The sequence below is a fragment of the Aythya fuligula genome, chromosome 15 (assembly GCF_009819795.1).
Source record: "Aythya fuligula isolate bAytFul2 chromosome 15, bAytFul2.pri, whole genome shotgun sequence".
NCBI classification, from domain to species: domain Eukaryota; kingdom Metazoa; phylum Chordata; class Aves; order Anseriformes; family Anatidae; genus Aythya; species Aythya fuligula.
Window position 1 is genome coordinate 7023641 of NC_045573.1, and position 144179 is coordinate 7167819.

The window sequence follows — 144179 nt, forward strand, 5'->3', positions numbered from 1 at the left end:
ATTTCTACACTGAATAAGCTAAATTTATTGCTGTTTCTTAACATTGCGTTGTACTGTATCTTACAAAGAATATGGAATGTTCATTTATTTTCCAGGGTTTTTTTTCCTCAAAAAAAAAAAAAAAAAAAAACTGTAATTTTTCCATAAATTATTACACAGTTGTCATTTCTGAGAGCTAAGGGTAAAGATGTTCTTTTCATTTACAAATTAATATCTTAATTTCCATTTTAAAAATTGCATTTTGTTTTTCCTGCTATATTATATCCCAAAAACAACAACAACAAAAAATATTTATGTTGTAGTATCTTTACTTCTAATACTGTATGTACTTGTTATTAACAAAAAGTATAGGTGCAAATGCATAAATTAAACCAGCAAAACTAGACATGATCCTATATATTATGTTTGACACTTATGCATAACTAATATTCAGCAAAGCATTCTGTACTAACTGCCAAAGTCTTCACCCCCAGAACAGCAAACTACATCATCCCAACTGAAGGGCAACGATGCTGGTATCAGAGCTCTGATATGACAAAGCAAAGTCTTCCAGCCAAACATACAGCAGTAACTTACTTAGAACTCAGCCTTCAGATGGGTTTGAAGTCATCAACCTAACTAAACAATTTTGGGTTTGTATTACAATCATGGTTGCCAACTCTACATGTGTGCGTGCATGTATTTACACATATGTACATACATAGAACCTTCTGTCCATCACCTTCACTTCTGTGCCATTTTCAAAGCTGCTTCTGGTGTTGCCAGAAATTTTGCATGAGATGAGTGTCAGAGTAACGTACCCCCTGCACAATGCTGACACTCAGTCTGCATCGGTTGACTGCTTCTGCCAACAGCTGCAAAGGTATAAGGAACGGGTTCTTCTGCAACGCGGTAAGAGAGCTATGGTAAGCATGTGTTGCCCTCCCAGGAATAGTGACTTACTCTGCAGTCATACCTACCGCAAGTCTTGGTCTTCAGTAGCCTATGAGTTGGATGATGTCCATCTGCAAGCTGCCATACCCAGGAGAAGTCATCAGATTGGCTTTTAGAAATTCCCCTTGCCTCAGAGACTGTACATGACTGAATGGTGGTGATTAACTTCAATTATACCTCTCGTGTTGTTCAGAAATCTCTAAAGAACCTTTTGACAGCTTATTAAAAAATTAAAAATAAAAATGAAAAGAGACCCATCCCTTGCTATGGCTCAAAACCACGTTTCTGTGGGAATAGCAGAAATCCCCTAATAGAGTTCATCTCCGTCTGTAATCTTGACCTCTAACACTTACTTAAAAGCTGTATTTCTTGCAAACATTAAATACACTGTTTGAAGGAAGCCTTTTGTAAAAACAAACCATTAACACATGAATTGACTGGCTAGCAAGAAAGACTACACTGACAAAATTCTTGCTATATACATATTTGCAGCTCTTCTAAAAACAATTTAACAGCATACAAAAGTACATCATACATGTTTCATGAATACAGTCATGACCCTTTAACATTCAGGTTGTTTTAGCTGATAAAGGATAATACCTGCTTTTGTGTGGTTTCTATTTATGCCATAGCATTATATTAAAAATATTCTAAATAAACTGAATGCCAGAGAGTTTTACAAAATATTTATTTTGAAAAAATCACTCTGTACAAATTTAACATTCTCAACACTGAAGTTTTATAAAAATGCTAACACAGAAAGACTCACATGAAACATTAAACTGATCTTTTCTTAAATTACAAAGGAACAGAATGATTCTAAAGAAGCTATTGTAATTCTAAACATTAAAAAAAGATAGCTTTATAAGATTTTACTTTTTTTAAATCTATTACAATCAAATACATGTATCAGTGGATGACTTTTCCCATCCTTATTATAAACTTCCCCCCCCAACACTGTTCACAACTAAACCAAATACCCTAAATGGTTTACACTTTCACTGTACATAGCTTGTGCTGAAAGAAAAACTAGCACAATTTGATCATCTTTTTCTCAGTGCCTAACAAAAAGTTACTTCTATACATTTGGTACAAAATTCTCTTTACAAACCAACTTTGCTCATGTAAATTTCTGAAGCAAACTAAAAGGAAGATTTATTTGTGCCTTCAATTTAGCATAATGAAGGGACAGCGATTAAGTAAAGTTTCCTAAAGTAAAATTCAATAACTGGGAATACTGTCGTTTTTCCTTTTTTTTTTTTTTTTTAAAGTAATTATTGCATAAAAACTTTATATACTGCAGATTAGGAAAGGCAAACCCTAAATCTAGCAGTACTAGTTTCATAGTTCCCATCATAAAATAAGATTTTTTTCTGTACATTTTTAAGTTTCCTCTCTTCATTTTTAGCTATTTGTGAGAGCTGTTGTTGCATATTAAGTAACCTTTTTTAAACAGGAGGAAACATGTCCTCATGAAATTAAAAACAGTAAAACTGTCATATTCCTGTAAACATCATTAAAATGAAGACTGACAAAATGCAGTGTGACAGGTAAGCCGTGGTCTGAAAAGATTTTTTTTTTTTTTCACATTTTCTTAACACAATATATGGCTCACACCACAAACAGCAGCAAAGAAAAAGCTATTGAAAATTTCAAGTTACAGCCAGGGGTGCCAGGCAGGATCCATACGACAGAGATTATCCAAGCTATTTGCAGCTGCTACCAGAGTGTTGACTTTGCTTTCTCCTCCTTCAAACTGAGCTAGATTATGAAGTCGAGTCATGATAGCAGTAACAGCTTTTTGAACTAGTGAAACGAGCTGCTGGCTGTCCATATTTTCAGGTTGCCCAGCTGCTGAGAGTGGAGAGGAAGTATCCTCTTGTGTTTTTTTGTGCCATGCAATTATTTCATCCCGTAGCACGGTTTTTAGGATACCATCGACCTATACGAAGGAGAAAAGTCAGACTATTATATTTAATCCAGAGAACCATTAGGGCTTACAGACTTCAAACTAAATTCTAGTCAATGACATTTTGACACTTTTGGTTCCATTTTCCAGTCTCAGGTTTTTCAAGATGACTGTGGCTTCCAACTCTTTTTTTTTTTTCCAACTATTTTTTCTGAATGTTTTTCTCCTTATAAAAGACCCTAATTATGAAAATACAATACATTGTTCCCCACATAAATAAATTTAAAAAAAAATCTCAGACATCATATTCAGATCTTCATACACAAATACAGTCAGTTATATTCCATTTTTGAATGACTCCACTAAATGTGACACCCCCTCCCCACCGTCCCCCCAAACACACACAGAAATCTAGTGATCGAGTGCAAAGATTCAGCATCTTTTGCAAAACTGTTTGCCCCCTCTGGCCTCCAATAGTTCAATGATTATATCATCAGCAAGCACTGCTTTCTGACAAAAAGGGAAAAAATGCTGACTGCATTATTCATATATGTGTTTTTTTTTGTTGTTGTTGTTGTTTTTTTCCCCCCTAACACACACACCTATGCACCAACTCTGTCCTTGGTTGAAGAAACAATGCCTGCAAGAAATCATTTCCTGTTTTTTCCTATCACTGATTTACTGATTAATCTGTCAACTTGAGCTTCTAAAGTAAACTTTGAGGTATCCAGTCTGAATTAACTTTTCTGTCTGCAAATAACAAATAAGTATTTTATAACACATCTAGATATTAGGCCAACAATACAACAAACACATATTCAATAGATTTTATAGGCATCTGTAAAAATGGCAAATACAGAAAATGTTAAAAGGTATTCCTCTTAAGTCTAGAAGTCAGATAAGCTAATGCAATAATCACCGCATAGCCGAAATAAGCTGGACACCCATCACTGTAAGAAGAATAAATGCACACCTGTGCTCTGATCCTGTAAATTCAACATGGTAAGTCTAATTGGGCATACATCATTCAGATGTACAAATTACAGACTAAGTCTGCAAACTCATTTACATGTATAGACATGGCTTTTTAAGGTAAAGTGATGAATTATTAAAAAAAATCTAAGCTTTCTGTACTATACATTAAAAAATCACTTCAGGATATTTTCCATCTTTTAAAAAGTAACTAGATCATATGATAGCTACAGTACGTTCTGTGCAATGTCTTTCTGGTGCAAATTACTGCCTAAGTGCAAGATGATTCGTTTTTGGAAAGCATTAGAATTTAAAAGGAAGTTAGACAGTTTCTTTAGAAAACTACACCCTGCTAAGAGCTAGAATCCATCAAAGCAACAATATATCTTTAGCATTCTGCTCTGCTAACAAAGGGCCAAGACACATCTCTATTCACAGAATTGTATTATGAAGATTCTAAATGACGTTACATTTGTCATTTAACTATTTACCACTGCCAGAATGTGTAGAGATTTATGAGGCTACGGCATTGAAACAATCACCCTGTATTAACATGCTTTGACAAAAAGGAAAATAAAAGTACAATTACACCTATCTTCCTCCTATTCTTTCCAAAAAGGCGAATTGCAATGACTTCAGCTGGCCTTTGCACTGTCCTTGGGTTAAGATTTAAAAACATAAATATGGACTGTTCAATTTCTATCTTAAGAAAGAAAATGGTGTTAGGTTTATCAGCTGATAAATTATAAACATACATTAAACAACTTTTAAATGTAAACAACTTCTGAAAACATATACAAACCTTAAAGTTCGGCTGTGCAAAGCAGCGAGCTACTGCAATCATAGATGCAGTCAGTGGACCAGACACGCCAATGGTGGTAAGAAATTCAGAAATGTTTGGTGTGAGCCGGAATGGAACTGGACGGTTGGCATCCAAGTCTCCAGTAGCATCGTTAATGTCAAAGCGAAAGTAAGCTACATTTAACTTGCCGGTATCCTGGATTTAAAAGCAAAATGCACAAGAGTAATAAAGAAGCAAATTGTCATTAATGAAACTAAAAGAAAATACATTTTTTTTTATATTGTTAATAGTCAGAATAAAACCAGTTACAACTAATCATTTAAGAATCAATGTGTGATTTAGTATTTTCATTTAGCCTTTTCTATTTAAAAAAAATAAATTTTGAAGCTACATAAAAAGTGCTGTATTTGAAACCTAGCTTAATGCAACAGCTTTTTTACTTTCAAACAGTGCTTAAGCAAGAAAAGTTAAAGGCATACACAAAACTTTTACTCTAAAAGTGAGCGTCCAAAAAGCCTGAATATGTATAGACTATTGCACTAAACTTAAGGAATAGATTCTTCTGTGGCAATGTTCTTTAAGGAGTTGTGCAAAGAGACAGATCTTCATTCTCTGAGTGTCTCAACTCTGGGTAAGCATTCTCCATGCATTACTCACTCCAGGTAGGAATTTGAACACCATGGCTGCACGGTGGGGATTAAAGAATCTTAATTGCTATACACAGCATAACCCTCCATGCATTAAAGTGGCATTAAAACTTTAAAATATACCACCTTTGCTCTAGTAAGGTGGCAAGCCTCATTTAAATGTTGGTTTAGAACAGAAAAATCACTATTAATAGGAGTTGTACTTTGACGTGATATCAATGTAAAAAGGAAAATATTATTTGAAAAAGGGTATTCCCCTTTTAGAAAATGAAGCTCTAGATTTTTATTTTTTATTTTTTAATCTGTTTGGTACAGATATATCCAAAGCAGTATATTTGAAGAAAGACTCAAGAGAGAATTACTGGTCATTTACATTAACAGTTCCAGTATCTACTAACAATTTTACAGACTCTGTTCTAAATTACAACCAGAGGGGGTAGAGTTGGCAAAGTGGTCTGCAGTTTAAATTACTACCTACGTCACGTGGAATCACATAATCAAATGAAAAACCTACTGAAATACACTGTTAATTACATATGTCAAATTACCATTTTGACTCATTTCAAACGTAGAGTCCAAATTTCCATTTGATCAAAGAAGACAGCATGCATCAAGGACAAAATAGAGCATACCTGGGCAATCTGCAGCATTTCAGGATTGAGTCTATTTAAATGAAAGATGAATTCTGCGAAGCCAATTAGGGCTAACTGAATAGTGAACATCTTTCGAAATGTCCAGTAATCTGTAGCATTGGGGAATGTATGTAAAGCCCACTCCTTAAGCATACTGCGTGGCACCATGTTACTCTGTACTTCTTTAAGTATATCTCTGAGAACCTAAATATGAAAAATATTAGTTGAAAGAGATTATTTTAATATACTTCCTAGCAACAATTATGCCAAAAGCAACTAAATTCTCTTAACTGCAGTATTCCATTCTAGGAAAACATTTTGAACTTGGAGACTTCTAATCCAAGACCATTTCCCAACTTCCTTGTCAAAATTCACATATTAAGTTCATCTTCTGCATGGCTACAAACTAATCTTCATCTTAAAAGACTGTTTTCTTTTATAAACTGAAAAAGCAACAGAACTGCCATCAGTCTTGTGAAAAAAACTGAGACTGAAAAGTTATGTACTGATTGAAGTATCTCCTATTCAAATCTTTCAAGAAAGTGAGAAGGGAACTAAAGAGACATTCAACCCACAATGCTGCACTTCCTTAGGGCAAGCTATTGGAACATAATCTACTTTTTTATTTTTTTTTAGTTTCACTTCAAACTGGTTATGGATCTGTCAGCAATAAAACAAAATTCTCTATTTCAAGTCTTAATATATATGTATTTATCCTAATACTTATTTCCAACTTCAGTCATCAATATGCTGAACACTGTACTGAAGGTTATGAGCAGCCTAAATCACATTTTTCACTTTAAAGCACTTAATATCCCCTCACTGAAAGATCCCATTTCCTTATCTAAGGATGTAAATATTACTCAACTCCCAACTGAAAAAGGTTATTCTGGATCCTACTTTATTTCTACAAATTTCCAAGGGTTTTGGATAAAGTCCTCATGTAAGATAAAGTCAAATTGGTTGCTGCTCAGACTAACACATTACTGAGGAAAGCACAGACCAACAGCAGTGATACAGATTCTTTCCATAGCTGGTCTGCAACCACAACAAAAAAAAGATTAAAACATTACTAATAGCCACAGCTTATTAATCGTTATCAGGTGAAGGTAGTCTGTAGGCAGCACAAAGAGGCAGCTGTTGTAAGTTATGCACACAAATATGACAACAATTTGATAGCTTTTTTTGGAAGGTGTTAATCAAACAAAAAAGCATAATGACAAGATTTGAAATTACACATGGGACCTACAAAGACTACAACCTAAAACCTGTGTGGTTTATTTGTACATAGAGTTGTTTACAGAAAAAGGTAAAAGAATTTTGATTGTACAAAATAGGGAACCACACTGAGTAAAATAATTAGTTTCATGTATTATTACAGCAGAATTACCTCAAAAATACAAAAAGATAAAAGTTGAGATTAGTTATTGTAAGTGAATATTTTGCAATAGTTTTTCCCTTGATGTAAACATATACAATTTACCAATATATTTCATTACTGTAGCACAGCCTATCCTAATTAATTAGAAAAAGAAATAGTTAGGGTATGTTCTATTGCACCAGAAAGAACGATAGTCAAACTGACTTCAATTAAATGGCCATTAAAGAGTTTTGTAACCTGAAGGAAAAATGCTCAAAGTAGAAACAGATGTTACGTAACACTTCATTTTATTTTGTAACTAAGAAAGCCTTAAAAGATGCTCTAAATAATGTCTGTGATATACTGTGTATCTTCTAATAGTTGTGTTTAAATTGGGATTGAAATTTTATAAAATATTTGCATTAACCTTAAGATAACCGTAAAATAAGCTTATTTATCAGAATTTGATGTTTGATGGAGATTACAGAGAGTTGGAATTTTCTATTTTCCAAGTACTGCCATTTATTAGGGTGAGTTTCGTCAGCTCTTTGGCTTGGGTGAAATGAATCCAGGATAAACATTACAAGAACAAGGGGAAGCCTGCATCACATACCATACTGTAACTGCTTATGTAAAATAGCAATGCTGTTTCCCATGTTATCAATTATTTTCAAAGCACTACACATAAGGGTCTAAAAGCAATCAATCCCTCATCTGTTTTCAGCTGCAGTTATCCAAAACAACCTGAAGCGGAACAAATACAGCTTTTTTTTTTTGAAGCTTTCAAAAAAAATCTAAAATACTAATGAGCTATAAGAGCTCCCAAAAATACATGAAGTAAAACACAAACAAACAGATTCAAACCACCACCTCTGAGTGATGTATTTGTCACGTATCTAATGGGGCAGCATTGGACACCATGTAGCAGAGCTCTCAAGAAAAGATCTTGAGTGCAACTCATTAAATACTCCCATACCTGATGGCTAGCCTGAGTCCCCCGTGCTTGGACCGTTGCCAGCCTGTCGTAGTACCGAGAAATGGGGTTGTCGTGCTCAATGCCCTTCTTGGCACAGCGCTGCTTATAGATCTCCACCAGGGACAGAGATGAGGGATTGTCTTCAACCAAACGCATCTGTGGAGAAACCGCCACAACCCGGGGGACTAGGAGCGGTTTGAGAAGGTCGAGGAAGGATGGGGGGGAGGGGGGAGGAAACAAAGCAACACAAAACAAAACAGTTAATTTATAACCCAAGTACTCAGGAGAGAATTAGCATGCAACTATCAGTACTGCTGCAATAATCAACTGAAGTGTATCAAGAGAAAATTTTTTATTACTACATTCATAACTAATTCACAAGCTCAGTTAAAAAGAAAGCAAATATGATTTTTTTAATACTGAATAGAAACATCTCAACTACATTAGGAGAGAAAAAAAAAAAGAGCACTCATTCTTTCTGCTTCTCTCTGGCTGCACAAAAGAGAGCAATACTTTGCTCAAATGCAAACGGGGGTTGTGATTGCATGCACTAGCATCACTGCAATAAAAATTAGTCTTAAGAGCAAAACTATTAACCTTGGTACAGTGTTCAAAGCAATTCATAAAAACTGGAGGGAAAAAATCTAAATACTGCTAAGGAATAGATGCATAAGTGACAATGCTTTAAAATAACTGAGGGAAAACAAAGAAAAATGTTCAATAACAAGAAAATTTAAGCCGCTGAACTTTTACTTCAGGAGCTGTAAGCCTGCAAAAACCCTATTTGCACTTTCATGGTGCTTCACAGACATAGCATTCTTATGAGTCTTATGTGCATGGACGAATTGCACCTATGCCCAGAAAGACAAAGCCTCTTCCATTGCCAGCTTTTCCAGTGACACTACAGTTGTACTGTTTGACAGTGACCTCTGGATACCAACAAACCTGTTCTCATTTCCCTTAGAATTTGTAATAATTAAGCTCTGGAATAGAGGAGAAAATTGTTTAAATATCTTTAAGTTGTTTGATGCAATTTCTTCGATCATAAAGAAAAAAAATGCATTCCAGAGAAAGAAGGGGTGTTAATGAGCTATTTCTTCTGGTCTGCTTCCATTAACCTCTGGCAGCAGAGAAACGAATGTTCTTCAGGTTCTTTTAAGTAGTATCAAACCACGAAGAACAGAAATATTTCCAAAGAGAGCATAGTTTAAAAACAGCTCTGTGAAGAAAAACATGTTACTTCCATAATCATGTTATATAGATAATATATTTCGGTGTCAGTGGCCTTTTTAAAAATCATATCATTCAAGATTGTATCTACTATATTTCTCTTAATTTGGCCTTGAAATGATGTAAAAGCATCTTCACCTATAGAGAGATGCTTTATTTACCTTTTGATATAATAAATCCTTCACCAGTATCTTTTAGTCTTTTTAAGGTTGTATCGCAATTATGCATTTCTAGCTCTGTCAACACAACTTGCATCATCTGGCCACCTAAGTTCTTGACAGCAAGTTCATGTCAATAGATACAATGAGCACAAAAATAAAGACTGGTAAAACTACAGCTTTTAAATATTAGATCTGTTTTTTTGTTTGTTTTGTGTTGTGTTTTTTTTTTTTTTTTTAAAGAGGTCAATGGCAAAGTAGCAGCATGTTTAGTATCTTTGATTAAAGTTTCCACTATCCATAATATATTTTCTGCTCACCAGCCAAAGATTATTAGAACTGAGTAATGCAATGTACAGAATTTGTTTACATAAAGCTAATAAGTGATTCAATGACCTTCTGAAATGAAAGCTGTTTATATATTTATATGAAGTTATTACACAGCTATAAGCTGGAACTTGCCAAAAGCTTTAATATCTGGAAAACATGAAAGTTTAACTGTTTTAAGGCATTCACATTAGTATTTGAATCACAAGTAGATCAAGTATGTTGCTAAGGGAAGACTCTGTTTTTCATTCCATGAATGAATTATTTATAATCAACACATGAAAAAGCCAAGATGTACAAGGAAAAAGAAAGAATTAAGATTGTGTGTTCAGCACTTGTTCACCATTTCTGCTTTGAAATTGTTAAATATGTGACCATGAGTATTTTGGCAATTCATACACTTAGATCATATTGGAGCATCCCTCAACTCTCCCTATTAAAGCCTAACATAAGGTTTATTGATTCTGTTATGTTCAAGCATTGCCAGGTGGTGCTGTTGGCAAAGTGCACCCTCCAAGCTGAGTAGCCTTGTACAGAATCACAGAAGTACACTCAACAGAAGGCCTGCGTCCAGCATCTAGAATATGAATTGATTTTATTTGGCAACAACCAACCAGCCAATATATTTCAGTTTATTTCCCTAAAATAAACATCACCATGTATAGACGAAGTTATTTCAAACATTATAAAAACATGTTCTCAATGGGAGAACTCAGAAACTATGTATCAAATTCAAATCACTAAAAATAAATAAATAAATAAATAAAGATTCTTCTGTATTACATGGAAGAGGTAAAAGAAATTCAATATTCAATTATCACAAAGTGGGGAGAAAAATGTTTGTTCTGTCCAGTCCAAACCATCTGTAAATGCTTGCTCTGAAGTACACATACCCATTTCCTCCACAGTGAGCATGCCTCTGCCTTATATACCTGTGAATTTACCTTGTAAATATCCAAAACCTTCAGTATCAGTGACTAGTAGCTGTCAAAAACCTCTAGCAATTACATTCTTTGAGTACAATATATATTTAAAAAAGATTAAAATCTCTCTTTTCAGTACCTGTAAAAAACAGATGTCTTTTTGTGGTTTCCTTCCTTTTCTCTAAGCAAGGGTTTAAAAGGCGAAGGAGCTGTAATACCCGCTCTTCTCTACGAGACTCTGTCAGGCAAGCATCATTCATTACCAGATATGGGTAAATTTTTCCATTGTGGCCTCGGATATAGAGTCTTCTGGCTGCGGTATTGTGTTTCTGAACTATCTCCACTCTGGGCATAAACCTATGAGAAAGGGAGATTAGAGCTCCCAAACCTCTCTCCTTTAGTAACAAATAACAATGTTTAAAAACAAACAAACAAACAAAAAAAATCACATTAACAACAGCAGAAAAAGCAAACAAACAAAAACCCCACCACAGCACAAAGAAATAAGACAGCAGAACTGTATTACAAGGTACAATTTTGTTATCCAGTTAACCCAAGGTTTCTATTATGTTGTAAAATACATATTTTTTATTATTATTTTTTTTCCCCCTAAGACAACAGTTCTTGAGCAAAATTAATCATTAGATCAGATCTTGATCACCGTTTTAAAGAGCAGTTCCTCTGTGGACTACAACAGAATAAATACTCACAACTTGTATCAACATAAACCCAAATGTAATCGTCACATACAGTACAGCGGCATAGTGAAGCAATGCAAAATTACCAAAGGAGGATAAAGAAAAAATTCAAGTTGTTATACCCAAAACTGTGACTCCATATATGTACTTTAAATACCTGAAATACACATAATATCTACTTTCTCAGGACAGATAGTTGAAGAACATTTACATTTTCTTCTCCACTGCAGAACTACAACTACCCCTTCTCACCAGTTTTAGTTTACCTTGCTATCTTGATGTAGTAATGTGTTGGCTTTGGCATAAGGAATTCTCCAGGTATCTCTACTTCTGCTGTTTGAGCTGAAAAATTACTTAGAAAGCGGCACTTTTCCTCTATGAGGAAGAACTTTGGAAGCTGTTTAGTTTTTGCCTCTAGAATTTTAATCCACTTCTTCAGTTTCGAGATAAGATTATGAAGTTTCATTGATCCTGGCACACTGAAGTCAAAGTCTAAAAGAGAAAAATATACATACATCCTTAGCACTTTATATTCCATATAGCGTATTTAACTATCGACTGCATGACATTCACACTTTAAAGGAGATTCTTTCAGCCACATGGAAAATACTTTGTTTGAGGAGTCCCACATACAGCTCACACACCTATTACAAAGAAAACAGGTTTTAAATCACCACACTGGTCTTAAACGTTATACAAAAACTGGAAGTTAACTAATAAAATCAGCAGTTAGCACATGAAAAGGAAGACATACTACTAAGGAAGTCTGTCACCGAGACATGGCTATCTATGAACCCCAACCACAAATTATAGGTACAGGATCACCCAACAGCAGTAACACTACAACCGGGTGCTGGAGGTGAGCACGTCATACAATTAAACAGTGCAAACCAAACACGCTGAACACAGCTGTGCTACCTTTGAAAGAAAGGCTCTGATGAATATTTCATTACTATAGAATAACCTTTTTCTATAGAGAAGTGCTATAATTATACACAGCTTAAACCAATCAGAATCTAGCACCTCCTCTTTGTGCACAACTTCAAATTATTCTCTATTAAGTAAGGAAGAGTTTATTCCTTCTAGTGTGCTGTTCTGTTACTTAAGCAAAATATTAGGGAACACACAACCCAAAATACTTTATCATGTACCCACAATACTGATATGCTAAAAGCTTTCAGTGGAAGTCTGTAGTCAAACAGCCCAAAACAGAGCACAAAACAGCACAAAAACCTTTCCACTTATATAAGACAAAAGTCTACAATGAAAGATGCACTACCTTCTACCTGGTCTGGGCAGTGCCTCCCTTGCAATATTGCTGTAAAACAAACTTATTATAATCTCAAGCCTACCCTCTAGTGAGCAGTGCAAGTAAATCATTCCATGGAAGTGACAAAACTGCCTCTCTTATCTCCTGGCTCCCTGAAGTACACAAAAGAATCCCCAGATTGCAACTAGTTTTTGTGCTAATGTCAGTCAAAGTAGTAAAAATATGCATTAATATTATACATTTCTTTAAATAAAATAAATAAATAAACAAATATTAAAAAGACATTCAGTTCACCATGGGAGTAGCTCTGTTTTTTGAAGTGCTCATTTTAGGATTTTTGTTATTTTGTTACCCAGTAGCAAATGGAAGAAAAAAAGAAAAGAAGGTTAGTCTTTTTTTCTCCCAGAGACAGTATATCTTAGAGAAAAATAATACTCCACTTCAACTGGAATAAAGGAAAATATGACACCAGACATTATTTGCATACAAAATTCCTCTGCTTTGCAAACATCTTAATCCAGATAAACATGTTGTTTCGAACAAATCCACTTTCTCAGTACCTATTAATGGAGAATACTTTCTCAAGCTAACACGCTGGTTTAAAACACCTTACTGATTGTTTCACCTTTTCACACAGAGAATAGGAGTTCACCTCCACATCTGTAATGGAGATGTTCACAGAAGGCTGTGATACTTTACACACTGCACTTCAACTGAAGAAGCTTGCTCTCTGTCCTCAACGATGCTAAAGATTTTACAGTGTGATCCACGAGCTTCAAGCAAACGTGTTCATTCAGTCTTGAACGCCTCAAAAATTGCCACCTGAATCCATCCAACCAAGCACAACTGGCAAGTTCTTACTACTTCCAATGAGAGGACAAACAGGGGACACACTTCCTGCCTGAGACAGACCTAACAGAAACCTGACAGTTCTTAACACAAAATAAAGCTACATCTTTTTTTTTTTGTAGAATCTTAATGCTATTTAAATGAATTTTGTACCGTAACCGCTCATGAAGCAACAAAAAAGGAATACACTTCAGTTAGTAAATTCAGCGTAACAAACCCTTCTGTACCCCCAGAACTCTTGACCTACAAAACACAGCATCACAACAATTAAAAAAATATATATACAAAAATAAATAAAAATTAATAAAATGATCAAATGTTAATTTTCTATTTATTTATTTTAAAAGCCCTTCTGCTACCCTGGCATGAAATAGTTCTTATCAGTTAAAAGTAACCGGTAATTAATGCTTTTAGGACCAGCAATAGCTCGTTTGCAAGATTTGAAAGATTTTTCTGCTGCAGACATCATCTGATTCTGCTCAAGTTCAAAATGCAAGGATCTTCAACTGAAGAGGCAGGACACCCATCATGTAAAATGCCACTTAGAACTGAAACGTAAGTTTAATTTCAGAGAGGAGTTCAAATCTCTTGTACTGAAGAATATCCAACTATTCTCCAAGAGAAGAGCTGTCTTGCTCTTCAAGCTATTATTCAGATATGAAATTGCCTTGTGCTTTCTAAAAGGTTCTTTTTAAGCTCATAAGAACTTTTGGAGAGCACTGAAATATGTGAAAAATCTTCGTGGCAGTTAAGAAATAGGAAGCAGAACTTCTGATTTATCACTCAGCTCCATCAAACCAAGACTACATAGACAAGACCAAATTAAACATGATGCTAACTCCAATCTCTTGATCTGAATTTTTTGTTGCCTAAAAATGAGAACAGAAGCAAAGAAACAGCTACCTGAGTAATGCTAGGCTTTCTCTTGAGAAGGAGACAAAGGAGAGGGGACAACAACAAAAAACTTTAAAAAGATGAAAAATAATAAACAGTGCCCCTACCCCTTCCCTTTCCCCATGCTTCAGAGAGAAAACAAGACTTCAAGAAGCTTCCTTCTGATTATAGAACTTCCATTCATGGCAGAGAAATTCATTATGCTGGGTGCCAAAACTGTCAAGAAAGTTATCTTGCCCTTTAAGGGTGTATTTTGGAATTTTCCCTTTGTGTTCAGCTTGAATGGTGAGAAAAGTGCAGGAAGAAGCAGAGATCCAAACTCAGAACTATCATCTGCCCTCAGAAGAACAATCTGGGCAGTTTCTCCCCTCCTTTCACTGCTGAGTGTACTCTCAAAGGGAGCATTTTTCAGTATCTGTCTGTTCTTTGATGTCAAAGGTTTAGCTGAAAAGGATGGAAGGAACAAAGAAAAGATGCTCAAAGGACTAAGTATTTCAAGTTCCAGAAAAAAAAAAAAATCTGAAATAAAATTTGGCTTTACAATACATAATGTTTGGATGGAAAAAGATGACCTATGAGAACTCCAGTGGTCCAGCTGGATGCAGACAAAAATCTTCCAAGTCTAGGAAATGGTGAGAGAGTCCCTAACGACTCCCAGCAGGGGTCAAGATGCAACTCGGATGGTAGTGGAAGAGGTCATGCAACCACACATAGTTGGAAGTGTCTATAGAACATAACTGTTAGCTATATTTTCAAAGCTGTTATTTTGAAATAACCAAAGAAAGCAATTTACTCCTAGACAGCTTCTCAGCTTAGATACTTCTAAAACAGAGGGCAACCACCGAAATGATTTGTTCATCATCTAAACACAACTGGTGCTACTAGTCACAAACACAAACATGGAAGAGTCCTAGTGTGAAAAACAGGCATGGCAGGCATGATTTCCTAATGGTTTCTCAATGTTAGAACAGCCTTTAGTTCAGTAGTGTAATTAGTCCTGTTCATTTAGTTATGCACTTTTCACTGTTATTGCAAAACTAATCAAAAACTTATTTTCATTTTCCTCATAATGAATTACATTATAAAAATGCATAATATATCGATCAGTTTAGTTTCATCTCCCACACTTCAGTTGTGATTTAAACAAATTAATTTAATAGATTAAAATAAAATCAAACCCAGCATTAAGCAAAATAAATATTTTAATCCTGTAGAAATCTACGTTTAATTATACTTGAAAAATAAAATGTGAAATCTTAAAAAAACAACAACAACAACAAAAAAAAAACATAAGAAATTACTTATTATTCTACTGAAGCTTTCTAAGAAACACTTTGCATTTGATGATGTTACAGGATTTTTATGTTCAGGCCTACGTTCTTCATTGCTTTCTAGGTTGTTCAATACAATTCTCCAAAAAAGTTGTGTTTAGGTAGCACACCTGGAAACCTTAAGTGCTATTTATATATGATAAAGATAAGCACAACCAACAAATAACCATATACAAAAACTGAAAATCCTACACATTAAATTTTATTTTTTAACTCAAAAATATTACTGAATTACAACTAAACATTTTAAGGGTTTCTCTAGAGGTGTTCTGAAATATTACTTTAGACTTTTGCAGACTTGAGCCTACTGGCATATTCAGTTTTTGTTTTGAACTTCTGAAACCCCAGACCTCTCTAACACTCATATCTTGAAGGAAATAAATTAAGAGAAACTAGAACAGACCAAAAATAACTCTAAACTGAACAAAAGCTGAGAATACCAACAACATGTGTAGCAATGAAAACGTGACTAGACTATTATTACAACGTAGAGACACAGAAACCATTACTAACAATGAAAAACAAGCCCAAACTTACATTTAATGTATTTTGTTGCCCTGTAAGCTTCAGTCAACAACACACAAAATGTCCCTACTTCTATTTCCCTTCCCAGTAGCCTTCATCCATTAAAAATTTAATCATATGGTTCAGGACTTTCATTATCTGCTGTCATGCAACTGTTGTGCCTCAAAAAGGACATCATGTAATGCATCATGCGAACAAGATATGTAGGTCATATCTACAACCGAGTTACTTTCACGAGATTCCCATCAGTTCACTTACTTTCACAACATTATCAGTGAAATGCTTGAAAAAATACTGCAAGTCTACTTGTCGAACTCTGTAAATGCTCAGTAGCTACATGGACCTCACATAATTTTTCGTTTAGGCAGCTTTATGTAACTTAGAATTCTAAAAAGAATAACTTGTCAGTGCAAGATTCACATTTGCAGAGAAAATGATTTAATGCAGAAAGGGCGTGATTTTTAAATAACTATAAAAGCTAAGATCATGGAGTTTTAACTCATGCCAAAATCATCTAAGTCAGATTTAGAATAATATAAGTAAAAGTGGATTCAGAAAAATATGAAAACAGGTCTTTATAGAAACTCTATCCTTTCAGTTATGAATAACTAATGACTTTGAATTCTGTTCAGGAAAAAAAAAATACTCATTTTTATCTAATTCTACCATTATCTTTAAGGATAAACTAATGTATTTTAGACAGGAATTTATGTAAAACCCAAAATCCTGGTAATCCACAACACTGATGCCAATCACTGTCAAGTTCTGTCATATATAGCTGCATGGCCTTAACACTTTTCAATAAATATATCAAAACCACACTCCTCTGTACACATGCTTTTCTCAGAACTTTAAATCAAGATCAAACACGTAACACCACTGAAGAACGGAAACCAAATGAAGCAAAAAAGCTAATTCTCTGAAATGCCTTTTTTATTAGGGCTAATTAAATGTATTGATTTTAGGTTGGATCTTAGGAAGAACTTCTTTACCGAAAGGGTTGTTAGACATTGGAACAGGCTGCCCAGGGAAGTGGTGGAGTCACCATCCCTGGAAGTCTTTAAAAGATGTTTAGATGTAGAGCTTAGGGATATGGTTTAGTGGGGACTGTTAGCATTAGGTCAGAGGTTGGACTCGATGATCTTAAGGTCTCTTCCAACCTAGAAATTCTGAAATTAAATCACAGAATCACAGAATTAACCTACCAATTATGTGAATTTTTGTATTTTTTCAAAACACTGTTTTGAGCAAGTCAGCTGTTTTGAAAGACTTTAAACGATACTGTGAATTTGGAGTTCTGGAGTGATAATTTCATTAAATTCTGACATTCACCATAAAATAGACATCACTGTCCTCATCTAAGGCAGGTACTTTAGTCAGATTACTTCTAACTGTAATATTTTTGCAATCTAATTCACCTTTAAATACATACTTCGCCACAGTTCTAGGTAATAAAAATGTAACAATAACCTCATTCCCTATGTTGTGGTCTGGCTTAGTTTTTATCACGTTTATTGCTCCACAGACTGATGAACCATCCCATGTTATGCTGAATGACAGAAAGGTGCTGTTTTCTATATTTTCTCTCAGAAAAATACTGTAATAGTAATAATATTTTTTTAAAAAAAGCAGAATGCTTTCACAGCTGAACTTTGTGAGGGAAATTTCCCTGGAGATTAAAATATTAGAAAAATAAAAATAAAAACCATTACCTGTTGTAAATTGCCCTTTTAGCTTCTGGAACACAGGATCTTGAGCTGTTGCCTGTGCTCTCCTAGCAAGTGACTCTGAGGCTGCACTGGAAAACATGGTGGACACATTCGACACATTCTCAAGACCTACTCCAAAAGTGCTGACTAACTTCTTGACAAAGTTTAATGTATGAGGAGTGATTTTGGCATCTGAAACAGCTCCACTTTTCTCAAAGGCAACAGAATAGCACTTTGCCAAGCCCTGCTGCAGTTGTCTAAGGACCTAAGGATTAAAAAAAAATAAAGACAAAGTCAGAAAGATCAGGCGTTCTGATTTGACAGCAAGTATTTATTCCCTTACTGTGTTTTATATAATGAAGCTATTCTCTGAGAAGCATTTATTTAAAACTGTATTCTCAAATTGTATCAGAGGGTCAATCTGAATGACAGCACTGATTCTTACTAGCACTGCAAATAAGCAAACCAATCAGTCAGAACACTGTACCACAAAGCATTCCTTGCTCTTTCAAAAGCAGAAATGTTTTGATATGATTCATATTTTGTGATATATTAGAAAGTAATGTGGTATGAGGAAACACTATTAAGTCTCTGCTAGGTAGACAGAACAGAACAGACTACAGCGCTTTGAAAGACAATTAACAGAAGTGGAATAGCACGTCCACCTGCTCTCTAATTCAAATTTGGACAATAATCACAACCTGTCACAGACCACCAGATCAAGAAGAAAACTGGTATCCATGAAACTTAGAATAAGAATATAAATTTTTAGTTAGTACAAGCAACAGCTTAAATAAATACTAAAGTTAGAAGCATTCATTTAATTGATAATTTGGGGAAATTTTTGTATTGCTTCCAAATACAACTAGCTCCTTAAAAGCTCCTTAAAACAGTTCACTAATCAAAGCAAATAGCTATGTTTTACTGTAGAGAAATCATTCTAGAGAAATATTTTGCAGCTAAGTTTTCCTTAGATGATACACACATATGAAACTATATAAAAGCCAAATACCTCTTCATGCCAATTCTCTCTGAACCAGACCATCTGATCTACAATGCCTTCCAGAGAAGACAACAGCGTTGGGTGTAATTCTCGCTGCATATGCATAATTCGACTGCATCGCCACATTGGTGCAGTGGCTCTGATTGGCCCGGGATCTGAGGCAGAGTGGGACTGATTTCCAACTGAACTTGGCTGTTGTTGGCCAGAATCTGTAAAGCAGAAAAGAAAAATCAAAACAGAAATTTAAAACTTGATAAATTTTATACATGCCTGAATTAAATAAAGAAGAATTTACTTTAGATTTACTTTAAGTATTAATCACGTATTACCTACTGACTATCAGAAAATGTGTTTTTTAGGAAGAAAACACTACTCCATGTGCTGTTCACTGGTACAGGCTTCTCAAAGTTACAGCAATATAAATACTCTTCAAAATTGCAGGGCCCTAGGTTTTACACTACCAACACAAGCTCTTGAAGTAACTGACATCATTTCAGATAGAATCAAATTATTTAAACAATGTTCATTTTGGCCCTGTTTCTTTTTTTTGGTGCAATCTCTCACACAACTGCAGGACTAAACATAGCTGATGCCAATAACACGGATGTTGCTGTAGAGTGCTATCTTCTAGTAAAGCTGATCTCTTGCTTTACAACTCCATTGTACAGTGATTAAGCACTGAGTTTTGGTTTATCAGATAACAACTTACTACTCTGAACAACATCAGCTTTCAGCAAACAGAAACCTCACTTAACCCACCAACAGAACAGCAGCTTGTGGCAGAACCAAAAGGAAAATATTTTATCAGCAATCACTAGATGTGTATGTGATAATATCAAGATTTTGGAACAGAAACCTCTATTGCTTGATTTAACATAGTGAAGTATTATAGTATGTGAGTGCCTCCTCCTCCAAAGGAGTACCCAAAGAGTTCTTTGGTATTTGAAATCCAAGAATTTACTATTTGTCCAACTGTTTTTAATGATAAAAATCCATTAAAGAATGTGTGACTATGAATAGCTAATTGAAATAATAACGTAGATTAAACTCTTCTTGGTGAGTACATTATTCAAGAAACTTCAACACAGTCCAAGTCATCTATAGGCTTCACTTTACAGAAACAAATGTAAATGAAGTTGTTTACAAAGAATTTTTTTCCTTGGTCTTTTGAAGTTGCTATGTTTTCTAGAAAATCTGGGAAGACCCAGTAAATTTAGATGAAAATCAAAATAATGATAAAGTTACAAAGAAACCAAACAATTTTATTAGTATCAAGCTCACCGCTTTTGTAGCGCTCTCGTTGTTCTATCTTCAAGGTCAAATAGAGGGTCCTTATAGGGAAGTAGACAGCCTGGGGATAGACTCTTCCCACCTATTTGGAGATGCATATATACACATTTCTCAGTTACGGAAAATTTACTGCACATCAGGTCAGACACAGATTATCTTTGTAAACAAGTGCAATTCAGTAATAATCAGTTCCTTGTTTTAAATAACAGCTTATGGAAAACTAGAAAATTAAAGATCATTTCAGTAACAGAAAACCAAAGGGGAGAAATGGTGACTCCCTCCACACACTCTGTTAGAGCATTACATAATTAGCACTTCCAGATCGTATTGCCTAATAAATCTGAAAATAGCATAATTCTAGAGTACCTGGGCCAGCTCAGAGATCTTACTCATGTACATAATGGAAGAAAAACAGACATAATGACACCGGTTAGTCTTTAAATTAGGCCACAATTCCCAGCGAGCCCCACAGCAAATGATAAGAAGGCCCATTACAGAGTAGCTTTACTGCACCTAATTGCAGCACTTAATGTAAGGGGATACCAATTTCACCAAAAAAAGATTTTAGCTTCCATGGTGAGGGGAGGAAGGCTAAAGAGATACTAACATTCAGCATCCCTTTTAAAATTAATAAATCTCCGTATCTATTAAAGGAAAGAAATTATGTATCTAAGTACTACCCACAATACAGTGCATCTTAAGACATTATTAGAGGCTTCTCCAGCCACAATTTCATTAAATCATGGATTTTTCTTCCACCCAAATGGATACGACAAGTAGTAGAAGTTTTGCAATGGCATTCAACTGTTCAGCAAAGTATTATTTATGACAGATTACTAACCTGACATACATATGCTTCATGCTGTCATTCAGGAATACTTTATTTACAAGAACTGTGAAGTTCAGGATCTAGCAGTTCAGCAAACTTACAGTTTTTAATTAGTAACACGGAAATATTTTTTATTTTATATTCCTTCTATGAACCCAAAGTTTAAAAGCAAGATAAACACAAATATCTGTGATATTTATGAACCTAAGCTCCACCTATAGTAGGACTTCTGAGTAGCCACTCATTTCTGAAATGTACATACAGGATATGCAGAGGGATCTTGACAGACTAGAGGGCTGGACAATCAGCAACTGTGAAGTTCAGTAAGAGCAAGTGACAGATTCTACACCTGAGACAGGGCAACCCCAGCTGTATGCATAGACTGCAGGATAGATGGATGGAGAGCCGCCCCAAGGAAAGGGATCAGGGGGTTCTGGTTGACACCAAGTTAAAAATGAGCCAGCAGTGTGCCCAGGCAGCCAAAAGGGGCAACCATACCCTGGAGTGCTTCAGGCACAGCATCACTAGCTGACTTTTGGATGGTCCCTGTGTAGAGCCAGGAGTTAGACACGATGGTCCTTGTGGGTCTTTTCCAATTCAGGACATTCTATGATTCTATGGTTCAAATGGTTCTAAGATCTTAACAAAAAAAAGAGAGTCTCTACAGCTCCTTGAAATAAGTTTTATCTGCCTGCTGTCAGAACACAGCTAAGCACTAGTGTTACAAGAAAATACCAAGCCATGTGTGTCAGAAATCTTGTCTTAAGAACTTTGCTTTCTTAAGCTATCTGGATGTATGGCTCCTTCAAAGTTTCACCTTAATTTTATGGAGATGGAGGGAGAAACACATGCATACACATGCACACTACAGTTATGTACCCAGACCTCAATGCACAAGGCAACTGCAAGAGCTTCCTAGGTCCAGCTGTATGTCAAAAGGACCTCACAGCTGTTTTACCTTAATCGGAATGAACAAACATCAAAAATATTTCCAGGTTCTATGAACACTAAAACACACTTTAAGCTAGACCACGACCAGTTAATGTCTCTGAGAACAGGATGTTTGAACCCTGTTCAAACTAAGCAATACCAAAACAGCATCTAAAGATGCATCAATGGAAAGATGTCACATATTATCCCTGAGTGTAAGGACATGCTGTAAATCAATTTTATGCTGAGATACAGGTACATGTTCTGTTCTTCTGATTCTGCTTCACAACAGATGGTAGTAGACAGTAAAATCTTAAAATCATGAAGCAAGATCAAAGCTCATTTGTCATTTCAGAGGGACAAATCCAGGAAGTCAGATTCCTCACCTGACTCCCTACACCTTATCCTTATTTTTCTAATCACTTGACATACTAAATTTTCAATTAAAATGTACAGAGCCTCTGTAGAGATTTCTGACTGTGACAGAGCCTTGACTTTTCAATCAAGTCTAATAAAAAAAGCACTAAAATGTCTGCCCTTTAGTCACTAGAGCTAACAATTTTTCAGCCCTACTTCTGTGTTAAGACCATTTAACTATACATTCCTAGATGTGTACTAGTGTTCACAAAAGTGTAATACAGAATGCAGAGGGAAAGCTAAAATGTGTTCCGCACATATGGCATACACTTCCATAAGGTTTAGTCTCATTAAGTAACCCTCTTTGAACTTAAAAACACTCTGCGTATAAAGAGTAATTCACATTTATTAAATAATCAACAGTTGCAAACAACACTATTTTTAAAGCTTTATTGTTTTTAAAAATTCTTATACATCTCATCTTGAAATTAAAGATTACAGACAATAAAGAATTAGTGTTGATCCTCTGTACCTACCTGACTAATGAGGTTCAGAAGAAGTTTGCCCTCTGAGCCAACCAAGCACGTCAACAGCTGTGGAATCCAGGCCAACCACTGAATAGGTGGGACACCAATACAATACTTGTCCACTGCATCCGCTAGTGTGTTCTTATCATCATCAAAACTCAGCAGCCAAAGAACCTAAAACAGAGAGAGTTTCACGAGCCATCTCAGGGCTTAAGTAAGTTCAAGACATGTCAATTGGATTGTGCAGAAAACCAACAGATACTTATTAATATGACACTGGAGTCCTTTTAAGTGTCAAGGCCTACTCAGATGCAAGTACTTCAATCCATTATAACTGGTCAATGTTGTTTTTTCCATCAGGAATGAGATTAAGAGAATGTAAAAAATAAATGCAAGTGTATTTACAGGGAAGGATGGGTTGGGGGACGGGGAACTGAAGCAAGTTTATAGAACCTATAAGTACACTATTCGGATAAGTTAGTTTTGATGCAAGAACTTGAATATTTCTTTGTGTGTTTTTTTTTTTCCCTTAATTTATTTTAACTGACAAACCTCAAAGATACTTTTTCTACAACCATATTTAAATAAAACTATATTAAGCACTGACTGTACATCTTAAGCACTCACAAATAAATGAAGTTATATTTGTGGACTCAACAACAACACTTAGCAGGAGGGCACAAATGTAATAATTGTATTTGGTTAATGAACTAAAAAGAAAAAAGCAGTACAAGAAGTTTCAGAAAATGAAACAGTATTTTTGCAGAAGATTGCTTGGGAGAATAAAGATTAAACTAATTACAGCTGACACTGTAGCAGTAGTAATCCACAGTTCCTATCCCTGAGAAAAAAAAACAAACAATTAATGAAGTAGAAAAAGCCATGATGACTTACATGCAATGACAATACAGAAACTGTGTGCACAGTTTCAGCCTAAATTAAAGCTTTCAATCAGTAAATGAAATTCTTCTAATTAAACAAACTTGGGCATATGAACATAATTCCAGCTTTTTGCCGGTAAGTGGTGCTCCAATTATTTTTGAAATATCTCAGTCTTACCTTCGCTAAGTATTTTCTTGATTTGCTCTCATTCTGATGACGACATGCATGCAGATAGCAAGTAATAGCAGACACACCCAGATGAAGCTGACGTTCTTTCACAAAGATATTCTCAAGGTAGTCACCCCACATCGCCCATGCTTTCACTAAGACATCATGCATCTGCACAGCTGCAGAAAAAGCTTTGTTTGCTTCTTCAGACCTGCATTGTGACAAGAATGGATATGAGCTGTATACTAACAAAGTCACTAAATCATGTAAGACTCACACTCCTGACAAGGTATTCAATTACTCTCTTAACACCCAATGATATTTTTCCATGAAGTTCTCTAGTAAGGTCTTACGATTACTTTCTCTTAGCTTTCCTTAATTTCAAGAGCTATGAAAGTAAACCGTTCATAATGGAACCAATTATGCAAATACTTAAGATTCTCAAATACTCCCTGAAGATCTAAAAGACTTCCAGTACAACCCAATCACTAGAGTAAGATTCCAGGAGAAAACAAAGAAAAAATGATAACACAAGAAGAACAGAAGTAAATATGTAAATACACTAAAAATGCTTCTTTACTGATGGGAAGAAAAATACGAAGAGTAAAAAAGAGTAAAACTGGGAAGATACCATATTAGCTACTTTTTGGTGGAATACATCTTAAGTGTTCTCCCAACCAAGTCATTAAAACTACAACTGATGTTATCTGGAAAAAGTTATCTGGAAATCCTCACCCCCACTGCTAAAAAAAACATTTTTTGAAATGGAAAGTGAAGAAATATGAAGGTTAATCATACAGGTCTTAGATTCAGAAAAAAAATAAAATAAAAAATAAAAAAAAAGAAAAATTATTTTGATAACTCTAGGTCTTTGCTAGGTTTCCTCACATGCTCCCAGTTCAAGATTTGGGATGATTCATCCCAATATATATACAGTCCCTCAAAACTATATAATATTTCAGGCATAAGGCTAAAGGATAAGAAATCTCAAATACACATAACAGAAACAAAGGAATTTTTAAAGTATTCCAATATTCCTTATTAAAGGAAAGCGCTCCACATCTCTCTTGCGGAATAAGCATTACAAGAAACAATACAGAAGCAAAGTAATGCTTGTTTGTCTCGTTTTTAAAAACTGTAAAGCTTTTTAAAAGATAAGTTCTTTATAAAAAATATTAGCTGGTAGGGTTACAGTGATAAAACATGGGATTACAGTGATAAATTAAGATGATTAGCTATTGAGATGAAATGATAAGAAGTAACTGTCAGCCAAAATACTTTTGTTTTTATGTTATACAAATATATTTTTTTCAGATGCTTTCTGCATCTTAGGTTGAAGTTTTGAAGCACAGTGCCATAGAAGCAGCCTGGTAAATGACTTTTTATCACTACTTCCCCTTCGTAAAAACAGGACTTTTCAGTAGATTTTCTTTTCTCCCTCTCTACTATCCATCATTCTTGACATCTGAGATGATTTAGAAAAATGGTTTTTATCACCTTCCTCAGCAAATGGGCAACATGGGAGAGATGCAATACCAGAGGTGACCTTTACCTTCTGGTTTAGTTGACATATACATGATCAGTAGTCACACATTCTCAGGTTCAACACTTGGTCATTCTTCCAAAGTGTAACCTTCCTAACATCTTAACCCTGTGCAGTGCTTGAAAACACCTGTATATTTGTTTATTTGCAAGATTAAGAAACTGTAAGTATATCAGAATCATGTTTTAAACAGACTCTAATCTCCCCTGAAATGTATAGATACATTTGTACATGTCTTTAACTGCATAAATTTACTAACAAAATTTAAAAAATGGGGTCAGGGGAGAGGGAGACTTTCTTCTCTTTACACCTCAACTGAAACTAAGCTCATTTATGGCCATAAGGAAGCCCATTGCACTTTCCATCAAAGTAATTACATTCTGCCTATTTAAAATTATCTCTTGCATCCACAGAAGATATTCATCATTTCCTGACTTAAATCGCTACATGTGGTTGCAGTGTACAACTTAAAAACTGATAGATTTCATTTTGTAAGTGTCCACAATGTAGTGGTAAAGGAATTATTCCACCTAATATTTAACATCTAGCAATACTGCCATGAAATACTATACATACAGAAAGCTGCTACAATCTGAAGGTTGTTTTTTCTGTAACCACTCAATAAAATTTGACTACTGAAACACCTGTTTACTAAATTAGAGAGGCATCTTCCTCGAAGTAGTAAGGTGCCTGTCAGCATAAAGCAAAAATACTAGAAAGCTGCTAGTTTGAAAGCAAGACTTAGACCTGTGTTTAATTGTTGTAAATCAAGCTGTCTCCAACGTATACCACATTCATCTTTTCAATTCAATTATTTGAATTGCAGTTGTTGTTGCATTTCCATATTGCATGACACAGCAGATTTTTCTACAGATTCTGATCTATGCCATCACACATTTTCCTATCCCTTGATCAGTTGCAGCTGTTAATAGGACACATACAATGAGCAATGAAATAGAAATGAAGAGAAACAAAGATGTAAGCTAGCTTTGTTTAGGTAGCCTCTAAGCTTGTAGACTGAATAAGGTTTTTTCCTTGGTTTTACATGCAGCACTTTGAGAACATAATTAAACTAACCTCCTTTTGTCGAATACACTAATTCATTGGTTTGTTAGATTAAGATATCAGTTAGACATCTGTTCATCTAACTAAGTAGTCACAGAAACAGGAAAAAGGTATCTTATACTGCAAAGTTTTGGACAAAAATCTTCTCCCTGTCTCTTCCTGATGTAATGTCTGCTTTTACTTATTTTTTCCTACAATACTCAGAAATATTACCAATCATTGCATCTTCAAAACAAAAAGGAACTCTCACATACTTTTACTTTCTTATATAGCTGTGCCAAATTTTAGGCTGGTATAAACATATGGAACAACTTTCCTGCTCGAACACTGTGTTGAAATACTTCAGCTGCATTTCTCTCAGATGTGTGTTAATGCCTCTTCCAGCCAACATACTTACTTGTTTATCTGTGCCAAGAACATTCCCTTCAGTGCATAGAACTCAGCAGTCATCTCCTTGGTGAAGTACTTCAAATTAGTTGATTCAATAACTTCAAGACCCTGTTAAAGAAGTCTTAGTGAAAAAAAACTTTCTAAAACTCATGTTTTTCTTAAAATTAAAATACCATTGAAAAAAAAAAAAAAAAAACAGCCAAAACATCCTCTTGAAATTTCAGTAGAAGATAAATGAATAATAAATAGTATGATTTTCCAGTATTTTTAGTTAAAAAAAATCTAGACTAACAATTCAATTCTAAGTCCCCGATGTTCTATGCAAAACTATTAGATAGTATGGACAGCATTCAGGCAATGGGTTACCATTGCCACCTTGAAGTTTGCTGAGCTTATAATCATATGTCAGGGTTTTCTGCCTACAATCACATTTTTTCTCCTTCCTTCCAACTCATTTTCACTTAATGTGCCAGCACCCTTCACTCATGAGTAAGTCACTCAAAAGCTTCAATCTAGTACTTCAGTCAGTGGTGCAATTGTGCTGTCCTTTTGCAAATCATGTATTTTCAAAGTCCTTTCCATTTGTCTATTTGGTAAGATTTCAAACTACATACTTCCACTTTAGTTTTTATTTGGTTAATTTTTTTTTAAATACTCAACAGTATTCAGTTCAAAAAGGACAATGTCTGTCTTTGACTAACAGCTTAATACTAGACGTGGTAAAACATGACCAACAAAATTCTGGCCCTGTTCTGTACACAGGCACTTTATTTAAATCAATACATCTGACATCCCTTATAATCCTCAGTAACAACTTCAGAGATAAAGCTACCATACCTGCATACATTCATTTTTGCCCATAACTCCAGCCAACTGAAGGTAACATTTAACTTGCTGGCGAATCTTCTGAAAGCAGTCCACGATGGGTACGGTTGGAATTGTATGAATGCGACTCAGTATATCCAGAGCTACGTTGACCAGCCCTTGTTTTCGAGCTATCTTTCCATACTGGATAATTGCTGATGCAGAAGCATGAACTCCCAACATAGCATTATTGGAACTAGGATCATGTTGAGAACTATTCTCATATGCAGTTACAATGGCTAAAGACAAAACATGAAACTTCTGTCATTATAAATGAAACCATACATACAGCAAAACCTTACACAATGCATAGGAAATTATGACTTAATGGAACACTTAAATGGAAACCGAATAAAAACAACCTTGTTAAAATCCAGAAGATTATTGCATATATAAATCAAAAGAATATAAATAACTTATTTCAAACAATGTGTTGTCTGGAAAATTACATGATGAATGCATGCTGGACCAGGCAGTTTTACCCTGGTAATGATGTTGTCTCCACATGAAAATGCTGCTCCAGTGGGATAAGTCATCTGACACAATAGGTAACCTGTTCCTCCAGGTCTTTACCACAGTCTTCATATCATGTAAGCTGTTGTTCCTTCCTAGATTAGTTGGTTGCAATCCTGCATTTATTTGGGCTGCTTCTTGAAGTTCAATTATTTGCTGTGCTGCCTGGAAAACATTACACAACCAAAGTTATGCTAACAGACAGTACAATAAGTGAGCCAATAGAAAAAGATCCTTCTGAGGAGTCCACTTTTAAATCATAAAGTAAAGATAAAATTATGCCATTTGGGGTCATTAGTTGCACAAATGACCATTAATCATTCTAAGCATGGGGGGGGGGGGGGGGGGGAACAAACACACAAACAAAACATCAGAATGCAAATTTCACTCAACAAATTGGTTATTGAACAGAAATGCTGTTGAACAGTGTCAGCCATTGAGTCACCAATACAGAACGTATACCAATGGGAGTCTATATCTAACAACCAACCAAATTATTTTATGAAGTATATGAATGTGACAAAGTACTTTCCTACACACTTGCAAAAGGTCACTGCATTAACTTCAGGCTCCCCTCCTCTCCAGTTCATTTCAGGAACACCTCATTCTGACAAAAGCTAAATGCCCTGGTTGCAGACACCACCAACCTGTGGTTAATGGGTTCTTTCTATAACGCTATGAGTTTGCTTCCAAGGTTTCACTTGGGGAAGCAGTGACATGTCTTTCCTTAATGCTAGGCTAGTAAGATCAAAATTCCCTCATTCCTTCTTTCATTTAGGAAGCAAATGCTTTCACAAAACGGTAGCAATCAAAAGAAAATCAAAACTTTTAACAGAACCTACTAGCATAAATTCCCTAATCACGATCTCAACTCTTAACAGAAGCTTGAATGTGCAGCAACTGTGTGTACTCCTGAAATGATTAAGACAATCTCCAAAAAAAACTTAACTGTGAGAAATCACTTAGGTCAAGAATGCTTTTTTTTTCCACAAACATCTACTACCCTCAAATTAATGAAAGGAACAAACAGGAGGTGGCAGTAGCCTCAAACCTACTAAAGTCAGCAGACATTTTGTTAAACTTCAACAAGTTGAAGAAGAGGCCTGCAAACTTTAATGGAATTTAATTACCTGTAGTACAATAAAACCAATGTAGTATTCTCTAAGCTACCTCCCTGCCAGATAACAGTTGTATTCACTGTTAATCAACCAAATAAGATAACTACTTTAAGAAAAAAAAGCCATCGAAATTTACACAGTGAAATCTCTTGAAACAAAATAAATTAAACAAAGTAATATTTTCCTACAGTCATCTCAGTATCAGCTCTCACAATAGCTTAACCTTCATCCTACACCCATTCATCACATAAATTTAATTTTCTCACAGGTATTTAATCACATACTATCTGATATTAAAAGAAAGTAATTACCGCAGTGCAAATTCATGGCTGCATTTGTACCTCTGTCAGTCATTGCCTAATTTATCATTTCTTCATGAGGGATATATACATATTAGATTATTTAAAAAGCTTATTTTAATTGATATCTGAAAGCATTTAAATGCTTTATTTAGCAATACTAACCCTTTCATGCTGCAGATATTGCCCATCAAGGGGAGAAGAAATTCAAAACCATCAGTGAAAACTTATCAAAAAGGAATTAATTTAGTCAAGAAGTCTTCCAGTCGTATATCAGCTCAAATAAATGAAACCTTGTACAATTATTTATATCTTACCTATTTCTTGACAGCTGCTTCTCAGTATGGAGAATTTTTCTATATTCATTCACTCTGTCTGATGCATCAACATATATTAAAAAAATTCAAAAGCCTGCTGTGTAAGCTCTACCCGCAAGTACAACTTAGTAGAGGTACCTTAGATCATGTGGATTTACGTACTCATGAATCAAACCAGACCTGACACACAGGGTGAATTGTGTCTACAGAATTACAGAAACCTCTAGATTACAAAGAACTACGGAAGTAGTATCCTCTGCATTTCTGTGGGTAAGGTTCATTCACAGTTCTCTGAGCACTGGTCCATCAAGAAACGCATCCCCCATTATCACATCTCAGATCATACTGCACAGAGATATCCCACAGTTTCCCCCTTGGAGATGAAAGGCTTCCTCCACTGTAATGAGAGCTAATCTTTGACAGATGCTTGTTTATCAGGATGCCTAATGAGGGATGCAATCAGCCCTTCAAACAAATTACTGGCATGTTTATTCCCAATCACATACTGCATGACAAAGTGAACACAACTCTCCCCCAGCCCCACTTCCATGCTCTGGGGACAGCTGCACAATCCAAATTGGAAGACACTAGGTTCCTTTTCAAGAAGCTTCTGAAAGCATCTCAAAGCCAAATCCCATTTCTTAGAGATGCATTTAGGCACCTACTTCCATTTGATTATACTTGGCAATAACATCCACTCTCAGAAGTTCTTCTCTTACAGTTGTGAATTACTTACATAATTAAATCCAAGAGAAAGCAAAAGGGTAAGTGTTGACGTTTCATACATTTAAAAGGGAAGAAGTTATCCATTTTTGTTACAGTGAAATGTGTGAAAGGACACAAGCCATACATTTTTCACCACGTTACATGTTATTTCATCTCTTGTAATTAGTAAACTGCATATTCTGTGTGATATCAAAGTTGTACCAGCTGCTTCACAAAAATATTTCTGGAAGTCTGAAAAAAGAAACAGTCTCAGCAAGTTCTCACAAGCTCTTCCTGACAGGACAAGAAACAAGTCTTCCCCTAATTTTCTAAGTGGATCATTTCCCTGAGAAACATTTATGCCAAAGAGAAAGACTAAAAACAGAATTTAAGCATATCTGACGAAGGTCACCACTGTCTCAAATCTTTTAGCTGACCTACTCATAAGTGCTCTCTACTATACTGGAATTAAAATGAGCCAATCAGTTGGAAGCAGTAACCTCTTCCATCAGCACAAACTTGTAAGGCATGCAAGTAAAGACGTGTAGGCACAGCGTATTACTGGAATATGGCCTCCCACTCAGACCAACGACGTTTTATTTCCTGTAGCAGGTGTCAGACTAGCTGAGGGGAGCCATAGTAACTCTGCCCAATGCACAAGGTCTCCCTGACTGTGAAACAACATGATCTAGCATGGGAATTCTTCATACCTTACTTCAAGATTTTAAGTCAACGTTGATCAGAACTGCCAAATGACCTAGCCAGACAACTAATAATGCTGCAGACCAACACATGAACCTTTGAGGTACGTTAGTTTAACCAATACAATCCACTCTCCTTTACACCAGAAGTTGTATACCAGTCTCTCCCTGTCCAATAAAACATCACATAATTTGGAGATTACATTCCCTCCCGATTCCTTTCCCTAATGCTCTTGATGGCATCTGCTACATTCCCAAGGCCCACTAAAAAAAGAGAAATAACGAATGCACCAAACTGGGCATTTTATGTACAACAGAAGCTTTCTTTCCATCATTATTTTCAACACCAATTTGCTCACAGAACTACACAGCAGGCTCGACCTGCTGTTCTAACTTTCCAACCTGAATGCCCTTGAAGGAGCTCAGAGGGCACACCAACCAAAGTCATCTGAACATCTTCAGATGGCTTCATCCTGCCATAAAAAAGGAACAGACAAAACCATTTCACAGCCTTACCAGTAGAAAATAGCTTCGGGAATGGCAAATCAGAACATTTATCAAAATAATATGAAACTGACAAAAAAAAAAAAAAAAAACAAAAACAGTAAGGTTTGCATTTCCCAGAGCTTCATCTGAAAAGTCCTTCACAAACAACAGACCCTTAAAGCCTTCTGGTTCTTTGACCCTAATGCTTAAGCCACAGGGATGTTCAGAACTTGCTCAGCAATAACAGCGTTTCTAAATACGCTTTTCCTTTATAGGGCATTGACATTTAGCATAGTTTTAAAAATATAAAATAAAAAAAATTACATGAGTGGGTTACAATTGACAAAATTCCATACTACATTTAACACATTTTCAAACTAACTGAAAAGAACACTTTGGAGGTTATTTCAACATTTCCACAAGTAATATAATGTAATAATATACCTACTCAAAATGGATCTTACTTCAAAACCCACTGAATGTTCAAGAACTCCAAGTACCACAGCACATTACACATTAGCCCACAAAGAAGGCTGAGCCATTTGTCAGTTTTTAAATAGCTACCTCTGTACGCCACAAGCAGAGCAGATTCAGGTGAACTATAAAGACTTTCAAAGGAATCCCAGTCAAAACGCACATTCCACATTTTTTAACAAAGAAATATCATTAGTAGAAACTAATCAGTACTATGCAGCAGAGTATTTTATACTCACGGTTATTAGAAGTCCTGAGACCTGGCACCAGAAAATAACTGATTCAAACAATGCTGAATTCTCACCTGGAGAAGGGGAGTGTGGACATGGGAGACTACGTGAGGAAGCCTTCTCCACTCCCGAATTGCCAGACTACTCGCCATCTCCACCAGGCGCTCAATGAAGTTAAGCTGCTGCTCTTCTGGATGGCAAATTGCTAAGTATCCTCTGTACATGTTCACTTTCCAAGCCATCTCTTTTGGACAGCTCAGTTCCACCTGGTAATGCAAAAAAACCCTGTAATGATTATTCGTCCTAAAATGCAACAGTTCTGAGCTTTTTTTTTTTTTTTTTTTTTTTTTTAAAGATTTCTTAAACAGGTTTACTTTTTGTTTTAAAAATACCACACTAAAATATCAATGTTTTTCATTAGAGGAGCTTAGGCACTCTAATAATTATTCGTAAGGGCAGGCTAGCAAATAAATTGCAAATTCAGCACAAGCAGTGCCTTCATATAGCCTGCTGTTAGGGTATTTTTACTCTGACAATGGTAGAGTAGCTCAGAGACAGCTGAGCAAGCTGAAAGCAGTCTTGCAACAGGAGCATGAAGCTCACTGCAAACCAACTCACCCCATAAAGAGAAAAAAGATGCTTCGCAGTAGATAGTCTACCACCACTGAAATGCTTCAGGAGCTCCAGAACAACTAACGTCAACTTCTCACTTAAAAGGATCCCGTCCCTATCTGTCAGCACATTATACCACCATTACACTCCCTAACTGCCTCCTCTAGGATATAACTATGTTGATGAGAATAAAAAAAAAAATTATCAATTGTTTAATAATCTACAAGTAACCTTCCCATTTATGTCAAAATAATTTCTGAGTACAGGTGCAAAGTCAAGTGGCAGTGATGAAACAATTAAAATATAATTTTAAACTATTTTCTTAAAATCCTGGAAAAACAGAAATATGACAACTAGAAACAGCAAAGCACAATTGTTTAGCAACTAGATTATTATTTTACAGTAAACATACACGTAACTAAATGCGTAACTACTCCCTATCTGACACCACAGGCCTTAAATCCAGAACTTATTTGGTTTCTCATTTTTAATCTTCACATCAAATTTTTTTTGCCCTGATATGCAACACAGAAATTCCTTTACATTATCTCCATGTTGATATACTGTATCTTAAGCATTACAATTGGTTTTTCTGCTTATCCTCAACTGACTTTTATGCCTGAGCCAGCAGAGAGAAACTGCCAGGTAGCAACCTTACACTTACACAGTGAAAATAATCTCTTTTTTATTACATTATGTACTGGATCATTAAACACAGTGGCAATGTGAGCAAATGGAAATGAGTCTTGGGTCCTATCAAAGGCCACATGGTATTTTAATAGCTCAACTTTAATAGGTAGATTATTAAAAATGTTTCCCAAAGATTTATGAAAACTGATGCCATCTTTTCTGACTCTTCTGACCCATGGATCAACAATGAAGCTTCATAAAATCAAAAAAACTTGTATGCTAAGTATTTAAAAACAGACGCATTAAAGAATACCAATAAAATTGGAGTAACCATTGTAGCAGCATAGAAGCAATTATTCTTACACATCCGAATATTTATGCAAACACATGTCCTGACACTTCTTTTATAAGAACCTGAGTAGAACCAAAAAAAAAAGCTCCATTTATGGCTTCAGCAGCATCTTCTCTTTACTCAATTAGTGAATGTCTCATTACTGAAAATATCTCGTGTAATATAACTGCTTCTAGAGCATATCAGCAGTTACTCGTGGTTGTCATTTCTACTCAACTCAATTTCCAAAACCAGAACCTATCTGACATGTTCTATTTCATTCTAACTTAAAATACTGTACAATGTAGTTCTTATTTTAGGCTTTAAACGTTTTTCAAATACTATCACTTCTATAATTACCCAGTAAAGTCGCATACCTTAAACACAAAATACCAATGTTTAAAAGAGAAAAAGAAGTTAATTAAAATGTAAATATGACCTATAGGGTCATTGTTGTAGCTGTAGTACAGCTTGCTACTTACAGATTTAGCTTCATGTGGCCTGAAAAATGATAAAATTCATCTTTGGAGACAACTATTTAATTAGAACCATCAGTACTACAAGTATGGGAAAATTCAATTTCAAATGTTGCAGTGGTTGGACACCCTTAATTTAGGTTCTAACAAAAGACAATGCTGCCTTTAATTAATTAAACAACTTTTTCAGTTTTCACAGTTTACCTTTTAAAAACAAAACATACGGACTGCATACACCCGCTTTGCCTTCTGACAACAGGCAGTGTTATAGAAGAATAAATGCTACATTAAAAAAAACGTAATAGTCTGATTTTGAAGAAAGGAAGAAAGACATGCAATTTGACATATTTATCATGCAAGAATAAGTTGTCAGAATGAAGCATGACATTAGGATATTCTGTATACAGAAACTTAATCCTGCAAGGTACTGAAATTAAAGGATGCTCAGCATTTTTCATGTTTTATCTTTTGCAACTATTATGAAAGTAGACAGCCAACTGACAATTTGACATGCAATATTTTTAACTGCTGGATATTGGTTCAAAACTTAAACAGTAATGATGAAACAATAAAGCCCAATGAAGTGAGGGACTAATTCTCCTGGCTAAGTCTCTGCAACATGAAAAAACGCTGCCTAAGGCTCTGCCCAGAGCTTTGTCAGTAAAATTGTGTTTTAAATATGCAATTTGCTCCCTTATTCCAAGCTCTGACATCTCTAGCAGAGTAATACCAGGAATGTCACAGTATATACCAACAGTGCAACAAAGATCAGCAAGTTCCTTTCTACTTGTGATTTAATGCAGTGTTCTCACCTTTCAGCAATTTGTTCTACTGCAATCAGTCCTACGTCTGATTTACGTTTCTACATTAACTAATAAAAGACAAGTAACTCTACTTACTATGAAAAGAAGGTGTATTTTCTTAAAAATAATAGTTTTAAAAAAAAAATAAAAAATTCACTCTTCTATAAAACAGTTATTTGGCATACAAAGTTAAAAAAAATAATAATAATAAACCCAGAAAAATCTACTGGCAATACAAATACAGAAGTCTGTCACGACTCCCAAGAAGCCTGAGATGGCTGCACGGCCCTATACTTTATAGGGACCTCAGGAACAATAACCATGGGCCGATCCTCATGGGATGGTTCTTAAACCAGTGGGAAAAAGATGCCTAAGAGAGGGTAAAATGTGGAAGACTTCCTCAAAATTCGCTCTCAGATAGAAAAATATCTACCTATGTATTTTCTGTCGCATTGTCTCAGAAAATAGGGGCTATTTATGCATGTTTACCTAGCCATTTTAACTTTATTAACAGGAAGGAAAAAAAGAAAAAAGATATTACACTTGGAAAGAAAAGGATCTTGAAGATTTTGATCTTTTGATATATTTTCTATATGCAGTGTGCCCCCTGCCTTCAAGCTCTCTTGTAACAGGCAGAACTTTATGGAGCATTCATTCGTCAGGCACACAGCGCAGAACTCACAGTCTCATGAGTGAAACCCAGGAAAGGACAAAGGAAAGGTGAAATGTTTTACAAATGCAAGTTGTTTAGCAAAATGAATCACAAGCGGAACATAATAATGAACTCCATAATGAATCAGGAAGGTCAACAGCAGGAAAGCACAAACCATGTCTTTTATCCGTTACCAAAGGAGGAAGACAACTACTTCACCTGCTACACACAAGTTCCTTAGTTCCTAACTAAAGCTAACTATGGTGCTAGTTTCTAAATGCTATATAACAGGCAGGGCATATCCCTGCTACTTCAGATGAAAACTGTGCCCGGGGAGAATGTAGCATCTCAATCCTTGGAGATACTGGAACTCCACTAGAGTAGACAGCCTGATCTACTTGAGCCTTCTCTGAACAGACCTCCAAAAGTCCCTTCCAACACAAATAACCCTAGGATTCAGTAAGCCTGACATTAAATTATAAAAATATAGTTATCAATGCATTAAAACTTTGAGGAAGCTTTGAAACATAAGAAACATACAAACTTGTGCTTTGATTCCACATATTATGAAATAAGGAAAATATGGAATGTGGAAAAATCAAACAAGTAGTACTCTGTCATAAACGCCTATTTCACCAAATCTGCATAACATTACGATAATTACTTCTAGCACGAAACCTACCACAAATTGTCATGATTTGAAAGGAGAGTAACACACTTGCTAGTTCTTTTTTTTTTTTTTTTTTTTTTTTTTTTTTTTTTTTGCATCTTTTTTACTTTTGTTTTAAAGACTGTAGAATTAAACAGTGCCACTTCATGGAAGTCTGCTCTTTCTTACAAGTGGTCTATATATATTTTTTATTTTTTTTAAGATTTGCATGTGTTCTGGTTTATATTGTACACCAAAAATAGTTTGGGGAACACATTTGAGAGTTAATTATCTAAAAGCTAAGCGTGACCTTGTGCGTATGATTATGATTCTACTTATTTTATAAACCTATTTACGTGGATTCAAATTACTTTTCCCTCAGAAGTAGCCCATCTCTTCCTGCAACCCTGGCTGTCTTCAAATCCAGTCCCCATCTCTCTCACTGCCCATCAGTTCAAACCCTGTCTCCTGCACTGCCAATCTCACCGATGCATGCTGCAGTATTTAATTCAATGCCTCCTCCTCTCTGACAGTTTTACCAAAGGAAATTGCTTTCTTCGTCTCCTTTCTGCAGTCTATTTACCCAATTTTGTCTTCATTAAAATAACAATTAGCAGCATGATCTGCAGCATACACCAGCCATTCCAACCAATGGACACAAACTCAGATTTCATGTGTTGCTTTTTCAGGGATTTTTTTGCTCTTTTAAACACCTAGCAACATTTTGCCCTAAGTGTCTGCATATTAATGATGCACACAAGCTGCATTGCTTCCATTTAAAGTAATGCATGAATGTAAAGCTTCATTTGAAATTATGATGGTTTTAAGCTTTAAACCAGTTCTAGTTTTCTGTCTGATGCCTGGAAGCCACCGTCAAGTTCTTCACATACAAAGTTATTTAACAGCATAGAGAAGGGGGAGAAAAAAACAACCAACAAACTAAACAAAACCAAACTAAACCACAAAACATCACAACTCTGTGGCATTGCAAAAATGCCCTTGACATAAGTCTACAGACGCAGAACTCTATGACTCCAGAAGACAGAAAAATATAGTTCAGGAAAGAGAGGTAAAAAAGGGAAACAATACTGTAAAGAGCAGCTTTCATAACCCAAGTAGCGCTTAACTGAATGCAGTGCTGATCCTAACACACAGGTTCACACAACCTGCTGCACATACATTCAGCAAACAATGGCCACAGCTGGATCTCTGAAAAATGATTTGAAAGATGTTCAAGAAAAAGGCAAGAGACAGGCAGGAGCCACACGTGTATATTCTGAAATCTCTTAACAAGGATTTTGAAATAGTTTTACAAATATGCCTTAGAGAACACTAAGGTATAACATGTAAACCAAATTTAGTTGACAATTCTCTGATTCCCACATTTTTCACACATCATAATCTCCCCTCAAATGCATTGCAGATGAACAGAGTAAATTGTGTTTAGCTGTGTTATATTTGGACAGTGGAAGTCAAGAACACTTTAGCTTTGCCTCTCAGGTGCTTAAGCAAACAAAAACAGAGGCAATTATTTTTATTTTTTTTTTATTCCCTTTTAGACCTAGAAACAGTTATATTGCCAAGGGACAATGAGCCAATGACTGAAGTATTTCCTTATTTTATCCTTTTCATAAAAGTAACGCTTGTTCCCATAAAGGTAAAAGATGTAAAAATGTCCTTCTCATCCCCCATAAACCTTTGAGTTTAGTTTTATCTAATACTTGCAAGGGTCCCATCCTAAGTTTCTCCATATATCACTGCTGGCACACACTTCTATGGGATGCATTTGTAGTTTTTTAATAACTCAGCACCATGCACCAAATCTTTCACCTGCCCCAGCTACATTTCTTACATTGTACAGCTTTGTAAAGAGAGAAAAAAAAGAATCAAGTTTGTCTGATGAAATGACATGCTTCAATTGCCAAAACACCCAGCTGTGTGCTGGTGTATCGGAGAAAACTTCTGACGATCAGTTGACTGTTTCTGTGAAATGAGCTGTAATACTGCCTTGTTAGAAATGTTATCAGTAAAATGAACAAAGAAACTAAACATTAGCATAAAAAGCCCTCACTCACCTGCACCAGAGCCTCCTTCATGGCTGTCCAGTTTGAAACCCGCCATGCACATTCCAGTACTAGGTAAGGATTGATGTGACCTTTTGACTGGCCGTATTCCGTCAAAGGTTCCCACTGATTCAATTCTTTAGAGCAACTACAAAAATTGAAACCATTGTAAATTTATTTACCATCAACAAAAATTCAATAGAAGTGACTACTAATGCTTTGTATTAGAATATTATAGGTATATTTGTTTGTTCGTTTTTTTGTTTGAAAGCACTGAAAATATTTTATCCAGTTGGAAGGATTTCTGTTTTTATATTAATTTATTACCGGCTATAATACAGAAATCTGTGAACAGGAAGAAGCTGCATTTTCTGTCTCCCAGAAAAAAACATTTTAAATGGGAAAAAAAATTAAAAATTTTTGCTCCAGTCTGTTTCCACCAATAACAAATTACAATTATACAAGTCTTCAGACATATCTTCTGAGGGTCTGTTAAGGGAGTAAAAAAGTAACTTTTTCATTCCCTTAAGTTTTCACTGTATCTTAAAAGTCCTGAACTAAGCTTTTTCTGGGAAGTAATGCTTTAAACCGGCAGGTTATTCTACTTCGATTGCAGGGCAGCAATACTTCTTCTACATCAGCTTTAGAGTCTTACCGAATCCAATGATCTTCCCAGAGCTGATACTCGGGGAAGATAGAAGGAGAAGCATTGTTCCGTTCATGTTCTTTTTTAGCCTTTTCCATTGCTTTTTCATAAGTTTCTTGTGCCTGAATAAAATTCATACTGGTTTACTTTTCCATCTGCTATATACACATTAACTCAACAGTCACTTTAAGAAAAAATAATATATATATTCAAAGTTTTAATTAAAAAACAAACAATGAGGTGTGTTAACTCATTTCTGAAATAGACCTTACTTAGTAGCTTTACAAATGTGATAAAAAGCTGACGAACATACTCAAAGTCTTACCTTATCTAGGTATTACATGTCCTTAAACTATGTTAGCCAGAAGAGAAGCTGTTTTAACATTTTCTAGTTTAGAAGACTAAAGTCTTCTAAATTACTACTCAGAATATTTTCTTGCTGACCAGTATATTAATCTGAGCATTTTACTGTCGGGATGATTTCCCATATCAAGAGCATACCTGTTCAAAAAAGCCATGTTGTTCATAGGCAATAGCTGTTGCTGTCTCTGGGAATTTACAGCGTTTCTGCCATAGCCCAGCCCACATATCCTCTTCTTGTAACAAAGAGTAGAGCTCAGCAAGGGAATCCAGTATTTCCTAGAACATTAAGAGCAGTGTTTCTCTGCAATCCATCACTACAAAGCATAGTAGTTAGCAAAAACACTTTCTATACTGAAGCAAGTTGAGAAAGACACAAAAATAAAGATTTGTTCGTGTCTCTTTTTAAAATTCTAGATGGTAAGCTATTAATAATGACCTAGTACTGAGAACAACACAGCACTACATGACAACAACAACAACAAAAAAACGCACACCTATGAACGTACAAACGTGTATTGATTCTTGTTTGGCTTGCTTAAAATATCAGATCAATTCATAGAACAAACTGTTTAACAAACCAACAACTCACCCTTTAACATAAAAATAATCTATAATATTTATCTCAATAGAACTCAATTTTGCTTAGCAAATAACTCCTTAAGGTCATACAACAAGCATGATCTGTTAGGAAAGCATACTCTTCTTTGAAGGAGACAGAGGCGGTAGACACTTCTACATCAGATTTAAAATAAAGGGCAGAAATGGTTTGATCTATTTCTACAGCGCTGAAGATAATTACTTTGAAAACCAGATAGCAAAGAGGGATCAAGAGAGAAAAACATAAAAATATCCATGCCACGTGAAAGAAAGGCAGGAGAAGTAGGTAAGATGCAAAGTAGTCAACATTGCAAGTGACTATGCACGAACATAAAAGTACAGGAATTTCATCATTGAATTAAAAACGGACACTCCTCCAACAAGCTTCTAAAGCTATTGTACTACACTGTCACCATGTTCTTCTCTCCACATTTTATAACCTTTTTCAATTAATATAACATCTCACCTGTTGAGGAGGAGTTATGCTTTCCTGCTCATAGAATTCTGTTGTCTGTTTAGGCTTAATTTGTAGGCTCAGTCCTTTTTCAAAGGCTTGATGTTCCAGCATCAGCGTAGAACGAAACCAGAGATTGTGAGTTTTCCCTAAGTATTTCAGGACACAAGGTCTGATGGGAATGGGAGGAACACACTGTGACATTGCTTCCACAAAGCAATTCAGTGCGCTTGGCTGGCAGTCTCGCTGTACTTGATGGCTACCACTGCACAAGAAAGGGCTTATTTCACCTGCCAGAGCCTGGAACAAAAACATGAGGATAGACAAATCTGAATGAAGAGCTAACTGTTACAGAATTTGGATTCAAAAGCTGGGAACAAATGTTTGATAAGTGTAGTTTCTTAGTAAACTGAAAGGCCCTATTTCTTTCAAAATATGTACTGATGGAGATGTACAGCATTAACTAGTCACAAAAAATGGTAAACTTCTCAAAGCAAGTGAACAAGTCATTTAGCACAAATACATTTTCCTGGAACACCAGTCATTTACAGAGGAATTCATTAAAAGAGATTCTCACATGTTGCTGTCTGTCCGACAAGATCTTCCAAAGTCGTGAAAAAAGCTGGATCCAAGTCTTCTCTGCTAATGGTGTAGAAATATGACATAACTGAACAAAGGCACTCAGCAATGCTCCAGTCTAGAAAGAAAGAGAAAGATCTACATAACATGGGAAAAATTCAATACTACTAAAAAACAGTTCAGTTATATAGCTGTTTAAGCAGTACTGTAAATCCCTTTTCCAACCAACATATCAAAAATGTTTTCTTTAGCACTGAAAACTACCATAAAATCAATTTAATGCTATTTTCATGTTGATCGAGACTTATTCATTATTGTAACCGTTTCAAAAAAAAAAAAAAAAAAAAAAAGGAAGAAAGTTGATGACTTTGGTAATAGAAATGATCCAGTTAATTGGCTAGACATGTTACTCTGAAAATTATTTCAAAATAGCTTTCAGTTAAAATTACTTTCTCATTAATTATTTTAATACAAGATGTGATATACTTTTTTTTGTGCTCTGTCTCTGCCATCACAATTTTCTTAACAGTTAAAAATGAACTTACACAGTTAAATTTCTTCCTCTCCCACCTGTAAGATCGATACAGTAACAAGCAGCAATTAAGTAAACACTTAAGAATTATTTACACTACACAAATAAGAAATTACATCAGATTCTAAGGGTTGTCTGTACAAAAAACATAAGCTAAAAAAATAGAAGATAATTTATGTCAGGTCAGCTTGAACATTTCAGTATTAAAATCATTTATCAGGAAATGAACAACCAAGTACCAACCTTCACTTCTCGAAGAGAGTCAAGAAATTTGTCGTGCCGGTTGGTCAACATGTGCAGCTGATTGCCAATGTCCTTCTCAGAAAGTTCTTTAGTTTTAGGTGTGCTGGTTTGATCTCCCGGAGCCAATTCAATGTCAATTTCAACATCCTATACAGAAATAACGATACAAAGCATGAAGATATTTTCTAAGTACTTTTTTTTTCCCCTGTACAAATACAAAATATCCTTCTGATCAAACTATTTTAGGTATCACTATTTCTATTAGTTCTTCATGTTCAGAAGTAGAATTGTTAATGCACTGTACTAAAGAAAGGGCTAAATGAATGAATGCAAGTTCTGAGAAAGCCATGCACAGTTAAAATACAACACATTACACACAAGGTATACAGAACGAGCTCTGCACGTCATCTTCAAGGCACTTTCTCCAAATTTATTTAATGAGAAACCAAGAAGAGATGCTTTCATCAAAAACATTATTTTTCTACTGTGCTTTCTGCAAGTTACCTCTTCTTTGGATTCACTGTTTTCCCTTTCCCGAGGCTCTTGTTTGACATGGGTTACCATAGCAAATGCCGCCCTGTCATGGCTGTCAGCAAGGTTGATAACGTTGGTGATGGAGGGCAGCATAGCACCCTGACAACTGGTCCCAATCGTAGTGTTTTTCTCACACACTGCCAATAAGAGCTAAGGCATTAAAAAAAAAAAAAAAAAAAAAAAAGAGAGAGAGAACTTTTAAATAGACATTTTACTGAAGTATTTCTGAGAAACCATCCCTATGGTTTCATATTTTTATAAGAGTGGCAATAATGTGTCTAAGGTGTATTTGTCATCTTTATTCAGTAAATATAATACATTTTCATCTTAATTTGATCACGTTGTCAGTAGTTTGAAGTCTGTGACTATACTTTCGAGACTGCCTTTCAAGTCACTCCTGAAAACGCGGAAGGAATAGGACTCTTCTGTGCTTAAACTCTGTATACTTTATATACCTATTTAGTGCCCTCAATCAGGTAATGTATACAGAAAATCCATGCTGTTTCTTATCTCTCTGGAAGGAGCCCTAATACTTAAGATGCCAAAGTTATCCCCACAGTCACTCTGAATTCTTGTTTTCATATGCGGATTTTAAAAACAAAAAACAACCAACCAACAAAGTTTGGTCCCATTTTGTTTTATATAAGCCAACCAAAAATGCAATTGAATTTCAAGGCAATCCCACCTAAGACTTGTCATACCTTTAGTGCATACACTGTGCATATCCTTGAAAGTTTTCTTGAAATCATCTACGATAACAACTCCTCTATTTTTCCTAATCACCATCACTTGTACAAGATGGGTTTTCTTAAGAAGTATCAACATGACCATTAAGCTTTTCCCAAAGAACATGGATTTTAAAGATTAAGGCTGCTTTCCAAGAACCAGCTTTTTCATGTCTCTGACATATCTGAGGTAACACACTTGATATTTTTATCTTTGACATAGATAATACATATTTCAAAGCATACATAACATAACCCCTTTAAACCCAGACAAGAAAAATGCAGAATATATTTCTAGAATTATAATGGTATTTCTGATAAAAAATAATTTTCCTACCTCGATGCATTGTTTTATCCAAAAGTGATTTCCCATTGCTTCCCAGTTCTGAGAACACGTCACATACAGCAGACGCTCATAAACACGACGTTTCATAGAGTTGTCAAAGACCTCAAAAAATTTAGCTCGTATCAGGGGCTGGGCACAACGCAAACCCGAAAGAAAAGCTGGCTCAAGTTTAGCAGTAAGTTCACTACCAGAAAGATTCTCATCCCTAAAATGAATAAAGATAAAATTACACAGGTATTAGAAAAAGAAGCCTTCTATTTTTTGCAGATAAAATACTAAAATCAAAGGAGCTGATGTCCTGTGGAAGCCTACATGGTGTGGAATGCTTCCAGGTATGCCATTTTGAGTGAAACAGCAAAGAAAATACTACTGCTTGATATTAAAAAAAAAAAAAAAAAAAAAAAAAACACTGCCCAGAGCTATCATAAAAGACTCTTTCAGGACAAAATCCTGATTGTCTTAATTGTGAAACAGTATCAAATTTTTGTTTGAAATACCCCATAACATTCATCGATAAAAAACTTCTGACCACCATGTTATTTTAAAGTAGATTTCCAAGAAAAATAATCTTTGTACTCTATGGAGGTAAAAGGAGAGAAAGATTATATCTTTCACCACAGCATTTAATATACAATCATGTATGAGGATGCCCTAGTACCTTGGGAAAGACGATATTTGGGCAGATCCAAAAAGAAAATCTTTTTAAGCACTTTCCATTATAAAATTGCCTTTAGTAAATATGTATTGTGGTTTAAGTGAAATGAATAAATTCTGCATCTTAGAAAAAAGTCCCTTAACTCAAACCTAAAGAGATTGATGGCATGTTATAAAGGTCATATATGGTACAAATTATGAACCAATAAGCTGCAATAAATGATTAATTGCTATAATTACCTATAGACATAGTTAACAAGGTCTAAGAACTGGGCATTTAATTCAAGGTCTTCTGGAAAACGCTTTTCAATGTAAGTCATCATTTTCACTAGTAAAATGGACTTCTCCCGGAGAGTAGGTGTCTGTGTTAAAAGAAGACGTGATTAATTTTGTCAATTCATCTTAAAACATGCAGAGAAGTAGCATATTCAAAGTACGTCTCAGCTACCATTTTTATCACTCTTTGACTCCTAAAGTATTGAAAAATAGCTTGGTAGAAGGTCACGGTTCTTAAAAAGAAAAGACACAAGCATTTGTCCTAATATAAACTACACAGGTTTAAGTGTTTAAATGGTTACAAAAATCGAATATATATTTTTAAAAGTGTAAGTTTAATATATAAAGCACTAGATTGTCATGCGTTCAACTCTAACTTTGATACAAAATATGGTAAACCGAGGAGGTCACAAAACATTACAAGAATAACATGATTTAAGCCAGCAGTTTCTTCCTCCCGAAGAAACTGTCTATCCAAGTTAACAGAAGACTTACTTTAAACCTTTACTTTAAAAGAAGTTCTAGGCAAAATAGCTTCTGAGATCAAAAATGGGTATGTCTATAAAATGCTAAGCATCTTTAACTCATTACTGTCACATGGGATGCAAAATATTCAAAACCTTATAAAGGACACATAAACTTTTATAACAGATCCTTACAATCCTCACTGTAAATACCTGATGAATTATAGCAGTAGCTTGTATTGATCCAGTATTTGAGCATAGTCATGGTTTTATCTTCCCAATTTACCTGATTAGCTGCCATTGGGGAATTGTTTTTCACCCACTCTTCCACTATTTTTACCACTGCACGAAGAATTTTCGCATCAGTAGACTTTTCAATGAGAGATGTCAGAATAGCTTGTATAAAATTTTTTCTCATTTCCATGCTCATCACAGCCAGGCGTGTTTTCACAAGATCCAGGCTTAGCATTACCAGTTCACTGGTACCTGCTGTGGATACAAAAACAGATGAAAATTGTGTATGTATGTACAAAATGCATAGCAAAGTAGTTTTCAAGATAAGCCACTCGAAGTTTAAAGTAGCAACAACAAAATCTGTTACCCAGAAATAAAGTCCTGTATATTGAAATAACGTTTTCAGAATGACTACTTTCCATCCCTAAACAGAGTCACTCCAAAATAAACAAACAAACAGTCAGAATATTAAAGACAAGCCTGTGAGGTTTTATCTCATTAAAGTAGTTTTGGTAAAAAGGTATTACAGAATTCCAATACTGAAAAATTGTAACTAAGCTTGCGAAAGAAATACATGATGCAACATACCTAATCAGTTCTGTTACTTTCCCGACTCGCCTATCTGTCAAGCTTAATAATTTTCTAATTGTTTCCCATTGTTAGTAAAATTTGAAACGTTCTAGTGTACCTAACAAATATGCTCTGGAAACATAACAGCATCATTTCTTTCAAACCACTTTCTTCAGTAGCTTATTCATTCATAAATTACATGTTCTTTAGTAGGTATGTAAGAACATCTGAATTTTTCAATGACTCATGACCTAATTCATTTGATGATAGACAGAACTGTACAGGCTGGAAAAGAAGCTCTTTTAAGGTAAAAACAAAGGCATCAGTTCCAACAAGTTAATTTCACAAACAGTAGCTCCACTGCTTGTCAGCTCCTCTCCCCGAATACTATAAACTGTTGAAAATTTTCAGTATTTCTATATATATACATACATTCTGTAGCTCCATAAATATTCACTAACCATTCACTAAAATTAATGTATTACATTGGTAATATGAACTTAAAGTACATTTTTATCCTTCAGTACTTCAGCAATATTTCTAATACCGAAGTTATTTTCAATATACACAAGACTCTGCGAAATCATTTCAATCCCTTTAGGATTAAGAGATTTTAATACTTTACACATCTTTTAATCATTAACATCATTAGACTATATAATGAAATACCTGTATTTGCTTCTGCTGTTCCTGCTGTAGCCTGTGGGTTTAAGTGTTCCCTGACCATCTTCTGCAGAGATCGCATAAAAACTGAAATCAACCTGTCGATATAGCTGGGGTTGTTACTGCACGCAGATTTCAGAATCATTAAAGTACCTATTGATAAAAACAACAGTTACAGAAGTAAAGCTTTCATTGAGCATAATATGAATAATATCAAGGTTTTCAATGTGGATGTGCTTTTTCACATAGAAGAACATGGGAAATGTTCTAGCTCTATTTCATACTGTCATGAAAACAGCATGGGGACTACCCAAGTTAAAACAGCTAGGTTGAAAAAGCTTTTACTATAAGAACAGCTCTTTCGGCACACTTTAGGAATGTATGATGCCTACAGAACCACAACCCCTACAAATTACATAGCTTTTAACAATTCCTATCATAATACAAGCTTATTCACGTTCTGGCAAACCAATCAGTTTAAGCAGTATCTACCCTTTAAAACTCTTAATTCTTTGAAAGGGAAAAAAAAAAAAAAAAAGGTAAAATCTACAGCTCCTCCTTTCCTTACCACAATAAATTCAACAAAAACCTACAACATTTACAAAAGTGTGCTTTGTGTAAATGTTGTTTTCAAATTGCTGCTTTGAGAAGTTTAATTTCTTTACTTGCTCAGATATGCATAAGAAATTTGACATACAAAGATAAGCTCCTTAAACAGAATTAAAAAGATCTGCAACATTCGAAGGTTAGATTGTAGTGTTTCTTTTAAATGAGCACTGGATAAATTGTAAAAAGCATCTTTCTGGGTTAGTTTGTTCTAAAGCACATCTTAACACCTCACAAATAGGCAATTCCCAAAGTGAAATTACAACTACCTACACATATCACAGTGAAGGACATTTGCCAATTCAGTCCAGAAAGTTTTCCAGAATTGTGCAATTTCAGGTCTGTATTGCCAACACAAACAGTTCTATGCCAGACCAAATTATTCCAATACATCTCTGTCATTGTCATGTGTGGCTGAGCTTTCTACGAGTTACGTAAGTATGAGTAACAAGAAAAGACAACCATTTTGGCCTTCAGGATGGTAGAGAATAAAAATTCAGACTGCTTACTCAGAAAAAATAGTATTTTTGGAATTCCTTATTTAGTGAAAATTCAAGATCTACAAAAAAAATATATCTTTCTACGCTATTCAAATCAGCTGATAAATAACACTTTAAGAAAAGTAAAAAAAAGTAAAAGGTAGTAACACGTAAGCATGTTTACACATATTCTTCGAAATGCTATGAATACCCCAGCCCTTTTCTCCATAGCTGACAGACATCCCAAGCTCATCTTTTCTGCTAGCCCTAACTGCTTCCCACAGCTTCTTCCTGATCATCAGATTTCCATTTCCTTATGGAAAGTAAAAGCCAATGACAGAAAATCATACTAATTAACAGATCAACCTACATACTTCTGCTAGAGATACGGGTAACTTACCAAAGAGCTGAGAAGGGTTAGCATTAGTGGCTTTCTCATAATTAGTAAGTCCTTCATAAATAACCTTGCCAACCGCAGCATAAAGGCACTCCAGCTCTTCATACTTCGAAGCTACACTTGAGGTACCTGCAAAGTTTACAGAGTTTGTCTATTTTTGATAAACTTAGCCACAAAACAGGCAAGAACAGTTACACTGTGAATGTACAGTCACCTATAACCATCACCAGAACCTTATCTTGCTAATAAACCAAGACAGCACAAACAGCTCCCTCGCTTGTATAACCTCTTCATTATACAACCAATACCTCTTCCACAGTGTGCCACTACTTCTAAGTAATTCATTTGGATGAGAAGTCTTAGATCACTGAGGCTTTTCTAAAAAGAGTCTATAAAAATGAGTTTGTTTTAGGATAAAGCATATTAAAGCATATAAAGCATATCTCCCTTCATTGTTTTAGCAAAACAGCAAAGCTTAACTACCAAAAATTTTACTTCTGAAGCTGAAGAACTGTGATTGCAAAAATGCATTAGATTTATAGCATGCATTTCTTGAACCAAAATTATGACAACCACAGGTTATTACGTTTTTTTTTTTTGTCAATAGATAATGATGTATTCCACAATTACTTTTTTCAGCTTTTTTTTTTTTAAAGAGGTTGAAAGTGCAAACTAAATTGGACCATTAATAGCAGAAATCGAAAAACAATATTAGCACACTGCAGAGTGTCTTTGCCCCACCCTTAATCATTTGAGTTATGTCACAATAAAGGATAAAAGGAGGAAGAAAATACTACATACTCGGTTCTGTAGGGAAAATACCCATTAATCGAGAAAGCAAACTGTGGACTGCTCTCAAAACCTTGGTGTTTCCACAAGTCATACACGCTGCTACACCTCGTTGCATGGGTTTGAAGCTACTCAGGACAGCAGGGGGCTGCAGTACAGTTAACAGGAAACTTAAGACCTCTAAGCCAGTGCAAATGTTGGCAAAGTTGGCTTGATTAGGTTGTTCCTAAAGAGAACACATACAAAGACGCAATGAGCGGGGAAAAACATAGAAGTATTAAACAGATTAGCAATGCTTCCTGTCAGTCTTTTCGGATAAGTCATCCAATATGGAACTCTAAAATACAAGGCATTGTAAAATCTTTAACCATAAACTGTTACTTAGGCATTTACAACTATGTGCCTTATAATGCTTTTTGTGGTCCTCAGCTTTGAAAGCTGCTTGAAACCTTGCTGGTTGGAAACATTTTCAACAAGGGATTATGTTTTACCTCCTTGTCAAATAATTCCTTTACAATTCTGATGCCAAATTTCATGAAACCCATGAAACGCAGTCTAAGAATGTGTGTACACAAAAAAGAAAAAAAAACACAAACAGATTTCTCTGACACACTCATGGCTACAAGCTCATCTCTATCGTATATTCATCCCTCCCTAGCCTTGACTTCTGCCCAGTCTTCCCATTCCAAGTCAAGGCCCTTCCTTCTTTTGGCCTTGATCTTTTTGTTAACTCATCTGTACCTCACACTCTGACCATCTCCACTCTGCTTCCTCATTCCTCTTTGGAAGGGAAGCAGCCTCCTGCTCTTCTGTATTGCTTGGGCTTCAGCAAAGACCACAGTAAGAATTCCAGCTTCTGTTACACAAATTCAGGTTCTTGAAGGTTCAGAAGCCACAAAAAAAAAAAAATTGCTCAGTCACACAACCATAGATAGATAGGCCCTGGACAGATGGCACCTTCAGAGAATTGAGTTATTAAACAAACGCCCTCTTGACAAACACAAACAGGTTTTCAGTACCTGCTTTTTTAATTAACTTTATCAACAGCAACCCAATACACTAGAATTCATTTAACATATTAAATAATAAAATGACTACAGACATTCAACCCCCAAACACCAAATGTTCATATTCAGATGTCTATTCTCAATCACTGACTTTATCCTATTCCATAATACAAAGTCACAAATTACCAGTAGAAAGATATATGGCAATTTAGCTCCAAATCTTCCAAGAAACAATGATGAATGAAATTAGTAATTAAAGAGATAAAGATTTATTTCCATTTCATAATGATGCTACACTACAAAAATAAAATTACAATTTAAAGTTGAAATCATAACAAATGAGCACTCGGAATACATAATCATCAAAAAATATTTCAGTGTGTACCTTAAACATCTGGTTTCAAAAGTATTCAATCAACATACGTGCTAGTCAATCCTAAAGCCCTACAAAACTAGAATGTTACCTACCACTGTCATTAGAAGCTTATCAAACCATTGCAGTTTCAGTTCTGATTTTGGCCACATGTCTGGTCGTAAAGCCGTTTTCAGAAGGTTGACACAGCGACGAGACAGCAATTCCCCAGGAGATCCAGCAGTGTTTGAGTTGTCATTTACCTAGCAATTAATCAGAGTTAACACAATGACAACTTTTTGCAACCAACTCATTAATTTATTATGCGTTCCAAGCAAGCATGTAATTTCTTACTTCTGAAATGGATGAGCTCAAGTAGTTTTATCAGTGGTGTCACAGAGTATTTTACTGCATATAAAGCTCACAACTAAGAGCAAACATCAGAACTCGTGTGCAAACTGGTTCCTTATTACCTGAAATCACCCATCAAAAGTATATATATATAAAAAAGCTTAATCTGATGGATTATTACTACAACTAAGAAAAGATTAACCAATATTGAACATGTTCAATTTGGATGGTATCCATGTATCCACAAGAATCCAAAGCTTTTTACTAAATCAACCTTTATACTTTAAGAGCATGTCTTTTCTGTGCAAAGGATTGTGTTTCATAAAATACCATGCCATACAGTTTTTTTGTTTGTTTGTTTGTTTTTATCTTTGAGCTATACCCAGCTAGTTTTTCCCCTTCTAGAAAAGCTAATTCTTAAAATTTGACAAAAAAGTTTTACATGCTACATGAAAAGTAATTCCATGTAGTTGATCTTGAAAATAGTCACAACTGTTATCCTTAGATATGTAATTGACGTAGTCCTTCCCTATTATACTCTCTAAATATATGCAGATCTTGGGTAAAATAAACTTGCCATTAAATCTATTCAATAGAACAAGAATACTTTGTAGCATCAGGCAAGTACATAAATTAAGAAGAAACACTTCTGCGAACTTTTTGAAGTCTTTGGCTGACTTCAACCAAGTTCTACTAAAGTTTATTTCAAGCATGTCACTTCCAATATAGCACTTGCTTGAAAAGAGAAAGTAAAGAACAAACAAAATGCTAGAATTGATCAGCAGCACCGTTAAATGGAGACTCTTTCAATTGCAAGATCTGGCTTGCAATTGCTCACATTTAAATTTGATTTTCCAACTGTATGCAACCTGCATCAAGCTGTAAATATACAACACCACAAATGAAGTTAAGCATACCTCTCACGTGACTAATATACATAATTTGTGAAATGAAAAATATGCAAATGCTGGTTATCAAATTAAATTTCTTTCCTCAAAATATTTTATTTTGTGCATTTTTGTTTTAAAATTCCTAACCTTTGAGCAACAGAAAGCAAGTATACAAGCATCGGAATAATCCAAGCATACAAGTACCCTTATGAAAAGAAGTTTTCATGGTTTTAGCTACTCATGCTACATCAGTATTCGCACATCAGAATAACCACACTACCTGGCAAGCAATTCTAATCAAGAAATTCACAACTGTATCTGTATGCTGCTTATCAATTGGCTTGGAAAGAAGCGCATCAGCTCCTGGCAAGGACTGGCTACGTCCAAATACCTGTATGGATATAAAACACAAAAAACAAAGACAACATCATAAGAAGGCAAACAGCAAGAAGAATATAGTTAAAAGAATTTCTAGAAGTATAGCCTTTAATTCAGGGACATTCAAGTTAACTGGGAAAACTAAATTGCATAGGTAGTGCAGGTTAAAACTTCTGAGTCTCTGAACAAAACCTGAATTTTTTCTTACAGCACTTATTGCTCCAGTAGCTGTCCTGAATCGTTTCACTTCTTGGCCAGAATCAACAGACAACCCTCTTTTAACAGCAGATGAGGTAGAACTTGCTCCTTCTCCTCCTGCACTTGGATCCATATCTGAATCTGGCTGAAATATCAGCAATATGCATGTTAAAAAAGCATTTAACAGTGTAACAGTTCAATCTTTACTAGTTTATTTAGAATTCCTACCTGCTGGTCTTTAATTCTTTGCAATTCCCATTTAATAACCACTTCAGCAAGATCCACAGCTAATTTTCTTTGCTCTATCGTAACGCTGGGAGTGAAGCCCAGTCTCTGCATGGCACTAACCATATGCTGAACCAAGTGATGTCTCACTGGATAATAAACCTGAAAAGATGGTTTCACACACACATTAGCCAATAACCAAAGACAGTGTTAAAATAAAGTTAAAACAGAATGGTAAAACAGTCTTTAGCCCAGTTTCCCTAAATCCATAGTATGTTCAGATTTCACTATCAGGAAAAGTAACCAGTGCTTTGAAAATAAAATTTTGGCTACAATTTTCAGTATTGACTACTGATTTCAGGTACCCAAATGAAGGTTTTCTTTTGAAGATCTATGATTTCCATGTGTCTGTCTCCCTCTTCCCCCCCAAGGACAAGTGATTCCAGTGTTTTACCAATTCATTTAGGTTGCTAAAATTTCCATTTGAACACGCTCAAATATTTTTTTCCAAAAGTACTAAGCCATCAATTCCTAAAACATAACTTGTAAGTTACATTTTGAGTTCTAACTTCAATCACTATAAACAAATGGAAATTTAACAAAATGGTAGACTCAAAGTCATAATTATAATTAGCAGAGAAAACAAACAACATAAGCTTAGGGAAATGATACTGGAACAATGCAGTATTCTACTTTTAGCAACCAGAATAACAATAAAGCCCATTCTTCCACTACTAAAAGAACAGCCTTGCATCCAAATTTAAACGACTAAAATAGGATCTTTCTAAATTAAACGAAGCACTCCAATTTTCAAGAAACAATACAGACATTACTTGCATCACCAAGAAGCAACCCAGACAAAAAAAAATACGCACATCTATCAGCTGTTCTGTATTGGAACAATTCACTGGTAGGTTCACTACTGACCTAAGGTCAGGTATATCTTTTGCTTAAACTAAATTGACATTTCAAATACTTGTGCTCCATGGGGAGCTTGTTTGGCAGCTCACAACGCTATACCAAGGAAGTTTTTACAAATAGCTGAGATACAAAAGATGTTTTAGCAAAAACGGAAAGCACAAAGAACAGAATCAAAAGTGAAAACACTTCAGAATTTGCTATATAATGTTAATAGTTGTATTCAGTTTTAAATAAATACCTACACAGACAGCTGATGACTTCTGAAATTAAGCCATTGATTTGGATTACTTCATTTTGTAATCAAGTTGTAGTTTATTTCCTTAGTATCTATGATACAGTAACTACCAGAATAATTAGTACAAGTACCTTGAAGTGTTGTACTATCAAGTGCAAAATATGTACTAGTTGGGGAACTGTATGACCCTCTTCCACAATGATTTTTCTTGTCCAGTGAGTCAGCATCTGATGTCCATCCTCCATTCGAGCAGGCACAGCCGGAGTCAGAATGGCCATCGCTTGCCTGACAATAGCTCGCGCTTCCATTGCATGAGCTTTCAGAAGACTATGAAAAACCTAAAAGTCAAGGTTTCTGGTTAACATTAATAGTATATATATTTACAAAAGTATGGAATCTATAAAAAAAAAACCTACATGTATCTTCTAAATAACACTTTTTCTAGAGGCCTGCAGTTCAGTAAATATATGGTGGTACTTCATTAGGCATATACTTCTATATACTCTGCATTCCCTTTTTTTCGCTCCCTCTCCAATGTCCAACTTCATTATCCTCTGATCCTCACATTCAGTCTCAGCTGAAATTTATCTCTTTCAGATGAAGAAACATTACTGATTTTGTTAACTCAACCAAAAGGTTTTTTCCGTTATGCCCTTTAGCCTCTCTTTTTTTCCCCACTTATCTTCAAACTTCTTTCTATACTTCGCAATCTCCAAATAAATTTGTATTAATATTTGGCTTGGTCCATCTGTACTTGCTTATGGAGGATGAATTTAATTTCTATGTGTATACTAAGTATCCAAAACTACTGTGCCAAATGTAGTTGGCAACCTCCTACACCAACTCTGCATTAAAAAAAAAAAAAAAGAAAGCACACTACAGAACTTATCAACATACCTTAGAGGTATGAATACTAGCACTGAATCCATACCTGCAGAACTATCTTCTTATGTATGGCAAATTTTGCAATGATGTGTGCCAAAAGCAAATGTCCACTGTATTTACATGCTGGATCCACACACGCTTTGGACAGGAGGCATGGCCAAGCAAATGTCATCAGGCGTCGTAATTTGCTATTCCGGTTTTTGTTATTGTCATGAATGTGATGTGGAGCATGTTCAACCAGCAGAGTGGCAAACTGCAAGAGATATATCCTGAGAGAATCCAGCATATCAGCCTGCTTTTCTGGATCAAGTACCTAGTTCCAGGAACAATGAAAAAAGAAAGGGCAGTGTGAGAAAATAATGTATTAATTATAGAAATCCTATTTTTGCTTGTTGAATGTTTGCTTTTTAAGAAAATAATTAAGTACTTAATAAATAACTAAACACTTCTTGAATGGAGTTTAAGAAATAGAAAACAGCATCCTAAGATGAAAACTTCTTAACAGTCAGTTTGATTTGTACTGGGGTTCAATGAAACCAAAGTAAATTACAAAGATGCTGATGGTCAACCACTTAAGGCTCATTTCTAAAAAAAAAAAAAAAAAAAAAAAAAAAAAAAAAAAAAAAAAAAGACATTTAAATTCTAACGATATCATTAGAAAATAAAAATTGCAGTCCAATCCTATTGATAGTTGGAAGACCATGCAACAGTTCAAAGTTATGATGTGATTTAACTTACTGCAATATTTACAAATAGCACAACAGTCAAATGGGGATTGAAAAGCCAAATGAGAGAAACAACTTATTTCAATTTTCAAATGCTAATGTAAACACTATTACCTTTGTGATAAAAACACTAGTGATGCTTTCTGGATTATCTCCTTCTGGGTTTGGGGGTCCCAACAGCTGTTCACCTTCTCCCTTTTCAAAGCTGTACAAGAAAGCAGGATTCAGGATGTGTTGCAGCACCTACAGAACATCAGCACAAAACAGTTACACTCAAATACTGAACTCTTCTGGCAGCAGTCACCATCCTAGTATTCATATGCAAACCTGCATGTTAGAGACATTTTGTTACAAATGGAAACTATAAATAATACCTTAATAAACAGATGCACACATTTTTTTTCCTCCTTTCTCTCTTTCAAGGGCAAGGATTCTTAGAAAGCATAAACTAAAATAGTCAGCACTGAAAGCAAGATAAATTGCTGTCCCTGTTTATTATCACTCTTCTTCAGGTATGATATTTTCAAGCAAATGGCTCTGCCAATTATCAAACTCGTTGACATTTAAGTAAGTGAGTTTTGTTGCCCTAGTTCCCAAGAAGAAAATTAAATCTAAATACCAGACTACTTTGATCTAATTGCTTTACTTACCTTGGCTTTGAGCTCATCTCCAAAGTTTGGGTCATTGAAGTCCACAAACCGGAAGAACAAAGCGCGTTTTTGGGGAATACTGTAGTTTTTAGGAATCTCTTCTTCCATGTACTCCTTTAAGAAAGTCATGTTGCAGAGAAAACGACCCGTAAAAGCCCGAAGCAACTGGAAGAGCAGCTCTATGTCACCATAATTCCTTCTGTAAAAACAGAAAAAGAAAAAGCTTCGTTAGGAAAAAAAACAACAAACTACCAAAACTATTATTTTCGTGACTTGAAGAAACTAATACCAGTTTTAAATGAGCAGAGAGCCAAGAACAGGTAGTACCTGAGGAGGTCTGGTTTTAGAGCTAAAAGCAGTATTATGAAATACATTAAACTTTCTCTTCATTAACTACTAATTTTAGTATCCCTGTTTATTCATAATATTTTCAAATTTTATTAAATAAATATACACAAGATATAGAAAATAAATGGTCTTACGTACTTGCAGTAATTCAACAAGCAATATGCTAACAGCTTAGGTTCTTTCCAATTTGTTGCAGCCATATTCTCCTTACGATGTCTCTCCTGAAAAGCTTCACTCACCCACACACGTTTCAGCTGATTCACCAAGGAATGCTGATTTGCTAACCAACATTCATCATTCTTAACAATAATACTTATGATCTGTCAAAACCAAAACAAGACAAATGCACAGTCAACATGCAACAGATCTGTTAGTGGAAACAATGGTATAAAAAGCACTTTTTTTTTCCAGGTCGATTAAGGGTTCTAAAATAATCCAAAGTCATACAAAAAGTAGTTTAGATCAATTCTTAAAGGACTGTTTTGTTTTGTGCTTTTTTTTTTTTTAAAGAAAGTTTTCCTTGCCATGTTTCTCTCTCGTATCACAGTTGATTAAAGAAAACTATAGCTCAGTTGAAAGACTGTACAGAAGAGGCCTTTTGCTTTAGAGATTTTAACTATCCAATGAAGACCAACAAAAATAAATGAATACCTTGATAGCCTGAAACTGAAGATCAAGACGCAACGTGGTAGTGCTTGGAGAACCAGGTCTAACAGCTGCTTGGGTACCAACAGGCAACAAAAGAGTGATAAATCGATTTGGATTAGCTGCCAGTACATCTCGTAGAGGTTTGGCATCTCTGTGTTTTAAGAAGCTCTGAAAAAAGGAAGAAATAATTTTAATAATGACCTTTAAAAGCAAAAATATCAAGAGGATACATCATCCTGTAGTTTTTATATTCATCACTGAAGTTATAGAGGTTACATTTTATTTATTCATGTATATAAAAAAGCTATACAACTTCAGCGATAAGGCATAAAATTAATAGCTCTAGACCAAAAAATATAAAACAGAGAACAGGCAGAATAAGGCCATGCTAAAGTACTATAAAGGTCATATAGACAAAAAAAAAATAAATTGTAAAAGATCTCAAACATGATGAACCAAAAGTATTTGAAGATGAGGTTTTTTTCCCCCTCTCCTCTGCCCCTACCACTTACCATAAACATTCTGCTCCACTGTGGATCATTTAAAGTGGCTTCCATCATGAACAGCTCTACAGTCTGGGATGGATGACGTGTCAAAAATTTTATCAGAGGTTCCCTGAATGGACTGCCGGCCTGTAAGATTCAAAATGCTTAAATTAAAATTGCAGAGTGCAGAATTTTTGTCTACTAATTTACTAGCACCCAGAGAGATATTTTTAAAAATAAAAATAAATAAATAAAGCAGCACTAGTTTTGGCATTTATGCAGATACAAAACACTCAGAACTTTCATGATTAGGATTTACTGACAATATCAAAACTTTATTTTAAGAAAGTAAGGCAAACATTAACATCTCCTAAGAGGACTGGAGAGCATTTTTTAAAGCAAATATTTATATCACACACTCTTTCCAATATGTGGAAAATTCATGGCATATTTACAAATAATATACAGCAAAAATATCAGCAATGTTAACTTCCACTTTTACCTCAATCAACATTGCTCGTTCTGTTTTCATCACAACTTCCAGCAGAGGTTTAACCAATGTCTGAGGGGCAGCTGGGATAAGATGAAATAGGTTTATAATTGCTGAACAAATCTTCATTTCCTACAGGTAAAAAGAAACATAATTAAATTAATATTACCAGCTAAATAGATTACTACAGTATCATACACTCTACTATTTTTTCCTCTCTACATCAGCAGAGCCAGCAAGGGTTAACATATATACAATATCTACTTACCACAATGTATGGAATAAATTTCTCTTAAGGAACTTTGCCATTCCACTTGCAATATCATGCTTTCATTTTATTTTCTTTGTCAGAAAAGTGATATTTTACAGACAAGAACTAAACTCTGTGTAATGATAACGGTGATGAGGGAGTTGCAGAGCACTCACTGCTGCACTACACCAAGTAGTTCATGCATCAAAAAGCCAAGTCTTCCTTTCTAAACAATTTCTCACGTACAACCCGCAACCCCAGACTAGAAATGAAGAACAAGACAGACAGCTTTCTCCCAGCACTGCTCAGTACATCTTGCAAACAGCTGGCCACTCTGGAGCAGAGTCAGCTCTCTTCTCCCACTACATATTCTCCCCCTAGATAATAAATTCTCTTAAGTCCAAAATACTATTAGACTTTTGTTTCATTGTGCAATTTAAAGTGAACTACATTTCAGTTAATGAGGCGGTGCATCTTCTTCAGTAAGAAAAGGCAGGAAAAAAAAAAATCCAACCTTATCCCTCTAAAACTCATTTCTAGTAAGCAGTATGTAACAAAATAGGTACCACATACATTGCATTTCCTCAACCAAATTTACAAAGTATTAGGCCCCCCCACTTTAACATGTTCTGCCTACACAGAACCCCCAAGACTACTCCCATAGATTGAGGCATAAACACATACAGAAGACTTACGCCTTCATAGAAACTGAAAATCCTGCTCTTCCTAGTAAAAACACGTTTCACATCCTGAACAGCAACTGTATCAAAATGACTCTGCCACAGACAAACTAAGACAATTTACAGCACTGCACTCAAAGGCACAATGCACTCTGCCCAGAATACAACAACAAAAATAACATCACAGTTAAGAATAAAAGTAAATCAAAAATAAAACATGAAAAACAAAACACAACAACAAAGAACTTCCTGGTGCCTCCACTGAGTTTCTCACCTCTACCCCTTCCGCGGCAGGCTGAACCAAAACAGAAGTCACAGCATGAAAAGAAAAAGCCCACAAAAATATCAAATAAACGAACAAACCAGCATATGCTATTCTTCAGGCTGCAGTCAGAGACTGACCTCAGTAGGGTTATTTTCTCATCTCAAACTGAAAGCATGGAGACAATGAACCTCTCAGACACTCTGAATTGCTCTCCTAAGAGCTCTCCTAAGAATTAGGATGAAAAGCATCCTTTTTTCTACTTGTATATTGTTTATACATAGCTTCCCAAGTATGTCTAACAGATAAAAAGATATTAGAGATGATTAAGTTAGGGGAAATCAATCTTCTAGCATCTTCAAAGACAAATTTGTCCAACATTGATCATGAAACAACTGTCGATATTTGAACTACCAAGCTACACTCTTACTAATAAGCTGTAACGCAGAATTTCCACCGTGGTGCCCCTGTTCATGAGAAGGAGAGTCTGAAGCAACTACCTACTCAAAATTAATTTCTTACATTACTGAACATGACCTAAAAACTAGGTTTCTCCTTGAGGAGGTGGAGAAGAATAGAAGAAGGAATTTAAATGAAAGATCTCAACCATCAGGCCAATAAATTAGATCTCATCTCTACTTAAGCTGTTATGTCCTAATTTGTTCACTTATGTAAACAGGCAAGGCACAATTCAGCAACACAGAAGGACTGTCACAACATCATTTAAGTGAATGAAGAACTTAGTTGTTCTGGCAACAACTGTGAATCTTTACAACAGTTGTTAATTATTATGCCATTCTAACTGAGATGGCTAAAGCTTTTACATTATCTAGAAATGCCATTTGCATATGCAGACTCATTTCTTAGACATTTTGGATGTAGACCATTCCATTAAGAGGCCTTGCTGACTAGCCACTACGTGCAGCATGCTGAAGAAGTGCATAACAACGCCAGCATCGCCACCCAATGGCACCTTCATTACGTGCTGCTGGAAGAGAGATGAAAATTCTTCAGGTCAAAGAAATTATTGTAATAGTGCTCTGTGCCATTTCAGCTGCCAAATAAAAGGGTTTCCTGGTACACACAGCAGAGAATGGTGATCATCTCCTACTCTAATCACTCAAACCAAACAATACAACCTACTTCAAGAGCTCTCCCCACCACTACTTTTATGTGAGTATCGCAGATTTTGGAATCTCAGTGCAGCCTCAATATGGCAAGTGAAAGGCCAGCCGCAACTAAGTCTACCCACTGGTTTTACCATCCAAGTTTTTCCACGTTTATAAGATACGATTACAGCAGCAGTACTCATACATACGGAGATTTGAACACAGACTGCCAGATCACTGGTATGAAGATCACGCTGTCTGTGACTGCCTTCAGTTTCCTACAGTTTCTACTCTTAAAGAATCTTTAGAGCAACAACTGGGGAAAAAAAAGTAGCATTTCAATTAGCTTTGCAGCCATACAATTCTATCTGAAAGCATTTTCATGGACTTCTCCTTCAAGACTTGAGGGTTTGTGTTCCTCAAGTTTCTGACATGCACTTCCCCCTCAACACGTTTTAAGCCAACACTTAATAAAAAATTAAAAAATCACGTTTAGAAGACTAAACACACAACTACACAGAAAACATGAACAGAAAATATTAAATGCAAAAGAATTCACCATTAAATGTTATTTAGTGACAAGTAAAAACTGTTTTACAGGTGCCGCATTGTGGTTAGAAAGACTATTGCTACATGAAGATCTGCAAGACACCTGTAATCACCATGTTTGTGTAAAAATCAATCCTAAAAGAAGAATATGAAGGCCTTACAACTACTCTGACCCAAGTAAAACATTAGTGATTAACTGGAAAATGTGCAGTTTCTAAATTTAAGAAACAAATTCTACTCCATTAGAGGACCTCTAGGTCAAATATAAAGACTGAATTCAGATTTAAAAGCTCTCTTTGCAATCACAGGAAAGAGTAATGAAAAAACACTAAGGCAATTCCATGTTTTGAGGGAAAAAAAAAAAAAAGCCAATCTATTTTCATTCTAATTTGAGAAACAAAGAAATTAATACAACTCCCCCCAATGTTTCAGTAGTTGCAATAATACAGCTCTACATATATATTAAATTATTAATAAAGTCTTGATATAATTAAAGGACTTCTGGTAACCTACATGAAAACACTCTGAAGCAGGAATTCCTTTAAGTGCAGTATTGCTGAAGAACACACTGTACTGTCATTAAGTTGACAATGGCTTAATGCAATCTCCCATTTACAGGAAAATCTGTCATCTCACAGTTCAACATTGAGACCATTGACTTGGGTGGATGAGAGATTTTGATGTGATCTCAGCTGGTAAACACTGAACTTGTTTTTCACAAATTATAAGTAAAATTAACCGGGATATTATTATTTCACAAAATTTTCAAAAGACTGTTATGAACATCAAACATTAGCGAAAAGAAAGGGATAATGCTGCTGAGCTCATCATCTACTCCAGTGATAAAAATTCTAAGCAGAAAGAACTGAAAAAAGAAGTCAGTGAGCAGTTCCCACACCAAGCAGTACAGAATAGGTTCCACAGTTAACTGTTCTCAGCAGGTAGAAAACTCTACTTACTAAAATTTGTAACATACAATTAATAACATTGTAACATGCCATATATGTAAGTTCATTAGGTTGTAACAAAATATCAGTTTCCAATCAGTTATGGCAGCATTTACAAGTGAGTGAGTTCTGCAATTCCTGAACATTAGCATTGTTTATTTCTTCTTTGTCTTCCCACATAAAAGCATTCATTAACTTACATTTCCATCACTCCTCTGTCCACCTTTGTGTGTGATAACTACAACTTCCATCCATTTACGCAGGTGTTGCTATCAAAAAAGATAATTAATATTATTCTTCTAATTATACCATTCCATTTTAGCAAGTGACAGCATATACTTCAAGAAAAGAAAGAGGCAGAAATGATTGTTTGAGGGAAACAAAGGGAAAAATGATTAGTTACTTTTGTTCCCTCAGATTGAAAAGTTAATTTACTATTTGAAACCATACAGTTTACAACTTCAAATACTTTCAACTCCTTCCAAACTGAAAAGGTAGGAATATCACCTAAAAAAAGCTGTTATTAATCTATATGCAATTAGAAGACTGAGTTTGGGTGTGAAATGTATAGGCATCTTTCTCACATCAAAACCATGGCACTCTCCTGCTAGGAGAGTGCAATAGGGGACTGCTAAAGATTTTTATTAGAATATACCTAGAAACTTTCTTTTTTAATTTAAATCTAAAGCACTCTACAGGAACAGCAAATGCTGAAATTTGTACCAATTCAATTTTTATATAGAACAAGCAAATATGACATTTAATGATTAAAAAAACCTTTCAGCTCTCAATGTAGTTTTACCACTAGCAACTGAAACTAGAATCTGAAACTGAAAGTCAAGTGTGTTGACTTCTAAAGGTTGCCTCAAATTCTCTCCACATTCAAGAAAGCAAGGCTTGTAAGAGTACATACAATAAAAAGCACAAAAATTTGAAGTCAGATAGGCAATGATGATAGGCTTACACCTGTTCAATTATTTGCTACATACATGTACATATAAATATTTAAATAGCCATGGCAAAAGAATAGAGACTTTCCATACACACACTTTAAAAATTGTAAATGAAGTAAGAAAGGAAATACCTTCCACTAAAATGGACTTAGCCTGATAGGAAGTAAAATGCATGTTCAAGGGATTACTTACTATATTATGCTGCTGGCACCTTACTTAGAAAGAAGTATGACCAAGCAGACCTTAATATAATGAGGTATAACTTCACAAGACGAGAACACCTCTTAAATTTTTGGTTTAGCAGTTCTTTAGAAATTAAGACAAACTTTAACCAAGTAAATGTTTGAAGATACTCATTTTTCCTATTAATTGTAAAACAAAAACATTTTACTTGAAATTTATACATCAAGTCACTACTGAATTGTTCTTTGGCTTAAAAAATACTAGTACATGTTAAAAGACAATTTCCTCCGAAGGATCAGAAAAAACAAAACACCGCAATACTTGAGTGGGCTTACCATCATTTGATCACAGAATTTATCGTTAAAAGAGTTTGGAAAAAGTCTAGTGACAGATGTCAGACGATTCACAACATTTAGTGTCAGGCTTCGATAGTCCCCCAGCATCATAAGCAACGGCCTCATGTGTGTATGAATTTGATCAACTTCTATTGTAGCTCCTTCCAAGAACTGCAAGAGAGTATAGGTTCAAAATACAGCACAGAGCTTAGTGACTTCTGTGCAAGCAACTTACTTGAAATAATTTCTGCTGATTTCATTTTTTTCTTTAATTTTGTACTTTCAGAATGCAACAGTTTGAAAGATATTTATTACTAGAAATATATGCAATGAAAAGATGGAAAACACTTTAGTATTCTTGATGTACTGTGGGATATTCCATGAAACAATCAAACAGGAGGCCTTAATTACAGACAAGGATTGAAAAATTGCCGTAGTTATAACTGAAATTTACAGTTATAGACAAACTCCCTAGGCACTACTTTATTAACAAATGGCTGTGAATCTGGCTGAAAGCAATGGAGCAAATGTCTGTTAAAATCCACACGCATAAGTGAGAAACATAAAAGGTGAGAGAAAACCTGGCTGCAAGCAGCCGGACAGAATATTTCCTTTTATAATTAAACATCCTGTGGGCATTGATTTATCACAGGAAAAGGTGGTAGAAATTATTAGAAAAATCTCATACCAAACGCACAGGTCAGAACAACCCTTAGTTGCTACACCTCTTACCTCTCAACTGAACTGTACTGTCAGCAAGTCCTAACTGGTCAGTGCTTTTCCTTTCATGACCAAAGTAACATGAAAAGATGAAATCTGATCTCTAATTAGTCAATAGCCTAAGAAAATGTAAACCACCAGCATTACTATACTGACATTCCCTGTAACATACCATCCAGTTTACACCTCATTATGAAGAGGTTGTAAGCATTTTTATCATCATTTTCTACACATGAAGGAAAGGTATTAAATCTTATAAAATCTTGCTGAAGTAGAATTAGGTCTATCTACCAGGCTGCATGTCATAATAAGAGGACATCCTTTTCCCCATCTTTCCAGCTTTTCTCACATTATAGCCTAGCATCCACAGAACAGATGCAGCATAGCACCATTACTAATTCTAAATTAGTAATAGCACACAGACGATGCCGTCCCTTAAGGTAACTGCAATACTGTGATGCAGAGCTTAACTCTACCATATTGCTTCCATTTCCAAAACCAACCATGTCTCTACCAATTCTTTTGGGAACAAAGAGGAAACACAAGAAAAGCTTTTACAATAAAGCCAGACACGCGCATTTGTGAAAATGCTAAGAAAGGCTGATGCATCTTCCCAACTTTCCCAAGAAGATCTGTAATCGACACATAAAGCAGAGAGACCATGAAAGTTGAAAGCAACATTGTTTTAATGCACTAACCTTTCTCATGCATGCTTCTCCTGCCTCCTGCAGTTCATTATTTGTTGAATTAAGTGCCTTGAAAAGTGCAGCAATAATTTTCTCTCTTGACTGAGGTAAGTAATTGCAGGCAGCTAGAGCATCTGCAAATATCAAAGTAAATTTCTCTTTGCTAACTCAATTTCAGAAAGAAAGGAAAAAAAAATAATTCTACATTTATTCTTTTCAAGCTTATTTTACTTCATCTTAAATTACATACCGCTAAAGCCCAGAATGCTTTGCCAAAAACAACAGGCATCATAAAACAAGAAAAGACTGGAAAGTCTATTAACAGAGTTTTAGTTTTCATATATAACATAATTAGTCTAAAAATATTTTGGGTTAATTTCAGAAACTAAATCTTACTCATTAAGGAAGCAGCAATACTTCCCATTATTCTCCATTAAACTGTGACCTCTAGAGAGCAGTCATCAGTCTTCAAGCTCTCAAGTTTTCTGCTGATCTTGGGAAGAAGATTGCCCTTTGCTCACAAGGACACTTATCTACATCTAATTTTGTTTATGAACTTTCACTTACTTAATGCAGCAATGCGAAGAGGTACAAGTGATGGAAGACTTTTGTAACAAGGTAGCTTCATTAAGGCATTATCTTCAGCCTCACACAAATTCAAGAGCTAGGGAAAAAATAAACAATCATTTTAGCACAGCATTATGAATGATGGTTGAAACAGTATTATCAGTCATCCTTTGAGCCTTGTTTCCTTAAAGACACAGGTTTACTCAAATTACAATCCCCAAACTTCACCAACAGGCAAAAATTCTACTTGAAATTAGAGTGTAAGTTTCCATGAAAACTGACAGTTAGCCAGAGACAAGAGAACACACTAATACTGCCACTAAAGAAAAGTCAGGCAAAACTTAGTGTTTTTACAATTTGCCAAAACCTAGCAGGTCTATTTGCAAACATGTTGCACATATGGTACAGGGTGTAAAAGAACGTCTACAGAAAAGTTTGCCTCCTGAATGGCAGCGAAATACTGAAAATACTGAGTACAGGGGTAAGAGAACAGATGGAGATTAAGAGGAAAGAAATATGCTGAAAATGTCTTCAGTAATTCATATGGTCATGGGTCACTGCCCTGAGGGACAGTTCTTTTCTGTAGAACCCTCTTTGCAGAACAGTATTTTCAAAACACGTGTATGTTTCTGTTAGAAAGCAGTGAACAAGTTGTAAAGAAAACAATGCAAGTTAACAATGCCCAAGCTATGTCTATATCCAAGAACATTATTACAGTTGAGATCTTCACAAAATCAATACATCGCTCTCACCTTTATAGACATTTTTTGACACTTTGTCTTAAGGAAAAAAAACGAAGGTCCTCTGCATGGACAACTATATCCCATACTTGCCTTGCTAACTGCAATTGCTGTTGGTATCAAAGCCCTTAACTTACATTTGGGCAATACTGCTAGGAAACCAAGGGACTAGACAGTTACTCCACATTAAATCCACATACTAGGGTTTTGCTTTTATATCTGATGTTATCCAAGCAGTTAGGGACTCAAAAACCTTAACGGAAAATGTATATGTTTTGGTGGTACAACCATTGGTATCATATATATGCTGTGCATAAAATAAGATTTAAATATTAAAATCAGGCCTATTAGGACTAGGAATGTAACATGAAGATTTAACATGTTAGAACATTCTACTTAGCTCAGAGCTAGTCATTCTACTTAGCCAGTCATTCTACTTAGCTCAGAGCTTAGTCATAAAGGCAGACAACTTCATTGGTCCACATTTCAAAAGGCAAATTCTTCATTTCCAGGGGAAGTTTAAAATACATAGAGAAAAATGTATTTGCAGCAATAAGAATTCTGATACCATCGTTACTTCAGAAGCTACATTCAAATATGAGAACATAAAAAGGAAGTACCTCTGTGTAGAAAACCTTGTGTTCCACAACATTTAAATCCATTGTAAACAACCGAGGTTGCAGGGTTGTGCAAAATGTATTCCCCTCCATCAGTCCAATCTGGGCATTTGCAGGTTGATGCCTAAGTAAATGCTTTTTAGGAGGAACCATGTCTTGGAGGACCTACACAATGCAATTTCGATTACCAAATTAACACCATATTCAAATGATCCCATAGACCTAGCCACTAATACAACATTAGGCATGACCACATTTCTATTCATTTGCTGCTGGGGCTCCAGATATACCTCTTTAGAAATCACTAAGCAAGAAGAAAAAAATGTTTCTCTGATCTAACTGAATTCAGTCAGGGAAAAAACTCAGGGAAAAAATCTCCAAATATTACATATCCTCTGTGAACAGATCTATGGTAGTTTATAACTTCACATAACTTCATAAACATTTTTAAAAAGAAATTCATAGACTCAAGCATTTAAAACATTCAGGTCCAGAAACAAGTATTTTAAGCTCCTAAAACATCAGAAAGGAGAGACATTCAGGTAAGTTTTTTTCCCCCATTACAGCAACTTTTCACTCTCCTCCATAAACACCTTAACAATATAAGGTATCAGCTGGGGGGCTTCTCTGTATGTTCCCAAATTGCAATAATGACATCTATAATTTTATATGCTGTGGAGGCCTTTAGGGCTTATGTATGTTTATACTAGCTTTTCAAGAGAAAAAATGCTATCAGCTAGCAAAAAGTGATTTCAACCAGCTTTGATCTGCATAGTCTTTCTGGATATGCCTCATACTTAGATATAAAACAGCAAACACAGGTTCAAAATAAAGTATCTATCTGGCCTGCCATCTGATGGGTAGTAGGATGCACAATCCATAACTTCAGGAAGTAAATCACTATCAATGCTGGCTAAGTGATGAAGCAGTACTCCAGCCACAGTGTATTTTAAACAATGAAACACAGTAAATGACAAACATATGCTATCAAGCCACTAAGAACTTAATTCGCTAAGGTGAGAAAATGCACTCAGAAAGACATTTTGAAAAGTCAAACTGGTAAACAACTTTAGACACGCTTGGACTTCCATTAAGTATTTCTGCTTACCTCTTTGTGTGGCTCCATAATCACAGTGACGCTTTTTCCAGTGACCTGCGCAAGTACTTGTAAAGAATGCATAGCCTGTTTTCTCACAGTAGAGTTTGGAGAGGTTACTTCTCGAACTAGATCATGTGTCACATGATGGAAAGACTTCTCCTGTGCTGCTAGGATTTCTTCTGTTTTTTCTTCATCTTTTAAAGGAGTTGCACATCTAATCAAAAGCTGTTCTAGTGTGGTCTTTGCCATAGCAACCGCTCCATTGGAAACCTGAAGTATCATGGATTATTTTTATTTTTTATATTTTTTTAAAGTACAGAACAAAAATAACAAATCTACACACTACTCAACAACAAACTCTGCACTTGTCTGTCATGAATCCTCTGGAAAAGGCACATGTTCGACTAATCTTCCCACCAATCTTCCCAAAGCTGTGAGTTGCAATGAGTGAAATCTAAGAGCTGGAACACCTTAGCAGTGGCGTCACCATATGATTCACAACTGAGAAAAGATCAAGAAGCCAATTCTCTAGGTATCTGTAACTACATACAGTTTTTTAATAAGATGAACACCTTCAAACTAAATGCAGTCCAAGTTACAGTGAATCTAGAGATCTTTCACTAATCTAAATGAGACTTGTACATTTCTACTCTGAATTGAGCAAACGCAATTATTACAGAAACGATACATTTTGAAGTAAAATCAAAATCAGAAAAAGCTCAATTTGTGTGAATTAAGAAAAAAAAAAGCTAGTTTCCCCCACATTACTTGATATAATACATTCATTCTTCACCTCTCCAGTTAGATCCATCATAACAAAGAGAAGTGCCTTCAGGAAAGTCTGCTGGTTCTGGAGGACCCAAATTAGTGGAAGCCGTTCCATAAGAAATTTAATTGACACCACGCCTCCTAGTTTAGCATACCAAGCTTGTTCGTAGCAGCAAGCACACAAACGTTCCACAATGTAGGAAAACAAGGGAAGTTGACAAGCCTGGAAAAAAAGAATTCTTTCAGTTTGTTTTGTCAGCTCATTGGTATTTTCTGAAATTTTAGAAACAAAATTCAGCTGTCTGAAACTAGATCATTTAATCATACATTTTTTCTAAATAAGAAAATTATGCATAGTATTACCCTTTCCTTTGACCCCAAGATGATGCTTGCAACATCAAATATCACTGCTAGAGCCACCTCTCCTATTTTGCAGAGCTCCTTCTCCTCATAAGCCATGCAGATTGCTATGGCATCAATAAGCACCAAGGGATCCATGCCTTTCGACCCATTTTCTTCGCTATGAAACATAGCTGTGCTAGGCTGGCTTCCAACCTGATAGCACTGCAGCAGAAAAGGACCTGTAATTTGTATAGGGAGAGGAGGAAGAAAAAGATAAGACAATGGATATTGAAATATGAATAGTCGTTCAATTAAATTTTACTACTTTTCTGACTAGGGGATGGCAAAACTAGTAAGCAATGTGTCAATTTGCATATAAATGGATTGTAAGGTATTCTTCACTCTTAGAAGAAAAAAAGATTACATCTACTTGAATATTTTCTTCTATGCACTACATTACACACTGCAGAGGCTTGCTAAGAAGATTTAATTAGAATGAAGAAACTTAAGAAATTCAGATTATATTAATACACGTTCCAAAAGTCCAATTCCAAACAAGAAGTTTACTTCATAAGTAGAAGATGCTGCATTGCTTTGCATTTACTTAGTTCCTCTAATAGTCCCTCAAAATTGCAAGCAAAAACAACCCAATTAAAAACCACCTGCAAAAATAACGGCATCTAAGTTACACAAATGCTCTGGAGATATACACTGTTCCAAGCCCTATTTATTTTATTTGCTTCAGCATTTTAAGAGTATTATTAGGTGACGTTTTTGAAAACTTGCTTAACAATTTTCACTGCTCTATTATTTACAGATAGTTAAAAATAATTCAGCCACAGAACAAAACCCAACACATCTACCCAGAATATCATGACATACTTGTTATAATAGTCAGTAGCGTTAAGTAAAAAACTTCACCCCTCTCACGACAACAAGATCTTTAGGGCACTTCACTTACCACACTGCTGAGCTACCGCCACCATTGTATAATGGCGGATCAAGCTGGCTACAAAAGGCAGAGCACTTGGTCTCAGATCTTTGATGACTGCTGACATGAATGCCCCTGTCAAAGCCTGCTCAAACGTTTTACGAGCTGGAGTATCCTGAGCTTTGTACCGATGCGAAATAATTACACTGGGTATGGACTTCTCAGTAAAGCTGAAAGACAAAATTAAGTTCATTATAATCCTAAACTTGGCAGTATTGGCAGCTCAACCATGAACATCATCAAGTACTTGATTTACAGTTTGCTCTTGATATCAAACTCCTTTTCCACCTCCCGTTTTCTCGTCACTTTGATAGAGCTAGACCGGTTCACTCAGTTGGTATTAATTTTGTCAACCACTGGTCTCAAACATGATGGATAGCTCAATTTCTTCATGAACATTTAAAGCCAGTGGTTCAGAAGAAGCCACATATATTCCAAATAATAGGTATACAGGCTTCACACTGCAACTCAATTACAGAATGTCATTTTCAATATTTTGACATTTTCCCTTTTTTAAAATGACATTTGATTTTAATCTTTCAAGACTGGAAGATTACTTATCAAATCACTGCCCCAACAGAACCTATTCATTGCAAAACTATATTTATGTCAAGTCTAACAAGTCCCAATTATAATAGCAACTATGATCTTTAGCAACACTTACTATACTGCAACTCAAAGTCAGCACACACTTTGTAGGCAAAGATGTGAAAGTTGTTTAAAAGCAATGAACTTTAGTATTGATGACTCAAATTTTGAAAGATGTAAAAAATAAAAAAAATCCTATACTGCCCTAAGACAAACAAAGTCATACATCAAAACCTATCCATCCATGAACATCAGCTGTGTGTATGTGACTATGCTACAGACTGGTCACTAAATGGAAACTAAATTTTATATCTCTTTCACTTTGGTAAAAAGTTAGAAGCACGCACAAAACATCACAATCTTATCTTTGAAACACTATTAAACATCGGAACGCTCCAATTACTTAAATATATTAAACTACAATTAAATTTATAAGAAACTGTCTTGTTGTATCTAAAGATTGTGCATTGGACTGTGAGTAGGGGAAGAAAATTAAAATTTGGAACATTAACAGATTGCATTAAGGTTTTTTTAATTGCATAAAAAGATTGCATAAAAAACAGATTTGCATTAAATAACATGCAGACAAAACCAAGAGGAAGATTTGAAAAGTCCTGCATAAATTTGAAAGGAAGCAGGATAAACCAAAAGGTAAAAACATCATGCAGAATACATTGTTTAGACTAACCATTCTCTCTAAATTAGGTTACTCTAAAGACACTATAAATTTTACATACACATTTACGTTTAAAGAATTGTCATACTTGGGATGTGCCAGAAGTTGATATAATGCATGCTTATTATCATCCAAGCTCATCATAGCTACTAAGAAACACTTGATTACTTCCCAGGCTTGCCTCCGATAATACGGCTCTGTGTTAGCACTCTTCAAGCAGTCCAGAGCAGTTTCAATTGCCTACAATCAAGAAAGAAGAAAAAAAGATAGTAATAAAACACTATTTCTTAATATTTATTATAAAGCGATTAATCAAGGGAACAGTATTTTTAATACATAGTCACTTAAAAAACACTTACAATTTAGACTGCCCAAATTAAGAAATACAAAGAATGCCTGTCATCAGTGGAATGATGATTAGCAACTCCTGAAACAACTTTTTGCATTTTTACCTGCAAAGTCTGACAACTCAAAAAAACAAAACAAAAATAAAAATAAATTAACAAAACAAAAAAACAAATACAAGGAAGTGGGTTTATATTCTGTTTCTTCATTACAGAATAAATGAATTAGAAATCTCTGTCTAACTCAAGGGATATCAGAACATATCCATGTGTGTGTGAGGTCCTAAAAACTACTTTTAAGTATGCAATTTCTATAATGTTGAATATTTATTAATTCAAATCTGGAATTGAAGGCAAACATAGCACACATTTCATCAAGTTGTTTTTTTTTTCTTTATAAGCAAACAAACTTTCAAAAAGTCTGTAATGAAGGAAAACTGAACAAGGTAACTTCTTAGCATAGAATATGTCCTTAATTCTCAAAAAAGTCCTTACTTTTTCCATAGGGAGCTGAATAGATGCTTTACAGTCTGAAAATTCTATTGTAATGCTGGGTCCTTGAATTTCTGTGACCACATATTGTAGTTTCTGTGATTCCTTTAACATTTTCCTGTTACTTCCACCAAATTTACCAAGTACGCGATAAGCCACGTGAGAAATGCTGTCTGCAGGATTGCGCAGTGTACGCCACAAGGCCTGTATTTTTAAACATGACATGGTCAGAACAGCCTCACTTCAGAATTTTTCAACTTATGATGTATAAAAACAAGAAGTAAGAACCAAGCAAAACGTTTATTCTTTTATCTAGGTACTATCTACACAACATAACCTCCAGGAAAAAAAAAAATCTATATGGAATAAAAACAGTAAGTTCACAACAGTTAAACTGTAAACAGATAGTCCTAAACATAATTCTGGATTAGGCTAATATAATCAGATACAAAATCTTTGCAATACTGCAATGTAATTTTGTATTTATGGTTAATATTAGATGGACAACGTCATTAATTTAATTAAAAACAGAACACTAAAAAAACACCACCATGGGCCAAGTTAAATAACCTCAAAGAGCTAGTTTCAACATCCAAAAAGAAAAAAAAGGCAATGTAGACTATATGCTAGCACTGTTAGAGGAAATAGCCACATTTGAAACATTGTTCCAAATTTTAGCCACGCCATCTTCACTGGATATGTAAGATTGTAGTTAGTTGTCAATCACAATATGCTGAAAGCAATTAGTTTTGATTGTCGTTTTCAATAAGTTATCAATTTTTAAACATTTTCTGTACTAATTCATCTTGAACATAGCAATGTTCTTCCTACTGAGTCCCAATTCTTAATTTTAACCTCTCAACAGGGGGTATAGAAGAAAACATTAATTCGCTTTTAAATTTTTCAGAATTTTGAGTTTAGCAGCATAACACCAAATGGTGTTTTGCACTCAAATCAGACAGGCATGGTTCTCACAACAGTTTTTTCAAGTTTTTATAAGCAAAATTTCACATAAAATTCTAATATTTAGTGAATCAACGACCTCTTGTGGTTTAACAGGATACAACACGTTTACCTGCATAAGCTCAGCTCGAACTGGTTGAATATGATCATACAGAAAGTCTGGCTGCAAGTTGTCCACGCACAATTCAAGAGTTCTTAAGCCCTGGCTAACCAGGGTTTGAGATCCGTTGAGAGCTGACACCAAGGGATCCATCAACATTGGCAGGTAAGGGAGCAATGAGCTCAGACGAACTGGCACCGTGAGGCAGAGCTCTACAAACAAGTCCTTCATGTGTTGTTTATGAAGACCACTTTGCAACATATTAAGTCCTGAAAATCATTGATAAATTACGCATTCAATAGAAAATAACAGTCCATAGTTCATTGCTCAAAAATTTCTATTTCCTATACTTAGAATAACCTGGCATTTAAAATTATGTAAAGTTCATATCTCTAAAGAATGTATTTAGAAAATATATTCATAATTACAACTTCCATCTACGGATTTTATGCATTGAATGTTTTTGTAGGTACATGCATATACAGAAAGAATATCTATGCATACACTGAAATTTAGTATTAAATACATGTTAAAATACAGTAGCTTTTGAATACAGTACACGAAAATAAAAAAAGATTGTTGACCCAAACCTCAATTTTGTATCAATTTAAAAAATTTACTTGGAGAAAATTGTTTAAAAAAAATATCTGGATTCTTGAAAATGAAGATGAAAGGTGTATGGGTCATTCACTGTCCCATACACACTAAACATATTCCCCAACTTACTACACAGAGTAGGAAGATTTCATATATTCCACAAACACAGCTAGCAGCTTTACACTGACACGCATTTTACACAATGAGTTATACATAACATACATATTTGCTAGCTACAATAAAAATTGCCCCTGCAAGTTTCTTGATTCTAAATCATGTGCATTTACATTTCAAAAGTGCTTTGTGTAACTTCAGACGACAGAAGATAGACATATGCAAAGTAAACCCAAGGATTTCACTCTCCTGAAATTGCTCTCATTTAGGTTACCCTTAGGTTTAAGTAGTTCTGCATGCTTCCTTGGTCACCTCCAATATCTCTGGATGATAGCCCTTGTAAGCATATATGCTAATTTAATCAAACTGATTCTTATTTCCATTTCTTTTTGGAAACTGACACTACTCGCATTTATATTTATCATGCACCGGCAGGTGTACACACATCCTCAACTCCAGGAGAGCCAGAGCTTCTCTGTAACATTCTTCCCTTAATACTGGTGATGGCCCGGCAACCTCACTTCTGCTACTATCCTTACACCTCACTCTTCATGCTAATAAAATTACCCATTGCAAAACATGAAATAAACAAACACCCAGCAGTCCCAAAAGAGAAAGCAGAAAACAAGCAGCAGAAGTTGTGAAGCAGCCAGAACTATGGAGCCTAAAGCAGCTGAGAGTAAATCCAAGATATTTAATCAAGTGCTAAGCTCAAAGTCAGCAGCTACTTATCGGAGTTAGGGCTTTGTGGTTTTGATGTTTGTTTTTTAATTACATAATATAACTTTATTACTAGTATTCACATAAAAAGATCAGAAACTGGGCAGGGAAATAAAGGTATTGCTCTACCTTGCAGTAAGTTTGGTAACAGCGGCAAGAATTCTTGATATAACAGATCATGACTGCCTCCTCCAATAGATCTGAACAGTGCTCTGAGCAGCAGGAAATAGTTATAGGGCTCTTTGGCAGTCTGTGCAAGTTCCATAGAGCTGTTCACAATCTTGTGTAAATGTGGCTATAAAAAAAATAAAGCTTTAAGATTAATAAATCATCAATTTTATCATCATTGCAGTGTAAGAGTTTAGCATGAGACAAGATTTTCAGATCAAAAACCTTTAGTTATTTCAAGTAAGGTGGTAACACCCTAACTTTATAACCACTCAAGGAATTGTTGAAAAGTAAATCTGTTATTTGAACAGCACCAAGAAACAATAGTATTCTTTAGTTAATTAAATGCTGCTTTCACATTAGCCGAACAATCAAGTCTATTTGCTACTCTAAGCACTAATTGTATTAGAACAGAAAACCTTCTACAAATCTGATGTAATGAAACAGATTTGCTCCAGAGAACATAAGGATTGTAGCATAAATGTCAGAACAACAACAGAAGACATTTCACAATATTAGTTTACTCCAGATCTAACTTCATCATTAATTCTTAAATGTTGTGAATGTTAAGTTTACTTTAAAGACCAACTTTACAAGGAAAAAACAGTTACAGAACCAAAAATTAAGACTCAGTGGCCTTTTAGAGCAGTGGACATTAACAGTTTGCAGGCAGGAATCATTAAAATCTGTTGCTAAACACAAGGATTCTCCCATATCAGGTAGAAACAGTGACACAATTCTGGATTTTATTAAGATCTAGAAGTATTCTACATTGCTATGCAAATGCTGCAAACAGCCTTCATCATTCAATTAAATTGTCTAGCCAAGGCCCATATCATCAATCCTGATGAAACAAAAACGTAACAAGCATGAAACTGTGAAGGTAGTAAATCACATTATTTAAATTGGATCTCCATCTTATAAAATCCAAATGACCTCGATTTTGATGACAAAAGAGAAGAATTTAACCAAGATTATAAGAATATTGCATCATATTAGTTATGATTATTGCTTCACATTACTTTCATCATTCGAAGAAACAGGGAAAATCATTGTATCTACTGTGTTCTACACAGAAAACAACTACTGAACTAATACTGCTATGGCAAATCATTAAGAAAAGAAAATATTATATAGTTATCAGTATCAGACATTGTGTTTATTTAAAGGTAGGGAGAAAAGAAATGGAGGGTCACGTTGTGAGAAGGAGCAGTGTTCTAATACTACTGTGAAGTTTTTCTGTATATAAGCAGCTGTCACTTGTACAAAAAAGCACTCTCTTGCTTCAAGCTCAGAATAGTGTTTCTAAGCTCAGCGAAAGAGATGATCCATTTTCAACATACAAAATAGATTTTTGAGTAAACAAACACATTAATAGAAAAATAGAATTCCTCAATGCAAACTTTCAAAACATGACAAAAATATATTTTTAACTCGAGGTACATGTCATCACTGAACATAACATAAAACTAACAAGATTAACCAACACACACAAAAGAGATGCCAATCTAATCAACAAGATTAACCAACACAAAGAAAGAAGTGATGCCAATCTAATCAAAAGCCTTAAGTTACTATGGAAGAACAACAACAACAACAGAAAAAAAAACACCTATCCTGACTGTTAAGTTACAAAGATTTGTGACCACAAGCATGATTCGGTCATTTAGACTCAGAATTAGCACATCACTTTAGTTTCAAACGTTCACATAAACTCTTATAAGTAAGGCAATGATGTTACTTGGTGTTTGAACAGTAGTGCTAACAGTGGTTCAAACATGGAAAGACTATCACATGAAAGAGAGAACAAAACAAAGTTTCTTCAAACACCTGAAAATGCATTAAGAGTCAAAAAAGATTATTATTTTTTTTTTTTTTTTTTTACTCCAAATGACCTTTACCTTAAGCATTTGTTCATTTTCAGCTGCAAACAGTGAAACTGAGCCAAAGACTAACTTGAACAGCTTGAGATACAGATTGGAGAGTTCCACATTAGAGCCCATTTCTGGCAGTCGATCCAGAAGATACTCTACCAAAATCGTTGCAAAGAGTGCAGAGGTAGTAGGGTTTGCCAAGAAGGAATTGGCAACAATCTATAAAATGGAACCACAAAGGAATTAGTGTCGCCGTAATTGTAAGAACACAGGAAACTAAAACACTACCAATTTAAAACAAAAAAAAAAGACCAACTTTTTCCCCTATCTTCACTACTGTGCAAGCAATTCAGGTTATTCTCAATGGAAAATAACTGTACATAATTTAAATATCCAAGTTAAAGTTTATATTTTAGATGTATACAATTGGAACTGTGTTCTGTAAAATAGCAGAACAGAACATTAACAAAACAACCTTTCAAACAAAACAGGAATTTCAAGATGTTCAATACCTTTCATGAATAAAAGTCCACTCATATCCCCCCTGCTTATCTGAAGCGCTCATATTTGTATTGCATCACTTTAGAAATTTTTGAAAATCCATCTTTACAAAGCATTTGTATACACTGTTTCAAATCAAATCCAGCATGCTAATTTCAGCATTATTATTTAATAATTCATCTTCAGCCTTACGTACTTTAAGGAACAAGCTATTTTCTACAGGCTGTTTATTACCAATGGGTGGGAAAACAAACAAACAAAATACCTGAAGAGCATAGTTTTTTGAGATTCTCTCCACCATATACGGAACAGTAGTTTGAAAGATTTCTTTAAAAGTTAAAGGGTTCATCATTGTGAAGACACCAGCAAAATGCTCCAGAACTTCCTTTTCCTCTTTCATTCTGACTGTCTGACAGTTGGCTACTCGAACATATGTCTGTCCATTTCCTGCTATTTGAACCTATGGCAATTTAGAAAATACGTGTATTGGTTACAGAATTGGAGCAACGTTTTCCCCACTATTTTTGAAGTATCTTGCAATTAAAACTGACATTATGCAAGACTCACATGCACACCTTATACAATTAAAATCACAAAAGCCAGCATTGACCATAAGAATAATAAAATGGAGTGTGTTCAGCACAGACCTTAAAATCATGGAGTCAGGAGTGGAAAAAGACAACAGCAGGAGATATCAGTGTATTTATAAAATTACTTAATTCGAAGTAATTTACATTTACATTTCAGCAGTGCTTTGTATAATGTCAAAAGATAGACATACGCAAAGTGAATATTTTAATTGACAACTAAACTAAAAAAATTCATTTGAACACCAATAGATTTAATCCACCACATAAAAGATCAAGACTTTTACAGTCTGTTTGCCTTTATGTTGGTAGGCCAATGATAACTACTAAAAAAAAAAAAAAATCTTGCAAGTGATAAGTACTTTGAAACTTGTAAGATTTCCCACTAAATGTAGTCCTGAAATTAAAGGCTTCATGAAATATACTACACACAAAATTTGTATTTTAGCTGACAATGAAATCCTTGTTAAAAGTATAACAGAGAAATTGTATAAAATGAAAGTGCCATGTGGTAAGGTTACATACCTGATAAATATCTAAAGCTTGCATTGCATATTTTACTAGTTTTATATAAATTTGAGTCTCCTTAGGTTGCAATTGCTTATTGGGAATGAATTGTGCTTCTGAAAGAAGACAAAATACAACAGTAGTTACTTATTAAAATATAATGTGCTTTAATGCTAGACTTTTAATCATGCAATTGCAAAAGATAAGTGTAATTAAATAGTATGAAGCTTTACCACCAGGAGCTTTGCATGATGTTATGCCCCATGTGATTGTCTTGACACCGCAGACCAAGGTTTTTACTAAGCTTCGGCAGTCTGTGACCTGAAATGTCTGTTTGTCTTCTTTTTCTTTCTCCCCTTGTTTTTCAAACACAGGCACTGGTGCAGGGGCCACTGGAGTGGCCGGGGCAGGAGACGGAACAGGAACAGGTGCTGCGTTTGCTGCTGTTGGTACTCCAGGCAGTGCGGCTTCAGCAGCCCCAAGTTCAGACTGTGGCTTGCATTTTTTAAAAATTACAGAAAGCTGGTATCGTGCTATAGTGTGAAATTTCAGAACAAAAACCTAGGAGCACAAGGAGGAAAGGCCAATAGAAGAGCAGACCAGAGAGGGGGAGGAAAAAAAGAAACTAGTAAGTTTCTTCTTCACAGATTGTCCTAAATTTAATAATACTAATACTTCATGTCAACGTAAACCAGTAAAATTTACAACTGTATTTCTGGAATCATTCAAACAAATGCAAACATTTTTAAACATATCAAAAAAGTATGTTTCCTTTAAACAAGTTCAAATGATAAAAATATTTGCTGAAAACTAAAAGCTCATCTCTCTACAGTTATATTTAATTTAAAATGAAAAGCAACTTCAGTTTATTTTTAAAATACTTACAATTTCAGTCTATTGACTACTAAGCATAAAAAGCTAGAATCTGTCAGTTAGTAAGATGTCTAAAACTAAAATATAAACTGACAGTGCATGTAGCACATCAAATTTAAAAAGCAACAATCAATCCAGCAGAACATGTCCCCAGCAGAAAATGTCCCCAACATTTTGCCTCTTGGCTGGTAATAAACAAGGCTCGTGTTGCACAGGTATCAGTTCAAAGTTTTCTGTACCTTTCAAATAAAATAAAATAAGCTGTGCTGGGGCAATGTTTAGTAGTTCAAGGATAAAATCAAATAATCTGGAGATTACTAAAATGACCTCCTTAGTGTATTTAGAAGGATGACAGCCTGTAACACAGAAGTGTCAAAGATGGAGGGGACACACTACTTGGCTACATCAAGCAGGTGGTTTCACTTGTACTACACCATGGTTGAGAGCTTTTAGAGCACATCTGATGATTCTATGATTTTTAAAATTAAAACAAAAAAACAAAAAAACAAAAAAAAAACAAAACAAAAAACAACCTCCTCCATATAAAAGACAATCCTTAAAAACATCATCATGTCTTGTAAACATGGGGTTTTCACATCTCACAGATTGGTCTATGCCAAAAACCGGTGAGATAGTTGTCTTTCAGGATTTCACTATCCAGAAAAGAAAAAACAAACCATCCAAATAAAAATCATAAGGCATAATAAATATAATCCCTAAATTATAAATTTAAGCAGGGAAAAAGAGGAGATTACAAATACAGCATAAAAAAATAAGAAATTCCTATCAGCATAGGCATTTAGATTCCCACTTTGAACCAAGTCACTCAATAAATAAGCTGAGTTGGCAAAGCATCTCTACTGTACATAAAGGCATTATCCCAGTTGCAGAGAATTTCAAAAAGCCTTTCTCTGAATTACAGAAAATGAAACAGGATGCAGACTGTTTCTATATATTCTCCTTTCTGAATGAGAAGGAAAGTGCAATTTACAATGTCAAATAATAGTATATTCAACTTATTATCAAAAATATGAAACAAATCAATACCTCCAGCATTCTCATAAGTATGTCTCTACCATTTCCATTTTCCTGTTCGCTTTTAGACCGGATACAGTCTACCAAATTTAGCAGAAGCTTGCAAGACATTGTCTGAATACTGCTAGGCAAGGACTCATCGTCAATGTTCTTGGCAAACAACTGGACAGCAAGGGAGAGATCATTGAGTGGTAAATGCTGTCGGACATGATGCACCAGGTCTGCCAGTGTACTGTACGCAAGAGGTCTATCAGTAAAAACAAGAAATGAAGAAAACACTTTGAGGACAATTATAATTGTTGCTAATTGGACTTAACTAATAATTACTGCCTGAAGCTATTTTCAGGATTCTAAACTAAACCTTTCTATTTTATATGCAAACACGGTTCACACAGCTTTTTCAAATACACAAGAAAATTACTGTATAACTCTACCAAAGATGCATTAATCGATTTCACAACACCAACGTTAGAATTACTCCTCTCATCTTTATTCAACCAATGTCGAACATCCTCAGCACACATTTTCATCTACATACAGATGAGAACAAATCAGGATGCTTTAAACCACATACGAAGTAGAGCTGGCAAGCTCTTTCAAATAATCCTTGATGACTCATGATTTCAAAAGTAGTTATGAAAACTGATAAACTCTGAAAATAACTTATTTTCAAATACTAAGTTTAAACATTTAATAGAGAGAACACTCCCAGACCTACTATGTCTTCAATAAGGTACAGTTGGTTCTGAAGCAGAAGGAAATAAGTCTTCTGGTACACATACCTGAGTTTGGTAAGCAAAAGCACCTAAAAACTAGTAGACTGTTGAAGACATAGAAAGTATGCCTTCTCTTTGTTTTTCTTTTTTTTTTTCCCCTCCAATTGTTATGTGAACAATTTTAAGATACTTATTGACAAAACAACTTAAGTCTCATTCAGATTTTATGCTGGACACAAGCTTAGGTAGTAGTTTCATGACATACTGGGAAGATACTGAGTTGGATTTCCTGTGACCATTGTTTTGGTTGCTTTCTGCAAGTCAAGTAATTTTCCTTCACCCGTTCATCTCATTTTGCCTGATGCTCATGCTGTGCTATTCAAGTGCTAAAAAGCAACCGTGCCTTACAGCAGCAGAAGCCCATCCAATATTAGAAACTAATGAGGGAATGTAGAATTATTCAGGGATTTGAGTGATAAGACAAGGGGTAACGGCTTTAAACTACAAGAGGAGAGATTCAGATTAGGTATTGGAAGAAAATCTTTATGAGAGTGGTGAGGCACTGGAACAGGTTTCCCATAGAAGCTGTAGATGCTATCCCTGGAAGTGTTCAAGGTCAGGTTGGATAGGGCTTTGGGCAACCTGATCTAATGGGAGGTGGTCCTGCCTATGACAGGGGGTTGGTACTGGGTGGTCTTTAAGGTCTCTTCCAACCATTCTGTGATTCCATGAAAATGAGTTATGTAAGTATTTTGAACTCTATACAGACATAGTGCTAAGTATCAGTTAATCTGGAAAGAAACCACCCTGGCGGGCACTCAGGAAGATATTCCAACTTTTATGTCATACCTCAGTGTTTCTCGAGCAGTATATCCAGACCCAATTAGTATAGATTCATCAAAGAGCTTGTCCATGCATGGAATAAATTCTATAGTATTAAAAGAAAAAAGAAAAAAAAAAGAAAAAGAAAATGAAAATGAAAATGAAGGCCATACATGATGACTGGCAAAAAAAAAAAATCAAAATAACATTAGTTAAGCATTAATCCACTTATCCTAGATATTTAAACCAAAGTCAGGAAGTTTCACTATAAAATTTATCCCCGGAGCTTACAAGAGACAGCTTCATTTGCAAGCAAACTTTCAATTAACCTCTGGTAACTCTACTGGCTCCTTGAGTTAACTTCACAGTATGCAATCAAAGCAACAGCACTAATACAATAAAAGTACAATACAAGTTAGTGTTGGAAAAGAAAAAAATGTTTCCATTAATTTCAACTTCACAGAAATTTTTAAACATAACTAACAAGTTATTGCCCAGGATGAGTTTGGACAACACTGTCCAACATAAAACTCTTGTTTTGTAGGGCATCTACCACATAAGCTCTATCCCAAATATGAGAAAGAATATATGCAACTTGGGATACAAGGAACAAAGGAGAGATAACAGTAACAAGTTCAAATGAAAAAGCAAGATCAAAGAAGCATTTTCTTTCTTTCTAAATACATAACTCAAAAAGTTAATTAGGAAAGTCTACCCTAAAGGCAGATGATGGCAATGAAAGGAAGGGTTGATTGCTCCCACCTTCAAATAACACAGCAAGCTAAAATTTATTAACAAATAAGCAAAAACTCAAAGAGAGAGAGGGGCATCCAGCAACATTTATTCTTCAGATTTCCAAATGATATTCTAGATAAAAATTCAGCATTTTCTGAATGAAACTTGAAATGGCCTACAAATCACTGTGGTCCACTTAAATGAAAGAGATAACACGGTAGACTGTCTGCTTTTACAAGAATGTTACGTTCTGCAAAACTATAGGGGAAGAGAAAAGGAGAGCATCAGCATTGTTTGGGCCACAGGAAAAGAGATCTGGAAGACTTAAGAGTGGAAAACACAAATAAGCTATGGAAATAAAGGCAGACTTTAGATACAAAGACAATTCAATATTTTACAAGGCAACCACCACAGCACTCATGACATGAGATTAACTTCAGTTATAACTAACAACTAATACTGTGGAGGAAAGAGATGGATCAAAAATTTGCTTGGCAGGGAGGGGGAAAGAAAGAAAAAAAAGCAAAAAGGCAAAACAGTCCAAAACAAGTAGTATGCAGTGTACCTCTTAAATACACAGAAATAACTGAAATCTTTCCAGTTTATAAATACGTTATAAAAAAAAAAAGTAGTACATACGGCTCCTCAAGTCTGTTGTTAAAATGTGCTTAGCAGCAATCAGAAGCTCCTTCCGCAGGTGGGCTGTTTCTGCTGGACAGTTGGAGAGTAACTGCAACATTCCTTTTACCATTTGCTGAGAGTATTTAGCCACTAATTCCTATCAAAAAAATCATAAGAATACAATTATTATGACATTCTACTTTAAAGCTCTGCTTTCCATTTGCAAAAAAACATTCAATTAAAATTCACTGACTTCTCTTTAGGAAGATTACTGATAAAAATAGAACACAGTAAATGCAGTAGCCATTCCGTAAGTGCTTGAGGGGGGTACCGCAACATTTTTACTTTGCATTCACATGAGAATACTTCTGAAAGGACAGCCAAGTAAAGGCCTGTGGTTCTACTTGCTACTCATTTGCTCTTATCTCCAACCCCCGATGCACTGCAGCCATTCTAATAGACTTCCCACCATATAGTAACCAATCTGTTGCAGTAAGAATAATAATAAAAATACATCGTACCTGGTAAATTCTTATAATGTAAGCCAAAAAAGACAATGTTTTAATTTGAGCAGCGATAAAATCAGCGTACAATTCCTTGTTATAAAGTTTATGTTGCCTGAAATGAAATTGAACAGTAGTTAACTATTCTTTTCCTCCTCTTTAATACCTTCATCCAGAAAATTCACAGAAGTATCAAATTACATCATCTTAAACAGAGGTTACTGCTTCATAAGGAAATAAATTCACCATGGGAGAGCCCAACTCTCTGCCATTCAAATTCCCAACATTTTATGCTCTAAGTAGAAATGCACAACCCTGAGGCAACCATACAATTTTCAACTCCCTACAGAAAACCAAGCTAATACATTGGCATCAAACAGTTGGCTCCCTTCCCCTAGCTGGGGCCATTTTTTCTCCAAGCAACATTCCCTCCCACAGACTTGTTCGTCTCTTGAGTTTCAACCACTTATTCAGATCATCTGGGAAGATAGGGAAAGACAAAGGTACTACTTCTGCTGCACTTCTCAGCACCACTTGCTCCTCCTTAGAAACATCGCTCTGTAAAGCAGGTAGAACAGTGGCCAGATACCTGCAACATCACAAAGCTTCACCCAAGCTAGGCTTGGAAGCACAAAACTGTATCACCAGTGGCTTCATAAAGATAAGCAACTGCAAAGTCCTACCTAATATGATCACCATTGCATACTATCTGTGGTAATACAGATTTATGTCAGAAACTGTTAAAAAAAAATCAATGTCAAATAAGAAATTGGGATCTACTGCACTACTGCATATATTTTTAGTGACATATGATGGAAATATTCACATTTGCCAATTATTTCAACTACAGAAGTGTTATCGTAGGACAATTTTATGTCAAATAATCATAGTGCATTTGATCTCAAAAGTAGCTAAGACCAGAAGCAAAAACTGAAAAGGTTTGAGACAAAAATATTTTGGGCAATCTTGAATAGCAGGTTAAGAAATTTATTCCATATATCATCAAAATAATACTAAAATGCTTACCTGGCTTGAGCTGAAACTTGTATTATAATAGTGTTCATAATCAAGGGCACAAATTCAGCTACCACATTGTGAATGTTCAGTTTGTAGAGCTTTAAAAAAAAAAGTATTAGAGAAATTTACAACTTGCAATTGCGTTCAACATATTTGAGAACTAATCAGAGAAAATGAAGAAATCTCAATTGATTATTATTACACCATATTTTAATCTTGAAAATAAGGTAATTATTTTTAATAATATGCCAGCCAGCAAAAGTTAGAGAAACAATTCAGTAGTAAGAAGTATTTGCATGCAAAATACTGTACTATACTAACCTGATACATAAGAACAACAATAATAGGTAGCTCAGCCAAGACCTTTAGAGATAAAGATCCTCTGGGTATTATAGAATGCTGAAAAGAGAATACATGTTTTATGAACAATTTAATTATTAATTCAAAAAGGTGTTTTAAACATTTTTAAAGAATTGCTCATTTTTGTAACACTCTATTTAGAGATAACATTTAAGGAGCACAAAGCCTGTTGGCATATGCATTAAATAAAAATTCCTTTAATTATGGTTGCATAGCAAATACCTAAAGAGCTTCAATTAGCTTCTGCAAATAAACCTTGATAAAAGAAATAAACAAACTAAAATCAAGCCTATTACATTTATCTGCCCTCACAACTTGGGGTATTGTGATACATTCAATCCCATAGTTAAAATACAGTTAGAATACTCACTGTTCTTGTTTCACTGTCTTCTCTCTCTGGGTTCACTTTCACCACAATTGTTGTAATCATGCCAACCATTTCAGGAGGAGGCACAGTGTTCTCTGGAATCACCTGAGGATTCTCAAAATACCGATTCTACAAGCAAACAAACAGCAAAAGAAAATATAATAATGTTAGTTATAGTCAAAAGGACATTCATCTCATTAGAACTCTCATTAGAATTGGTATTTGGGTTTCTTTAAAGGGCTATACGTGCAGCCAACAAATTAATATTACATAAACATACCTCCGTTTTCTCACTCTATTAATACTGTGCTACAAATAGAAGGTTTTTCAGTTCAAAGTCTAAATTTCTCCATTTTATGAAGTATTTCTGTTAAACGTTTTTCTTCAGACTACACTAACCATAGCACTAAACAGAAAAGTAATTACGTTCATATCTTTCAGAGGTAAAATTAAGACAAAAATTAGTTTAATGACTATAGCAATGGCAATTTAGGAAATAAACTCACCACTACTTTCGGAAGTTCCTTGTAAATCTGTTTCACAAAGTCCAAAAAATGATGGATCTAGGAAGGAAACATTTGCTTTACCATACAGACAAATTCACAGTTTTGAATCTGTATTAGTGGTACAAGTACATAAAGTCTTTAGCCACTACTAGAGTGCACTTTTCACAAGAGTAAAAGGGAATCTGAAAGTGTTCTTCAGGTCTTTATTCTGTTCCACCATTATTAATTTGAAACGCACTTGGAAAGAAACGGATTTAACTATCACTTCAACATTGTTCCAGTACAGTATCAATAGGAGTAACTGCTATAAAACAACTAAGTCTTCCTAGTAGAAAATGAAGGAGAGAAAGCAGCAGAAGGAAAATGCAAACTTTCCAATAGTTCTCCACAAGTCACAGGAGCAACACAAGTATGGACAGAAAAGGAGAAAAAAGGCAGTTTTCCTTTTCCAGGCGTTTCCTTTCACCGTCTTTCACAAACTAAAAGGGCATCAATTCTCTTCACTTCTGAGGATATTTTATTCTTTTTGGTGGTCCTCTTAAGTCTAACCATATTGCCCATAAACACCTGAAGCAAAAAGAACTAGGCTTTAACAGTTTGTTTTTTTCTCAGGGGTACTAGAATTGTGCAGTCATCTTCTAAGAATTACTTTAAGGTAATTTCATTTTCCTAACACATGATTACAAGAGGTCAGCCAATATAAAATCACACCAGAAATAAAAAAATAAACCTACACATAATTCTGAAAAGAGCACAAGAGTAAGCTCTATATCACATAAGATTTACAACTTACTTCTTGAGTGATTGCTGGTCTGAATTGTTTGTGCAATTCAATAATTATTCTTAAGCAAATCAATACATTTTCTTCATTCTCTGTCTGAAAAAAAAATAGAACTTTTAGTGAGTATACTGTTGCATTCTTCAACTACTCCAAGACAACTTCAAAACCCTGCAAAAGTATACTTAGCTGCACAACTCATAAGTGCCCCGTTGATATGAATTTACATGAGCAAGATGCCTTTCATCTGATATAGCTTTACTTTGCATCCTCTAGGTATGGATAAAAGTACATTAAACTGATCTCTACCCCCCCAAGAAAAAAAAAAAGCGAAGTTTCAAGCACTCTATACTGTCAGACCTGACTACACACCCCACAGACAGAAAAATGTGAATGGGGCTATTCATGCACAGAGACGCCTCCACAATATTTGCTGTGGGCTTTAAACGACAATGTTTTCAATTCCAAGCAAGAAGCAGAACAAGATCTCTAGAAAAAGGTACTTGAATTTATATAAACTAAGCAAGAAAAGTGCTTCTGAATTAAATATTGTCTGAAGTGATAAAGAACAGTTCCATGCATCAATAAGAGACAGGTAAGAATAAAACAGAAATAGAAGAAAAAAGAAAAGCGTGAAGAAATCCTGTAGCTAGTAAGACATCACACTGGTGAAGCCTATGTCGAATGCCTTTCCACTCTTGCTACAGAAGCACAGCCAACGTACCTATTTAAAAACTTACACCCCACAATTTTTGGAGATGAAGAAAGAGAACAACTTTCTAGAAGGCCGAAACAGTTTTAAAAGAATATACATATACACACACAAGTAAGAATAAATACCTCTAGAAATCTAAACATCACAGACAGTATGTTTTTGGTATGAAGACGAAGGTGTTCATTTGTTGGTATTCTATGAATTATTTCAAGCACTAACTTTCGGAGTTGCTGTAAAAAAATAAGAAAGATAAAAGCCCATAAAAACAACAATTCATTATCACATCCTTTTCAACTTTAAGAAAGCCAATTCTATTGCATTGTGGTTTTTTTTTCTCATTGTTCTTAGAAGCCTGCTTGCAAAGTTTATAAGTAATTTATAAATTATTCAGAAATTGGACTTTTTCAATTTCACTCCTAATGACAGATCTGTTTTCAAGAATAAAGTGTATACAGAGATCAGTTCATTGTATTAATCAAGTACTTCACTGAAAAGGAAGTCTACTGCACACATTGGAAAAAGCTAACAGATGCTCTGCACAGTTTACCTGTGCTGGCTTCTCCTGCAGAAACTGAACTTCTCCATCTTGCAAAAAGGTGAGAAACCTGGGGATGATGTGTTCCAGGAATGTAGAATATTGAGGGGATGATGTCACATTCTAATCAAAAACAAAACAAAAACAGGAAGATGACAAAATGGGAATACTACATATTCACAGCCTGTATCAAGTTACGTTCAAAGCCACTAGTAAACGTTATCTGTGACTTTGTAAGAGATTTAGTGTTTAAGCCTCTGCTGACCCACTAGAGTTAGCACTATTACTGAAACAAACAAAAGCAAACAAAAATTAATCTCTTCTCCAATCCCAACGCTGTACTATGAGTTTCTCTATTTTAAGGCACCTCAACATAAAAATAAAAATTGCAAAATGCGCAACTACTGTAAACGAAATAAAACCAACAACCATGCTTATACAACAAGAAGAACTCTCACACACACACTCACATTTCATTACCCTAGGATTCCCAAGACTTCTCAGACACTGTTAAACTGATATTTTACTTATTTCTGACAAGGTGTACACACACACACCATCCAAACTAAGCATTACTTTCCATTGTGAAAATGATCTTACGCTACTGTTTACTTGCTGGAAAGTCAGAAGAAATACTGGATGAACAAGCTTCCTCCATCTGCAATGCTGCCTTAAATCTAACTTGGACATCTTGAGGTTTATTTGCAAACTCATCTGCAGTTTACATATGTGCTGTAAGGCAACTCTCTGAAGTATCTAAGATACAGAAGCATACTGGTCTGTTTAATAAAGGTAGAGATAAGAACACAGCTTGCTTTTGAAAATCTGTACAGTTATTTCAGGGTTTTATTCACATCATTTTTTGTATAATGTAAAAGCTATATAAAACCTTCTGCTCTTATAGGTTTCCATTATTATTCTCTCCTTACTGTAAGATTTCAAAATGTGCAATTGTACACGGTATTACACCAGATGCTGTGCAAAGAAAGTCTTGGGGTTTTTTTTTCAACTGGAGGGTTTTCAAGAAAGTAGAAAGATATACTAAGAATGGCACAAAAACATTTTAAATGCAAGACAGTTGTCAATAGCAGATCAGCCCTTATCTTCTCTTCGCCTCAAAGGTCTTCCCCAGAAAGTCTGGCTGCATCTTTTCCTCCTATCTCCCCTATAGTCTCTCCAATTTTGACAGCTCCCTCCTATCCTCCCCAGCTTTAATAAGAATGTTCCTACTTTGGAGGAACAAGAAATAACGCAAGTCCTGCTACATGCCAGGAAAGTGGTTCACAAACCATTCAAAGAAAAGCATAAACTCACAAAACCAGCTTATATTTCTGAAAACAACTTCCCAATACCCTTACAACTAGCCCAACATCTGACAGTGTCAAGCAGTTAACACTACGGTGAAGCATCTCAGTTTAAAATCCCACTTCAAGAAGTCCTCCATCAATTCACATTCAGTTCTACCCCAGCTAGAGAGACATCCCGATTCATAACACAGCCAATAGGACTTGAACACTGTGACACTGAGCAAAGAGCTAAGAAGTGAAAAATAAAACCTGCTGAAATTTATAGTTATTGGAAGCTGAACTAGACAACAGAGAAGAGTAGACATGGAGACTATGGACACAGAAGTTTAAAGGAAACTATCTAACATAACATGCAACAATAATGTCCATACCCTTCACATTTAAAAAATGGGGAGGAGAGAAAAAAAACAACAAAGCCAACGTTAGTGGTTCCTCTTGCACCCTTAAATATTTCCCGATAAACAGAAAGGTTGTTCAGCCTGGAGAACAGTAGGCTCTGGGGAGACCTCACAGTGACTGCAACACCTAAAGGCAGCCTACAGGAAAGCTGTGGAGGGACTCTGTCAGGGAGCGTAGTGACAGGAAAAGGGGGAATGGCTTTAAACTAAAAAAGGGTAGATTTAGATTAGACTTAAGGAAGAAATTCTTCACCCAGAAAGTGGCGAGGCACTGGAACAGGCTACCCAGAGAAGCTGTGGATGCCCTACCCCTGGAGGTGTTCAAGGCCAGGCTGGATGGGGCTTTGGGCAACCTGATCTGGTGGGAGGTGTCCCTGCCCATGGCAGGGGGTTGGAACCAGATGGTCATTAACATCCCTCCCAACCCAAACCATTCTTTGATTCCATGAACTGTACTTCAACAGAAGTTAATTCATCATCTTTTTATGTAGGATCACACTACAAAATCAAGCAAGTTCCAAGAGAAGAAAGCTATTCTATTTCGAACATTATCAAAACAAGTATTGAACAAGTTCTTCCTTAATGAATACAAGAGCAAGGAGAATCAACTAAGCTTTCAGATTCTAAACACATCACTAAACTAAGCTGTTGAAAACTATTATTTTACTCAGGCATCTAATTACACCGACCTGCCATCTATGAAATAAACACATACAAAAATGCCACAAGAATGTTTTTAGTCCCTTTAGTCACTTCAGTTAGTGTTAAGCTCTGCTCAACCTGTGCACATAATGTAAAACAGTCACAGACATCTACTTACTCACTTCCAAATACTAAGGATTAAGTCTTTTAATTTTATTTTTAGCTTTAATAATACAGCTGTAGTTGTATTCCACTACATTAACCTGAACAAAACAATTCACTGGACGGGAAATTCCATTGATAACTCATAAACAACTGAAATTTGCACAGCTTTGCACATCCAGCACAGGCATGATTTAACCTTGCATAAAGCTTACTTAAAAAGATCTAAAGACGTTACACAGCACTGGAATGGGTACTTCTCTGTTCTTAGCGCAGACTAAGCAAGATCGCATCAAATAAAGCAGGTAAGGACAGAGTACATTATACAAATAGCTTTTTTTTAAGCAGCAACATAACTGAAAACCTACATACAGGGAGAATTACAGTTATTCTAAGATCTTGCATTTATTTGTTCTACAGAACAAGTTTTCTATAACTTCAGAACAGGCAAGTAGTAACTAAGTATTCAATGAAAGTAGAATTTTATTTTGGTTTAATTAATTTATGGATTTTTTTCTGATGCTCATCTGAACTTGATGGTCTATCACCTAGCAAAAGATGTCACTGGAGTCACCTCCACTCCAGATGTCAGACACTGCATCTGGTAGTATGGAATTATTCAGAGGAGTCACAGAGGACCCTCTGCTTCAGGAGGATAAATGTTCAAAATGAAATAAAATTTCAAATACAGAGATTTCTGATCATACAACAAAACAGAAAAAAAATATCACCTTTATTTAAATGGTTATTGAATAAAGATTATAAAATAAAAGCTCTCTAAATTCAAATGCTGTAGCTCTCCAATAACCTGGATAGTTGCTAAATACATCTGTAACATACGCGACATATAATATAAATCTTAAGTCTCAAGATACATGATCTTTTAACCATATAAAATCAGAAATCAAAGTGACACACTGACACACTGACAAGAAGCACTGACATTCTGGAAGGGTTTTTTGTTTTTAATTACCTCAAAATTTTCGCTGACTTCTTGCATCATTTTCAGTTTAGTTTCATCGGCTGAAAACAGAAATTCAAGCAAAAAAAGTTAAGCATAAGCTAAATAATGAAATAAAACACCAGGTTTGTTGATGAAAGAAGCAGTCAGATCTTATCAGTTTAGCTATCACCGCCAAATTATAAGGCACACAATTCTCACAAACACCCCCCTCATACACCCATCCATACACACAACTCACTCGCTCTTTGACTCAAGCAAATATTGCTCATCATTTTGCTTCTTCAAAAATCAAAGTTTTAACAAAACTTAAACTGAATTCAGCACACTTTTATCAAGTGCGTAAACAATGCCGTGATGCTTATGAAACAAGCTACCGAAGAACTATAACTTGCAATACAAAAGAAATCTTACGTGTATTGACATCTGTGAGAGCAGCCACAAACTGAAGGTATTTTTTCATCAAAGTGGTTTGGTCCACCACTGTAGGCCCTTGTGCTGAAACAAATGCCATCTTGGAGGAGGGGGGGGGAGCAGCTCCCAGCACATAAAATCAAGATCAAAACACCTACAAATACGTATATTTGTTAGTTTATATGGCTGTTTAATAGCAGCAATTGTATTACCTAACCCTCTTCTTTTGATGCATCAAAGTGGACGCATCTTTTTCCAAAAGCCACAGCTGACATCTCTTCAGGTTCATAAATGCAATGCCTACCATTTACAGCACTCGAGATCACAAGCAGGTACTTTTGAGGAGCTAAGGTTACTTGGTTCTTGGCATCTGCTGAAACGCCAATGCATTTTGCTGCTCCCGAGAGCAGCAGCAGGCCCCTGGGTGCTCCCAGCACACCTGACCCCTCACCTCCTGGCCCGGCCGCATCCCAAACCCGCAGCCACCCTTGGGACGCACCTCAGCAGGACTCGCTTCCACAGGCGCCAAAAGTCGTCCCGCCATCTCCAGCTGCCGTTCTCGCTGGTGAGGGAACCTGAAAGCAAATTTCACTTGAGAGGCCGGACACCCCCACCCACCTCAGCACCCCCTGGCAGCTCCCCCGCCCACCCCAAGGCAACCGAGCCCCCTCCGCAGCACCTCAGGGCGCCCCCACCCCCTGGAGCCCCCCCTTCACCTTCCCCACCTCAGGGCCGGCCGCCCCATCCCCACCACAGGCACCCCGCGAAGAGGGATGCCCGCAACGCCGCAAACCCTCACGGCTCCCACCCGAGGCCTCCGCGCGCGGTGCTGCCGGGGATCCGGCCCCTTCCTCCTCCTCCTCCTCCCCGCGCCGCTCGGGGCCCGCCCCACCGGCCGCGCCGCTCCAGGCCTCGCCTCCCGCCGCTCCCCTGCAGACCCCGCCAGCCCCAGGGCCCCGCCGAGGCCCTACCGCCCCCGGCTCTCCTCACCCCGGCCCCCGCCGCCTCCTTTGTTGCTGCCGGAGGCCGGCGGCAGAGCACGGGCGCAGCGGAAGCTCCGGGCCCAGTTCCGGCCGCCTCCTCCTGCTGCCCGCCTCCCTCACAGCCTCCCCCGGCCTGGGGCGGAGCGGGGAGGGCCCGCGAGAAGGGCCGGCCTCCGGGCCCGACCCCTCAGCCTGAGGGGGGGGACGCGGCGCTGCCCCTCGGCCCTCAGGGCGAGGAGCTGCCCCCCGGGGGGCTGAGGAGGCTGTGGGGGTGAAGCAGCCCGGGGGCAGCAGAGTCACGTCAAAACATTTGAGCCAGGTGTCAGGGCTTCGGAGGCTCTGCTGGCTCTGAGGAGCGATTTACCGTTAATTAATAATTAATCCACTGTCAGCCCCTAAGCCAAACACACGCTCTTCCCCCCCCCCCTCCCAGCCCACCTCCTCCACAGACGGGGGGCGTTTGATGCCTCCCAGCCCTGCTCGTTAACATCCCGCCCCGCCGCAGGAACTGCCCCCGGAGGAGGCTGCGGGGGGAGCGGACAGACACACAGACAGACACGCGGCCAGACAGACACACAGACAGGCGGAGGTGCCGCAGTACCGCCGGCAGCCTCGGGCCCCACAGCGCGGCGAGCCCCCAGCCCCCCCGAGCATGCTGCGGCTGAGCGGCCCCATCCTGCTGGTGCTGGGGGTGGCGGTGCTGGGCCGAGCCGTCCCGGCGGCAGGTAAGGGGCCGCCGCTACCGAGAGGAGCCGGGAGGGGTTCGGGGGCGTGAGGCCGCCCCGCTGCTTGTGGAGAGGCTGGGGCAGCCCGGGCTGAGGGAGCTGAGGGGGGCTGAGGGGTGCGCTGCCCAAGCTAAAAGCTCTGAAATTATTCCTGCTCCCTGCCCTGGCACCCGGGCAGCCTCCTACTAGAGGGGGGAAAAGGTAGAAGGAAGCCCAGCAGAGGACGAGGTGATGCCTTGCTCCGCTGGGTGACCTTGGGTTAGCCGCTTAATCTCCGGCTGCTGCAGTCACTGGGCTTCAGGGTGGCCCTGGCTGGCGAAGCACCGTGATAACAGCCTCCAAGGAGAAGTGCCAGATAAGCATGAGGCAGCTGACTTTTTTTTTTTTTTTTTTTTTTCCCCAAGTATTGCTGAAATGAAGTGGAAGGTGTAGCCTGAATCTTCTAGAGACCTGAAATGTCTCAGCACTGGATTTCATCAAATCGCACACGTTTCTCTGTGAACTCAAAAGAACCCTGAACTCAGGGCAGTTCCTTGTGTTGTGAAATGGGAACAGAGGACTTCTCGTTGGGACACTAATGTGAAAATTACTTTCCACAGTTCTTTTCCAGATTTGTCCAGCACCTGTGATCTGTGGAATGAAAGGAGGATGCTAATGGGATGCTTTGGGTTTCTTTCCATACCATCCCAGCCAGACTGGTGCAGGAAATGCAATGCAGGGGTTAGCTGACCTCAGTGCTCCCCCCTGCCTAAAAAGAAGAAAAAACAAACAAACAAACAAAAATGCATTACGGGCAATTGGTGAATAAGTGCAACTAATGAAGCTCAAAGCTCCAGTCCTCTGTAAGCAATGTCATAGCTGCTGAAGGTGAGGGGCAGGAACCGCAGCCCCAAAGCTGCACTGCTCTGCCCAGCATTGCCCCCTTGCTCACCACAAGAGAGGCAGGCAGAGCAGGGGCACAGGCTTGGGAACAGGGGCAAACCACCGCATCCTGTCCCCAGCTCAACCTTAACTCACAGCTTGCAGTGTTTTATTTTGCTTTAAGGCATACGGGTCATTTAATCTTGTTGCGCTGCTACTTTTTAACCCACAGAAGTACAAAAATGCTTTCCCAGTGCTGAAACCTGGGGATACACGTGAAAACTGAATGTATCCTTTCCACAATACCAAAGTTCACCTGTTTCTGCCCACTGCAGTAGCTGGAAGAGCTGAAGTGGCTTGGGTAACGCAGCAGGGAAGGTGAGGGTGCGTGATCCAGAGCAGCAGGGTGGGTCAGCATCACAGGTCCTGCATCTTGCTGCTTCCAGTCTGGGAAATCAAGAAGTGAAAAAAAATATTTTTTAGCACTTACAGCTTTCAATACTCAAGTTTTGTTTACATTGGGATTTTTGGCCCTTTCCTCGATGGGGAAATCAGTGGTGGATCATAGAGAAGGAACTGGTACTGAGGTTTTTCCATTAGTTAGGAGTAAGGTGGGGAGAGACCTGTGGGTCAATAGAGCAGGCAGAAGGAAACTGGGGGATGAAATTTTATCTGGGTTTGAAAGTTCATGTTTTTAAAAGTTTTGCTGAGTGAGAGATTTCTTAAGGCTAGCTGGTAACTTTTGTTTTCTGTAGCTGCAGAGGACTCTTCTGTGTCCTCACCTTTGACTTCCTTACTCTGTTCCTCACTAACGCTGCAGAAATCAAAAAGATGTGAAAGGGATATTACTGAAAAGTTCTGCTTTCACCTTCACTTGCATTTGTGCTTGTGACAGTTGTGTTTAATTAGAAATTAATTGGAACAACCAGGATTAGAGCTGAGCCTGGCCTTCTTTCAATAACTGGAAGTTCAGTGACTGCATTGTTAGGATCATTACTGCACCTTCAACCAGAGCCCAGCTCTGCCCATAAAAAACCTCATCAAAGTTTTGGTGATCTAATCCAAGACTCCTTTCTGCTATTGACACATTGACACTTCTAGGACCCATTCTAACAGTTTGTTTAACATTTGAATGCATATATATGTGCAACTGTTTCTGTTCCAGGTTGTTGAATGGCAAAAAAAAAAAAAAAAAAAAAAAAAGATGGTAAAGTTTTAGAATAATGCTGTTGTGAGTCACATACCTACAGCTGGCTAATTAAAATGTGTATTGCATGTTACTTATTTATGTACTACAAGTTTTGTTTTGTTTTTCCCTCCTCATTTCCACAGAGGAGTATGATCTGGAAATAACCAACAATGGTCCCATCACAACGGGAGCTCAAGCCACTGTTCACGCCACTCTAAGGATTAAGAACAACAGCCTTGCATCAAACTTGTATCACTTTAACTGGATTTATGCTCCTCTGATTCTGATAGAGAAATCCGAGCGGCAGTTGAATTCCATGATTAATGTGACTGGTGAATTTCCTGGGACTTTTCCTGTGTCTGTCTGGGTCACTCACAGAAACTGTTGGTTATGTCGGCCAGTTGCTAGAAATGTCACTGTACTTCAGATCACAGGTAAAAGAGCTTTACAACTTCCACATCTTCAGGGATTCAGTACACATCAGAATTGCCGCTGCCTTTGCTAGCATCAAAAAAAGCTAAGCCAGACGTAAATGTGGCTTCTTCCAACAGGGTTTGATTTGTGTGGCCCTTTACTGAAAGGTGGTTTTGAACAGGCTCTGTACTGACTGGGCCTTGCTGTTGTCTACCTACATCCAGGCAGCAAGTGTGATCCTGCCTGTGTTTTCCTGCTTCTAATGTGTAGGGAAACCAAGCTAGAAACCAGATGCTTCAGTAGCTGTACTTCACACATCAGCATTGTTCAGTGATGTCCAAACTTCCGAAACAAAACTGCCTATATTTTCTTTCAAAGTTCCTGCTCAATCATATTGAAATTGGATGTGAAGTCATGGCTGCACTTCCAAATATCGCAATGTGCAATTTCAGCATATTGGGAATACTCATAACCATAAAACACAGATTTCTTTTTTGTTTTTGTGTGGTTTTGACAAATCGACCAATGGTGCAGCATGGTTAGCCTAATCTCTGATGCAGGGATTGACATGAATATCACCTGAATGCTTCCTACCACCCCTTCATTCAGGGACTAGCAACCATGTCCCTTCAACCACATGTCCTACTGCTCTACTTAGACCCTCCAAAATAGACTCAGCTGCCAGCTGAAGATAAGGATGTGTGAGGACAAAAGAGCTAACCATAGGGCACAGCTGAAGTTTTGGGGAATAGTTATTGAGATTTTCCTTTGAGAAACACCGAGCTCAATGGATAAGCCTTTTTAAAAGGATGTATGGCATCTTTTCTTGCTTCAGAATTGCTGTCTTGCTGAACATTTACTTATTCCTTTCCCTCTTTACACTTACGTTCTCATGCCTTAAGCAAAAGGGATAGAAGCTTTCTATAGCTATGGAAAGTAAGATCCCATTTTACCTTTTTGCCTTCCCTGAACAAAAGCACCCACAAATGCCCAAGGAGGTTGCCAATAACTAATATAAATTACAACTCCAGTGAGTTTGGCGTTATCAGCCCTATTTTTATTTGCACATCAACTGGAGAACAGTTAACCAGTTTTAATTAATTTTAACAGGGTAAGAGTCTGTTACTGATAATTAATATCCCATTAACTTTATAATCTGATTAAGTATATCATCATGATACCTCTTTATTCATAGGTTAGAAAGGGTTTGGTTTTGTTTTTTAATCAACTTTTGCTAGTCCTTGGAAACAAACATAGGCATTGGATATCTGGCAGACATGAAAATCTAAATTTTATCCTTTCTATATTCACAATGTGTAGCGCACCTGTAGTTCACAGTAATAAAAATTTAATTAATGGGAAAGTAACTAAAACTTTAAGAACAAACAAAACCAACGAAGGATACACGTACTCAAAATGAACGTGAAGGAAGTGCATGCACAAAACAGCTTGATTCTGAATCCCTTTTTCTAAACACTTGACATTAATCCCAGTTCTTTTAAAATCAATAGTAAACATTGTTATTGACCTCAATCAGTCCAGGATTCTTCCTCTCAGTCCTACTAGAAGCTTCACCTTGACCTTTTGTACAACCTTGATAAAGTCAGTTAATCTCCCAGCATTGCTAACACACGTAACCGGACTGACTAACACATTCAAAATACACTTACTTGTCTGAAAATCCTATGCGATGTATTTCAAATATCATTTTGACACTCACATAGAGCATACTATGAAAATTATATACACTGTCATTCTTTGTCTGCCTTATTTTTCTGCAGAATTTATCACAGGGAATCTTACCATCGCACAGATAGAAGACAGTAGATTTATCAGGCATGGTTCTAGCTCCTCCACGGGTGCTGTGACCCGGATTTCCTTCTGTCTTCATGATCCAAGTGACTACTTCAAGTCAGCAAGATTTGTCTACAACTGGGATTTTGGAGATGGGTAGGTGTGGTTACTTTGCTTGCTTTAATGACTATTCAAGATGCCTCTGATTCAGCTGCTCATCTAGAGAGAGATCCTGATTATATCATAGGACAAAGCATGTGCCTTTACCCATTGGTACACCCTTAAGCCACTTTACAGTAGGGAGGAAGAAATATGTTCAGTTATATTCTTCCTTTTGAGTACAAATATACGTCCAATGCAAATAAGTACGCAAACAGAAATGTAAGATTTAGTTTTTGAATACATTTTTTTCTTTCTTCCTTTCTTTATTCTTTTTAAAATCTTTATCTTTTCCTCTTAGTGTTTCAGTTAGCCTATAGTCCTTATAAAGGTAGCTTTCATCTTTCACTATTTGTATTCCATTCTGTGAATTCCTTTAGCACTATCCTTAATTTCACTGATTAAAAGTGTGTAAATACACTGTGGGTCTGATACTGATGTGATTTTATCAGTTTTACACCAATGTAACGCCACAGGTGTTAATCCTCATAAAGGAGAATTAATCCGTGATCATAAAGGAGAATTAGGATCACAGCTGAATGTAGCACTGGCTATTAAAGAAAATAATTTAACACGTAATGCATTTAAACTTTAAATCATAAATGTGCAAGTACTTGATAAAAACCAATTTTGATTCTATATCTCTTCACACTGCATGCAGAGTTTATCAGATTACCAAGGAACCCTTTGTCTACTGCAACTACTCCACCATGGGGAATCGCACAGTACATCTGAAAGTCATAGCTGAATGGGAGCAAATTGGAAGCATCATACATGAAAAAGAAACTATGCAGAAAACTGGTGATTTTACCACTTCTTTGGAGCTGTTAGGTAAAAAATAAAACATTTTATTCAAAACAGGATTTACTGTATATGTAATGATACAATCTAGGTGGTGGGTTTGTAATGTGATACAGGTTGGGCGTTGGTTTTCGATGTGAAGAGTTTTCTTTGTGAAACAGACTTTGTGCTGTTCTACTTCACAAAAAATATAAAATCTGTTTCTTCTTAATTTATCAAAAGTTTCGCTGTCTTCTGTTACTGTCTTGCATACAGCTAGAATTTAAAATAATTTGTTTATAATAATTTATGGAGGATTTGTTCAATTTATGCTGACTATCCCTAAAAAATAAATTAGCTAAAACTAGCATTAGGAAAGTTTCATTGATTTGATCAGCTTTAGGAGTAAATGAACTCATATTTAAAAAAAATTAAAGGATTAATGAAGTAGTTGATTATAGCCTAAAAAAAATAAATCACAAAACATTCAGAAAACTTACAACAACTCTACTGACAGGTTTATATTTTGGGTGTGATGGAGGTATTATTATTTGTGTACATGATGCAGCTAAAATCTGCATAGTCTATGAAATCAAACCATACATGGAATTCCAGTGAATTTCAAGTTTACATGTCAAGTGTGATGTGCTTTCTTTCTTCCTCTTAGATGCTGTTAAAGGCATTAATGTAGTGGGCTCCAGAGAGACTCATGTAATGGAAAACTTGAGTTTATCTCTTCATATCAATGGCACGTAAGTAACAAACACTTCTTTCCCCAGAACACATTATCTAAGTTTTTTTTTCCTCCACTGTTTCCTTAAAAGTCAGTTGCACCCAAAGAACTATTTAAAAAAAAAAAAAAAAAGTTTCCTTTGAAGAAAATACTGTTGAATATTGCTTTTCCTTGACTTAAAGTACTGTGAACTCTAAGAGCCTGACAGAGCCCACAGCTTTACAGAGAAGCAGAACGTTAAAATGTACACCTCCTCAGCAAATCCTCATAGGTAAATGAGGATCTTTACATCGTTGTAAACAGAACGTTAAAAGAGAATGAGACAGAGAAAGATAGTGGAAAAAACCAACATTTTCAATTTCCCTTTTGAATTTTTCTCCTTGACCAGTTTCCTCATCGCTAAATTAAACTGTATTCAGAGTCCTGTTGAATAGCAGCAGTTTTTGGCACGTGGGAGTGATGGGTTTGAGGAATAAGTTTGGCAAAGTAAAGGTTGCCACAAGATGAATGAGACAGAGAGGCTCAAAGCAGTGAGGGAAGTTTTTTTTAAACAAACAAACAGACAAAAAACAACAAAACTTTTCCTGTATAGGGAAAAGAGAAATGTCGCAGTGTGAATGTGATACAGTGGGAAAAGGCCAACTTGGGAAACTAATCATTTACTTCTGTAGGAATGCAGGAGAGCCATAAGTACCCTGATTCTAGCAAGAGCTCTCTCAAGCTGAACTATTTAGAACATGAGGGAGTTTTTCATATAGCATAAACATTTCAAATACCATTGAAGCACTCAGAAAAGCTCCTTCGGGGCGGGGGGGGGGGGGGTAACACGGTTGTAGAAGTCACTTATTCTCCAGAAGAGTGACCCTTATTTGTTCTGCTTTAGGGAGCTGTTTGCCCTAATGGTGGATTTCCAAAAACAAACCTAAAAAGAGCAGGGCTGTTAGGAGGGATGTAGGACAGAGGGAGCAGCACCCTGTGCAGTCATTTGCCAAAGACATAAATAGTACTGATACACAAAGCAGCACAGCTTGCATTCAGAAAGTGAACTGCACATTGACAGGACTGGAAGCTGGAGATAGCATACAAGTAAATATGAATAGCTAAAAACCATTACAGGCAAAGCTGAGATCCCTAAAAGTGGGCTTGGCTCTAGGATGGGCAATGCTTGCCAGATCTAACCTCTAGCAGCGGGGTGGGACTGCTGTGATAGGAGTTGGTGACAGAAAACCAGTAACAAAGGTTTGAGAGACATGTGATCAGAAACAAAGCTAGAAAATGAGCTAAACACAGAACCATGCTGCTTTCTTTAGCAGAGAATATCCTGAGCAGATAAGGAACAAAATGCTAATGCGGTAAAGAAAAGCTCTGTTGTCTGAATCAAAGTCCATAGTGTGTAAGGAGAGTCCAGGCAGAATCAGTTGGAGCAAGGATCTGAAAATGTAAATAAACGGCATCAGCTAGACACAGTGAGAAGACACACAGCCATAAAGTGGACTGCACATAGATCATTTGATAGCAACTAAAAAGCTTTTTGTTATCGTAAGGGAATAACATGGTCCTTGTAATTTATTTAACTTTCCTGACTTAGTCTGTTGTACTCAGCTTACACTTTTTTGTTTTGTTTTGGTAAATCAGAAGTCTTGGGTGTACTTCAATAGCACAAACAGTGATCCCCACTGTGAAAAGAACAAAGAAAACCAACCTATACTCCCTTAGAAGGGGAAGAAGATTGCTTTTGTCTCTGTTGGAGCAGGACTGTGGGTTTTTCTACACAGTGGCCTGCCTATGACCCACACAGGTATCTAGCTCTCAGCTGAAAGGCTTGTTGTTTGCAGAAGCATCACAAAGACCTTTTTCAATTGACAAATGCTATGAACCAAGCGAATGTGTTGTTAATTACTTCTCTATTTGTAGTTAGCATAACAGCTTTGAAAATAATGAAGTTAATCTATTTTATCCAAGTGATTCATCAGCTCCTAACTGGAAATTTTGCAGCTTTTAATTTCTTTTTATGTCATTTCAGCCCACCGCTGTCGTTATGCTGGCTTATAAAGTCCGAGTGCATTCCACTGGAAGGTGAAAAATGCCATCTGGTGGTGATTAATGGCTCCTGCTACAATCTCAGCCATACCTTCAGCGATGCTGGGCAGTATTGCCTCAGCGTCCGAGTGGAGAATGGCGTGACGATGCTGCAGACCTACCATGAAATAAAAGTGTGGCCGACAGGTGAGCTGCAGCCAGCTTGAGCCGCACAAATTCCCAATTGTCTGGGAATCTGACAGTCTCTAACACATCAGGGATTAACTGGCCTGCAGATGAGGTTTCTGGAAACTAGTATGGATCCCCAAAAGCATTGGAAACATGAAGAGAAAGGAAACCCTATAATGTGCCTACTGTAATTGCTCTGAGCTTCTTGTATCCTGCTGAACCCTTAGTCTCAAGAGCATCTTGAAGCTAACGAGTTCCCTGGGAAGACTGAGTTACTTAAATTACATATTTTTCAGTTTAAATAGTCTCTTGCTCTTGTAGTTAGGATAACTGGGAAAACATATGCATCTGTACCACTGTTTTAATTAAGCAGTCTCAATTCTTCTTTTAGTATTTTTGTTGTTGTTGTTAAGGGTAGATTTTTCTACAACTCCATTTCATTCCATGTTTCTGTTCCCCCTACCAGCAGTCTCTGCTGGCTTCCCTGTACCTGCTTGCACCCCTATGGGGTCCCTGAGTCAGATGAGAAAGTGGTTAGGTAGCCAAATAAAGAGGACCTGACAAGATGACAACAGAACTGTGATAACGTAACAGTTCTGCCATCCTACCATGGGCCAGCACTTCTGTAAATACAGGGCAGCTGACGCCAGAAGGCACTGGTGTGCACTCAGGGCTAGGAGGCAAAAATTCTTTTTGCTGGAGGCTGCCAGTTGCTGTGAAAATTATGCTGATCAAGGTTCCTTCCTATCCACTTGGGGTATCACAGAGGTTCAGACATCCTTCACAGTTAGGGCTATCTAGCTCAGGTGTTTGTTTGTTTTTTATGCTGTTTAAACAAAAAGAAAGCAGGGAAAAATAAAAAGAATGACCCTTACAGTCCTGTATTCCTACTTCTGTGACTTCTGAAAGACCTGAAGTGAGCTGGGCTGAAAAATCTGTTCCCTGATGCACCCGTGGCCTTTGTTCTAAGAAAGTGAAAAGTTCTTCTAAAACATCTATTTCTTCTCACCGTTACCTCTTCTCAGTGTATTGTATCACTCCAGGAATGTCACCTTGTGCTCTTTCCCAGGGCTCCAGCCAGCTTTCTTTGTCCTGCTCTGCGTCGCTCTGGTTTCAGTGATGGTAGGACTGGTGCTGTACACGACCTTTCGAAGTAACACACAACAGAAAGACCTCGTGGAGGTACTCGGTTACTCTTACTTTGAGCTGAGATAGTAATTAGATACCTCTCAGCCATGCCCCTTCTTTCATCCCCAAGCAAACGGAGCAGGGAGGGAGCATTTCCCTGGTATCTGTCTGACTTGGCAAACATTTTAAGCAACAGGCATGCTTCTGTCTTAGGGAGAAATAAAAACATAATTCAAGCTACCAGGGCTGTTATGGGTAGTTAACGATGCCAAGCACCTGCTTGCACTGAAGTATGCCTTCCAGAGGATCTATCAAGTGATTCCATGGAAGAAAGCAGAGAGCGGATAATAAGAAAGGTTGGGTGTGTTACCTTGAAGTGGCACTAAATGGGGACCCAACATTAGATGTGACCTTCATCTCCCCAGTGCCCTTCCATCTCCCTGGTATAGCTTGTTACATTATCATATGTATAATAAACATGAGCTCCTAAGTTAAAGATAGCTTTCCTGGCCCTTTGGAAAATACTTAATACATTTTACATTATGCAGCACTATGCATGATACACCTCTAGGGGGACTGCTGCGAGCCACATGTCTAGCTGGTAAAAGTCAGAAATCTATTTAAAGTTGGTTGCTGAATGAAACTGGTTGAGGACCAGGTACTACTTCTGGCCCAAACTATTCTTGCTTGTCTTAGTTGAACAGGTAAGACTGGAATTAAAAGTGCTCTCTTCAATGTTCCTTTTCCAGGTAGCTGACTTCGACTTTTCTCCACTGTCTGATAAAAACCTGTCTTCTCATTCGGAGCCAGGCTGTTGCCAAATATGTTGCAGATCATGTTTTCTTCAGTCACCTCAAGAAACTGCCAGGGAGAGTCATGAACTTCTACTTTCTTTTTACAAGCCAGTCAAAATGTACACAGTGTGAAGAACACAATTGCACTTTGGTTACAGTAACTCCAAGTTTAACTTTCTCACTTACGGTGAGTTACAAGCCCAGTGCTGCATGAATGATTTATTTTTGCCAATGTGATGAGGTTAACCACTTTGCTAAGTCCAGCACTTGAGCGTTTCATTGTGTGATCCAAAAAAGAAAGAGCCTGAAACACAGTAAAAATAGCTTTGTTTTTTTAAATTATACGGGTGTATACATTTACAGCTGTAAAAGCATTTTATTCTTATGAAAAAAATATTTTATGTGCAGGTTTGCTAAACTCACTACCTCTTATAATTTCTCTGTTCCTTTTGCTGTCTATTTCAAAGAAGATAATGCTTAAAACGAACATACCTCTCTTTCTTATGCCATAAAAAATATTAATGGAAATGCAAGTTATCCAGAAGGCTGCTGACTATACATTTGTTCTAAAAGGGAACCGACTTGTCCAGGTTGGGAAAGGGTTTAGTCTAGATGCTTCCAATGAAGCAGGCTCTCTAATTATGTTGTGTTTTTTCCTCCATCTTAAAGGAGCCCTTTTCTAAGTTAACGAGACGCTGTGGGACCACAGTGGCTGCTGACCTGCTCATGGAGAGCTAGCTGCTCACAGGGCTCCTGGGGGATGGCAGCACCTGCCGTGAAAGCCTCCCCATCTCCAGGACTTGCATGCAGTAGTGCACCACTTCAATCTGTTTAGCGTTTTTTTTCAGAACATTCATTCTTTTTTTCCTTACGTTACTATCCAGGTAGTCACCAAAGCTCCACTTTCAAAAATGCAATAACCAGTAGCTCAAAGCTGCTCAGCAAAACAGTCAATTTATAGTCAACGTTCAAGGCTGTATAAACTTCTTGCCTGATAAAAACTATCTTCCGTGATCAGCTTCCTCCTCAGCCAGCTTTTGCCTCCTGCTATGAAGTATTTCAGAGTACCCTGGAGGCTTTCATGCAGAACTGCATTTGGGGCCATTTCTTTTCTTAAACATGACACTTACATTTTCCCCACCTCTGAGTTAAAGCCTATGGGTATTGTGGGCTTGGGGTTTTTCATGTATGTCATAATTTCTCAGGTGCACTGAATGGGAGGGGATTTACCATTAGATTTCAGGGTTTTTATTTCACGCATCCAACTTCTGCATTTCCTTAGAGAAGGCCAGAGTCTCGGTTCGTCTGTGAATAGAATTATATAACCTCTGAAGGGCTTTGATAATTAATACATGCAAAATGGATTATCTAAAATAACTGATCCAGTAAATCCAAGGTTTTGTCAAAAAAAGTTCTTTCCAGGGCAGAGCTTATTTTGGCTTTATAAGAGAAGATGTATTTATAAGTGAACTTGTTGATTAGGAGTGGTGTCCTTTGTGTTCCTTCTCAGTGCCCCAGTGTCAAGCTCTTATCTTCAGTCATATTCAGTCACTGTTAAGAATGTGCCTCTCCTTAGGCTAGCAAAGAAGCTATTGTTCTTAGGAGCTTCAGTTTTATTGCTTATTCCTGAGATAGCAGCCACCTGAGCCATTGCCAAAGGTACGTGACTTGTACCGGGACATCAGTGTGTTCTGTAAATGGCTACATGGTCATTGGGCACTGGGAATACCAGATTTCCAATATGAAAAACACAACTCAGAGTGACAGTGGCCCTAAACAAACTGCACAGTGACTCTGCACTAGTTTGGGGTTTTTTTTTTTTTTTTTTTTTTTTTTTAAATTTGGGACAGATGTGTGACACTTCCTGGGATAATACACCTGGAAAACAACCCCTTGGCACCTTAAAGAGTCTAGAAGAAGTCCTTCCTCCTCCATATTTCACTCCCAGAAAGGCACTAACTATGAGACAGCAAAGAGTGCCAGGTGTAGGTACCTGAAATGGTGGTAACTTTGGATGGAGGATGAGGATACCCAAAGGCACATGCTCTGCCCAATTTACCATTCATACCTAACTTTGGCAAAGGGTCTCATGTGGTATTAGGCTACATACATCACTTTGGGGTTTTTGTGTCTATGTGCTCTCCCCATTATGTCTGAGTTATGGCTGATTGTGCCAAACCTCCCACCATCCCACTCTCAGTCAAAAACCAAGGGACACAAGTTAGTGATATGGCAGGTAAAATATAGGCCTAAGAAAATCCTCAATTTCTTATGGAAGAAAACAGAGCAAATGCCCTTCAGAGGAACATTGGTTTCCTAAAATGACCAAAGGATGGCAAAGGAGTCAAACTATTCAGAAGAGCAGAAAAGATAAAGGGCTGCAAGGCAGAAAGTCAACGCTACCAAATAGTAGAAGATATTACTGGAGAGCAGACAGAAATGAATAGAGGTTAGAAAGACAGACATCTCTTGCAAAAAAAAGAAGCAGTGGAAAAAGTACACATAAAAGGGCATGTCAAGAAGCAAATTAGCCAAGAAAATTTAAACAACCTTAACAAATTGAGGTATAAGAAATATTCTCATGAACATGTTCCTGAATCTAAAGTTAAACTGTTTCCTGCACAAAAGACTGATCTGTGGGTTCAATAAACGCCTCTGAAACTGAAGACAAAAGGTAATTGAGCGGTTCAGGATATAGCAAGGAGATTAGTGGAACGTAACGAGGATCAGCAGGAGGATTCATTTTGTTAACCTTAGAAATCAATGACCTGGAAGAAGGAATGTTCAGCAAAACGATGAAACTCACTGATACAAAACAAGAGTCCAGCGAGTACAAAGCCAAGGAGCAATTAAATTCAGGTGATAAGCAAGAGTGGAAGCAGATAAGAAGTTTATGCAACTAAGAATTATTGTCAAGGAAATGCATCTGAGGACAAAAATGTCCCAGAAAGGCATAGTATGAATATGTATGGTAAAAGTTAAAAAAAAATAAAAATAAAAAAAATGCCATGCTTCTCTAATTTGTCTCATATACACTGGTGCAGTAGATGTGGGGCCAAATTAGCCCTTCATCTTAACAGCAGAGCGTAAGGTTCAGCGTCTGACCAGGTCAAAGCTGAAATCTGTCTTTCTGGAAGGCAGATTACACAGCCCAAGCTGTGGCAACATTTTGAATTCACAAGACCTCTATAGCACTTGCTGGATGCTGTAGGAACAGCAATTGTTTGAGCAAGAGGAGGGTGAAAAAAATCATATTTAAATGCTCAGCATTATTATTAGATAATCAGCCAACACTTCACCTTGATTTTGGAGAGCCACTGCCAGTTTCCGTGGAAACTGAAGTGCTATCCTGCAGCTGTCACAAAACTGTTCAATCCTGCAGACCTCAACTCTGACAGCTCACTAAGCACTACAAACGGGGATTTTTATATTGAAGACACCAACATGGGGAACACAGAAGCTCCAGAAACTTCTTTCTGAGCTGGGTATGCTCATTGCCAGCGTGTGCAATTCCTACAGCAGTGTGCACAAGCAGAGCAGTTGCAATATATAGTTTTTTTGGGGTAGAAAATGCCATAGTTGCACAACTGACAATTCCAAGAGCAAATTACACTGGAGCACTAGCAGAAAGCTTCGGTGGTCCCAGGGCTACCCCAGCCAAATGCATTTACTCACAGTGGTCTTGGGAGACAGGGAAGTGCCATATCACAGTTTACAGGAGGCAAAAGGGAGCTGTACAGAGATACAGAGCTTGCTGCACAGTGCCAAGCAAGGCAGCTGTAGACACCTGTCTAAAATCCGTGATTAAAAAGCTGCAGATCCACTGAGCCCACCTGCCCAGCCCTGCTTCTTGTGCAGCCCGAGGGCGCGCTGCGCAGCAGGGGGCTCCCCACGCACAGTAATCCTGCTCCACCAGGGCAGCGGGAGCTGCTGCCGGAGGTTCCAGTGATGATTTTTTATGAGCTCCTCGCTGTGGCATGCAAGCTGAATGCACAACCAGGTTCGATAAAACAACTCGAGTTGTTTGCAAGACAAATACCGCAGGTTTGGGTGCCACCCCGAGCAGCTATGCAAAATGACTCGGTGTCGGTCCCTACGCAAATAGACTCTTGCCCCACGCGGGGTGAGCTCCGTGGCTCTGGCTGGAAGCGGGTGGATGGACAGATTGAGCAAGCTATGCAGGCTGTAACACTCGTGGGAGAGGGCTTTCTGTAGCTTACTCAATGCACTTGGCAAGACAACACCCCGCTCTGCGGGACCCAACATCAGCGTCCGAGTCCCTCACAGGCTGCATGAGCAGACATTTGGTGGGGCTAGGCCCACCTCTGATGGAAAACAATACAGTTTTTCATAAAGGACAGTAACTGTGAAGTGTCAATCCACAATGACTTACCTTAAATTAAGGAAAATGAAGAAGAAAGCAGCCCACAGTAGAACACAGAAGCACTGTGTGCACAGAGCTGACACAAACAGCTCCTGAAAGCACCTGGAGCCCCTCTTACTTGCTGGGTAGGTCTCAGAACAGGGAAGCAGAAGCAGCAGCAAACAGGCACGTTCTGGTTCAACAGCTCCATGAGCTCAGGCCTTCCTGGTAACACAAATGTCAGTTAAAGTCCCTTTTCAGCTACAGTTTAAGTACAAAATGAGAACGGACAACGGCAACAAAATCTCTTATTGGATCAATAGCATGTGTTTAACAGCTAAATAAAGTGATAGAGCTTTTTAATTGTCTTTTCAGCTTCCTATCCTTAATCTATTTTCTTTCATTATATACAAATTATTTATTGTAATATTTTGAATTAAATCAAAAAGAAAATAAATCAAAAAATCCAAACACATTGCCTAATTAAATAGCAATACCCTTGCTTTCATTCAATCTTGATAAATCACAGTCTTCCCTTACTAATTAACTTCTAGTTTAATGCATTTCTCTCACCACCCCAAGCTACCTAACAAAACACTCAGCTTAATAAAAACAAGCTAATATTGAAACCGGGCAGGTTTCATTCTGCTTCAGCACAGCACCCCAGCACCTAAGTGCAGACACAGAATCAGGCTCCTGGGGCTGGTGGAAAGGCCAGCAGGAAAGGCCAGCAGCTGAGTCTCAGTGACCCCCCGAAATGGGGTGAGCACCCAAACCTGTGGAGCTGGTGTGCAACGCAAAAAGCATTTCCTAGGCAATATTGAATTTTCCTAGGCAATACTGAATTTCTTCCACGTGCGAGGAACTCACTTGTGATCACACTTGAATCCAGCGCATTTGCACAGGTCATGGCAGACGAGGAGGGCTCCATCTTAGGACGGAGGGTGCAGCAGGTTCCTCACTGCCTGAGGAGGTTTAGGATGTAGGGTGCAGTGGGTTTCCCACTGTCCTGTACTGGCTGCTGCAGTCACAAAGGCAGAGTTGCTCTGCTCCGCTCCCCAGCAGCACCTGGCAGCTCCTGGGAGGCTCTGTATCTGCATGGTGAAGTGTCTTACCGTATTTAAAGTAAGGCATTTCTGTTACTAAATAATGTATGCATTTGTGGAGTTAATCAAGGTTACAATAGAGTAAATCTCAGTGGAAAAAATATAGGAAAATAGGAGAGCTGTTGGCTACAACAGTATTAGAAAGTGAGTGTCAGCCCCTGAGCTGCCAGGGGAAGACTCGAGTTTTTGTTCCAGCTTGAGTTTCAAGTCTAAATTATTCCAGGTAGCTCTACCTGTGATATTTTGAGCTCTTTCTTGTGATTTTTTCTCTCTTTAACAGCAGTAGAATAGTGTTGCTGAACCCTGACAAACAACTGCAAGATTTCACTTGTGGATAAAATTATTCATACTCAGTAACACAAGTGTTTCATATCACAGGTCCACCCCCACAGAAGGAGTGAGGCATCCATTTCCCATCCACGTCTCATCACAGATAGGAGTTGCTTTCTGAAGTATCCTCGAGACCGATCCAGGCCACGCAGCTTGGATCGGGAGGGGAAACTTTCAGAGGCAAGTGGATTTGCAAATAGCTGTTATTTTATTCTGCTTTTATTCTCTTCTCTCTGTTCTGTTCTTTCCTTTCTTTGGGCTTGGTGATGAGTAGTAGGGAAAACCTTCTTGCAGACAGGAAGGCAGCGTGTAATTAAAGGTAAAGAATTGCATTTAGTTCTGTAGGAGTGACATCCTTTCTCATAAGGCAGTCTGTGAGAAATCAGGTAAGCAGCACATACATTTTTGATGAACAGGAGGACCCTCACCTATTACTGACGAAGTACAGAAAGAAAAGACAGGACTCACAGTAGGGAAATATCATCCATTAAATGCCTCCCTGGGGATCAAATGGCACTTACAATTGAGAGAGAGTAACTGCCTCCTACATTTCAATCGGTACCAGCAGGATGCCTATTTGTAAAGATTTGTGCTGCCTGCATTCTGTTAGTGTAAGATGCCACGTAAATATTTTCTGACCTTTACGGTAGACGTTACCTTTTTTGTTTTCCACAGACCAGTGGCCTGATTTTACTTTTTCAAACTGGTGATCCTGCTAAAGAATGAGCACAAGAGCAACCCCCTAAGTGTGCACAGACCTGCTGAAATTGAAGGACCTGCTGAACATGTGTTTTCAGTGTTTTCTGATCAGGGCTTTAAATAAGTCAACCTTTACAACAAGACTGCTGTGGTTCTTTTTGTAAAATCATACCTGCCTTGCACTAAATACCTAGCACCAAAGATCAAAAGGCTTTTGAAATATGTCCCCTTAAAAAAAGGAAAAAAATGAGAACTTGAAATTCTTTCATTTCCAAACTGATTAATCAAAGGCAGCTCTTTGATCCAGTACAGAAAAGTTCTCTGTTCCAAAACAACAAGCACGGTAATAGAGAGCAATTACGGCTCTGTGTGTATAGTCCTTCAGGCACACACAGGGTGCTGGTGGGTGTCACCACCAGGGCTGCCCAGACTCCAAGCACGTCTACTTTTCATTATCATACCACCTGAAAACTCAACAGCTCCATCCCATGCACTAACGGATGGGTCCATTTGGCTTTCCCAGAGCTTGCAGTAACCCTTCCACTAGCTCACCCTGGGGTCTGACATATACATATGTGTATTTGTTCAATTTGTGCATTCAAATGAGAAATGCACAGTGATTCCTTCCCATGGCGGATTTTACATAACTCCTGGAAAAAAAAATGTAGTCACAAATAGCGGAGATTAGGCAGCAATGTCAAGGTCTGAGAGGAGAGATTACACGTCCCGTATCAGCAGATGTTTGCAGCCACTGACAGCCCTGTGATTTAAAGAGCTGTTCTCCATTCAGGAGCTTCCCACATTGTTACAGGACAAGCAAACAAGCAAATAACCAGCAATGGAGCCAGACCTGCCCAGGGCTTCGTCCAGGTCAGACGGAGCTGTGCAAAACCCCCCATGCCCATTCCACAGCAGGCACAGTTCAGTGACAGGTGAACTGAAAGCACCCTCCAGGTGTCCAGCCTCAGCAGGATGTCAGACACAAGGATGCTGAGCTGCCGCACCAAAACAGCAACCTTGCACCCATTATACACATCACATTTTGAGCTGCTACAGCGATGAATTGTCAATGAGTTTGGGAGGGTTGCAGTGGCACGAGGCAAGTGACAGATGTATGGTTATTGGCATGGACGGTTATCAGCAAGCAGCACTCTGCTGGTGTTCACCACACAGACAGAACACAGGCAGGCGAATCATGTGAAAACAAACAATTCCAGGGGAACAACTGCCAGGGATGGAGAAACAACTCCAAAACAAACTTTTCAATTAAAAAAGGAAAAAAAACAGTGGCAAAATCATGATGGTACAAAGGGACTTTCTATCCAAAAGGAGGCAGAAGAAGGCATAGCTTCCTTTAGGGAAATTTCAAAGTGAAGCAAAAAGCATAAAAAAGTAGGAGGCAATTCCATACTTTGGGATTTTTCTGTTACATATGGGCTTCTGTAGAATGTATTTCTGAGAGCCAAGGAGAAGGACAAGGGTAATCAAGGCCTGTGTACGACATCACAGCAAGCTTTCAGAAAGGTGTGTGCCATTCCCTGGCAGTGACACACAGCAAGCTCACCATCTCCTAACAAGAGGCAGCTACCGCACAGAGATGGGTGTGAATTCATGGCTCATTACCCCCTCTGCACTCACCTTTCAGGTACTGCTCTTCCATGCCAGGTGTCCTCAGCCTCAGGGCTGCCCTCTGCCCTCTCCAGCCGGGCACTCCCCAGCGCTTGTCCCTGCCCCTGCTCTGGCCCTGTTGAGCAACCCAGAGGAGCACTCCCAAATTCCCATCAGCCAAGTCCCCAGCCCACTTGGTCAGTTTGCACTAACCCTGCTGCTGCTGCATGAGCTAAGGGTGTGCTCATGCAAACCCCTGTAAGAGGGCAGCAACCTCTGGCACAGAAGCACTGAGACACATCTGGACCATCAGCATCTGCTGGTGGCTCAGCTGGGCCTGTGGAAGGGCAGCTGTCTGGGGCCTTATCACGCTCCCGAGTAAAAAAAAAGCTGCTTCATGCGAAGGCATTCAGGGCGTCAGCTCATGCTCTGTCCTTTCACACCCTGGTTTACTTGCTATCAAGTGTTTACACAAGCCTTGAGCCAAGCTTTCTGTTTTCTTGCCCTTTCCCTAAAGCAGTGCCCTCGCTCAGTAACGCAGGCAGTGGAACATCTCCTGGGTACCACGAGCACACAGAGCCCCTCGCAGGCCCCAGGTGTGGGGCTGTGCTCTGCTGCTTCCTACAGTAATGCAGCACAGTGCCCGATGGTCAGCAGAGAAATATGAAAGAAAACAAGAAGGGTTACTTGATGCAAAGGCCATAAAGCGTTCAGATATCGCCACACATCCCCTTCAGCAGCACCAAACACAAGTGAGGTTGAGAAGTATGAACAGTCAGAGCATCTTTGTTTCATAGAGACGCTGTGCAGCATGTGGGCCATGGGTTGGGTGGGCCACTGAGCCCCCTCCGAGGTGAGCAGGACCTACCAGGTCATAGGGCCCAGTCGTGAGATGAGATAAAGCACTTCCGTCACAAAATCAGACCTTAAAGCAGTTTGTTATTAGCACTAAAAGCAAATTAGGCAATGAGTGTATTTAACAGACTGCTTCAAGAAGAGACATACAAAATCATTGTTTGGAAATCTGTTACCCTAGAAGTTGCTATTTCTCATACAACATCCCAAATTTTGATGCATACTGGGGCACATTCTTCATGCTGTATAATTTTTAAAACAGATGGGGCCTGTTTAGTTCCAAAGCTCTTGAGTATCTCAATTTTTAAATACAAATCTGGAAAATTTCCACCTAATTTATGCCTCAAAGTTAGCATGATTTCACAGCAGCTGGACTTGTTTCCGTAACTCGCAGGCTCCATGAGCACAGCCTGATGTAAAAACACCCATCTAGGTCCAAGAGGGGCAGAGACCCCCACAGAATGCAAAATGTTTTCCCCAGTGTGCATGTGGACACAATTACTACCTGATTTTACTCAAGGCTTTAGGCAGGCTATGCCATTAAAGATTCATGTTTACTTCTGTAACTGTTCTGCACATGCCACACTCTTCTGGAAAGCTATTGTAGAAATTTTTGAGAGCTGACTTTCACATTTTAAGTAAGAGCATTTTTCATATTCCTTTCACATTGTAACGAAGTGCCTTAGTACCATCTGTTGAATTACTCACATGGAGCCATAAAAACATTCTCAAATAATCTAATATGCCTTTTATTTGCTGGCGAATGCCACTATTTGAAATATTTCTAATTCAGATTTGACACGGCTACTAATCAGTGCTCAACCCAGAGGGTAAACAAGTATTTCCTTTTTCCAGTGATATGCAGCATTATAACTTTTAAAATAAATAAATGCAATGTGTGTTAGAAGCCCAGCACTGAATCTTAAAGGCCATGAAGTTCTGGAGCATGACATTGCACTGTTCAGAGGTGTGAGAGCCTGCAGAGCCACAGTCACATCTTAAATGTGCTGCAATTTTTAGCCTAGAAATTCTGGAATATATATGGCTATGTATTTTTTCAGTGGCTTCCTTTCTCCTGAAACAGAGGAAAGATTGTTAAGTGTTTTATAACGGCACAAAGGGAATCACGTTGGCTCTGAGAGGAAACAACACTGCAATCAAAAAGCCTTCAACAGCGTACCAAGGATCCAGAGAGCTGCACTGAGACCACCCCTCAGCTTCCTCCCCATGTTCAGTGTGTCACAGGAGCTAGAAGCACCATGAAGGGCATGAGGAAAACAGAGTCCTTGCATCTCAACAGCTTAAACAAATCCTGGTGGCCTGACAATCTGCAACATACTCTAAAAGCTAAAGCGTTCATAGCTATTATCCATTATTCCCGTTTCTCTAACACCTTAATAGAGCATTTAATGCCACCCCAACTGTCACAGCCTGAACGAGCACTGACACACAGGGTCCTGTAGGAACAACTCTCGCTCTGCTTCTGGAAGTTTTCCTGCTGGATTCCTGTTTATCAGGATGGCTTTTGTGAAGAAAGTAACCCAGGGCTGCATCGCTGCCAGAATTTCACTCATCTTTAATCCACCTTTACTGGTTTTGGTCTTTGCTGAGACTTTTATAGCAGCTCTGTTCCAAATAAAGGTTGCCAGAATATTGCGTTAGCTGCATCTTTTCAGGCATTTGGTAGCACTGGAGGTCTGCCAGGCCAAGTAGCACAGACGCTCTTCGATCACGAAGCTCTGCAGATGCATGGTGACAGCACACACCGAATCTGTATTTTGAGCCTTCTCCATGTTCTGTGCAAGGTCTCCACTAAAGCAGGCACCTTAGGCCCCTCCATCTCTTGCCACTAGAAATAAAGCAATGTCAGTGCCTCAGAAACCTGTAGGAGGGATGCGACGGATGCAGACACTGCAGACAGAAATGGGAGCTGAGTAAAGCACTTCACTTCAGGAATTACCTAATTCAGGGAATTACCTCATAATTTCACAGAGGAAACTCCTGTGTAGACAGCCCTTAGTCATCACTGCCTTAAGGCCAAGTGGGGGATTTTCATACACTTCCTCCTCTCTCTTCATGTGCACTTCCCTTCAAAGCCCAAACCAGACAACATTCACAGATTTGACACATCATTGTAGCCACACAATTTCTAAATAGTTTTGTGTGGTTCAGACAAAATGAGATTTTTCAAAGCTGACACAGTTGCCAAAGGACTCAAATGAAGGGAGGCTGGTGGTCAGCGAGGTAAGACAGAGGTGGCAAAGAAGATAAAGCTGCACCTTGAAAAGCAAACTGATGGACCAGGGCCGGGCCACAGCAAGGAACCTCATCATCCTCAGAGGCACACACACCAGAAGCAGTCCCCAGCCCCTGCCTCCCCTATCAGCCAGCCCATGGGTGCCAGGAACGGCCACCTGCAGCAAGATGCTGTGATCAGCTGCATCAGCACGGTACTGCTGATGCCACGGATTCCCTTGTATACCAGATTTCCACTAGCACACTTCACATCCAATTTGAAAAAAAAAAAAAAAAAAAATATATATATATATATATATATATATATATATATATATTCTGTAAGAGTGTCCTGGACAGGTTGCCAGCTCTAGTAGGGAGGGATGCGTTCCAGAAATCCAGAGCTGCTAGGCTCTGCTTGGCTCACTGTATCTAAAATAAAATAAAATAAAAAGCTATTTCTCTTAAGAATAGATGCTTCATACTGAAATCTTATCTTTTACAGAAAACTGTCATCTCTCCTAGAGGTGCTGCCTTAGGGACCTGGCAGACTGGGGATATGTGCACCACCTCCAAGTGGTGGTGGTAGGGGGAGGGTGGCTACAGATGGCGGGCTGTTCTTTGCTGGCCTGCATTACACTAGACGAGGTATTTCACAAGCTAGACGGCCATAGAGTAAATACAGACAGGTTGCAAAGTGCTCCTCCAGTTGTTCACCAGAGGCTTCTTCCACTCCACACGTTGAGCCAGACAAGCGTTCCCATTCTCTGAAACCAGTCACCTCGGTGCTCCTGCCACCCCAAATCGCTGCCTGTCCCCAGTGCACCACTAACCTCTGGTGTTAAGCATGAAACGATACGAGGTTTGTGTGCCTGTGCAGTTCCATCCTCCAGTGAGAACCTAGGAAGTTGAAATACTGCCAAGAAGAGCGTCCTGGCAGGGGTTTCAACCCAGGCTTGAAGACTCATGGCATTCAAAGGGATGAGAGAAGCTTTAGAGAAGTGTCTGAACTTCAGGCTACTCTTCTGAACTGCACTCGGGCACCAGCCCCCAAGGACTTCACCCAGCATTTTTAGAACCTTATTAACTAGAGCTTGAGGGAAATAGCTATAGATTTTATTCAGCAGGGACATTCTGCCGTGCGGAGCAATGCTCGCTGCATTCATTTCCTTTCCTGTAGTGTTTCAGTATTGCACATTATTTAGCCATCAGATCTGAACACAAATAATTGTACAATAAAAAACAGTGACTCAACAGGTTATTGCCACAATAACTCCTACATCTCCACTGCGTATGGAGTTAGCTGGGTTGCTCACCCCACTCAGGCAGATGCAGGCAGCCCCATTCCTAGGCACCGCGCACCATTCACCAGCCCCTAGCCAGCAGCGTGCCTCGCTCAGTGCCTTATTTAGACCATAGGGCAGATCCCAAACTGAGAGGAGAGCAGAGCTCTGCTTGTTCCTATTAGCAAACCCTTCATTCATTTTTACCTAATGTTGCTTCTCTCATTCTTGAATTTGCAATTAAAAAACACAGAGATGATGCACTGAAGGTAGAACAAGCAGAGGTATCTCGAGTCTGGCCCACTCTTCCCTGCAGTGTTTTCACCTTCAGTGCCCTCTCCCATTTGATTTTGTATCCCACAGCCAGAGGGAAGGGGCATCACGTCCTAGTCTTCCTTACCAATTTTTGGCCAATTTGTGAAACCAAAAATGAGAAAAGGGAGAAGGAAACCATGGAATCATTGACATAAATGCTCACACTGCACCTGCAAATGTTCTATAACACGCACGGCAGATCACAGACCCTGACCTCTGAGAAGAGATTGCAGCTCTGTGAGCTTTGGAAGCACAGAGCTGGGCAGTCTCCATGGGTTCATGCAGTGTGATGGAAAATCCCACCTTCACGTTACAGCTTCAGCCAGCTACAGCAAGCTGGGAAGGGCTCCACTGAGACCAGGACGTAACCCAACAGTTTTTCAGCAGAATACGCTCACCTAAGTCTCCTCTTCTGTTATCATATCAAAGTCTCTGCAGTTCACATTGCAAAGAAAGAAGAAAAGAGAAACAGCAACAGCTTGTTCTCTGCATAGAGAACAAGCCCATAATGGGCATCAACTCTCCCTTTCCCCCTAGACATCCCGCAGGTCTCCCCAAAGTCCCAGGGAGTTACACAGCACTAGAAGGGAGCAGGGCTGATGGCACCACACACAGGGACATGGCTGAAATCCCCCTGCATGTTCATTTCTGCTCATTTGACTTTTCAGCACTGCTGACTTCCCCTACAGGAACTCCCTACAGCTCGCTGCCACAGCAGCCGCTCGCCCTGTCACGTTTCATCGGGCTCCGGAGCAGGCTGTCCTTTCATCTCTGAGGGTTTTTTTAAGCTAAGCTCCAGCACATCATGGGGAACATCTCTGAAATCCTCCCTGATTCCCGCTGGAAACGGTGCCAAGCGAAAGAGTCATTTCCCAGGGACGCGTTGGGATGGCTCAGCTCCATCCCGCTCACAATGTCACCTAGAAAGAAAACAAGCTACTGAGGCAGCTCTGGCAGCTTTCTGAAACTCATTTCACCACAACTTGGCCATTTCAGTCCAAAATCTGTGTCAGAGATGGGCAGGAGAGGTCAGCAATTTCGGCTTTGGGTGGGAGCCCCCTGGGATGGACGATGAGCGGTGCTCCCTGCCGCGGGCACAGCGCTCCCAGGACACACCAGCCCAGCACTGAAGCCGGTCCTCCCCTCGGCAGCCACCTCCGATTTTCATTCTGCAGCAGCACTGGAAAGAAATGCTCAGCTACAGAAGGAAGCCTCTTCTCATTATCCGCGTGGCCTTTTTGATGAATTATGAAGAGCTCACGGTGCTTGCTAAGCATGTTACAGATGCCAGGCCACAGGCAGAATTTTGTTTTATTTTTGTTGTATTTTTGTTATGAAGGAATTATTTTCCAGAGGTTTGCAGTAAGCTACACATTGAACTTTGTGCAAGATGGAGACTGGGTGCTCCTGCCAGTTTGGAAATGCTTGTGCAATGCTCATGCCAAGCACGTGCTCGGGATTTTGCTTTAGGGAACGCGTGATTGTTCCATCACACCTACACGGCATCATCATCAAATCTTTAATTCTTTCACAATCTTTAGTTCCTCCTCAGAGCATCCCTGTGAGACAAGACATTTTGTGAACCCCTTTTTTCAAAGAGAAACTTTAAGATTTGTATGGATCACAATGAGATTTAGGTACTTAAATAGAAAGTGCAAACCTAAATCCCACTGAGATGAACCAGAGATAAGCCCCAGAATAGGACTGAAATGCTTTAATACTTGGCTAAATTTCTGCCTAAGTGATTTGCCCAAGGTCACAAAGGACATTGGGAAAAAACAGCTCCAAACCCCACAGCTTGCTCAATAATTCCTCTCTCTGCGGACCTGCGGGATGGCAAATTGGCAATTTCACAAGGTCATTTGGGAAAACAAGACACACCTATTGTGTCAGCTAACCCCGCTGGGCAGCGGGTATCCCTGCCTGGGCACAGCACATCAATGCAGTCATTCTGCTTCCCACCCGGTTCCGAGGCAGGCGGGGAGCCTCAGCACAGGGCTGCTCTGTGCCCGGCTGACGTCACCTCGAGCAGGGCAGAGGCTTCAGCCAAAATCCCCCGAGTTCCACCCAGTTCCTTAACCACAAGGGCAGGCCTGCCCACGTCACCCCTGGTCACCCTGGAGGGGTCAGGATGAATGACCGGCGCCTTTCCAAACCCCACAGAGAGGGTTTGATGTGGTGGGGCCTGAACTGACTCTTTCAGAGCCCATGAGCTTCTTCCATCCTCATAGAAAAACAAAAATCTTCAGATTTTTGTTTTAAATTCAGATCTAGTTACTGCTGAGCTCCAGAAGCAGCATGTACACACAGGAAGCTTTATGCCTCCTTGACTAGTGTCAGGCAGAAAGTAAATTATTTATGAAAGCACTCCATGCAATATTTTATTTTGGATTTAAAGGGGCAGGAGTGAGGAGAAGGATAGTCTAAAAAATAAAAATACAAAAGTTCGAAATGCACTCAGACCCAAGTCTTTTGTTTTGCTCAGGATCTGCTCCCTGCTCAGAGGGGTCACACAGAAGCATAAATCTGGTCTCGTCTCTATTTGTGTGGACAGTCCCACTGACTTCAGTGGAGCAGTTCCTCATTTCCACTGGTGTGTGCGGGATAAGGACCAGGATTTGACAAAAACACCTCTGGTGTAAGTGCTTTGGAGCTGAGTGGGTTTTTGCAAATGCGAACCCACTTTTCCTCCCACAGTCTGATCCACAAGTAGTTTTTCATTTTCCAAGCACAAGACTCTTCAATCCAGTTCTGAAATTAACAGTAGCCAGCCAGCCTCAGCCAGCCACAGCTACACAAAACTACCCCAACCACTGCGCTGCTGCAGAAGGGCTGGGATCCCAAATGCTGGGACAAACCTGACAGCAACATCCCCAGGTTTGCTAGGGATTATTCAAAAAAAAAAAAAAAATTACTTTAAATTTTTAAAGTAAAGGTGGTTTAAAATGAAGCCCATTGCCTTTAAGGATTAATGTTTAAAAGCATGCCAAAGGCAGGTTTTTGAAAAAAGACAGAGCAGAAGTCATTCCTTGAGCTCAAGCCCTCTACTTGTCTGTATAGTGAGTGGCTGGAGTTTCACTGTGAGTAGAAGGACAGAACACCCTGATGGCTTTTCAGCACACAAAGATCAGGCCATTGAGGCCAAGGCTTGAGCAGGAACCTCATGTGATACATCTCTTGAAAATGTGCACCAGTTCACCCCCAGTTTCAGAAGAGCCTCAGGGAACAGACCCCAGTGTGCCTCTCTCCCCAGGGACACGCTATATTGGTATTTCAACCCTGGGCTGACCCCTAAGGCTTGTGCCCACCTGTGTCGTAAATCACTGGTGCCAGTTCAGTGCCCTGATTGTTCACACCCTAGAAATCAAACAAAACGTCCTTCCCCCGTAAGAAAGGTTTCAATAAACTCCCATTCATTTTCAGTTTGAATTTCCCCACTTCTGCATCCTTTAGCAGCCACCGCGATAACTAAACCGAGATTTCCACGCTCAGAGCTTACTTTCCTACTGCCTCTTGTGCACAGCCAGGCAGACATCAACACTTCTGATCATTTGGGGCCATTTATTCCAAGACAAATACGATGCCTTTGTGCCAAACCACCCAGGGGCAGGCAGAGCTCAGCTATTCCTTGTCCCAGCCTACCACCAAGAGACAGATTTGGGCATGCTGGTCGAAATAGGAAATTTCTACTGTAAAGGCAGGGGTTTGTAACTAAATAGCAGCTCGTACCTGTAGAATTGGTATATTTAAAATGTTATTTCCTACCAGGTTTATAACAGATCACCAGCATTTTAAGTAAGATTCCTCCAGTTGATGTATTTACATTTTTCTTCCTAGTTTCTTAATTTCCTTCAGTAAATGGGTGTTTATTTCTGCTGCTGTGCTCAGGTCCCGAATCTGGAGATTTTGACATTCTCGTTCCTCCCTTTTTTAAGCTGCATAACGAATAGTGCTGACAGGTGTATCCCAGCATCTCGGCAATAAGGCCACATGATTTCATGACAGCATAAAAACAAAACAAAACAAAAAAAGAAAACTAGAGAGAAACTTTTCTGTAACATTTCAGCAACTGTTTCCATAGTAATAATTTGTTTCACCAAGCCACCAAACATCATTTCAAGGATTTTTCCAAATGCCCACAGAAAAAGTAGCAGCCATCAATAACCTTTTTTTTAAAAAAAAATAATACTAATAAAATAAATAAATAAATAAATAAATAAATAAATAAATATATATATATATAAAGCCTTCAAAATTGTCACAGACCTTTTTCTTCCATTATTTGCCGAAAGCAGAAACAAAACAGTGAGGGCTAGAAATAACAATTCTATTAAGATGGATGGATGTGAAGAGAGGTAGACATGAAAAAAAAAGCATGCTGCTGCTTTGTGTGCCCAGGGCCTAAGCTGCCCAAACAGCCCATGACGCCGACTGTCAGCTTGAGATATGTCACTGCTGAGGCATCCAGGATCCTAACCAGGAAAAGCTTTACCCATTAAAGCCAGCCCTTTAATTGTCTGAAGGGGGTCACCTACAGACCAACAATTTGTAAAGCTGAGCAATGTGACCAAATAAGAGGATTTTTCTCTGCTGGAAGAATCTGGGTAGGTTCTGGGGCACATTCTGACATGGAACAGGTGAGAGAGCTGCTGCTTACCCTGCTTTACAGTGCTGCAGAGGTGCAGATGCCACCCACCACTGCCACAGAAAGCTGAACCATCTACCCCACGGCTTCCTTCCTAACGCACTGGGATTGGGGAGTTAGGGGATTGGCAGCAGGAGAACCCACAGCACTTGGTATCTGACTGCAAGAATGGCCACAGCTTACCAATTCCCAGCACCCAGAAGTGTCACTGAAGTCCCAGCACCTCAGCCTGGGTCTCCTGAATACTTGAAATACAGTCTCTGTACACTCCTCCTAGGACGGAGAACATCAAAGCAGGCTTGGAACTCCTCAGTTTAAACAAAATGCCGTACATGCACACTCCTTCTCAAATATTGGTTTTGTAACATTCAGAGAAGTTGTTCTCCTGTAACTAGTTACTTCATGCGAGTTCCAGGGCAGAGAGATGTCGAGTTAAGTGCGCTCCTCTTACATTCCTCAAATACAAAGCACTCTCGTGTTTCTCTTATGCTCAATCACCAGCAGCACAATGTATCCTGGACTGTAAGTGGAGTACCTAGCAACTAGCAAAATACAAATAATAAATAGAAATATTTAGCAAAGCTCTGCCCTTATCAAGAACCAAAACATGCTCAAGGAGAAACACTGCCGAATCCAAACCACAATCAGAACCACCATCCTTCTGACCTGCTGTCACAAAGTAGGCTTTTCTCTAAACTCTCCTGATATCACAAGTTTGTATTCTGGAACTTGCAGCATTAGTCATTTTCCTACATCATTTGAGGCACAGCAAGCTGTCTCAGTGATCTTCATCTGACCGTCCACGTCTCTTTTTGCATCACTTCAGACTCACCCTTCCCAACATGTGGGAGGGCAGAGGCTCACGGTCACCGAGAGCAGGCACACGGAGCAGGTCGGCAGCGGGAGCACGTGGCTAATTCCACCATATGTGCCCGGAGTTACCTGCTGGGAGTGAGCAATCCCGGAAAGCGAGCGCACAATTAGCCCTCCTGTTGCATGTCAGCCTCTGCTGAAAATCTATAATTAAACTGATACAATGGTAATGAACAGGAGGTTTAAAAAGCAGACTCGGGGCTTGCAGAGACACAGGGACGTGCTTAATTACGTGAGTTTTCCCACTGGGTTTTACAAAACCAGCTTCCACCGGCTTTTTGCCCAAACTGACAGAGCTGAGCGTGCTTCCCAACGCGCACGGCAGGGGCTCCTCCTGGCCACGGCCCAGTTGGTGGCGTGGGAGCAGGCTCTGCTGTCTCCTGCCCTCTGCTTCGCTCTGTGCAGCAAGGAAAAGCAGGCTCCTGGGGGCTGCATGGGGCCCGCACAGCCCTACCAGACCCAAAGTAACTTGCTGGAGGATTGGGGCTTTCTTGTTTTCCGTGTCCCCATAGTGTGGCTGCTTGCACGGTCAAAACCTTCCCATTAGAAGGCGCAGGAAAGCAGTCAGTGAAACAGAAAACAGCTAAACAGTTTAATTTTAGCTAGACTGTCTATTCAGCTGATGGCAAAATATTCTTTTCACGTGGGGCAGGTTTTGCATTTTTGCAGGAGTGCATTGACCAAATTTTCTGAAGGGAAACAGCATTTCAAAGCAGGCACCAAGAGCATTTCCCATAAAAACCTATCAAAATTACACACTTCTCAGGGTCAGGGAGAGGGCTGAACTGCACTCAGACAAGATTTCAGTCAAGCCAAAACTCCATTTTTCTGTCAAGCAAATCATTGGCAAAAATAATTATTGCCCTGCTGATTAAACTCTGGAGCTACAGGCGCAGCACCAGGCTGTGCCACTGGAGCAGGCTCACGTTCTCTGCAGAAAAATTGAGAGAGAAAACCTAAAATCCATTTGAACCAGTGGGTCACACACACATCCAACATTAAATCAAGTGCAGATTAATTATTCACAAGCACTTCAGTGCCTGTGTAACATTAATACTGTGAGATATCACTGATTTTATGTGTTACTCTGGAGCTATCACAGTATACAGCAAGAAAAAGTATTTGTAAACTTCAAGACAGCCTGTATGCGATGCTGTTCTTCATGGAAGATCTTCTTCCATGTCAATCACAGCGTCAGGATAAGGGTGGGGTTTTGTTTTTGTTTTTTATAAACACACTCATTAATTAGTGCTTAGCTGTATTTGAAAAATGCATCCTTCACAATGCGTCCCGTTAATATGCCGTAGCATTTTGAACATTATTGTTTTTATGCTTATTAGGCATATCCTGCTAGAAGAAGGCATTTTAAATTAGATTAAATCTTATACATGTTTAATGCGGTGTTCTCACAATTTAAAATGCTACTCTATTAAAACAGCACAGAAAGAAATTGACTCACAGAATACGAATGCGAAAAGAATAGATCATGAGTGAAATGAATAATAGATTAACTGAATAATCATATTACTTCCTATATGAAGAATATAAATCATGGTAATCCAATGCTGTCAGCAGAAAGAGAGAGGGCAGGCTTTCCAGGACTTAACCACGTTCATTATCTAACATGAAAAGAAAGCTACGCGTGATTAGTGTTAACGAGAGACCATTTCATTGCAGCTGGTGCCAGCTATCAATCCCAAAGCATGCCGGACAAGAGCACTCCTCTGGAGATTGCCTTTCCAAGCTGGGGAAAATCTTCCCACGCTCCCCCATCCTTAAAGAGCCCTAACGTTGCCACTTAGCAAGACTTGAGGAACAATGTCGGGTACCTTAGTGCATCGCTAGCAGGAATTAACTTTCGGTGCCATCAATTCAGCCACAGCATCCGCCAGGACTCGAAAGCCCTGACCTGGTCACAGGCAGACGTGCTCTGTGACTGCCAGTACCGAAGACAAATCATTAGGAAGCCAAACCAAAGGCTACTGGCAGCACTGGGGAGATTCCCAGTGATTTAAAGGCACTTGATTCACACTGTGAGTCTCCGCATACATGTTAATGCTGCAAGTTTAAATCGCTGTATTTATGTATCTTCTATATTTGATATCACTCACTTACATAATTGCTCTGAGTGCGTATTTGGCTCCATGCTCGCAGCACTAGGTTTGTGATCACAGCGATAATTAGGTAAGAGTCATGGTAAAACACGGCTCCTACTACTTCAGCCTGTTATCCAAAGGCAGCACCCAGGGAGTTCATTGCCCTGGCCGCGTGAGATACGTGGCTTTACGACATGGCCGAGTTGTCATCCCAGCACAGCTGAGTGGCCCTCAGCCAGCGGAGGATGCTGAAGGTGCAGGAAGGGAAAACTGCAGGAATGGGACCAGAAACCAGGGCTCCTCCTCGCTGAAGAAGTTTCCCTTCCACATCACTGCTCTGTGGACCAGCTGCAACCTGTTCATGGTTCTCTCCGTCCATCTGTCCCCTGATTTCCCCTGCTCTGCCACCTCAGCCCTTCCTCCTCAGAGAACAGCCAGAGTCACTTGAAAGTGGGATTCAAATCCTAATTGCTTTCAAAAAAAATACAGAGAGCTAAAAAACATGTGCAGAAAGCCCTGAGGGCTGTAATGCCATTCACCACTCCAGCATTACTAGCTATTCAGACACAGAGCTTACAAAGAGAGCTGATTAAAACAGCAACTGGTATACACAAAACAGGAGTTACCACCCAACAGGCTGCCTGCTAATGAGAAAGTAACATTTGTTAGAAGTTTCTAGACTTGACCTTGTCGACATCAGATTGAAGGAAGAAAAAAAAAAAAAAAAAAAAAAAAACAGGACTGGCTGCTGGCATTAGGAGCTGATTGTCAGCTGAATTCAGCATCAGAAGGGCTCGCAGTCAATCTGCTCCACGCTTGCTGAGCGCTCTTAGTAGGATGTGTTTAGCTGTCTAGGGACACGTGTTCTCAGAGAAGGAAGAATGCAGAGAGAGAGACTGCAGAAATGGTAAGGAGAAGACTCTCAGAACAGACCAGGAGCGCCAGCTCCTGCCTTTCCAGCAGACCTTGGTTAGGGGCACTCAGCAAGTCTGGGGCTCCAAGAAATTTTCAGTGGAGGGGTAAGCTCCCCCAGGTATTACAAAAACACACTGCAAATGCTCTGTAGGGCTGAGCTGGCTGCTGTGAGCCTCGCAGATGCAGACCATGCCTCAGGATGCCCTGTGGGCAGGTTTACACTTCCCACAACATAGCATGATGGTTTCACTCACATCTAAAGCCTACCAGGTGCCCTCTGTCATGGTGACCTCTCAAATTCCAGAGAAGATGCTCAAGAGAGATGTTTCTGGGAGGCTGTAGCAGGAAATTATGACCATGGCGTTTGATCAGACCACGCTGAATCACTAAAGCATCACTAAAGGAAGTGAGGTTGTCTCTCCATAGATTAGCTTGACCTGAGGAACCTTGCAGGCTGCCATGTGGAGCTCGGGACCACTCGCTGGGCCCCTGCACAAGGCCTGGCATCTGCTGCATAAAACTGTGATTCCATCAATTAAGCACCAGTGATTCAGAGCCGTGGTAAGGCAAAGTGACTCAGTCAGGGATTGATTAGGAACGCAAATTCCAACTGCCACGTTCTTGCAAAACAGTCAATTTTTAGCTTTACAGCTTGTTGCGTAGCTCGCTGGACACCCATGCGATAGGAACAAGATCATTCTGGCAGCCTTAGCTGCCAACCACTACCTAAAATCGCTGCCGCAGCAGGAGCAAATTGTTTCATAGCAATTGGTGCAGCAGTGGCTTTGGATGCAGATCTAGGAGCATGTGCTTTGATGCCAGTTCTCCTAACACCTCTCAGCAACAGGTCTCATAACTCAGCACCCCAAACAAGAAGTTTAGGAGCTCTCTGTGTGATAGTTCCTTCCACGTACAAAATCATGATTACAGAAGTATATGCCTACTGTCAGGAGACCTTGCTTGGCGTAGCCATCTCCTAAACAGCATTGTAAACAAATCCTGTTTGCCAACAGCGTAGCTGCAAGAATCTAAGGATGTAAGCAAGGTCTGTGGAAGGAAGAATAGCCTTTAGTATGTCAACTAACAAATGTGGGTTACACAAAAAAAAACAAAACAGATATGTTCTGAAGAGCATACATACTTCTTCGGGACTGAAATGGAAGCAACAAAGTGAGAAGAAATCACAGTCAACATCATTGCATTAATTGAGAAAAGGATGTCAGTCTTTATGGAACAGAAAAGAGTCTCTGCAAAGGCTCAGGACCCCAAAGATGCAGGACATGACTTTTCAGGTACTATTCAACATTCACTAAAGCTGTTGCTGATCCAGATCTTGCACTCTAATATCATAATATGCAAAACATGACGGAAAGGGTATTAAAAATGAGGACAGAACAGAAAGGAGAAAAAAACTATGCCTGAGACTTCAAAAAGACTGTTGCTCTAAAACTGAAGAACATAAAATGCACAAAAACTGTCTGAAAAGAAAAAGTAGGGTGAGAACTGGGAACACTTTGGGAAAAAATCATGAGACGGCCAAAAGCCACAATTCCACAATTAAGAAAAAGAGCAAGTTTGGCTAAAAGCACATTCTCGTTTGGTGTGAAGTGAAGGAGGCAATTAGGAACAAAAAGCCAATATAAAATGACTGAAAAGAGGAAATCAATAGAAATTACTGTAAACAAAGTTAGGAAAGATGAAATATTTATTAGGAAAGCTAAAGATGAAAAAAAGCCATTGCAGGCCTGGCTAAGGACAAAGAGTTTTAACAGAGCAGAACCTCAGCAGCACTGCAGCTGTACAGCTCACAAAGTTTTCGATAATGATGCAGAAAAGGCAAAATTGTTCAATACATATTTCTGTTGCATATATGAAAAGGGCAGAGAGGAAAATTAAATGCCTTCCCATCCTTGAGTAACTAAGGAGGATGTTAAAGACCTAGGAATAAACATTTAAAGGCAGTTATGGAGAGCCTGCATAGAGGAACTGGAGCAGAGTTGGATGAGACCTTTTTAATTTTTAATAAACCTTGATATCTCAGAGAAATTAATTCATTTTCACCAAGTTCATTTAAAGCCATATTTGTAGCTGTATATCTAGGAATGAGAAGTGTTCCTAGGCACAGCTACAGAATAAGGCACTAATAACTAAAAAGTGATCCTTAGATGTATAAACAGAAAAAGAAAAAAAAAAAATAGCAGGTAAATTTACTTCCATTTGCAGCATAATCCCTTGGCACCCCAGTATTGGAAAAAAAAAAAAATCACATCAGCAATAAAAAGCCACCTGAGCTACACAAGCTTAACAACGTGTGGAATTGCTTGCAGGAAGGCGAAGGACCTACCCTTTCCCCTAACAAATGGGAGAAGAAGCAGGCATGGCTGAGTTTCTCAAGGTAGCACATAAGCACTTGATTCAGTGAAGAGGCTACGAAGTCTGATGGCACAATGACGGAGGCCACGCAGCACTGGGATGCCTGCAATGAAACAATAATAAAGCAAGGAGAAAGCACACCCTTTGTGCATTGAAAATTATACTTCATGTTTCATTATTTATAGCAAAACTTTCACACATCCTTACAAACCTGCAGGGCATTCCTAAGCACAAGTTTTTGCATGAGCTGGCAGGGTTCTGCCGTGATACCACTGATACAATTACCTCTACACGGACATCTCCCCAACAAACTCGGTCCAAGGATGAAAGGCACGGCGGCTTTCAAAGCGTTCCACCTTGTAAGATTAAAGTTCTTCAAAAATGTAATCACCCTCTATCTAGGCTGTGTCTGCTGGATATATTTACGCTCCCAAGAGGGGTTAAAACAACATTTTTAGCAGCTGCCTCAAAACTCAGAGCACATCCTTGTACGATGCTACATTGATTTGCATATCATTAAGCATGATCCTTCCTCTCCTCTGCAGTTTGGCTCCATGGTTTTGTTCCCGCGTGAAGGTTGCCATTAGCTGCACGTGTGACACCGTCCCTTGCGGCCGAGCACCGTGAGCAGAAGCGACGGCGGCGCCATGCTAATGAGTCCCAGCGAGACAGCCATGGAGCTGCAGTTGCCATCGCAGCTTTGGCAGAAGGGGAAAGCATTAAAATGCTTCTGGCAACTTTTCGGAGCTGCTCAAATTGAGTCAGTTGGAGAGTGTTTACACAAAGCTAACACTGCACTGGGCAATTTCTGGCCCCAGCATGTTACATTCTGACTTAATCAGTTTTGCAGTGTACAGTGTCTGACAAAGCAGCGCACTGGGCCAGGTTTTAGGCTTTCACTAAGTAGGGCACTGGGCATTTTTTCTGCCTCCTCCTCCTCCCTCCCACCCTTTTGCAAAGAGATCCTGCAATATTTAATCTTCAGAATGAGATGAGTCCAAATAACACCCAGCTCAGCCATCAGGGGTCAGGTCAGAGCTCAGAGGTGGGCAGCCAGGCAGCACATTCGCCCTTCGGAGGTGATGCTCTGTACAAGGACACGCAACAGCAAAGGGTTTCAGCTACAAGCCAGGAGCATTTTGTCCTCCTGCTAGCAAACAAAGAGCACCGAAGGGAAAACACGAAGGGCTGACAGGCTGCAAGTACTTTGCCAACGTGTGAATGAACCCAAGGCTCACACCAGAGCAGAGGGCAGGCAGCACACCGCTGCTGTGAGCTCTTCAGGGAGCGAGCCTGTGCACCATGGTGCTGCCACAGTGCAAGGCCATGCTTTTGACACCAGTAAAAGCTTTGTGTTAAGTGGGAACAAGAGAAGCTATTATGTGTATCAAAAGCCCGATTCTAGTCTCATTTCAGGGAGAAATCCAAAGTAATTCCTTGGCAGAGAGGCCATCGCACTCCTCCAGTCTCCGGGTATGTTGCCATAGTTGGCTTCCCTGCTGTAGTGATACCAGAGGCCCAGCTGTGATGTAGGGCCCAATTTGCTAGCACAAAAGGCCATGCAGTGATTGAAGACTGGCTCTCCCAGCCCCAGACACAGGGCCACGCTCCCACCAGATTCCTGCCTGCACCCTGACACCAGTGCCTGAGCTGAAACGTCTGTTAATAGCATTCACCTACCTCACAAAGCTGTTACAAAGCTGAACTAATATTTGTACTGCAAAATGCTTCAGGACAGGCAGCAGGGCATGCAGAGTGCTCCTGTCACAGACAGCACAGCTTTGCCTTGGCAGGCTGTGCTCTAGCACCATTCTGTTGCAGTTGGGAACAATGAGATACACACAGACACGCACAACAGGACCCTAATCTCAACTTTTTTCAGCCTGCAGGCTGGAGCCCTGTCCTATGTACTTACTTCTGCAAGTACGTCTGCGGTACGGCTGCATGAAGATGGCCTTTCTGCCCTGCCCCACTTGCTGTAACACCTTGAGCTTGCTGACCGGTGTCTGGCCAGGGCCTTCTGCTGCCCCTGACGTGACCGTAATTGCAACAAAAGGTGAAAGGCACTTAACGGAGACTGGGCATGCACAAAAATGATTGAGAGTTGGGAAAGCAGATAGTTCATCCTCTCCAATACTGCAAATGACATTGCCAAATATTGAAAAGTATTTCTAGATGCCAGTTAAGTGCCCAGTACAAACCTTTATGGAAATAATCTCTCAGAACAGAGGAACAGAAACTTAACAGATTTCTCTTTATTTTCCCATCAAACCAGCAAAGGGGAGCACTTTCTGCAGCAGTCCCTTCTATGCTATCGCATAACACTTTAGCTGATAAAAGCAAGTATTAGCATAGGTCCCATACCTGGAATCTCTACAAAGTCTGACATGTTTATAGTTCAAACAGAAAGCGAGCTTAAAAACACAGAAATGGAGTCTGGTGAATCATCCATCTGTACACAGCACTGACGTGTAAAGCTGAACTTCTTTTCATGTTGGAGCTTTGTATTATCTTTTTTTTTTTTTTTTTTTTTCCTTTTTCCAATCACTCTTTTGAGGGGAAAAAATGAGGAGCTGAGAGAGAAAAATGTGATTCATTTTTACTAGAGTGAAGCAATAAAGCTCTTGTAAAGTGTGGTCACCCCTGTGCTCCATTTCAATAACAGCAATAACACCTAACCTGCTGCTCCTGCTGCTGTGCTCTTACCCTTCACATGCTAAGCTCCTTATTTTTAATCACAGGCTCCTATCACATTTATAAGGTCATTGAAATTGTGTTCTCCCCCTCCCCCCCCCCCTTTTTTTTGATCGTTTGATAAAGTGAAAAGCGTTCAGTGAGTCACTGATAGATCATCGTCTCTTCCATATGCAAGAGGAAGCTGCTGCAGGGAGCTGTACCCCTGGAGGAACATCGACCTGTCAGTTCAGCTTTGGAAAGCCGAGCGCACAATTCTCTTTTTCCTCTCAACTTCTCATTTGCTGTATGTAAAAAGCAGCGTTATAAGAACGCAGTCGCTGTCCAAGTCACGGATAATGTTATTTCAGTGCTGCAGGTTAGAGACAGTGGTGATAAATAACTGCAGCACAGCACTGCACCAAGCTCCATCCTGCCTTACCTCCAGCTGAGCCCCTCTCCCAATCCAGCTGCCCAACAAAAGTCACAAAAATCAGGGGCTCTGACCATGGGTTAGCTGCAGGGCACTCCTTCAAGGCACAGCTCCTGCAGCCCTCTTTCCCTGGGGGGTTCAGCCACAACTCATCCCAAAAGAGCTGACAGGGACCAGAAGTAGGCTCAAAGGGTCTTTTAGATCCGCACACCTGCACCACCTCCATGCCTCACAACTGGCCCTAGCAAACCCAAACTGCTCCAGATCACCACCAGCAAGTGGCTGTTCTTGCTGGAAACCCCAGCTACACCAAGGCCAGTCTCAGCAGCATCAATGAAACAGAGAAACCTGGAATACTGAGAACCTACTGCTGGAAAATGTTTTCTTCCTTTCTCTGTGCTTTCCTCTAAAACTTTTCAGAGATGCCACTTCTGTTTCAGAGCTGAAGGGGTCTGAAGTTCTTCCATGGATAACACCAAAGGTCTAAGGTCCTACATCGCCCCTCTGCAAAATCCCTTTCTCAGCATTGCTCAAGCTCACGCAGCCTGGCAACAGTTTGTCAAAGCATTGTGCAAAATATTAATCCGTGAGCTGATTCTCTTGGAGCAAGTTCCTGGAGGAACTTGCTCCAAGAGAGCAAGTGGTTGTGGGAATGACAGTTGAGTTTGTGTTCAGAAAGCAGCTGTTCTTCTGGGGCATCAGACAACCATTGGCTCTTTGTGGTTTCTGGGCCACTACTTCTGTTTCAATTCCTCATACAACTTCACGTACTTCTCTTACCTGTTTTGTTTTTAAGCTCTCTAGAGCCAAGTACCCACAGCATAAAAAAAATCTCAGCATTGGGATAATTTTCAATTCCATCTTGTTTTATGATGATAAATGCAAACAATAACATTTCATTTGAATTCTGGTAATAAATATTAACTTCTGAAAGTTAACTAACAGGGCTTTTTATCAGTGTCTATTTTATTTCTGTTGAGTCAGTCCACTGGTTCACAAGCCTAAGAACTCAGTAATTCACTTCCTCCTTTGGCTAAATCAGGGGATCCTCAAAATAGACGGAATTGTTCCAGGTACCTTAAGTTTATTCTCACTATTCTCTCTCAGTCTATGTCTTATTGGGAAAAATCCTCATTTCCTTGGAGGCAGTATAGAGCTTGCCACCGTGCACGTGGCACAGAGATCTCTCAGACTCCCTCTCGTGTTAATGTATGCTGCAGTAGCTTGGACTTGGCAGGCTCTTACCTTGCAGGGAAAAGGAATCCCTGCTTTCTTCTTCACTGAGCACACAACTTTGTGCTCTCGGAAACCTACTGAGAATTTTAAAAAAGGATTGCTGACCAGCTGTACTTATTATAACCACAAATTCTGTATTTATTCCACCTAAAGATTCATATTCTGAGACAGAAGGAGATTCAGTGTTTTCTAGGAAAGCACAAACACATATATCCATAACCAACACGGTGATAAAACTCCACCACAAATACCTTTCCATTTCTTGTGTTAAATTTCCTTAGTTGGAAGAGGTTTTGTAACAGTCACTGAGGCCATTAGGTGTTATTTTAGATTTACACTTCCAGGGATTCTTTATGAAGACAGAAGAAAAAATCCCTCTTAATAATATTTCTTTTTTCTTTTTTTCTTTTTTTTTTTTTTTCTTTTTTCCTGTGGTTGTTTTGTTTTTGTTTTTATATTAGCTAATCAATTTTTTACATAACTGATATTTATGCATTTTTCAGCCGCCTCTCGTTTTGTGTATCCTGTTATCAGCCCTGCACAATCATGGAGAGATTTCCTCCCCACTGCCACCGCCATCGCCACCTGTCCCCTCCAATTAGTGTCAATTGCAGTGAAAATCTTTGTGGTATTGAAACTATATTAAGACATATGTACATCTGTTTACAAAGACGGATTTTCTTTCCACAGGAAAAGCTACCATTTCAAAAATCTGTTTTCTCTTGAATTGGAACATAAAGTCTGAATTTTTATTTACCTGCAGAATGAAAATGCTGATAAAATAGATTTGCTACCGCTGGAAATATTTTGCTTCAAAAGTGCTAAAACTTTATAAAACAACATTACTATTATAATGTGTACTTTCAATCTTTACATATTATTTAAAATATGAACTGGGATAAAATCCCAGTTCATGAAATTTGATCTATGAAATTTGATTCTAGTTATGGCCAATATGAGAAAGACCCCGTCTCTTTGGACAACCATGACATAACAATTATCTGAATATCTCCAGTTTTGTCTTTTGTAAGGAACAGCTGAACCACAGCCAATTGCTTGTGAATCTGCTTGACGAGATTTTTCTCATTAATGGGCGGTTTCTTCAACACGAAAAGCTTCAATAACCATTGGGCTAAGAATACCTGGTTTTAATTTCATCTCCTCTGAAATGTTCCTTGGTTTCATAACAGAAGTTAAGCTGTTACACACACCTGAAAGCTGAAACAATTGAAATATTTACCTTGACAGGTAAATACTAAAAGAGTCATTTTAGCAACGTATAAAACATTTACACGTGTTTAATGGATTTTTGATTCAATAGTTGCTATAGAGTCTAAGAGTTTCATTTACCAATAGTTTAGGGTCCTCTGCAACATATATAAATGCTCCAAGCACTTGAATACATATGTGTCACGTAGTAAAACCTGTGGCATCTCTCAGTGACTCATTAAATCTTACATAACATCTATGAAATGCTAATAGAAACATTTTGAAATGATCTTCAGGTAACATGTAACTTCATATAACATCCAATTCTACTGATAGGAATTATTTTGTTTCTTTAAGGTCTAAACTGGCAAGTTACTTGATGGCAATCCGATGAATACACATCCCATTATTTTCAATTATAAGAAATATTTCATATTTCAATCCTCTAGAGAGCAAAACCAACTAGATATCCTGCGCATCAGTTTGTGCAGCACCCATTTTCCTAATCACAAATTACTTGCATGAGAAACAGAACGGTCATTAATATTTCAAGCACTGTGTGATGCTTTCTGGATTTTCTACAGATTTTTAACATGAAAAATTCAGGTGAATGAATTTCTGTCTGTTGAGATTTATTCTTTCCCTATGAAATTAAAGTAATTAGAGAAAGTGAGAAAACTTTTTTTATAATGGTTAATTGAAGGGCTATTTACCAGCACAATGAATTGCCTAATTAAAATATTATCATGCACCAGACTAAGGAAATCAGTTCATGCCAGCCTACAAAGGTACTTTCATCTTTGATAGATACTCCTGCTGAGAAGAAAGAAGAGGCTGCCACTATTACCAATGTGACATGAGAAGCAAAAATCTCTTTTTAAAAAGAACAGTAGGCATAGGGAAGCCTTGTTCTCAGCCACAAATTCCTACCTTTATATCCCCAGTTAATACTTTGGCTGTGCCCATATCCTGTCACTGTTTTTTCCTTCTACATCAGAAACATATTACTGAAAATAATACCTTACAGTGGTTGCTTAAGGGCCCTGCAATGAACCAGTTATTCAGTAATGGGAGCTGTAATCAACAGGCTACTTTAGAAACATTTGCAAATCATGTAAATTACTATGATAGGGAATCTCTTGGCTTGCCTGCCCCAGGGGACACGCATCCTGCTGAAGTTCCTGGGTTGTGTTCTTTGGTCTGCTAGGAATCAGGACAAGCGCAGGAGGAAGTTGGAGCTCAGAATCAGAACTCAAACACTTCTTGCTGTCTGCAAAATTTTCATGCACTGATCGGATTTTAAAAGCTCATGTTTCAGACAGGAGTGTTTTAAACACTTGTCACTCAATTCAAGCTTCCTATTTAAGTTGAAAAAAACTTCCACTTAAGAAAATGGAGGGAGGACATATATATATATATATATATATATATTTTTTTTTTTTTTTTTTTGCCTGTTTTATGGTTAGCTCATTCTTTTTATTTCCTCTTCTTATTTAAACCAGATCTTACCAATGTACAGATTAAGAAGTGGTCCAGGGCTGGTATACTAGATCATATCTACATTCACAAGAATATAGCAGAGTAGGAAGTTATTGGGATTTTCTACTAGATACTACATACATTATGCAGTTAACTGTTTTTAAGCCCCCCGTTCTTCCCTCCCAAACCTGAGCAAGGCTACAGATGTTGCTATTATTGATGTACTCAGTGAACTTCTTTTCTACCTCTCCAAATCATTTGGAACTCCTGGTAAGTGTTTCAAAGAATACTTGTAAAAAAAAAAAAAATAGTATTGTTTGTATTACCTAGAAAAAAAGAAAGAAAAAAAAAGTAAGCTGTAAACAAAAAATGACAAAAAAAAAACAACAACACCCCCCATCACATTCAAAGAGTGCAAGATGTTCAGATGCAGCCAGTTGTTGAAGTCTCATTACTGAAGGTTTTTTAAGCAAAGAAACGATGCCAGTCAGTCATCTTGTACTTAAACATTAAATGTGCTACAGCAGTCATGGTTCAGCTTTGCTCTAGCCTGGCATGAGGGTTTTTTTTACAGGCACCTGCTCTCTTTTACATTTTCATGCAGCCTCCAGTGATTTTCTATGCTGTTAATTAATGCCCATTCTTACAGGTGCTCTGACTGGGGCAGAACAGACCCACCACAGCTTTCTACCTCTCGTTTCTGGATTTTTCTCCCAGAAGAAGCAGGCTAGTTACACTGCCCAACTCACACTGCTGAAGTCTTGCTCTCAGTAGCTGTGCATCACCACCACAGAGCTCCTGGGCAGGGGCTGATCTTTATCTGGGGCAGCTCCAAGTGCTGCCAGCAAGCAGCCAGGGTCTTTCCACTCCTGCTGATGTCTACTCCAAGCAATGCTCACTTTGGTTATTAATTGGGTTTTTCTAAGCTGAGGCCCCTCATCATCCTAAAGTGCTTGTGAATTACAAAACCTCTCTGATCTGAGCTCTCCCACTGAAAGATCTGTGATGGCTGAAAATGCAAGAGAAGAGGCAGGTAACAGCAGGGCAGGCAGGAGGACGCACACAGACCCGCAACCACCAGAAAACTGCAAAATACAAAAACACTGGGAACTCAAAGGGGGTGAGAATACCATGCATAAAGGAGAATCCTTCTGCAACTGACTAATGCACTTAAAATCCATAGGACTTCCTCTTATTATGGATCTCTGGAAATAAGATCTGACAGAAAAGAAATAAAAGAAGACTTTGCACTGCAGCACAGCACAGACTTGCACCTGCAGAGGAGCTTGTGCATGAGTAACGGGAAACATCCGCTGCTCTTGGTCTTCCCGTGCAAACAGAGGCATTGCAGCTTGAAAATCTCCAGCACAGTGTACCTCAAGCACAGGTCACATCTTTCACATACAAGATCAGCAGTCCTTCAGCACCCAGAATTTCCAATTATCACCTCGCGTTCTGGCACACAGCAATACGACACAAGGAAATGACTGACCCCTCTATTTTGAAGTGACAGAAAATACTTATTCACAGTGCTGATGACTGCAGGCCTGCTGTGCAAAGTGGTGTAACGTCCATATTATTCTTGCACTAGCCAAGAACTCAACATCTCAGCTGTTACATGAATGTCTGCCAAGTACTTCATCCAATCTCCTATAGCAGTTAATGAATATGCAGCAGCCAAATCTCTTTTCCCTTTGACATTATGAGGTGATAGCAAAGGAAAACAAGGCTTTGCTCTTATCACAATGCTCCTCATAGAAAAAAAAAAAAAAAATAGAACAAAGCTAGAGATGTCCTTGCGTGGGGTTGAAAAGTCCATGAAATTTTATGCATATTACAATTAAGTTTCTACTAAATCAGAAAGAAACGAAAAAAAAAGAGTTCAGTTTCTACTAGATTGGAAATGAAAAATATTCTAGTGTGATATGTGCAGAGACATGCAGAAGAGGAATGATCTTATGGCGAAGGCACTAGACTGCATCTGCAGAAAGCAAAATTCATTCTCTGCCCAGTAAAATACTACATAAATCATGCCAGGTCTGATCCAGAAACCTTTGAGAATAGAAGGGGGCTGCATAGCTAACCGGAAAGAATACAGCCTTGGATTTCACCATTCCTCTTCTCCTTGCCCTGGTGCAACTCCCTTCATTAGGAGGAAATGAAAGCATTAAAATATTAAAAAATACAGTACAAATAAAATTATGCTCTCTGTTTTTCCGAGTAATTCTAAGTAAATGATGAGATCATTCTCACTTGTTAATTGGTTTTTAAAAATCTAATTACAATGAGCCCTCACTAATTCACATAATGTTCAGGATACCCATTACAAATTACTTGCTAATTTGCAAAATTCAGCAAGGAAACAATCACACACACACACACACACACACACACACACAAGTAGCTCTTGCTTCATTTAGGTTGTCAACTGTAGTTTACGGTTTCTTCAATTATTTACAGTGTGATAATACATTGGTTGGTATAACAAGAAGGATCACATTATATTCAACAAGAATAATGAAATCTCCACATAGGAAATGTTATAAGAAATTTCTACTGATTTCTAATTTCTGTTTTAATTTACTCATTTCTAATTTCTACTGTTGATAAGATAAAGAACTGTGTGTGTATCACAGAGTTTGTGGGTGGATATTATGGCACTTATCTCCAAATTGGAGCTCTGAGAGCAAATTTCCAAGCATCCTTAAGCTGAAGAGAGGCCATGGGCCTTCTAGGACAGGCAACACCACTCACATGTGCAAGTATTTGCAAGAAAGGGGCCTGTCTCTGCTCATTTTCCCTACAAGAAAAAAAAAAAAAGGTAACTAAATATCAGTAAAGTTAAGAAATCCAGCAAAGAGGAGTTGTGGGTTGCAGTCTGAAGGTCAAATATGTGTCTTACTAACACTGAGGATTTTAGGAAGTTTTTGTAAGTGGGACATGTTTACAGCTTCTCATCTCCCAGAAAACAGATAGCATGAAATCCAACTTAAATCTGGAAAATTTAATCGTTAGGAAGTAAGAAAAGCACAGGGCTCTGGAGAGTAGCCATTAACTTATCAATCTACTCAGGCTCAGAGGCTGGTGGGATTTTTTTTTTTTTTTACCACACTGTTCTCTTAAAAATAAATAAATCTCTAAATATTTTTGGCATGACCCAGCTGAGATACAGGTTGTTCATACCCAGTGTGCTCAGAAACTTCACTCACCCTGAGAAGTTCAGCTGCAAGGGGGGCCACCTGAATGGTGACAGCCCTCCTCCCTCCATAGCACCGCCATGGAAACATCGCTCCCTGCCTAATCAGAGCAACGCCAAGATAAAGAGACAGCTGTTTGGTCTTCAGTTACAGAAGTCTGTATCTCTTCAGCTGTTCCACAGCTCTCACACATTTCGGTGGAGACATTTCTTTTCCAGCTAAATCCTTACACCTCTAATCACTTGTTTACCCAGAGGGAAAGAAGAGCAGTATTCTGAAATGGCAGAAGTAAACATTTAGACTTTTTTCCCCACTTTTTGTTCTGACAAAAGTTATTTCCAAATATGTTAAATAACCCAAACGCTGCATTTTGCAGGAAAAGCAATATCAGCAGCTGACATTTTACCAAGAAGGCTTCTGAAATGACTTTACATTCACCTCCTCCGCTAACATGGTGAGGGCAGCGAAGACGAGAGTGCCAGGCACTCCTGGGCCTCCGCAGTGGCAGTACAACGGCACAGACAGAAAATGTGACCCAACTTTGCTGTTCTTACAGGGGTTAGGACATTAAAATGGAAAACATACACAACAGCAGAACTGCATTTCATTTGTGTTTCAAGTCCTGATTTGCATTAGGTGTTAAGAGCTCGAGGAGCACGCATAGCAAGTGCTTCACTAACCGCATTTAACCAGCGAGCCCTGGTGTGATGGCTCAGTAAGAAAAGAACTAACAGTTATGGCACAGCAGAACTGTCATTTGCTTCCCTGGTGTAAGAGCAGACAGCTTCAGATCCGTAATATTGGAATAAAAATAATAGACCAAACAGAAATACAGTTACAGCTGATTTACTGGCAAAAATGGAGCAATAACAACAGGACCTGTTTGATTCTTCTGTTTTGTTATTTCAGTGCAGGCCAAGATACAGACACTTATTTTGGAAAGAGTGGTTGAATTTCGACTCGTGTCAGTAAAAAATTATGTTAGTTGAATCTGAATATCAAATTTGAGGGGAAAAAAAAAAAAAAAAAAAAAAAAAAAAAAAAAAAAAAAAAAACCTACAATTTTCCCCAGAACAGTAAGAGAAAACCCTATGAAACTGCAGTAGTTTGGTTGTGTCTGGGCATGAGTGCCAGAGGACTGTGCTAACTGGAAGGAGTCAGCAGCCCCCAGGGGAAGCACAGAAATACAGATTCATAGCAGAGCATCAGATCAAATCAATGAGTCTCCGGATGGACAACAGCAGATCTGTCAAGTCAAATGCAGTTTGTGCACAGCCAAGAGCTGCTCCTGAAGGCTAGCACCGTACCTTCCTGTTTGAGCTTCCTCCCTCACCAGTGACCCTCCTCCGGTCCCAGTGCCTGCCTTGGGACAAGGAGCAAACCCACACTCTGTGTCCTTATCTGCCAGCGGGTGACTTCGGGTGACAAATGAACAAACAAATAAAGCAGAAGAGACAGGGAGAGCTGATCAGACTGGGATAGAGCAGCGGTGCCCAGACCCTGAATCAAACCGCTTGTAAATTACAAGAAAAGCCCATTCTGTTTCATTCTCAGCCAGAGCATCAGATTTTGTAGCTTTGGCAACAGGGCAGGGAGCAGCACGGAGCTGGGCAGCACCTCATGCGGAAGGCTCATTGGAAAGAGAAAAAAGTTTCTCTCGCTCCAGCTGGCTTTTCATTCTACTGCTCTTTCCTGATAAGGTTTATTCATTTCTACCTGTTCCAGACAGCAACTGAAACAGCCGCCGATGGTGCGTGGTCAGTGTGTGGTCCTCTGTCCACATACAGAGGAGGGCAGGCTGCCGGGCTGCTCTGCTGATGCTGCACTCACGGGCACAAAGCACGCCTGCCCATGAGTCTCTTTCCTACAGCTGCTTTCTTCTGTGAAAGTAATGACAGCTACCAAATTGAAAGGCAGAGGTTAGCAGAGGCTGATTAAATATCCATTTAAAGAAGAGAGGGCAAAGGGTTCATCCTTAAGTACCTTTCATATGATTTCTGTCCTCATTCCTTTCGATACTGCCATTTTCTTTTGAAGAAAATGCTTCATACAAGATTAAATAACTTACAGAACAGCCACACTAAGGGCAGACCTAATGCACAGAAGTTTGGAGTACTCATAAAGTAACTGTGCTTTGTAGAGTACCAAGTACAAGACGTTTCTGCCTACAAGCCCTGATGCACTTACATCTTTAACTCACCACAGCAATTTCACCATTGAAGTACCTCCCTCCCTCTCTCCCCTTAACATAGACCCTAATCTGCCAATTATTTATCACAGATACCCAAGACAAAATTATTCCTATCTCCAAGAGCTAAACAAGATGCACCAAACCTCAGACACTCAGTACTTGCTCAAAACAAGGCCCAGAGGCACACACAAGCAGGGGGGCAGGAACCTCACAGCCTCTGGTGGCACCTGCTCAATAAACCAGGGGCAGCACCAGGAGAACAGAGCAAGCACGTCCAGAGGGCTTCCTCCACATGGGGGCTCTTCCATGATCTGTCTTTCCTTTTGTATTTGTTTGTTTGTTTTTAATGCTTTTGTTGTTTGCTTTCTTTGTTTTCTTTCTTTTTTTCTTCCTCCCTGGTTTCACATACCTACGCCCCTCCCCCATCTTTTGTAAAGTTGAGTAAAGGCAATGCTCACTTTCGTGAAACTTATTTTCAGGCCCCTCACTGTTGCAAGTTTGCAGTGTGCTTCGTGTTCTTTTTTCTCTCATATAAATCTTTCAGAAACAGCAGAAGACTGTTGAGTGCGTGACAAATATTACTCCCTGGTCCTTTTGTTCTTTGCAGATTATTTTTTTTTTTTTTTTTTTATCACTTATTTCATTTTGCTGCAAACAGCACCTTTGTACCCTGGACAAATTCAATAACCATGACTCAATCTACAACCCATACCGAGCTGTCTTCTGTTTCATCTTGCCTATTAAAACCAGCACATGGCATTTGACAAGTGGAGAGGGGCCTGATCCCAACTGGGGGAACTCTAACCAAGAGCAGGGCGCAGCAGGCCGATGAAAGAGCCGCTGTGTCACTTGGGGCTGCACTCATCAGTCTGTGCACCTTTCAGCCCGAGCCCTTTCTTTGTCACTTTTGCCACCTCTGGTCCCTGAGAATCTGCTTTTTGTGATTATGCGTCCCCTTTTAATTTTCCTTTCATCAGGTGGGAAAGGATGACTCTTCCTGCCTGGTGCTTTCACAGCCTGTTGCCCCCAGCTCGGCTCGTGTCACCTGCCTAAGTGACAGGAGTGATATTTCCCGGTGGCACAGGTCCTGCTTCATGCATAAAATATCAGCGGCGGTGAGGCAACAGGAGAGGGGACAGAAGCACTACCGGTTTTATACCCAAAGCCCTCATCCTTTCAACAGCAGTCAACCTGAGGGCTCTCATTTTCACACAGGTGATTATTTCTGCTGGATTCAGTCCTACAACTATATATATATTTATTTTATTTTAGAGGTCCAGAACAATCCCAGGCCCATATCGTGCAGGCCCTGGAGAAAGGCCCTCTCTGCACACCTGCGGAGATGCCTGTAGGCAATAATGCCACACACCCTCCTTACTAAATATCCCCACCTCTCTCCAAAAGCAGCTATTTGCAGACACACTCACACACGTGTTGCACTTTACCATTCTTAACCCCACGGTTAATGGGATATAGGGTGCCGCAGCCCAGATCCCCCATGTTCACGGCCACCCACTGTGAGCCTGCCCCGAGTCGCAGCAGCACTTCCCCAGTCCGGCACCTCGGCTCTCAGACTGATGCCAACATGGCTCATCGCAGTCGTTAGTCAGCCTTCCTGTATAAACAGCGCAAATTAGCGTTCAGTATTTACAAAGACTAACCACGCACTTACGGGGAAAAAATAGCTGTTATTTCACTTCTTGTGTGATGATAATAGAGCAAGTCTAAACTTCACATCAGTTCCATCTGCAAATAACACCTTTTACATTTTAAAAGCCCACGGAAGATTTAAACATGAAAACATGTGGTGTTCTAGCACCGCAGAGAAGCCAAAAACATACTGTCGAAGGAAGCTGTGGTTAAATGAACATCGGCGTTTTCTGTACTAATAGCCTCACTAAAATGTTTCCATCTAAAGGACAGACATAAGATGGTAGCAAAGAAATATGGGATGGGGTCTGGTGTTTGAAGTTCAGCCAGCCAGGGAGACCCAAGGAACACCTTCAAAACCTGAACCAGAAGCAGGTAATTCTCACTCACTTCATTATACCCTCCCATGTCAATTCTTCTCCTCAAGAAGAGGTTTTCATTGCCACAAAGAAGAGTTAGATGGGTTCAGAAGGATTTGAGTGCTACCTCCTGATTGCACCTTTGACTTTCAGTGGCCATATAAATGGTTCGTTCTGCCTTGGACTTCTGTGTGCCCACAGGGGTGCAGAGACTTTCTGCCAGCCATAGTTACATGGCGTTTGGCTGTGCTGTCAACAAATGATGGTTTCAGTGAGAGGAGAGGCAGGAACTGTTGACAGCACATGGTTGTCAGCAGTGAAAATCCAGCAGTTTATAACTCCCAGTGCCTTTGCTCAGAAGAAATATAAGGCGATGGCAGCCTGACTGCTAGAAAAGAGCACTGTGCCGTGCTGAAGTCACATAACTTGGGATACTCAACACATCTCTGAGCCCCACTTGGGCTACCTTTACATTTAGAAAAGTAATTTTTAACATTTGTCCATACAGAGCATCCTTTACCTCTGGTGTGTTAACATCACAGTTCTGGGGCTTTACAATGCTTGTTTTAAAGGCAAAATAATAATGTAGATAACATCGGAAGTAGCTCTTCAAGCACATCACTAATGAAAGGATAAAGGATAAAAAGATAAGTTTCTTTGTTGGTGGTGTTTGTTTTTTTTTTTTGGTGTTGTTTAAAAAAAAAAAAAAAAAAAGTTCTACTAGCTAGGATTTTTCTTTAGGAAAGCCTATGAAATATTCAGATAGAACAGGCCTCTCTTTTAAATTATAAATACAGTCTAGAAATCCAGGAAAGGCTTTGTCCTCCACAGACCTAACAAGTAATTGTTATGGTACCCTATACGTTACAGCAGTATTCCACCAAAGAGCAATCACATACTATACTTGATCCTCTGATAATTACTCTTTTTACTTGTTAATGCATAAGATTTCACAGTAGACTATGGTTAAAGCTGCAGCTGGAGCATTTCTAGAGTTCTGCAACAGCAGTCTTGTCAAGTGTCAGAAAACATACAATTTACTCATCTAGTTTTTAAGAGCGAGTCCAAGAACTGCTGTAGCATGTAAAGAAGAGAACAAAGACAAAGGCGCAGCTAACAAGACACCAAGTGAAACAAGCAAACAGGCTATATTAGTAGGAAAGGGAAGGTCAAAGAAAGTCAGTCTAATACTCAACAGGAAAGAATGTCTCGGTAAACGATGCTGAGCATACCGAAGTGTTTACTCCTTCCCTCTTCTGCCTCAGTCCTCTCTAAAAAGGTTAATTGTGATCAAATGGCTAACAAGATTGATGCTGCCTCAAATGCCAAGTGTACAAAATTAAGACATATCAGAAGAGACTGGAAAATACTCAGCTAGGTTGGAGGGTCTTACATCTGATGGCCATAAAAATTTTACAAAGGTGAGTTAAGGGAACTGGTTGTACCATTTGGGGAGCAGAAGTTCAGGATAGGTGAGAATCCAGATTTCTAGGAAACAGGTAAGGGAGGATCCAGGGATTTACATATTATTCAGTACGCAGAGAAATACTGAAAGAAATAGCCTATAAGAAAACAGAAGATGGCGTTGAAGATGAGTAATATCCAACAAGGATTTGTGAAGATCAAATATGTGAAACAAACGTAATTTTCCATTCTCCAATTTTTTTTTATTATTATTATTTTTTTTTAATGTTGACATTTCATAAATAACCTTGGGAAATGTGGTCCAGCTATACTTACTGTAGCCTGGACAAGAAAACACACTACAAACAACATACAGTTGAACTGGGAGGGTGCACTGAGAAGCTCTTCAACAGATGCTGCTATTCAGGGCTTCTGTTGCAAATAGATACCTTGGAGCAAGAAACACCTCCCGACAGATTCCTTGTCAGCACTCAAGCACTCAGGAATACTTCATTAACTATAAATGCACTTTCAAATTAATTGGCTGTCTTATTTTAGTTGTTTGGCTTCTCTCAAGACTTGCATTTATGTCTTCATTTGTGAGTTTATTAGCACATGCTGAGGAGGTACAAGGAGATCTCTTGGTACAAAAGGTTCCCGTTCACACAAGATAATGCTCCTCACCTTCAAAAAAAATAAAATAAAAAAAAATCCTGCAACATTTTAAAGTCACGTGTGTCATCTGTTTTGATGTAGATTTCCAAACTGCAGTCACTAGGGAGCGTGGAGCGGGCAATGAAAGCTACCACTGAGGGTTGCCACACAGACACTCCTCCAAAATAAACTCATCTGATACCATCTCAGCATGATCTCTGGGGTTGAGCGCCCTTGATTCCCAACAAATTTATTATCAGTTTAGGGCATTCAGCAGCTCCCAGACCTGAGGGTACGTGACTCACAGGATTCAGTGAACAAGTTTTCCAGTTGAGCAGCCACATTAATACTTTGCAGGTAATTTACCACCACGGCACAAAGTGTATCATCCTATTTGAAACAACAGCATACGTAAAAATGAGACAAAGCATGCTATGACTTGATGTGGTTGCTGGTGCTTTATAAAATACATCCACCTGGAAGCCTGTGCTGACAGCCAAGCTGCCACATTGGCTTACCTGTCTGGAGGATGCAGAGCTGCTTCCAGCACCCACATCTTCCTCCACCAGCATGTACTGCACGAGGAGGCAGCTCTGTATCCTCAAACCCTGCATTTACAGGGATGTTTTAAGAGAGCTTTGTTTTTTATAAATCCAGCTTCTTAGATGGAATAGCATTTTCTTCATTGGGATAATTAATTGAATAGAGATTAAAAGAAATTTGGAATATTTATACTTTGTTTT

General features: G+C 38.3%; 2 protein-coding genes across 5 annotated transcripts; one reads left to right on the forward strand and one right to left on the reverse strand.

The window, feature by feature from the left end:
* Nucleotides 1-2182: 2182 nt before the first annotated feature.
* Nucleotides 2183-92548, reverse strand: TRRAP (transformation/transcription domain associated protein). 4 transcript variants are annotated; one of them, XM_032197384.1, is made up of 72 exons: nt 92478-92548; nt 91987-92062; nt 91488-91641; nt 91086-91135; nt 87616-87726; nt 87194-87298; nt 86369-86452; nt 85576-85632; nt 85073-85198; nt 84664-84741; nt 84352-84440; nt 83344-83440; nt 82841-82979; nt 81494-81572; nt 79941-80175; nt 78254-78581; nt 78039-78136; nt 77192-77386; nt 76453-76644; nt 74513-74678; nt 72965-73221; nt 71893-72093; nt 71142-71293; nt 69760-69959; nt 68820-69037; nt 68482-68679; nt 67698-67958; nt 66593-66754; nt 65233-65329; nt 64678-64799; nt 63260-63430; nt 61989-62057; nt 58004-58123; nt 57529-57648; nt 57020-57184; nt 56507-56688; nt 56021-56219; nt 55485-55613; nt 54692-54958; nt 53892-54098; nt 52608-52766; nt 52390-52524; nt 52084-52194; nt 50679-50825; nt 49216-49429; nt 48418-48543; nt 46939-47085; nt 45752-45954; nt 44966-45087; nt 44063-44276; nt 42971-43150; nt 42467-42613; nt 41690-41809; nt 41125-41412; nt 40200-40337; nt 39708-39820; nt 39065-39200; nt 32911-33102; nt 28476-28671; nt 27967-28232; nt 27137-27237; nt 24141-24342; nt 23091-23255; nt 20430-20520; nt 19158-19357; nt 18149-18410; nt 11834-12059; nt 11009-11226; nt 8232-8416; nt 5896-6099; nt 4617-4811; nt 2183-2875 (listed from the first exon to the last, which is right to left on the reverse strand). In XM_032197384.1, exons 3-72 carry the CDS (start codon nt 91585-91587, stop codon nt 2591-2593), a joined length of 11514 nt encoding a protein of 3837 aa, XP_032053275.1. In that variant the 5' UTR covers nt 91588-91641; nt 91987-92062; nt 92478-92548; the 3' UTR covers nt 2183-2590. The 4 variants fall into 4 exon arrangements, with proteins under 4 accessions (XP_032053275.1, XP_032053272.1, XP_032053274.1 ...); XM_032197381.1 differs by having other exon boundaries at nt 28443-28671; XM_032197383.1 differs by having other exon boundaries at nt 71115-71293.
* A 389-nt stretch (nt 92549-92937) lies between these two features.
* TMEM130 (transmembrane protein 130) lies at nt 92938-105058 on the forward strand. Its single transcript, XM_032197995.1, has 8 exons — nt 92938-93195; nt 95389-95679; nt 97441-97609; nt 98274-98443; nt 99060-99144; nt 101149-101351; nt 102403-102515; nt 103211-105058. The coding sequence occupies exons 1-8, from the start codon at nt 93123-93125 to the stop codon at nt 103385-103387; spliced, it is 1281 nt and encodes a 426-aa protein (XP_032053886.1). The 5' UTR covers nt 92938-93122; the 3' UTR covers nt 103388-105058.
* Nucleotides 105059-144179: the final 39121 nt, after the last annotated feature.

What these genes read in the sequence shown, in the direction of transcription:
- TRRAP (XM_032197380.1), bottom strand. Translation starts at nt 91,587, where the DNA reads ATGGCATTTGTTTCAGCACAAGGGCCTACAGTGGTGGACCAAACCACT. An exon ending in CTACTGGAGCAATAAGTGCT is followed by an intron (nt 52,195 to 52,389) that starts GTAAGAAAAAAT and finishes ATATCCATACAG; the next exon opens with GTATTTGGACGTAGCCAGTC. An exon ending in TCCACACTCCCCTTCTCCAG is followed by an intron (nt 28,672 to 32,910) that starts GTGAGAATTCAG and finishes AATGTTTTCCAG; the next exon opens with GCAGCACAGCAAATAATTGA.
- TMEM130 (XM_032197995.1), top strand. Translation starts at nt 93,123, where the DNA reads ATGCTGCGGCTGAGCGGCCCCATCCTGCTGGTGCTGGGGGTGGCGGTG. An exon ending in CCGAGCCGTCCCGGCGGCAG is followed by an intron (nt 93,196 to 95,388) that starts GTAAGGGGCCGC and finishes TCATTTCCACAG; the next exon opens with AGGAGTATGATCTGGAAATA. An exon ending in TCTCTTCATATCAATGGCAC is followed by an intron (nt 99,145 to 101,148) that starts GTAAGTAACAAA and finishes ATGTCATTTCAG; the next exon opens with CCCACCGCTGTCGTTATGCT.